Source organism: Anguilla anguilla, chromosome 10 (assembly GCF_013347855.1).
Source record: "Anguilla anguilla isolate fAngAng1 chromosome 10, fAngAng1.pri, whole genome shotgun sequence".
Taxonomy (NCBI): Eukaryota; Metazoa; Chordata; class Actinopteri; order Anguilliformes; family Anguillidae; genus Anguilla; species Anguilla anguilla.
Genome location: NC_049210.1, coordinates 47951367 through 48061509, shown reverse-complemented (window position 1 = coordinate 48061509; position 110143 = coordinate 47951367). Strand labels below are relative to the sequence as shown.

The 110143-nt window shown below is 43.9% G+C and overlaps 6 protein-coding genes and 1 long non-coding RNA gene across 13 annotated transcripts in view; 4 read left to right on the top strand and 3 right to left on the bottom strand.

Moving 5' to 3' along the window:
* Positions 1 to 623: 623 nt before the first annotated feature.
* LOC118237586 (zinc finger protein 462-like) lies at positions 624 to 24592 on the bottom strand. 2 transcript variants are annotated; one of them, XM_035436485.1, is made up of 13 exons: positions 24139 to 24592; positions 14989 to 15331; positions 9420 to 14752; positions 8997 to 9134; positions 8034 to 8371; positions 6448 to 6566; positions 5617 to 5808; positions 4899 to 5193; positions 4176 to 4312; positions 3648 to 3871; positions 3351 to 3513; positions 2921 to 3044; positions 624 to 2703 (listed from the first exon to the last, which is right to left on the bottom strand). In XM_035436485.1, the coding sequence occupies exons 2-13, from the start codon at positions 15305 to 15307 to the stop codon at positions 2466 to 2468; spliced, it is 7620 nt and encodes a 2539-aa protein (XP_035292376.1). In that variant the 5' UTR covers positions 15308 to 15331; positions 24139 to 24592; the 3' UTR covers positions 624 to 2465. The 2 variants fall into 2 exon arrangements, with proteins under 2 accessions (XP_035292376.1, XP_035292375.1); XM_035436484.1 differs by having other exon boundaries at positions 8034 to 8374; positions 24139 to 24591.
* Positions 24593 to 39483: 14891 nt separating this feature from the next.
* Positions 39484 to 43899, top strand: coq2 (coenzyme Q2 4-hydroxybenzoate polyprenyltransferase). Its single transcript, XM_035435673.1, has 8 exons — positions 39484 to 39574; positions 40019 to 40376; positions 40862 to 41028; positions 41592 to 41713; positions 41837 to 41922; positions 42046 to 42179; positions 42529 to 42717; positions 43145 to 43899. The coding sequence occupies exons 2-8, from the start codon at positions 40061 to 40063 to the stop codon at positions 43298 to 43300; spliced, it is 1170 nt and encodes a 389-aa protein (XP_035291564.1). The 5' UTR covers positions 39484 to 39574; positions 40019 to 40060; the 3' UTR covers positions 43301 to 43899.
* Positions 43900 to 47351: 3452 nt separating this feature from the next.
* Positions 47352 to 60817, top strand: LOC118237142 (inactive tyrosine-protein kinase PRAG1-like). 2 transcript variants are annotated; one of them, XM_035435605.1, is made up of 6 exons: positions 47352 to 48785; positions 51074 to 51435; positions 51759 to 53386; positions 54441 to 54601; positions 56677 to 57431; positions 58047 to 60817. In XM_035435605.1, exons 2-6 carry the CDS (start codon positions 51187 to 51189, stop codon positions 59076 to 59078), a joined length of 3825 nt encoding a protein of 1274 aa, XP_035291496.1. In that variant the 5' UTR covers positions 47352 to 48785; positions 51074 to 51186; the 3' UTR covers positions 59079 to 60817. The 2 variants fall into 2 exon arrangements, with proteins under 2 accessions (XP_035291496.1, XP_035291497.1); XM_035435606.1 differs by lacking the exon at positions 47352 to 48785 and adding an exon at positions 48804 to 48978.
* Positions 60818 to 62714: 1897 nt separating this feature from the next.
* Positions 62715 to 64748, bottom strand: mboat4 (membrane bound O-acyltransferase domain containing 4). Its single transcript, XM_035435631.1, has 3 exons — positions 64728 to 64748; positions 64333 to 64577; positions 62715 to 63702 (listed from the first exon to the last, which is right to left on the bottom strand). The coding sequence occupies exons 1-3, from the start codon at positions 64746 to 64748 to the stop codon at positions 62715 to 62717; spliced, it is 1254 nt and encodes a 417-aa protein (XP_035291522.1).
* A 3029-nt stretch (positions 64749 to 67777) lies between these two features.
* gldc (glycine dehydrogenase (decarboxylating)) lies at positions 67778 to 89181 on the top strand. Its single transcript, XM_035380221.1, has 25 exons — positions 67778 to 68208; positions 68385 to 68463; positions 72040 to 72175; positions 73548 to 73712; positions 73833 to 73910; positions 74826 to 74973; positions 76665 to 76861; positions 78271 to 78367; positions 78569 to 78674; positions 79023 to 79162; positions 79690 to 79770; positions 79913 to 80010; positions 80344 to 80428; positions 80548 to 80589; positions 80788 to 80930; positions 81949 to 82024; positions 83725 to 83850; positions 85448 to 85597; positions 86165 to 86277; positions 86382 to 86523; positions 86813 to 86924; positions 87316 to 87411; positions 87738 to 87910; positions 88101 to 88181; positions 88538 to 89181. The coding sequence occupies exons 1-25, from the start codon at positions 67918 to 67920 to the stop codon at positions 88676 to 88678; spliced, it is 3096 nt and encodes a 1031-aa protein (XP_035236112.1). The 5' UTR covers positions 67778 to 67917; the 3' UTR covers positions 88679 to 89181.
* A 797-nt stretch (positions 89182 to 89978) lies between these two features.
* On the top strand, positions 89979 to 101159 carry LOC118237402 (cilia- and flagella-associated protein 57-like). Of its 3 annotated transcripts, XM_035436075.1 has the most exons (24): positions 89979 to 90382; positions 90893 to 91066; positions 91352 to 91662; positions 91980 to 92230; positions 92519 to 92666; positions 92973 to 93110; positions 93199 to 93341; positions 93693 to 93858; positions 94018 to 94131; positions 94305 to 94517; positions 94858 to 95034; positions 95204 to 95362; positions 95496 to 95651; positions 95737 to 95830; positions 96088 to 96278; positions 97038 to 97211; positions 97375 to 97533; positions 98430 to 98573; positions 98879 to 98995; positions 99411 to 99545; positions 99819 to 99878; positions 100197 to 100292; positions 100553 to 100673; positions 100850 to 101159. In XM_035436075.1, the coding sequence occupies exons 2-24, from the start codon at positions 90907 to 90909 to the stop codon at positions 101047 to 101049; spliced, it is 3627 nt and encodes a 1208-aa protein (XP_035291966.1). In that variant the 5' UTR covers positions 89979 to 90382; positions 90893 to 90906; the 3' UTR covers positions 101050 to 101159. The 3 variants fall into 3 exon arrangements, with proteins under 3 accessions (XP_035291966.1, XP_035291964.1, XP_035291967.1); XM_035436073.1 differs by lacking the exon at positions 89979 to 90382 and having other exon boundaries at positions 90787 to 91066; XM_035436076.1 differs by lacking the exons at positions 89979 to 90382; positions 98430 to 98573 and having other exon boundaries at positions 90787 to 91066.
* An 8724-nt stretch (positions 101160 to 109883) lies between these two features.
* The window catches only part of LOC118237421, a 10895-nt gene continuing 10635 nt past the window's right edge, over positions 109884 to 110143 (bottom strand). For all 3 annotated transcript variants that reach the window (XR_004767162.1, XR_004767163.1, XR_004767164.1), the window contains exon 3: positions 109884 to 110143. This exon is cut by the window's right edge. This is a non-coding gene — a long non-coding RNA (uncharacterized LOC118237421).

The following is a 110143-nucleotide window of genomic DNA, read 5'->3' as shown; positions in this document are numbered from 1 at the left end:
AATACAAATATTGTTTAGAAGAAAACCATGAAAACAACGCGTAGAATGCCACGAGAGCTATATTAATACAGACAGAATAGGAGCGTGATCAAATACTTGAAAACGTAGTGCATTCAACACGTATGTCCAATTTTTAAATACTGAACAGAATAAAAATGTCAGTTATAATTATGGGAAAAACTTAGGCAGGAAAATCATGAAGTACTAAGCATCCACAATATTTAGATCATTCAGTAAAGAACTGAGTCAGCTACTGAGTTGCTCAGTTAGAAGGGGCACTTGAAGGTTCCACTGTTTATATGGAATTAGCTGACTATGACTACGGGCAGTGGGGCATACAGCTGACCTTGTCCTTCTGGGAGGGTAGGTTTAGGCTGTGAGCAGTATGGTGTGTGGAATATTTAAGGAGGAAAACTACAGCCCACTACTTTCCCATGAGAAAGTCTATTTATACTTTGTTCACTACCTGTAAAATAGTTTACAGTGACTCAAGCATTTCACCATTCAGAGAATTATCAAATGGGTTTTCTTGTCCCTGGTTCATTTAATTGCAAGTGAATAGCAATACCAATACTATCAAAAACTAAGTGCAAAAAGAGAGAAAAATGACAACCATTTGAAAGTTATGTTATCAGATAACTTTATCAACAAGTAAAAAAAGACAGATGAATTACAATATATACAATGTATCCAGAAATAAAAATACATTTAAAACATAAAAGTGTAAACAACCATTCTAAGCAACATTACAATCCACCTTTATGAATCATACTTTCACAGGAGAAAACATCAGATGGGGACAAACTATGACAGAACTTCAACACAAAACTGTAGAAACATACACATTAAAGAAAACAGCTGCAGTGCTATCTCAAACAGTTTTTCGGTTCTTAGTTTAAAAAAGCTGGGTTTTCTTTTGTTAGGGAAACAAAGGCGCAAAAAGGTTAAGGGACCAACTGACAATTGGCCCTCTGATTTTTACATTTATTTTTTACACAAACGAGGGCATTTCTTATTCAGACACAATACAATACCTTTGAATAGATGCAGTGCATTATCCTTTTTATAAGAAAATAACTGAAAGAGAAGTTATATTTGACAAATATTTTTCGGTTTGGGCTTCCAAGCCAGTTTTTAAAAAATCAGTTTATCTGTGTTTATAATGGCTCAGAGTAGGTTTTTTTCATTGTGATAATTCTTAATTTTTTTTGCTTATTGATCCTACTGACATTGGGGAAAAAATATTTAAATCAACTGCTAAATGATCAAACAAGAGCTATTAATTCATGTTAAGGCTTTAGGGTATTTGAGCAGCTACCTTTAATACATATAACCTCAGATAACTTTCATTAGTCAAATTAGAAACAATGTAGGTTAACAATAATGTTTTTTTTGTATTAATAAACCTCAAACTTGCATTTTTAATCCCACTATTTTACATGGAAGTTCACAGTACTACTGATTCTGTTGTCAATTACAGTGTGTATCAGCTGCACTTTATCAAAGTGCACTGTTCTTGAGTTTCTCATGTCAGTACAATAAACAGCAAAATAATAAACAACAGTTTCTTACTGGAGGTACAGTAGATGTCTGGACACACCGTATCCAGTATGACCTTTACATTCTTTGTTATATTCTTTTTTTCAGAACTTGACATTTTATGTAAACCTGTTTAGAGCAATCATCTGGTGATTTAATACACGGACAAAGCTTTCTGTCTTTGACTAATTATATGCAAGTTAAAGAACAATCCTTTTGTTGAGTAAACATCCCAATTTGTGCGCCGTTACCTTTTCCTGACCACACATAGTCTCGGGATAATAATATAAAGTAAATAAGCACTGGGGTGTCCGAAAGCAGCAGAAAAACAGGTGAGAAACCTCTATATGTATATAAACCATGAAGAAACCAGTCCTCAAGGAAACACAAACACAAATTTAAAACCAAACCGATAAAATCGTATGAAACCTACTAATCATTTGGGTCAGATCACTGACATGTTTTGGTGTATCCAAGTATGATAGCGAAAATAATACTGAAGATTAGACATCGCCCAGTCCTAATCCCTTGCCTTCACAGGTAAGATTTGGTGAAATTAAGGGCTACACACAGTATTTACACACCTTTCTGTAGTTAACAGACAAGTACAAAATTGAGGAAAACACAGTTACAAATACTTTATTATCTAAGTGGATGGGATCTCCACAAACTCCTCTTTCCTACTGTAATAACAGACTGAAGGTTTGACTTGAACAAGGGCATTGCAGCACTGTTCACTATTGGCTACAAATATATTAACATCTGTTCCAGGGGACCAAATCATTCCAAGATTCAGCACTCCAAAAATGAAAATAATAAAAGTATGTGTGGGATGCACCAGGGATTATCATTCAATGCCTAAAACAGATGTTCCAGCTTTGTTGGTTTGAGATGATTTCTTAGTTTCATTGTACATTTAAAGAGGCCTACAGTGAGTTGTTTGTCTTTCTGCAGTGCTCAGCCATGTCTGAGGTATAATTTTTGGTCATTTCCTCATCCTTGTCCAAGGGTTCGATTTTGGCTCGGCCTGGGGTATCCTGGCTCTCCGGCTTTACGGTGCTGCCCAGGAAGTCCCCTTCCGCCGGCACAGCCACCAGAGAGACGCCAGAGCGTGCCGGAGCATCAGCCACTCGCTCGCGCTCCACCTCCCGGGCGGCTGCAGTCCTGGTATTACAGAAACAATGGAAGAGCACAAATTACTGTCACTGTCAACCACCAGAAGCTTGAATAGTGGAAGTACAATAAATTAGGAGACATTAGGAGTACAGAAAGAGTGCCCTTCTTTAAGCGTAGCGCGTAAAGTGGTAAATAAAGAGTGACCGAGAGAAGAGTTTCCTGTCTGTTTTCTCCTCCACAGCCTGAGAGTGGGAGACAGACTCACATGCCATGGCGGAGGACGTGGCGCTCCCACTCCGTCCCGCGGGCAAAGACGCGACCACAGAACTCACAGCGAAAAGGCTTCTCGCTGCATGCTGACGCCCGGCTGCATGGAGACCCCGGGGGTTCTGAGGAAGAGCCACGGTTAGACTAAAGAGCAGAAGGTTTGGGGGGTCTTCCTTGTTACATTACATTACATTACAGGCATTTAGCAGAGGCTCTTATCCAGAGCGACTTACACAACTTTTACATAGCATTTACATTGTATCCATTTATACAGCTGGATATATACTGAAGCAATTTCGGTTAAGTACCTTGCTCAAGGGTACAACGGCAGTGTCCTTACCCAGGAATCGAACCTGCGACCTTTCGGTTACAAGCCCAGTTCCTTACCCACTGTGCTACACTCCTTGTCCTTGTGGTGGCCAGCTTACCTTTTTGCTCAGACAGCTCCTCTTCCTGTTTTTCTTTCTTAGCTTCCTCATGATCCTCCTCCTCCTCTTCGTCTTCAGCAGAGCTTAGACTTACCGGCTGACCCTTGGAGGCCTCCAGCTGGTCTAGATTGACCCGGCCTACCAGCTCAAAGTTCCGCATCACCTGCAAGAGAACAGGACATGCATTTCAGAACAGAGACAAGTTCAGCACAAAGACTGTGCAGTGTGTTTTCCTAGTTGTATCCCATAATGCCAGTAAAATAATCTTAGCTTTCTGACATGAGGAAAAGGTCTGACCTTGTGCTCACTGCTCAGGTGTGTCTCCAGGTCTTGGCACCGCTTGCTGTCATAGAAGCAGAGCTCGCACTTGTAAGGCTTGAGCTCGTGGTGTTTGCGGGCGTGGAGCTGCAGCGTGTCGTCACGGGAACAGGTGAAGGTGCACCTGTGGCAGCGGAACACCACGCCCTGCAGGTGGCGGGACAGCTTGGAGCGGCGTACCTCCAGGGGCACCACGCGTTCCTCTGGAGACGGGCAAGCAGGCAGGTGCATGCGTCAGCGAGGAACGTGTGCTAGCTGGATAAGTTCATACTTGTGATCCCCTAAAGTTCGCATTAGCACTGAGGAAATAGTAACCTGACAGATCAGCTCTCTGGCATGATCACCATCTGGGAGACTCGTAAATGGACATGGACGTAATTACATAAAGTTAAAAAAACAAATTTCAAAATGATCAGTGCAAGCCAGAGCAGGGGGGCGTCTCAGGAGCTTGGCTGAAATTCCTCTCGTCAGTTCCTAGCGTAACTAACATTAGATATGGTGACTCACCCCGGTGCAGGACGATGTGGTCGATCATACTGCCCTTGTATTTGGTGTGGTACAGGCAGAGGGGGCAGCGCAGGTCTTTGGGGTTCTCCTCAGGGACGCTGGGGTGCCCCGCCCCCACATGCAGGCTGAAGGCTGGCCTGAGAAACACAGGCAGGGTCTCAGAGAGCAACAGCACTGAGCACTGTGTACTGAGCACTGAAACACAGGCAGGGTCTCAGAGAGCAACAGCACTGAGCACTGTGTACTGAGCACTGAGCACTGAAACACAGGCAGGGCCTCAGAGAGCAACAGCACTGAGCACTGTGTACTGAGCACTGAGCACTGAAACACAGGCAGGGTCTCAGAGAGCAACAGCACTGAGCACTGTGTACTGAGCACTGAGCACTGAAACACAGGCAGGGTCTCAGAGAGCAACAGCACTGAGTACTGAGTTATATTCTCACCAGCTCAAATTAAAGGAAATATGCCAATTTGTCTGAGAAGCCACAGCATACCATCTGACAATTTGGTAAAGTTTGCAGTTTTGTAAAATCCCTCAACCAATGACAAAAAACATTCAGTATTTCATATTTATTTTCTCAGCAGAGACACTAATCCAGTGCTTCTAATTTGATATCAGACGAGCTTTCATTGCAGACTAAGCGACTTGCTCAAGGGAAAATAAGGAAGAGGACCATCCCATCGCCTGTGCTGTACGCTGCTTATTAAAGCCACCCCTCTCACCTGTAGCAGGTGAAAAAAGGGCAGTCCTTGCACTTGAAGAGCTTCCTGCCGCCATGGCGATCTCGGTAGTGTCTGCGCAGGCTCTGTATGTAGCCTGACCTGAAGTCACACAGCTGGCAGCTGAGCACGCCCCCAGGGCGCGGCTCGGCCTCGGGCGGGGCAGGGAGGCTACTGGGGGCGGGGGGGCTTCTGGGGGTGGGGGGTCTGCTGGGAGTGGGGGGGCTGATGGAAGCACCAGTGCAAGCCCCCAGCTGGTAGTGATCAAGCTGGCGCTGGACATCCGGTGGCTCAGATTCTGCAGAAGACAGAATAAATTAGGTAAGAAATATACTATATTTATTTGGAAATTTGGATATTTTGACATTTTAGTCTGAAAATGTATTTTCTGCTTGGATTCCAGTGAGGCAGGGCAGCTAGAGGGTGGTAATACTAACACTGAAGCGCTGGAACATTTGCTAAAAATGTTTAGTTTTTTATTTTTATTTTTTTTGTTTATAAAAATCTTTTTTTTGGGAGTGTTACATGGTAGTGTTATAATATTAGCATAATAGCATAATATTAACGCTCCCAAAACAAAGATTTTTACCTGAGTGGATCATCGGCAGGTAAACTAAGCGCTGTCATTTCTTTAATCAAATTCTTCCTGTTCTGCTAGGGCTGGTGTGTATGTGTTAGTAAGTAACGGTCTCCTTATGAAGAGGAGCAGGAGCGTACTCACCCTCAGATTCCAGCACAGTGAGGCTCTTCTCACAGTCCAGGGTCACGCTCTGGGAAAGAGGGGCCGTCTGTGAGGCAGCCCGGAGGTCTGGGAGTGTGAGCTCCTCCTGGTGGGCCTCCAGGGAATGGCTCTTCAGTTGGCTGATGGTCAGGGTGGAGAAGGGGCAGGACAGGCACCTGTATGTGTTTCCTCCTGAGTCAGGATCAACAAACCAAACATACACCAGCAGCGATGAAATCCACACAAAACTCTCCATTCTGCACTTGAAACGTGTCAAAATTTCACACCATAAAAGTTCCTTTTAACACCACAATAGAGATGAAAATACAATGAATGAGTTCATTTAAATCATGGCAATGCTGAAAAGCATGACTGTCACCAGTATACATCTTCAACACAATTGAAAGTATTACTTATTAAAAGTGTTACTCTGAATCGATTCAAACTATTATGAGAACTTTGAGTGATTGATTCTAGCCAGTGCTATTTTCCCACACAGAAATCTAGTAAAATATGATGGAAAAGAAAAAAATGTTGATTGTCTCAAAAATGAAGGAATCAGTGTACAGATAAATCTCATCATCCATGAACGGCTCTCAGTGAGAAGAGACTAATCTCACTGGAATCTGTCTGCAATTCCTCTTCCCAAGCACACGACAGACAGTAGTAAACTGAACTAAATTCATATGCAAGTCTAATTTATGGGTCACATTAATAATATGTTTAAAGACAACTCACTCCAATAGTTTATTTGTAAAAATTAACTTCAAATAGTACGTAACCTGGCGTAAATGTGCAGGTTTTTGGTGGACATTAGAAAGACGTTCTCACCGGCATGTGCTTTCTGTAGGTGGTTTCTGAGCGGGCTCAGGGAAGCAGACTGGAAGGAGCACAGCTGGCACTGGAAAGGCTTGTGGAGGCCGTGCTGAGCCTGAACATGTCGGTCCAGGCTGTGGAGGTACACAGGAAACGATTCATCTTGGTGAGGGAGGCTTTTTAATTTGCAATTGTTTTTGGACTGTATGTTTCTGGGTTTAACATTAATTAAATTGATGATTAGACTGATGCGTTTTAATGCTACTGCGTCTTCATCAGCGTTATGTAAAAGACTTTTACATATCTTCTACATAACTTATGAAGACGCAGAAGCGTTGAAGCACGTCAGTCTGTGTGCCCCACGCCCGTTCCTCCTGTAGTCCATACATTTAGGAGCTGCACTCTAAAACTGCTGTTCAGATTTTATAAAAGATATATAATATTTCTGTTGTAAAAATGTTTTTTATATTTAAGGTATAAATCCAGATGGCTATATGAAAAGATATTATAGTACTTTACATTCAACCACATATAATAAATTTAAAAATTTGCACTAAACTATAAAATTTCCCAGTGATTTATGATTTAGCAGTAATTTTTACTCTTGCCTAAAATCATTGACTAGCAGCTCTTTTATGACTCAGAGAATGCAGCAGCATGATTGTAATTAATGTCCAGTCCATTTTCATATTTTGTTTCTTTTTGCTCCATCTGGAATCTTACAGTGACATGATTCAGACGAGCCTGGGTCGTGTCACCGTGGTTTCATCTTATTATTATTGCTTGTATCATTATAATCATAACTGTGACAGTGATTATAATTATTATTATGATGACATTATTGTACATGACTAAGGGAAAGGGCTCGTGTGAGAGCCTGAGGTTCTGATGCAGAGATACAGGCCCTGTAAAGGGTTCTCCAGGGACTGAACACACCTGAGGCTGAAACATGGCTGAGTATTCAGCCTGGGCTCTGGTGAAATAAAACTGTAAACAGTATAATCTCACTATTGATCATCTAGTGCAATTTTATTTTGGTCACAAGAAAAACTCAATATATACATAAACATTTATTATTCTGATGCAGTTCCAGCAGTCGTGGTACCCTGGAAACCCAAACAAGTTAAAAACTGTTTTCCCAGCAGTTTACAAGTCCCAGCACCATCGTTTGATCTGCCCTTCAATGCGACACCCTCCTGTAATTGGGAGGGGGAGACGGGCAAGTTTCCCCCAAAATATGCAAACTCAGCCGACTCAGCGTTTCAGCAAGATGTCCGCTCGCCCTCTGAGGGGCGGCTGCACCAACCCTGACTGACATCTAAGGTGGATCGCAGACACACACCTGGACAAAGCCCTTCCTCCTATGCTGACACTACTGGAGTCAGTGCACCCCCCCTCTCCCCCCCCAGCACCCCCCACCCCCCCAGTGCTGACACAATTCTAAATGGCCCCAGGCCACAGGACCCAGGACTGCATGAGCCACTTCTGATGCCTAACCTCAGGATAACCAGAGGCTGACAATCACAAGCAGATCTCAAACTCGCAGCATGTGCTGTTTTTATAGCTGGGTTGGGGGGGGGGGGGTCAGCTGGCATGCTTACGTGTGCCTGAAGGGAGAACTGAAGTGGCAGAACAGGCAGCTGTGCCGGCCCTGGGGGGAGAGGGTAGAGGAGTGGCTCCTCTCGTGAGACCGAAGACCCTGCTTGGACACGAGCACACGGTCGCACTGGCTGCAGGGGTGACCCCCCGCTGGCTTCATCACCCCTCCGTCCACACGCCCCCTCTGCACATCCACACGCCCCCTCTGCACATCCACACGCCCCCGGGGAACAGCTGCCTGGGACAGAAGTGACCTCAACCCTGATGCCAAAGTCTCCACCTCCGGCAAGTCCCCATTAACCACCTCAGCTGGGCCAGAAACGGGACCTTCTGCGACTTCCTGCTAAAAATAGACAGATTACATAGATTTTATATGTATAATAAGTAATTAGTTACATGTGAACATTTTGGCAGGAGCAGAAACCAGAGAATCCAGTGGAAATTAATCACTTTTTCAAGAGAATCACCAGACTTTCTGTGCCAGGCATACATTTCCATAAACCTGGAAACTTCCCCAACCTACAAGGTAATGATTTATCTTTGCTGAGACCCTCAGAAAGAAATAAAACTCTGGACAGACAACAGCAATTTGTAACTCTATTCAGAAAACAGTAATTAAAATTTAAATAAAAAGCGCAGTTATGCCATTAAATTGTGCCTCTTTCAAATTGCATATTTTTGTTTTCTGAGATCGGTTTGCCTCTGAATCATAATTTTTATTTCCTTTATGTTAACATTCTTTACCTTGATACTGAAACTAAATATTAGGCAACACGTTCTGCTGGCCGTAGATGGCCGTAGTTTAAAAGATAATTTTAGTTTTAAAGCATAGTTTAGGGTCAACTATTTGCATATCACATTTAGTGGATTTATTTTAGGGGATTTAAAATAAAACTCACATTGGTTTTTATACCAAAATTTGGGATATGAAACGTCTCAGATTGTACTCTCATAAATATAATTACCTTCACACGCCCCGCCTGGATCTCTCCATCGGGGACGTGTGTCCTCAGGTGGCTGCAGATTGCCCTCAGAGTCGAGTGCACCTCCATACAGAAGTTACACCTGTAGCCAACTGACCCTTCATTTGTGTGGTTGCCCAGCTGATGGAGAAAATGGCAAAATATCAAATAAAATGGAAAAAATTTAAATGAATATGCACTTGGGCTTCATTGGGATATTGTTGGAAGAAAGAAAACTCAGTTTATTTTCCCTGGTTTCCTCCAAAAAAATTTATATTAATATATATGTATATAAAAAAGATTTTAATAATTCAGAAAGCCAACCCTTGTGCATGTACAAAAGTCATGATTATTGCAAAACCAGGACAAAGTACGGAAAAATTATTTTGAAATGTTTCATCAAAACATTTTCTAAGCAACACCCACCTTCTCAGTGTTACTCTCCAGCTGTTCTGTCCCCTCCTCTTGCTCCCTCCTCTCCTGCTGATTTGCTTGCTTCCAGAATTCTTCGTTGTGATTGGTCAGGTGGGCGCTGAGTTCTAGCAGGTCCATAAGATCAGTGTCACATTGGGCACACTTGTAACAGTCCATGTGATCCTGAGCAGGGCTTGGAAATGTAGTGAAGTCTCGCTTGAAGTGCTTGCTGTGATAGTCATTATAGTGCATGCAGAGCAACTCCGCAGTGTTGAAGGACAGCTTAAAGCATTTAACACATTTGAATGGCAGCCATTCCGCCACATTCACTTTCTCTTTCTCAGGACACTCCTCTATCTGTTTGTTCTTTTCAGCATCTGTCAGGTGTTCGGGCTCTTTGGTGTAGACCATGGTGAAATAGCACCCAAGCTTGCTGGGGTGCTGCCTCTTGGGAAACACCCCAGGGTGGTGCTTATTATAATGGGAAATTATGCTCTTCTGGCTGAAGGTCTGGAAGGAACACAGAGAACACTTCCTCCTTTCTACAGGAAGTCTGATCTCCTCACTCAGTGAAGGGCCTTCTCCTCGGGAGGTCTCAGGAGCAATGGCCTCGCTTGGCTTCTCACAAAGAGCTTTGGAGGCTGCCAAGCAATGAGTGTAGTACGCATCGATGTCATGGCGCTTCTGGTAGTGGGCCGCCAGCCCTTTGCGTAAAGTATTTGTATAGGAACAGAGGGCACACTTAAAAACGCTGTTTGTTCCCTCAGGTTGCGCTCGAGCACTGTTATGCTTAATGCGGTAGTGGCGAGCTATTCCCTTCCTGGTAGAGCAGAAGTATTTGCAAAGCTGACATCTAAATACAGCATGTTTTTCACCCTTGATAATGGGGAATTGAGCAAGTGCGGACTGAAAGTCATTCACTTCTTCTACACTCATGGAGCTACATTCTGGCAGCCTTTCCTCTTTACTGTCAGAAAACTGCATGCTTGAAGACTTGAATTCTTCCCATTCTGGGTGATTGTGATATTTCTCATAATGAATTTTCAACTTTTCCAATGTTCCATGAGTGTATGGGCATATTTTGCACCTGTAGGCACCATATCCCTGTCTCTGCGTTTTGCCTTTCTCTTCAGCTTCATTATTGTTAATCATTTGTTCAATATCATCTGCAAAGTCTTCAGCAGTGACTTTGATCAATGGATGCTTTTTCTGGTAGTGTGTTAGAACTCCGTGAATACGAGAGTTCGCGTAAGGGCAGTGCCGACACTTGTAAACGGAACCTGGGTCAGTTTCTTGCGCAAAATCAACAGCTTTGACTTTCATGCCTGGATGTTTCTTCCCATAATGAGTCAGGAGACCATGAAGGCTGTTATATTCAGAATAACACACATTACACTTAAACGGATTATATGAAATAGAGGTACTAGCAAAGGAAAGACGAGTGACTGTTTCTGGAGGAGGTCCTACATCTAATGTCTCTGCACTGTGCTTACAGGCGTAACTATCAAACTGGTTGGACAAAGCAACATGAACTTCAGACACTTGAGTTTGCGTCGTTCCTGATGATTGGCTACCTTTGATGATATCCAGGAGTATGGACTCATCTGCTTTGATGGCCCAGGGGTGAACAGCGTGGTAGTGGTTTGTGATGTCCCAGACAGAGCTAGCCTCAAAGTCACAGTTTCTGCATTGGTAGCGCTTGGTGTCTGAGCTTCCCTGTGGTGGTGAGGCAGGGCTGTCAGGGCCTGCCCACAGTTTGGCGGCCATGTACGCATAGTCAACATTGTGCTCAGGGTGACGTCTTTGGTAATGCATGAGCAATCCATTTGGTTCTGAATGGGAATAGATGCACCATTCACAGTGATAGCCTGCCTGCAGTACGCCGTCTTGATAAGCCCACTGTAAAATGGTTATGGCTGCGGCCTTCAAGGTGGGATGATCCTTCTTCAGGTGCTTTCTCAAAGCATAAACATACGGAGACGTGTAAGGGCAGAGCCGACACCTCAGCGATCGAAGGGGCCTCATTTTCTCTAAATCAGGAGCACAGGAGGTGATGGACGCACTGCCAGAACGGGTCAGCGGAGCTTTCTCTCGTTGGCTACGGACCACAGCAGTGTGTCTGCGAACCAAATCAGCATTTGCCTTTACATCCCTGTGCTTTTTCTGACAATGAATCAAGACCCCTTTCACTGTGCGATTTCCATAGTCACAGTGCTGACAGAAAAACAGCATCTCTACCTCTTCCTTGCCTCCACCAGACCTAGAGACGGATGAGCTGGAGGAATCTATTACTTTGTTGTTGAATGGTTTTAAAAACTGCTTTGGCAGTACAAGCTGTAAGTCTTCCATTAATTTCAGTACACCAGGGGTAGGAGGTGCATGTTTGATATATTTAGCAGTCACCTTTACTTCCGGATGCCTCTTTTGATAATGAACAAGCACACCAACCACTGACCGGTTGCTATATACACAATGTTTGCAGTGATACATTTCATCACCTATTCCCAATGGACTTGCATTAGATATTTTTGGAGCACTATGTGTGTTACTGTCACATGTTGTAGTACCTGAAGTCTGACATTTATCAACTTCCCTCATGGATTTTTGGATGCGTATGTAAGAGGCTTTTTGCTGTGGGTGTGATTTCTGGTAGTGAACCAGGACAGAATGCATGTTTGGACTGGAAAAGGAGCAGATGTCACAGTCATAGACTACAACATTGTTGAACATGGATTCTTTAAGAACAGCATGTTCCTGGCATGATTCCGGTGTTTTACTATGAACAGGACTAGACTGTGCTGAGGATCTGGGTGTAGAAGTGGAATAGGCAAAATTATTCGGACCAGAGTTTAAAATTTCCCTCAATGTTTGGGACTCAGACAGTTCTTTTTCAGGCTGTTCAACGATATAACTAGAAAATATCATTGCATTGTTTATTTTAACTGTTGGGTGCATTCTTTGGTAATGAGGCATCAAGCTACGAACATTTGGACTGGTGTATAGACAGAAACGGCACTTGTACACCAAATCAGGCTGATTTAAGTTTAGGACATTAATGGCTTCAGGGTGATGCTCCCCGTAGTGCTGATTAAGGTCATCAAAGGTTGTATATTCAACATAACACTCCAAGCAACGGAAGACAGCACTCTGATCCTCTGGATCTAAGATGTATCTAAAGCTAAACTTTATGTAGGGGTGCATTCTCTGATAATGTGTACTCACACTACGGGCTGACTTGTTATGGTATTCACAGTGCTTGCAGTAAAAAAGTGTCCCAGGCCCCTCTTGAAAATCGTCTTGGCTGTCCTGGTCAGTTTGATCTTGCAGACCTTTAGATTCAGCAGAAACACAATACTCATCTACATTTTCTTCACTGTCCGAAGTTGGCTGGATGGGAACATTACTGGGGCTAAATTTTTGCTGAGGGGTGTGCTTTTCCTTCCCTATAATGCCCTCTTCAGGATCCTCCAGCTCTCTCAAATGGACGCGCTGCCTGTGGAACCCGCTAGGCTTCCTCAGCTGCCATTCATCTTGCCCAGCTTCTCCCATCTCAACACAACTTCCATTCACTTCCTCCACATCATCAATGTCTTCCAGATTTATCATTGTGTCCACCTGCTGTTTGCTTTGACTGATCTTCGTCTGCAGGTTGGTGGCAATTTCATCTATTCTTGTTCTCTTTTTAAGCGGAGACAGATCCAGAGGTACATCATTGATAGACTTTCTAGCTGTTTTGACTGCTTTTTTGGAAGAAAACCCAAGAATTGACATTTGAGTTTTTTGTAGATAGTTGGAAGGACTGTATGTTTCTAGCTCAGAGTCATGTTGCTCAGTAGATGATTCTTCAACAGCAGTTACTTTCACCTCTTGGCAGCAGGTATGCTTCTGTTGTTGGTGATCACGCAGACCTTTCAGTGAGGTTGTGGAAAAGCTGCAGAGTGTGCAGCAGTAAGGATTCTGTTCACTGAGCTCAGCTGATGTTCTGGACTTTTTATCAATAACTTTGCCACTGCCATTGACTCCATTCATCGGCTCCTCACTCTGACCTGCCGGGTTTTCATTTTGTATGTCCCCAGGTTCCCACTCTGAGGAAGTCTCCATGTGACACTTCTTATGAGCAGCTAACCTGAGCTGACTGGTGCAAAGGAAATGGCACTCATCACATTTGTATACAGTCGTCTTGCCAGAGAGATGGATGTTCTCAATGTGACGGGAGATACTTTGACGATGTGTGGTAAGAAAAGAACAAAAAGGGCATTGGAACCTGTTCATGTACTTCCTAAATGGTATTCCTTCTTTTTCTAGCATTTTGTTATCTTCTTCAGACAGCTGCTGCTTAGTGGAACCTTCAGCAAGGAGAGAACTAGTGCTATTGACATTAAGAACCTTTAGTTCATCATCTGAGCTACTTCTAGAATCATTTATCTCCAAATCCATGCCTGAATCTGCCTTTTCAAAGTCTCCTCTTTCAGACAAAACTGAGGATTCTGTACTGTTTGACATATTTGATTTCACTTGTGAATATGGCTGAGACTTATGCACTGGTTCAGAAGTGTACCTAAAAATTGTGCTACCAGCAGATTCTGTGTAGCCTGATGTGTAAGATGAGGAATATTCAGTGCTGCTCGAATTCTTCAATATCAAGTTGGAGCTGGGAAGACTCCTAGGTGAGGAAGGAGAGTCGCGTTTAGAGGAAGCCTCCTCACCCCCTTCATCCTGCAACTGCTTGAATGATGAAATGATCTTCACCATGCTGCGATGCTTTTTCATCATGTGATCACACCAGCGCTCACGTCTAACAGTTTGGTAGCTGCACCACTCACATGAGAAGTTTCCCCTGGATTTAGTCAGAGGTTTAACCATTGATTCTAAGATACTCCGCTGCCTCACTTCTTCTGGCAGATCACAGTAGGGTTCCTGAGAGGGATGTATTACGGAAGAGGACACTATGCTAGACTCTGATGGAGACCCTGGAGATTCTAGCAAGTTGCTCTTGTGGTAAATCTTTTGGTGTTTCAGAATTCTGGCTCTTCGTGGAGATTTATATGTGCAATACTGGCAGGAAAACACCTTTTCAAATCCATCCTGCATGAGGATGCTGTAACTGCATTCCTCAGAAGCCTGTGGAGGTAGTGACTTCCTTTCACTGAGCAAAGCACCTTCTATAATGCCATGTACTTTCCTGGTGTGTTCATAGAGGAGAGGTTTTGATCTGAAGTAACGGATACAAAATTTGCACTGGAAAAACTGACTGGCCGACTTAGAAGATTGTTTCATTGATTGGTTGCTGATCATTTGGTTAGAGCTGGACACATCTCCACTGTCCATGTCAAAGGAATGAATCCCTGAAATAAAAAATAACACATATTATAACAAATATGTTTTTGGCTAAAAGCCCAAGTATTTAAGGAAATACAAGTTATTTGTAAATCTTCAAAAATAATGATAAATCATAATTCCAAACGTACATCAAGCCCGCAAACAATACTGCAATTTAAGCACAAAATGACTGTACTAAAATTACTATAAAAATTGATTGATTAAATCCCATTAATAACCCACACCACGGCTAAGCCCATACCAGTTAGCTCATTTGGTGATTCATCTTCATTCCGAGCAGCCGGGTCTTCCTCCTCCTCAGCCTGGCTGAGGGAGTTGAGTGAGGTGGAGCTGGACCACGGGTGGGCCTGCTCTCCACCCACTGTGGGCTGCTGGAAGTCCGTATGGACACCCTGCAGGACAGACGTATGGACACCCTGCAGGACAGACGTATGGACACCCAGCAGGACAGACGTATGGACACCCAGCAGGACAGACGTATGGACATCCTGGATGTGCGTTTTTAGATCATCACAGGACTCCGCACGGAAGTCACAGCCATCACACTGAAGCACCTCCATCACTGAGGAGTATCCCAGGAGTAGCTGTGAGGCAAGAAAGGCTGAAGTCAGGAGTTTGAGTGGGCTTTCTAAACACATTATTTAAGGAGAACATTAACATGCTTCATTAAGCTAAAATAATCATGACCACTTTTGGGGAGGATATCTAACAGCAAAACATAGAGCAAAACATAGAGCAAACCAGCTAATTAAGCAGCAGTACCTGCTCTATCAATGCTGGCACAAAATAAAACTTTATGCAAACTTTAGCTTCTGAGTGAATGTCTGTGAATGCAGGCTTCAGTGTAAACAAGCTCCAAAACTGAGATTGAGGGCCCTATACTGGTGACAATGCAAGCACCACTGCCCCAGAGTGCAAGGGGAACTTAGGTAAGGTAAGATATAGGCTACTTTTATTGAACCCCGTGGGGTAATTTGTCCTCTGCATTTGACCCATCCTAGTTACTTAGGAGCAGTGGGCAGCCACAGTGCTAGTTTTGTCTCCTCCAAATGCAGTAGTTCAGCAGTTTCGTGCTCCACAGTAAACCCGTTTGTGTCAATATGGCTTACACAGCACAACCGGGTGTGTGTCACCAGTAGACCTGCTGCAAGTTTGGTGCTGAACAACCCAGGCCAGTTTAAGCGTGGCCACATTGTGCTATTTTGGTGGTGCCATGAATGCACCGCACATACGAATGCATGAACACATAACACAGATGCAATAAATATTTTGTTTAGGCTATTTATATTTGACTATTTGAAATGCAAGCTGTGTTCAGCTATGCAGTCCAATGTTGGCTATTTGGCATTGCACCTGAATGAGAGATACAAAAATTTTAAGACCATCTCTACATCTGTCAAATAGCATAAGACACATGTTTATGAAATGTGTGAAAGTGCACTGGTACCAGCAAAGATACAATGTTAGATTGATATGCAATAAGACTCCACATACACATATCAAAACATTAATCTATCTTCTTCTTCCAAATGTTCTGAAAGTTCCCTTTAGAGAAAAGTTTCTGCAAAATGTTTGCTTGCTAGGAGGTATGTGCATATGACCAATATGATTCAATAATTATGTCTCTAATCAATTTAGAACAAAACCTGGAAATTTAAAAAGCTGATGAATTGGTTGATACATTAAACAGGATAACCAGGGAAACATATAAAACCTGCCATCTGGCTTCCACCAGAGGGGCTAAAAATGCAAAACATGTCTGACTTTCCTTCTCCAGATCTCAGAAAACATCTGAAGCTGACTGTGATCCTGAGGAGTGGGGGATGAAAAGGACCTGCCAGCTTGAACCCAGCCCGAGAGAGGACAAAGCCTTCTGACTCAGCTCCCTAGATACCAGAGCTTCCTCAAGTTTTTAAATCTTAAACACCAACTGTGTACTGAGCGGCCTCGTCGTCAGTCACACCCTCCATCCAAACACGCTGGCAGCAGCTGCATGGACTGAAAGGGAGACCTCTGAATAATCCATCACTAAGCTGATTTAGAACTGCGGAGGTTTTGTCCGCTTTGTGCAGTGAACAGTCAACAAACATAAATGTGTCAGTACTGCTGAACCTCACAACCTCACAGATGCAAATCTTAGAGTTACTGATCTATCAGCCAAATGGGTATAAAACCATATACAGCATACTAAATTAAATCTTATGAAAATCTTATTTTCCCTGATACAAAAACATGTAAACAAAAAGGAGTTACATTTTCCACTAATCTCAAAGTCAATCAAAGGGGCATGTTTTAGCTGTGCAGTGTTTGCTAAAAAGAAGGGTCTAACAGTTCACAAAAGAGGCAAAAAAAACAAGGCATTAAAAAAAATGTGAATGTTCTTATGAGATTTCGATTACTGCTGGTTTGATTGGTCATTAACTCAAACAGAATTAAAGTTAGAAAGTGACAGCAGCCTATGTTAAAACACAACTACAGTAAAATATGCGCATGATTCCAATCAATGAAGTATTCAAGGCTTGATTTTAGAGACACAAAAAGCCCCTTGTAATGAGAATCCACTCACAGTGCATCCTCAAACCTACTCCGATATACAGCACCCATGCGCCCGTGTTTTGGGGTGTTCAGCTGTCTGTATTTGTATTTTTACAGGGAGTTAATCCGGTAAACTAGTAATCATTTTTGTATGGCCTTATAATGTTTTTTTTTTTAAATCCAGGATGTGAAACATTTTGGGGGTCACTGCACAGGCATGAAAATCAGATCAACAGAAAAGTACTTTATGGTTAAAAATATTAGATCCTGTGTAATTGCTTCTTCTTAAGACAAGTTAATGACTAGTAGATTGCAGACCAGGCATGCACAGAGTAAAACAGTAAATCTCGCATTTTATGGCTTTTTCATGCTGTGAAAATGAAAGGTCTTTACGTTCCTGGCCTGGCCAAGCCTGCACCTTTTTAATGAAGCAGCAATTCACCTCTTGCAATTTCCACAAATCAGATACATGCAGACCACATTTCCTTCCTAATTTGAGGACCTCCTTGACATTTCAATATTTTAATAAAAATCCAGTGGCACTGACTCTGCTGCAGGAAACCAAACTAGGTGAACCATTAACAAAATCACAGGAAGCCTTTCTGAGAACAGCCAACAGAAGTCCTTTTAATGAGCAGTCTTTGTTGGGGCAACACCAAGATGAAAAAGTCAAGTCTATACAACTTTAAATTCGAAAGTTCCATCTGAACTTTGGGCATGAATAAATGCACAGAGGACCCATTTTTATCAGAATGGAGTACAGTACATTCAACAGGGAGACTTACATGGCATTTTAATGTCATTTGTTACATGCATGTTGAGAGCCTCCCAAACGCCTTTTCTAAAGCGTTCTTCTTGTACATTTTGAGAAGGCAAAAATTATGTCTTAATGAGAAATGCTCATAATACTTTCTGGACTGCATACCCATTGAACTGGACACAAAGGTTGTTTTTAAAAAAGTCAATTATGTGAAAGATTCCTCTGCATGCCGTGTGTACAGAGTGATTCACACTTCAAAATACGTCAGGGCAGACCTTCCCCAGATTAGGGCAGATCTTCACCAGATTAGGGCAGATCTTTTAAATGGCAGCTGTACAAGTTGAACCTGGTGTAATTTCAACTCACAGAGAAACTTGGTGGCTGTTTCAGCCGGTTAAAAAGGAAAGCTTAAAAGCTGAAAGGGGTATTGAAATTGTCCAGTATTGAAATTTTCAGGCAAAAGTTTTTGCTACAATGGGACAAGTTTCCCAATTAACCCTTAAAAGTCTGAGCCTCTTATTTATAGTGCTCTCTGATATGTTATTTTTAAAATGGAGGCCCATTTTTATGCGCCATCATGTCCGTTTTCTCTGCACAAACTGATTCCTGTTCTCCTTTCCTCTCTCCAAGATGCTGGCAGGAGTTGTCGGTTACTTCACCAATCAGGCAAGCAGGCAGGACACCAGGTTTACTGCTGCCCCAGTCTACAGATCTGAATATCATCACAATACACTACGACACTAAAACTTGCATTACAGTATGTGCAATGCTGACAGAGAAGGCACTAAGCTGAATTTACTTCCTGACAATTCCATCAGTGTGGCGATGATATTATGTTAATCCAGCAGTGAAATAATAATTTGCTGTTGGATGTCCGAGATCCCTCACATCAAGTTTGCAGAAAGCCACCAGGGCAGAACAGATGGTTACCTGACATTACCCAGCCAGCCCTAATACTTAATACAGCCCATTCCTCTGTATTATCAGATCCCATAGTGACGACACAACATCTCACAGCAGAGTGGGCTGTCTATCCAGAAAATGAGTTCAGCATTGTGAATCCAGGCAACACTGCAGTACAGGAACTCTGTAGTGTTCTCGCTTCACCTCTAATTCACAACCTTTGTCATCTTAGAGCGGGCTTTGATTCATTCACTTTTGGGCCACATGAATGCATAACACTTTTTGGATTTGTCACAAATTAATGTGGATATAATTAATGATCTATTTGTCTTTAAAATTCAAACTGCAGACATAAGATTTAATTTTCAAAATTTTAAAAAATTCATCATAATTTGAGCCCAGAACTGTTCAGGACTAAAAGGTTTGTCTGAGTGTTGTCTGGGTCGGGTTCATTGCTTCATGACGGCTTTGCCCAGCCCAGGTGCCAGAGGCACCGTTATTGGCCACCTCATTTCATTTCTACGCATCACAGCAAGTCAGGTGGCCGGCCCAGGTGCCCGCCTCCCCCCCCCCCCACCCCCCACTCTTTCCTGTTTATTAGCCCTAGTCAGAATGTTGTCCTGTGTTCGGCTAGAGGTATTAAATGTGGTCATATTTGCTTTCACAGAATTAACTGGTGATTATGTACATAAATAAGCTAACATCTTTTCACCTCATCTGAATCTTCCTTTCCAACTCTTCTGCAGCTTCACAAATACTGAGAACCCAGCTCATAACAGCCCAGTAGGACTGGTGTGTGTTCTAAAGTGCGACGGTGGCACGGGGTCTGTGGTATGTGTGTCTCAGAGTCAGAGCCCCCTGCCTCACTCAGAGCTCAGTACAACTTGCAAGAGACCTCTGAGTTTTACCACTAGATTCCTAGTCTTTAGGGACCTGTTAGGTAACAAGTCCTCAGACCTCTGAGCCAGAGGGGGTGCTGGTGCCATGCAGATTTGCTGCCCAACACCAAAGCACACACACACCTCAGGTTATCTCTGGGTTTCCAGAGCCGCTTTCCCCACTTCCCCACACTTTCTCTGCAGCAGAAGTGGAAGGCTGATGAAGATTGAGGGCAAAATGAGGTCAGTAAAGTGCAGGGAACTCCTGGAGGAAAACCTGCTGCAGTCTGCAGGAGAACTGTGACCTGGGAAAAGATTCAACTTCATGCAAGACAATGACCCCAAACACAAAGCCAAAATCACACAGGAATGGCTTGAAAACCAATAGGGCAATGTCCTAGAGTAGCAGAACCTGGACTTCAATCCAGTTGAAAATTTGTGGCAGGACTTCAGAGTTACTGCTTACTTACAGTCCCCATCCAACCTTACAGAGCTTGGGCAAGTTTGCAAAGAAGAATGGTCAAAATCTGCAGTATCCAGATTTGCAAAACTGATAGAGAGTTATCTGAATAGACTCAAGGCTGTAATCACCGTGAAGTGTGCCAATGTGTAGAAATATACAATTATATATAGCCTACATATACAATATGAAATCACTTTCACATTATAGAGTATTTTTCTTTTGATCAGTGGCAAAAAAGGGTGGTGAATACTTATTAAACGCACTGCACAGCTGACACTCCGGGCCCCTGAGATAACGGATTCTCTGTTGATGTTGCTAAAGCTTTTATAAATAGGCACAGAGTGGTTTTTGTGTTGATCTGGGTTTTCAAATTAGTCTCCAGGCTGTTGCAAATGGTTTCTGCAACCTATTTTAACCATTCCCTATAGAAACCGTTAGAGTAGAAGGAGGATATTCAGGAAATGGACTCATAGTAGCTGGTGTACCAACTAGCTTGTAGCATCCACTAATAAGAATAGAAAAGCATCAGCAGGACAGGCCCAAGGGTGCCTTTGTCCAACAGGTGTTTAGACTCCTAAAAAGCTAGCTAGTGTGCTAACATATAAATGAAATAACTCAGCCTGCATCGGATCATAAACCACATGTGTCTGGTTAACAAGTGTTAACATAGTGTTATAACAGGACACTACCTTTAGAATTACAGTAAGACCAACTTCAGCATAGAGGGATAGATGTACTCTCAACGATGAGAAGGTATATTTAGTATCTAGATGTTCCCTCTTCTGGCAGTGTACAGGTAAAGCACCAGGATTACCTGCCAATGTGTGTAACACAGTATCAAATGCATGCTGGGAGTTGTGTTTGATTCAGAGCAATTGGGAAAGTTAAAAAATTGGCTGTCATTTACGCATTCTGCAACCATTTTTTTCTTTTATAAACTCCTCAAAAAAAGTTTGGAAATTTGTGTTTGGTCAATCATATCTCTGTTGTTACTGTATTATTAGCATAGTGGTTGAATGGAATGGCCTGCCAACAGCCCAGACCTCAACCCAATTGAACACTTGTGGGATCAGCTTGGGCGTGCTAGAGTGACCAACACAACCACGTTGGCTGACCTGCGACGAATCCTGGTTGAGGAATGGAATGCCATCCCACAGCAACGCGTGACCAGGCTGGTGGCCAGCATGAGGAGGAGGTGCCAGGCTGTTGTGGCTGCGTATGGTTCTTCCACCCGCTACTGAGGCTCCTTGTTTGTTCAATGAATAAAGCGTAAAATTACCAATATGTCTTGTTTGTTCCTTGTTACTGATAGAGAGTTCAATCATCCAATCCCCCAAACAACTCAAAACAATAGAGTCAATACCAACAGGAGAATACACTGTTTGACATTGGCAGGGAAATTTGCCACATTTCACTTGGGACCCCACCCACATAATCAGCTGTGCTGCTCATCCCACAAATGCACGATCCTTACAAATGGGACACCATTGTAAAGGGAAATGAACAGGCTTTCCAATGGTATAAGATACAATGCTAATAATACACTGACAACAGAGATATGATCGACCAAACACAAATTTCCAAACTTTTTTTGAGGAGTTTATAAATTTGGAAACCCACTCGTATTCAGAGCCCTCTATTGTTGACGTACGTAACGCCCTCCACACATTTGGGAGGGTACAGACAACACATATTTTCCTAAACTAATGCTGCCAACCAAATCATTTTTTACACTTCAGTCCACCAGCAGAGCAGTGCAAACACTGTGCCAAATACTGTAAAATATGAGTGAATCAAAGAAAGAAGGCAATGTATATTGCTCAGCCAAAAAGTTTCAGAGCTAAAGATAGTTCATATGTGGATCACCTGCAGCAAATGTCAGAGCTCTATAGGAATTTTTGTTCTTTTAATTTCAGAAAATTATTATATGGAAAATTATTATAATTTACAGAATAAATCTATTTCCATGTACACATTAAAGCCACCACATTTGAGCACAGTAGCACATAACTGTGTAGAACATTGAACATTTTAAGACCCCATTTCCCCAGAGTTTACCCTTACGTTACAAAAACTCCACCATTTTATATTGTCTCAAGCCAAGTTGCATGACTGCCTATCTGTGTCTCTGTCAGCAAGATTTCACTATCTAACCTCGCTGGAAGAGAAAGAGAATTCTTTATCCCTGATGACACTGCTGATACAGGTGTATTAAAAGAGTGCACACAAACATTTGCCAAGTATAAAAATGAAAGAACTTACACTGTTATCAAACATTTCAATCAGCTATAACTTTGCAATGCATAGGGAAGACAACAACTAAGAAATTTTCCATATTTGTAAAATAATTACTAATAAAAAATTACTAATTTTGGCAATATGAGTTCTGGAAAATAAACTAATATAATTGAATTATGACGTTGATATAATAAAAGCACTATTTGTTTAAGTCAAAATTCCAAAATCCATCACCACATACATATATGACACCCAGATTCTGCAGCTTAAAAAAAACTGCTCCAACATTCTTGAGCAACAGAAGGCACATCTCATGAGCCAGAACCGTGGGACCATGTTTCCAGTCTCAGTGAATACCTCAGTAACACCAGACACTAATTAGTCGCACTACATTTCACAGCAGTGGCTACACACACAGCTGATGAACTTTCACACTGTGCAGGACTAAACTTCTGCAGCTTCTGAAGCCTGAGCTGTACAAGGTTTCAGAACGCGTTAAGAACACGTTACGAACACGTTGTCTCCACTACTGCATAATCAAGCCTTTACATTCCTGTCTCATCCATCCCACCACTCAGCTTAGCTCTGTCACAGTCCGACTCAAAGCTCCACTGCATCTATTTTCATTTTCAAGACCATCTTTTCTTCTTTTTTTTTGGGGGGGGGGGGGGGGGGGGGGAGTTAAATGTGACGGCTTCATACAGCAAGGAAAGCTACACATGAACATCTGTTATCTGTGTCAATGCACAACCAATGCCTGCAGATATGCTAAATAATAATGTCAACCTTTGTTCTTGAGTGAGGAATTCCGAGGGACTGCTCGCTCTCCTAAGAGACTGATCTGCCATCCTCCATTTTATGGTGAAGCCCACAATGACATACCTGACTTCAGGGCATTGACAGCACAGACATCCAAAGCACCAGCTGGCAGCAGCATTCATAAGGTGAATGAGAAAGGGGACAATGAAATAACTAAAACTGTAAATCAAGAAATTCTCCAATAAACCTAAAATCTTCCTTATTCTAGAAGGTAAAGTAGATACAAATCCAGACGTTTAGGATATTGCTGAGCAGAAAAAAAACCGGGGCAGGGCTTTTTAAATAAGAGCCCTGACTTGGACCAGCGCAGTGGATTGTCGCTAATGGTATCTCAGCTTTTTAGCCCTGGTGCTAGGAGAGGACAGCGATATATGTGCAATGCTTCGCCTTCCAAGCCGACGAACATGAAAGCGAAAGGGGAGAGCAAAACCTCTGATGTCCCAAAATTAAACTGTCCCGAATACCCGCGCGTTAATACGGTCCATGTCTGTGGTGTTACACAGCCACCAAATTCCAGAAGCCCGGCGGCACAAGGTTTGTAGGAAAAAAATAAAGGTCACGATCTGGCTGACTTTACATGTTTGGGTGCCAGCACGCGCTACACCCCTTCACTTTCTGTCTGTCTCCCTCGCTCCCCAAAGTCGCCAAGACTGGTCCCAAACTAATAAAAAGGCAAATAGATAAACCCTAGTTCTAAAGGGACGTTATCCAGATCATGTCGATCTATCAAGACGGTTTGTTCGTGGATCATTAACAGAGCTACGAGCTTACATTTTGGAATAGTATTTTACTCACGGTTTCGTCCAGTGAATACGATCTTAGTAAAAGTTGTTATGTCTCGTGCGTATGCCTGGTTCAGTGGGTGATCGCCATCTTCCCTGCTTCTCTTATGCTGCAGCTGCAGATGACCTGAGATCCGTCTGTCTCTGAATAATGAGCAACCACAGAGAGACAAGGCAGACAATCTGCAAAGCAGGCAACACAAAGAAGTTTTGAAGACTGGCAAGCACCAGGGGGTGCGCAAGAGTTTGCGTTGGTGACCGAGAGCAGCAGTGTGGTCACTGCTGTGCATCCTAAACCGCTCTTACAAGCAATCAGACGTAATTAATAAAGTCCCTTTGCGCCGATCGAGTTAATTATGAGTCCCAGTTGGTTACACGACGGGTTTGCGTATTCACCATAATAGCCAAAGCAGAATCGCTTTGATTCGAACGAAATGATGCAGAACAAACACGGAGCTTTAAAATATTACGTTAGATGCATGTACAGCAGCAACAGAACGACTGCTTGTCAGCTATTCGAAGATAGCGGTTATGTTCTCTCAGGAGAGACTTAAATATTTATAACAAAAACTGCTCGGTTAATGCATGTGTAACAGGTGTGACAACATATTTAATTTGGTAAGGAAAAATGAGCTCAGTCATTTCTTTTATGAAACATACGAAAATAATTTGCATACATTGTTATGGTTGTTATATAGGTTAGTTACACTTTCTATGTTCTGTAAGATGGACATGGCAGAGTGAAAACATGTAAACTCTAGTAGAAAACAATGTGAATGTGTAAAATTAAATTTAGTTATGGGGTAGGGTAGTAATGTAAATTCTAAGTGTTACGTTATTATATAAATGAGACAGAACGAGTTTTTTTTTTTCACTGACAAAATGTAAGGCAAATAATCTTACTCAGGTGAACATGGTGCAGGATAGTGCCATTTAATTTCGGCATGTGTTCCATTGTCTAACAAAGGGGCCCCTGCTTTGAGCACCGGTGGCGCAGTCACCTGCTCTTTTTCGCTCAGTGGATTGGATTTCAGATCTAAATACTTAGTATGTATGGGCCTCAGACTTGTGCAGAGGTTATGCCTAAAACAGAGCACTAATCAACAGGAACACGCTTCTCCAGAAATCTAAAATGCCATACAGAATTACTATATATATATATATATGCCTACACATATCAAACATCAAGAAGGGCATCAATATGGTATTTCTTGAACCACACACTCAAAAAAGAAGAACTAGACTTTATGACTTTATGACTTAATTGCAGGTAAGGATGCGAACGGCACATTTCACTCTCCATCAGGCCGGCTCCCTACAGGGTCGTAGCAGGGAATTATGGGCCCCCTGAAAGAATATTGCTCTGGGCCCTCATTTCTCAATAAAACAAATTCAATTTTTTTTGCTGTGGGTCCCCCAAAGCTTTGGGCCCCTAAGATTTTCACCACTTTTCACCCCACTAGCGATGGCCCTGCCTCCCTGTAGTATAGCACGCCTCAATAGGCACATAGATACTGCAGGCTGCAGGTTAACCTAGGTGCATCATATCATTCACTTTACAAGCAGTCAGTTAGAAACCATTCATAGCAGCCATTTTACAATCAATCAATAATATATTACAATCATTCCATCAGTCAATGAGAAATCAATCAATCAAGTCTGCAACAGAACGCTGCTAGGACGCATGTACAGTACCACTTGGCGATCAGACATTCCGGGGATTCCAATATCCGCACTGAACCAAGAAAAGAGAACAAAGGGGGAAAAAGAAAGCTATAAATAGCTATTTCCTTTTCTCTTTGTCTGTCCTCTTTTCTTGGAGCCCACTGAAGTGAGCAGAGTGGGAGAGAGAGGGAGTGGAGAGGTGTGTTACTCTTCTGCTGTGTGTACATGGTCATATAGAGCGAGCTGCATAATGTTTGGGACATGTGAAAACCAGGATAGTCTGCAGGTGGTTTTTCACACAGTACTCTCTGTTTTCAAAAAACACAGTATAATCTGACAGAGAGACATTCTCAAATGATAGACAGACAGACAGTAATCCAAATGAATTATTCCTGAGGTATTCCGGAGAGTACAAATTGGGCATGATTTGAGTGTTATTAGGAGCGTTGATTCATTATGTTTTATCTGTGAACCTATTATTTTGTAAGATATTAAAATTATTTGTGAATCTTGTTTTATTTGTGACAATAATAGCCCCATATTGGTTTTACTGAATCCGGAGGAACTTAAGTCTGGTTTGATTGAATCGTGTTTGCTCTTAAATGTGTCTCCAAAGGGAAGTTCTTCTTTATGTTGAACTGACTCCCCTGGAATCGGTGCTTTAGTGACCTTAGCACTTGAGCCCTAACCCAGGTGGGGTTGAGGTGGTGGACGGTACTTAGCATTAGGGGGAGGTGACTGTTCAGAAAGAGAACACAGGGAAGAGCTGCACTAAGTGTCTCTTTCTCCCCCAGAGTCAGGTCTGCGGCTTGGATGCTCCAAGATGTCAATAAGCTCTTTCAGCGGGCCAAAGGCACAGCTCTTCATGTCCTTGGGCCTCCAAGAGAATGCTTAATCCGCGACTTTCCAGCTGACTGGCTGCAGCCACAAGCCACAATGTTGAATTCACATAGTAGAGGCAGAAACTCTGGGGATTTTCAAGACTAGGCTTGATACGGTGTAAGATACTAGTATACTACCTAGTCTGCAGGTAATCAGAGCACTAGATACAATTTCGTCAGGAAAATGTGGAGCATTGTTGGGCTGAATGGCCTGTTCTCTTCATTATGTTATGTTATGTTATGTTATGTTATGTTATGTTATGTTATGTTATTCCATTGAACTGACGTTGCTGAGGGGGTACTGTGCTTTGTTCCATATTCTATGCTCGTTTCAGCCCACAGGTAGAGTAAAGCAGGCAATAAACTTTAGTCCCCTCAGCCAATGTGCTGTTTGAGATGTCAGTCTCACTGGCCCCATTTCAATGCTGAAGCACGTTGCTTGTTTCTTAATTGGAACAATGGGAGGTGTAGAGGCCCCATTAGCCAAACCAGAGCGCCTTCTGGGAACATTCTGTGCTCTCAGGTCTCAATGATGTGACTCAACTCACAAAAATGTTCTTGTGAAAATGCTAAAATTACAGTTTGTTATGGTTTGTTATGTCTGTATCTTCAGGTTAGATGTTCTGTACCATAATTAAATGTTTAATGCTTAAAAGGACAAACACAGTCTTGCGCCCAACTCAGACTCTCTGGTTTTCAGCAGGTTCCTGGCTGCAGGGAGAGGAAAAGGGAGGACATGAGGAAAAATAAAGAGCAAATTACAGCAAAATTACAATAAAAAAGAGAAGACAAAAGAGGGAGTGAAGAAGATGTGAAAGAATAAAATACATATAGATAAAGATGAAAAGATAATGTTACTAAGGGTCTCATAGTGGTGTCAGAGCCCTGTTAATGCGATATATTTATTTGAGTGGAGCACTAGTTTTAATACAACGGGAAATAGGTTTGTACACATATAACTCTTAATAAGCTTTGGCACTTACAAATCTGCCAAGGAGCATACAAAGAAAAGGCTTTTACCTTGACTCTGATGTTACAGATTCCACGTTTCATTCATTAGAGGCATGAAAACCTCAATACATCTGGCCCTGGTTTGTGAAGATTCTCACAACGGTCACATTTTCTCTGCAAAATATGTTCCCATGGATACAGTTTCAATTTAATCATTCAAACTGGATCTACAGCATGGCTGGTTTTCAATATTAAATAAATATTAAATATGAACTGCTAGAAAATATAAAATAAAGTGTTTGGGGGGTTAATACGTGTCAGTTATTCATCGTGCAATAATTACATTTTTATAAATAATCCTGGCCCTGGCTCTTCTCTGGACTGCGACTTCTCCAGTTTGATCTGAGATTCAGACGCCTGTGAAACAGAAGGTGATGCTATTGATGAGGTTACCCCATTACAGGAGCAAGAGAACAAGTGTCTCAGATCTGAGAGCTATCATTACCTCTGACTCCCAGCTTTGATAGGTCAGCTCAGGGCTGGGCACGGAGCATGGGAGGGTACATAAGGGGCACCTTCAGCACAAGCATCTTACAGACCACTTAATGCAGGGTCCACTGGTTTCATGGCTCCTATTTCAATAAGGCAGCATCCCAGGTTTCATCTATCCATCATTAGCGTGGGTGAGAAACAGACTCTACAGCCCCTCACCTGCCCCAGTCCCCACAGTGAGAAACAGATTCTACACCCCTCACCTGCCCCAGTCCCCACAGTGAGGAACAGACACTACAGCCCCACAGTGAGAAACAGACTCTAAAGCCCCTCACCCTGCCCCAGTCCCCACAGACAAAATACACTTAGCCATCTTCAGAAGAGAGTGACTTCCCCCTTCCTCTCATTCCTTACTACTGTAGGGTTCTTTCCACGCATTTAAATACTGCACGCTTGGCTGTTTTTTCTGCCTTTTAGATTTTGATTTGTGCTGCATGTTTTTATACTCAACCAGATATAGAAAATAACTGTCACACAAGTGGCACACCTAGATCATTATAGATAGGGGGAATGAATGATTCTCACTGGAAGCTCTTTTCATTTTTATATGGTTGTGTGTGTGTGTGTGTGGCAGGATTGGACACATCAATGGATTGGATTCACCTGACAATATTTGAATTCCAAGTAACAAAGAAGTAGTAGGACCACTCTGTTCCTTTGAAACAGCTTAAGGTTCAATCATTCTGGGAATGCTTCCATACAACTCCAGATCTATTTGTAGAGGGATACTGGATTATACTGGATTATGCATCTTGTCCATTCTAATGTTTGGTCGAGCAACAGTGAAACCTGTTTGGAGGAGCAGGCTATTTGCGTTAACAAGCAGGTATACCTCATAAAACGGTCACTCAGTGTATCTAGCATGGCAGCACCAGGAAGCTTCCCCTGGAAGTGCTAAGGGGGTGCTAGGTCAATTCACTGAGGTGCTGGGAATTTATTTTTTATTGTAAAATGTAAATTTTTTAGAAAATTCTTGGGGGGGGGAGGGCGTTGCTGTGCAGGTTTGTGATAAGCTTATAGTTTATTTGAATAGAACATGGGCCTTAATCAGAATATGGCGTGCATGTAAGTAGTTGGTGTGTTTTTTCCAACTCCATTTCTGCTGTGAAGCACTGTTGCTGTGGCCAGCAGCTCCCCACCATAAATCACTAACCTGTGGCCATGAAATCTCATGGCCACAAGATCAGGATATTGCTCCCACAAGATATTAAATCATTCCCACAGTATAAATTCTGCTAGTGCTTTTCCAATTCTACATTTCTCCCAAGGAGCTCAGTAGAATTACCAATATTGCAAGTAATATTTAAATTTCCTTTTTGCTAAATAAGAAAGATCAAAATCACTCTGGTACGCTTCTTTCATCGCTGTAATATCCTGGATGCAGCCTTGCGCATACAAGTTCTGAAATGTGTCCTGCCAAACATGTCTTATTTTCTTTCTGAAATCCACCAACTGAGTTGTGTACTCATTGCATCAGAGGACTACACATCTTATTCAACAGGGGTGGGTAAATCTCTGGTGCCCAATCCCACAGAGGATTTGCTGCTGCACAATAAGAAATGGAAAACCAGATGAATTCTCCCTCTCTGAGCAGTGCTACCTGTTTCCTGTTCACCTTTGTTAAGCTGTTGTTAATTAATAATAATTGTTTATCCTGAAATTCATCAGGTGGTGCCACATTATTGGAGGAAACCCTTGATCCCCCTCTGAGGTAGAGAACTCAGATGGGCGATGTAAGGAGATAGACCCAGCGTCATCTGCCCTGTGTGCGGACAGTAAAGACTGAAACAGCCTGATATAGTGTCAGTGAACTCGGTTTGACAAAGTAAAAGAGACCTAAAGGAATATTGAATAAATATACATTTTATTTCCTCCATCCTCACAATATGGAACTACGTTACACAAGTCCCTTATGGAGGTGAACACAGAGCTGAATATGAGCCCAGGGACTGAGGCACAGCAGCCTCTGACTGGACAATGGGAAATATCTGCGTTTCCAGCTCTCTTATGTATCTGCAAACCGGCCTTGACATCTGATGGAAATATGCATACTGCCCCGCTTCTGAGAGCAGTGCTGAGAGGCTGTAGTCATCAGTGGCGGCGGCTGCTATGCAAATAGGGAGGCGTAGCAGTCAGCCCGCAGATTACTCTCCTGCATTTGCTATTCATACGTCTGCAAGGTGACTCCTTTCAGACAAAGTAGGTGATCAAGAGCTCCCGGCTCCTCTGCGGCAGAGAAGGGGAAAAGCACAATTGATCCAAACCTTCTGCGGAGGTCATAAACCCGGAGAACACAGGAGCCACAAACACATGCCCCAGATTTGATGTGTATTCTGTCAGCAAACCCTGTTTAATCATCACTGCTGTCAGATCGCTTAAAAGCATTCTCTGCAAAGCAGCTAAGAAAGGGAGGAGGGGGCGTGGGTATTTCCACACTAGTACACGCCTGAAGTGTCACATTGCTGAACAGAACACTCCGGCATTTATGAAGACAGAAAATATGCTGGTGAACAAAGAAACACAACATGATTGTGTTCCCCTGCTGCCCCAGCGGTGAGCCATCTTGGAGGACCTCTGTGCTGAAATGCAGAGGCTCAGGAGCAGCACCTTTACATTCGATGCAATGGCCGCAGCTCACAGCTTATCCAGCGTTATTATCGACACTCAGACATGACACACAGACTGATGGCACTTCAGGCATCTCAGCTGAGAGTGCAGTCACAACTAGACCTAAATGACAATGAGCGCGCTTTCACAGAGAGAAACACCAGAGGAGAGAGAGAGGGGTACAGCTCTGGGGTAGAGAGAAAGAGAGAGAGGGGTACAGCTCTGAGGTAGAGAGAGAGAGCGAGAGAGAGGTACAGCTCTGGGGTAGAGAGAGAGAGAGGGAGAGGTAGAGCTCTGAGGTAGAGAGAGAGAGAGAGAGCGAGAGAGAGGTACAGCTCTGGGGTAGAGAGAGAGAGAGAGAGGTACAGCTCTGAGGTAGAGAGAGAGAGAGAGGTACGACTGAGTTCTAAACAGATAGGCAGGGTGAAAGGAAGAGTGCAAAGAACTTGGTTTGCTTCACATTGAAGGGAAGAATGGAGGGAAATATCAATGAAGGAAAAAAATTATATTAAAAAGTACTGTTAAAGTGCAAAAAATAAATGTGAGAAAAAAACTTCTTCATTTTCAGGTTTTTTCTCCATTTAATCATTATAATTGTTAAGGTTAATCCATCCATTGTGGAATTACTTTCCCTCATTTGACATTCCCATTGCTCCACTGTTTTTGACATTCAACCACAAGCTGACAGGTAATCCATCACACTTACAGGGGGCGGGGCTTATACATGGGTCTGTTTCATACCAATGAATTCACCCTTTGATATAAATGATTCAGGGTTAGGCACGGACCAGGGTGGCATAATACGAAGATGGAAAGATGGTCACAAACATTAAAAGTTATTTTTTCTTCATTTTTATTTTTATCATAACTGCTTATTCAAACTCGAACATAAAGTGAACATGGTTTTTGGATAAACGCGTCTGCTAAATACTGAATGAAATACATTAAGAATATATTTGGGTTGAGGAAAACTGTGGGTTATAAGAATGATCCAGTAAATCAGACCTTTCCTCTCTCAGTAATGGATCTGGTACCCCGGATCCCGGACCTGTCCTCTCTCAGTAATGGATCTGGTACCCTGGACCCCGGACCTGTCCTCTCTCAGTAATGGATCTGGTACCCTGGACCCCGGACCTGTCCTCTCTCAGTAATGGATCTGGTACCCTGGACCCTGGACCTGTCCTCTCTCAGTAATGGATCTGGTACCCTGGACCCCGGACCTGTCCTCTCTCAGTAATGGATCTGGTACCCCGGACCTGTCCTCTCTCAGTAATGGATCTGGTACCCCGGACCGTCCTCTCTCAGTAATGGCTTTTTGTGCAGCGCCTGCATTTAACAGTGGGGAGAGGCCTCTGGAGAGATGCAGAGGCATATCTCACACAAACCCACTGCTATTATTTCCTCTTACGCAGAAATGCCATGTCTGATGCTCCTGTCTGCTGGGGGAAATCAAAATGCAAATAACACAAGCCTGAAGGTTAGAAAGACTCGTTTGAAAAGTCACTGGTATCCAATGCAAGAGAGAAACCAGGGGAGTAAGAATATACGCTTAAATTACAAGCAAAGAAATGTGTCCATCTATAGTTGACATCAAAATGTCTTTGATTGCATGATGAAAGTGTGGGTGATTTCTATCGCTTGGGTTAGTTCTGATGCCAGTCATTAAGAGATGGGGTGTGAGAATAATAATCATTTTTATATATCCATTTATCATTTTGGGCTTCTCTTAATTTGTTGTTCAATAGGAACTGAATTAGTGCAGCAGGGTCCACATGGTAGTGCAGAGACGGATGCAATATATTCTGCACTGTTTGCAGACTGCAGTTTGCAAAAAAAAAAAGAAAGAAAAGAAAGAAAAGCCCATAGTCCTGTTTTAGAGAGACCTACAACAATGAGGCATTATCTGTCTACAGGGTACAAGAAAGCATTGAGCAGATGGCATCCACAACTTGACTGATGCCTTTCCGAGTACAAACATTCCTCTTAAAAATTGGACAACCCCCAAAAAATGGGTGCATTCCTCAGTAAGCATATAATCAATGTTAGGGGGCAACCCCTTCTGCAAAACAGCTTCAGCAGGAAAATGGGCGGCAGGTTGCTGATGAACATAAAATATAAAATATACAGGACCTGGTCTAGCTGACAGCAGGCTGTGGTCACAGTCAGGTCAACAGAACAGTCACAAGTGTAATTTAAACAAATTCTGCTGGTTTGAGAGAAGATAAATCAGACTAGATGCAGTAAAATTGAACAACTAAAATATTAATAACTCTAGCTCAACTGCTGTACAGTGGAGTCAAAGCAATGAATGGCCAATGTGTCAAAACATTCAGAGAACTTGTCAAGAAACTGACAACATATTACAACCCCAGTGTGCTCCAGAAGCGCATCGGGCTTGTTTTTCAAACAGCACAGGCAGTTAGGGTTTTTCACCCCAAGCAAGTCTGTATACTTCGTTTGACTAGACTCCCTCTGGACTTAATTCCAGGATTTTACAAGAAACGTTCTTCTGAACTTGTCAATTACGAATTACTAGCACAGGAAAGCAGCCCTGCAGTGGCATGGGGCTAGTCCTGCATCAGAGGCCAGGACATCTTTATAAATATTGCACAGGAAAAAAAATGAGACGTGTCCATCAGGTCCATCCCTAGACTTTTAGAGTGCCATTGGGCTCCCCCTAAACAGTGGTGCCTTCTGATTCTACTGCTGTCAAAAGAAGGTGACAAGGCTCTGGGTGAAAGGGCGGGGCCCTGGGAATAGAATATGCATTTTTATACTATTTTTGTAATATATTCATTTAACACTACGTGCACTATCTCCCTTGTAGTGTGTGTTTTTTAGGAACCCCAGAATATTAGTCCAGGGCCCCTCATGGGTAGATGGCCCTGAGTGTGTGTGGTGGCTGAGGGGAGTGTGAGGTTCAGGAGCTGTGGGAGAGTGCAGACTGGCTGTGTGTTCTCCCTCTTCAAATCAACAATAAAAACCTGTTTTTCAGTTATCTCCTCTCCAGCGTGGTTTTAGGTGCCATTTATGGATGCATGAAAAATAGAGAGGAGGCTGGGTTATGGGCTGGCAGGGGTTCATCTCATCATTGTTTAAAAAAAATCAATTTTATTACCACAGAACCTCAGCTCGGGTCATTCGTCCTGAGACTTCAGCTTTCAGACGTACAGATGCTACCTGGTCAGCTGAGCTCCCTGCTGTCCGTGAAGCTCTGTGAAAATATTCACTTTGTGTAAATACAACTTTTATTTGAAATTAATTCTAAAGCACTTAAAAATGTGAAAATGCAAGCCCTTGACATGTCTGTGGCTCTGTCTTGTAGAATAATTCATCACATTCTCGCAGTTTTGTATTTTGAAGAGTTGTTCAGTCACTGTTGTTCCCCAACTGGAACAAAAATCCAGTTCTATGGAATTTTTATCTCCAGAGAAAAGAAATAAAAACTCCTTGTGTCTTTGTCTAGAACATGCCGGACCATGACCCGAGTTTTAAAAGGACTGTGACTTTACTGCTCGGTATAGAAAAAAGACCACAATGCAAACTGCATAGATTAACAGTGAGTATGCGCACTGAGAAGCAGAGTGCTCTTTCAGTCTTCAGTCCAGTCCGTGTCCTCACAACTGCAAGTTCCATATTCTTTGTCCCGATTCCCAAGTTACTGTATTCTTTTATTTTATGAAGCTTTTTTCAAGGCATTGGCATTCCCACTGGTGGGAATTTCTCCCATATTTGTAAGACCTGCAATTGTTGTTTTCTTTTTGGCCGATGTTTTGTTCTTTAAATTTAACTACACTTCTTGGGCACTGCTTTACAGATAAATTCTCTTGATTATCGTAGTTCAATGTTAATGTATTCTCCTCCTTCAGAGGCTAAAAACAAAGCAGTCTTGTTTAGCACTATAATGGGGTCAATGACCTACAGTATCGCTCTTGTCCCCAGACAGTTCTGACACGATGATCAGAACCTGAGAGTTTACCATCTACTTCCCCCTCCAAGAGTGACAGCAAACATTTCACATTGGATCAGTTAGATGACAGCCCAAACTTTGCAACGCAGACATAATCCTTCATGGTCCTAATTAAATCTCCCCGTGGATTCATGGAAGGGCGTTGCTGCATACATTTCTGGACATTCTCTATAAGGCAGTTAATGGAGTTATCCATCTCTTTGTTTAAGGTCATCATATACTCCAGTGCAGGTAGAGATCATTTGCTTCTTGTTAGAATACTGAGCACTTCTAGTTACATGAGTGACAACACAGCCTGTGCTTAAGCACTTAGCAGTTACAGACAGACTCCCAATTGGTCAAAGGTCAGTAAGTCCAACTTGATCTTACATCATATAAACAGTGAATTGTACTGATAATAAACTTAAGATAGATCAATATATTCAGCATAGTGCAGGTTCCATTATCCATTCCATATTTTATGCATATAAAATTATTTGTTTCTGCAGTCAAATAAAGTCTCTTTGAGTGTATTCAGTCAGTTCTTAATGCACTTTCTCTCCCATCCAATGAATTCATACTTTCAGCTGGTTAATATGCATTAAAGGTCTAATTGCAGTAGAGCCAAAATGGTCAGAGCTAGGACTGCCTGAAACCGTTACAGCCCATCCTAATGCTGTGGTCTCTCAACGTGAGGATCAAAGAAGTGTCAATGCCAGCACACCAGGCAACCATGAGGCTGAAAAATCTGAATAAACTGTTCAGAGACATAAACAGTTTGCTCTTTGACTCAGAATGCTGAGTTTGTGTTGTTCAAACTTAATGAGAAAAGAAGGCATTGTTGTGAATTTCTCTCCGAACAGCTACTTTCACAAAGGTTTTAACTGCTTATTCTATGAAGATGAATCACACTTAATACCTAAGGACAAGCTTATCTCCAGTCTATTAAAACCAGACATACTGGCTCTCAGTAGTGCTTTAGTCCGTGTCCACCAGGGCTTATCTACAAATATTTGAGATCATTTATCTCATTGAGATCATTTTAATAAGAACCTTTCATACTGCATGATAAATGAGTGATATTATTTTTAATCATGGCAGATAGGTCTACCTGTATTTTAATCAGACAGTGAATCTAAAAGAACATTGTGAATACAATACCAGGCATCTTTAAACTATGAAATTAATCCTTGAATTAGCATCTTGTGAATGATACATTTCTTGACAGATTTTTGTTCATTCTCAAAAGAAAGCAAATTTGTGTTAGTCTGCAGAATTGCACACAGCGTTTGTAAGTTTTTGAGTTTTTCAGGGGAAGAGTACTGCATGTTCCATGCACATGTAAATTCAAAGAAATATAAAAACTGTAAAAAGATCTGTTGAGCTTGCAGACATTTTAATAGTAAAATTATGAAGATGTATTATTTGGTTCCACTGTAAAGACACAGACACAGAAAATGCCTTCTGTCAGTAAGTGTAAATGCAAAGAAGGCTCCAATATATCAGTAAACCTCTCTCCCCAGTCCGTCTGTGCTGAAGATTAGCTGCTTCTTTTCAGGCAGAGGTATTGTGGACGGAATGAGTCGGGTTGTATTGCTGTATTACTCCTGGATAAAGTATCAGGGCCAGTAATCTTCCTGGGATTAATGGTTTCTTTTTTATCTGCCATGGCTGTTCTGCTCAGATGTCTAGACTCTGAGAGAGCCTTCCCCTGGAATACTAATGACAGCTCCAGCTCGCCTGAAACCAGCCGAGTGCCACCCTCTGCTCTGGGAAATAAATGGCATCCTTGTCAGCCATTTACATAAAGGACTTGGAGGGAGTAACCATGGGAGCAGAGTACTCAGGGTCCCCTGTGCACCTGTCAGACAGAAGCAGAGCATCTTGGGAGATTTCTGAATAATAGAGGGTTGATGCACCTTTCAAGTGACAGGGCTGTTTTTAAATTAATTGGGGTCACAGAAATTATATTGAATGTCGCTGGTGAGGTCTTGTTCCAATTCTAAACTTCCTCGCTCAATTTTAATATCCTAAAATTAAACAGGGACTAGATGTGGATGACCAGGATGAACACACCAGACATAATTTCAGTGTACAGATCAGCATCTCCAGCTGTACACTAAAGCAATCCTTCGTGAAAGAGATCCAATTCTTTTCCTTCTCCATGCAGAACCATCTCCAATCATATATGAACTGATAGAAAAGTGAACTGAAAGAAAAGGTTACATCAGTCACAAATCAATTAAAAAACTTAAAGAACCACAAGAACAAGCGAAGAAACCATCTCAAAAAAATGAAGGAACCGGTTGAGTTGTTTGCCAATGAGAGGCAGTTTGCACTTGCTATAGTCATTCATATTTCAATAATTCATATTTCAATGGGGTGAGATGAAACTGGCTCTTAAAGCCAGCAGATGTGTGTGAGGCATCGAGCATGGCTCTATACTCACACATTCCAGGGTTTGCGTGAATCTGAATGCAAATAGGTCTGCTTCCTGCTTCCTGTCCTTGCCCTGCTCAGGAGTCAGACCTTGAACGGCCCCAGCCTGTGGGGCCCGTTAGCATTCTGCAGCGCAGCTGTGGGGAGAGGTAGAGAGTGCCATGGCAGCTCCACGCTGGCCTGACGTGACTCCACACTCCAGCCTGGCAGCTCTCTCTCCATCACCTGCTCTTCTGGCTCTTTCTCAAATCGATCACACAGACTTCCTATTTCACCTCAGTCAAACATCTACATTAATTACACACACACATACAATATGGACCTGTCTGTGTCATTTCTTTTTTTCACAAATAAAAATGAACAAAGACAAACCTCTCTCACTTTCCCTTTCCATCTCTTTTTTTAATCTCTACTCCTGTTTCTCTCCCACACACACACATATACAAATATATATATATATATATATATATATATATACATGCAATTTCAATACTGCAATAAAGAATTTTTGTTATGCTTTATGAAATATGTTCCAGTGCTGCAGCATGTTTTCACTGTGAAACCTTTCTGCCTGTCCTCATTCTGCTCACTGAGCCATTCACTGAAATATTCCTGGTTCACATCACGGCTGCGTTGGCTGTTAAGCGGTGAAAAGGCACTGTAGGCAATGCTTCAGTGATGCTTTTGGCCTAGAACACAATGTTCTCTTAAAATACTCATCTGGTAAGGATGTCAAATCATCTAACACAATCTATGATGTTGCTCACTGGGAACATCAAAACCTTTTTATAAACCACTGTAGCCTGTCTGTCGCTTCAAAAATATTTCCCCTAAATTAAATTTATAAAAGTAAAATTATGCATGTAGACACATCTTTATTTTCGAAGGAAGATTAGCAGTTGGAATAGTCATTGTTACCTTTTCCACACTTTGTCTGTTGGCAGCTACCATTGCCACAGCAGGAGAGGGGTCTCACTAACCATCCAGCTATTGTCTGCCTGTTCAGATTAGATTTAGGAGCTGAGTCGCAGCACTGCGATGAGAGACACATACCCCCTTGTGGACATCATGTATAATTGCAGCCGGTGAAGGGTCTTGGCTTTCATCTTATTTTCTGCTAGTCTGTGTTGATATCATAGTACATGTCTCTGAAAGGACAATGAGAGACATCAGCAGCTATTTCAGAAATACTCTACAAAATAACTAAAATGGACAACTAAGATTTAAACTAATATTTAAACGAATTAATTTATTTAGATTCATATAAATAAGTTTTATATTTAAAAAAAGTACATAAACGTATTCAGTCGTGCAGTGATAAACTGATACAGCACATGTTGGGGACCTAAAGGCCAGGAATGTGTTCTCATATTCCCCATATGGAGCCATTATAACTAAGAGAAATGAAAGAAAGAAGAGCAAGTTGCATTATGAACATTATGAAGGAGGTATGGGCAGCTGCATACGCTTTGTGAAGCAGAGAGGAGGGCTGGAAAGAGGGGTTCAGTTATTAATGAATCACACATCCTGCCGCAGGCTCCCCTCTGGCTGATAGCATTAGCATTGCACCATTTCATTGGATTACAGCTCAGCATGTTTCTGACAGGGCATTTATCCAAAGGGCCCGTGTGCCTCTGCAGTCCTATAGCGTTTCATGAGACATTGACTGACGGCAACTTGTTGAACATTGTTCAAGGTTGTATTAAAAACCGATGGATGACACAATAGATGAATGCACACGTTACTAGAATATATGATACAGTGTAAAAAATGTATTAAAGCACGCAACGCAGAGACATCTGGAGACATAGAAGCTATGATGGGTTTGCAGGAGAGACAGATAACGCATGCTGTATTGTATTTCTGTTGTCACATATGTTATGCTGAAGGTCTTTGATAGTGTCCTTTGCATCTGGAATTGAAAAATTCTTGTTTAAGCCTCCAGGGCACAATTTCACATTCTATGATGAGACACTGTGAAAAATGCGATGACAGAACTCCATGAGAATCAGCCTGCATATTGTACAGTCGACACATGCATTTTCTACGTTAAAGGCATACTACGCAGGATTTTACCTTGAAAGTATTATTTAAAAAACCATGCTCAGTCATGCCTATGATGCACTGGCAGGCATTCATAAAAAAAGGTTTTTGTCGATATTTGGTCATGTTAAAGTGGAAGCTCGAACTACATCGTGTTATGCATGTATAATAGATGTAATGCATAACTTAATTGAACGTAATCGTTATGTAAAATATGAATTAAACTTTGTTTCTGCTCGTAGCAAGGGGGAAAACCGTTGCCCTTCAGGCGGAACCAAAGGTAGCCGTCCACATTTCTGAGGGAAGATGCACGTAACTCACGTGGTGTTTACGGAAGTCACTTACGTTCTTCTGCTATTACTGTAAGTCTAACTTTACCAGAGTACAAACTGTATATAGACACTTTTAATTAATTAATTAAAAACGAGCCCTGTTTGTGTAAACAGTTGTAAATACGAAGTTATCGTTAGTCTTCCCTTTCGCACATAAAGCATAAGACAGTTGGCTATCCGAGAACAGCTAGTTCGATTAATGGTCATTTATAAATGTAAATTTTAGTCTAATGTTTTTACAATAACCAGCTTTTATGTATTAGTCTCAAACGGACAAAGTCGCTGTCATTTTCAGAAAGTTTTTTAAATACGAGGAAAGCCCAAAGCCAGCAGTCGAACGAAGAGACAGAGGAAATGTCCTGCTAAGCACTTTCTTTGACAGAATGTGTGCGGTTGCTCCATTGTAAAACAGCTCCCATTTACAAAAAAAAGACTTAGAATGTAAGCTGGTTTGCCTGTTTCCCTTCATCTCAGGTTTGACAGGTCTTCTAATGAGGAGTTTGAAGAACAGATATTATGATCCTTCCTAAATCTACACGGCTCTCTCTCCTCTTCTTAAGAAGATTTCACCCTGGAACTTGCTTCTCTTGCCTTTCAATCGACCACAGACCCAGAAACAGAGAGACGGAAAATGGGGTGTTTAGAACCCAGGGGAAAAGTTTGTTTAATTCCACTTTTCGCACGCAAGGCTCGTGGTCACACCTCTTGTCCAAACTGGACACTGGTCTTGGTGAGAGACGATCGTTCAGCCTGTCTGCTGCCGGGATCGTTAACTCTGCACCGGTGGCTGTTCAGCCCTACCTCCGGCTTATGAGACTGGACAAACCGATCGGTGAGTCACTTAAGTGTCGGCATTGCTAAAAAGCAGGGTTTTTTTTGTTTTGTTTGTAGAAATACAGTTTTGTAGGCGTTGTGTTGCATTTTTATTTGAGTTGAATTTTCAGTACACTTCATAAAGCATCTCATAAATTTCCATTACTGTATTTAAAGTCTTGTTCAACTTTGCTGGTTCGTTAAGGTTTGAAATAATCAAAACATTGGAAGCATATGTAAACATTATTAGATCCAGGACACACATAAAATAGTGTAAATAAAAACCGAAGCAGGCGTGCAGTGGTAGATTTGAGGATGATGATGAGGAGGGAGATGTTACTGGCTGACTGAGTCTGTTTGCTGCAGGGACGTGGCTGCTCTACCTGCCCTGCTCATGGAGCATTGTTATTGGCTGACTGAGTGTGTTTGCTGCAGGGACATGGCTGCTCTACCTGCCCTGCTCATGGAGCATTGTTATTGGCTGACTGAGTGTGTTTGCTGCAGGGACGTGGCTGCTGTACCTGCCCTGCACCTGGAGCATTGCTCTGGCGGCTGACCCCGGCTGCCTGCCTGACCTGGCCATGCTCATGCTGTTTGGGACGGGGGCCGTACTGATGAGGGGCGCGGGGTGCACCATCAACGACATGTGGGACAAGGACTTCGACAAGAAGGTACCTCTGCCAGGGACGAAATCATTTATGTACAATGACACAAGTGCTGCGTTGATATTCATTTTTTAGATGGGTGATTGTTAAATAATGTCCAGTAGAACCTCTAAGATATTAAAGCATTGAGAATGAAGATTACTCAGAAATGAAATGCTTGATGACATTATTGAGGTGCCAGAAATGTGCATGTAGCAATTCTGCATCTTCCAGGCATGATTAAATTGCCAAGTCTGATCAGACTGGCTGCAGTGAAACCCAGCCCCCACCCCAGCCGCAGATAGTTTGTTAAACTAAGCTCTTCTGCAGCTGCGCTGCATGTGCTTTAGTCTGTAATTACAAAATCACCAGCATTTATTTTGACTCCTCGTTTGTGACTGCTGGAGCCTGACTGCTGTGATGTGGAGATGGGGCCTTGTGATTGCGTTTGCTTTCAGCTTAACATTCTCTGTAGGAGATATTCAAGGGTGTGTTTGTTCTCAAAGGTCCTAATGACCACAGAAGCCCCCCCCCCTGCTCTGAGGGTTGCCGTGGGGACTCAGAGCTCCTAACCTGTGTGGCTTTGTCAGGTGACCAGGACAGCCAGTCGGCCAATCGCCTCCGGGGAGATCTCTCAGCTGCAAGCTCTCTCTTTCCTCGGGGTCCAGCTGACCTCAGCGCTGGCTGTGCTGCTGTCTCTCAACTACTACAGGTGAGTGACCTGCCAGGTGGGGTTCCCCAGTCAGTGAAATGCTGTGACCTGCAGGTGGGGTTCCCCAGCCGGTGCGTGTTGATGTGTTTTAAACGCTGTTGTGTTTTTTGCTGCTTTTTGCAGCATCGCCCTTGGTGCTGCTTCGTTGTCACTGGTGGTGAGTTATCCTCTGATGAAGAGGATCACGTACTGGCCCCAGATTGTGTTGGGTATGTCCTTACGTACAGCTCTTCTACCTCAGTGACACGTTGAGATTGTTTTCATGTGTAGTGTAGCTGGCTAAGAGCAGCATCCACCCTGGAAGACCTGTGATAGTCGCACCTGCTTTTCAGGATTTGCCTTTAACTGGGGAGCCCTGCTGGGCTGGTCTGCTGTGAAGGGGTCCTGTGATTGGTCAGTTTGCCTGCCTCTCTACTTCTCTGGGGTGATGTGGACATTGGTGTACGACACCATCTATGCCCATCAGGTCAGTCAGACATGTCCCAGAATGCACTGGATCACAGCTTTCATATCTGAGATTGTCGCTGAGTCGAGCTCTCTTTAGTGCTTGTAGTGTGCTGCTGAGTACTCATATACAGCTGGTGACACCAGGATGAACATGTGACTCAGGGCATGTACTGATCGTGTTTAGCATAGATGTTCCATTTCGTAACAGTGTCTCTCGACCCTTTCCTCGTGAATATTCTAGGGGAAGACACAACCTTGTAATGAATGCGAAAACAAAGCAGCCCAAGCAGATTACTACTATTCTCCTCAGTGCTTGGTGGATTGCAGTGTTCTTCCCTGGGTTCCATGTTCGTTCTCATGTTTCTCAGGACAAGGCCGATGACGTCCTGGTCGGGGTGAAGTCCACCGCTCTGAGGTTTGGGGAGCAGACCAAGCTGTGGCTGAGCGGCTTCACCGGGGCCATGCTGGGGGGGCTGGTGCTCACGGGGGTCAACGCCCAGCAGACCCTGCCGTACTACGCCGCCGTTTCCATGGCAGCCCTTCACCTCTCCCGCCAGGTGTGATGTTACAGCAGAGCACAGCGCTGCAGTGTCAGCACACACACACACACACACACACTAATGCACACACTACACACACACACACACACACACTAATGCACACACTACACACACACACACACACACACACACACACACACACACACTACATGGTGAATACTCATTCGGCTGCACGAACAGTGCCGTTGCCATCACACATGAAATGGCCTAAATTACTGTATCTGCTCTGCAAATCGGCATGTGGGGGTGCATTGAGAGCTGATAGGGAATATAATCACTCTGCAGTATAACACCACACAGTAGCGCTATGCAGGCATTGTGGGGTATTGCTGTCTTTAAAGTCAAACTTGCATTGCCCTGTTTTCTTTATATGCTTGTAAGAGTTGTTCCAGGATTGATATCCACGCTTCTTTGTGTCCCACAGATCTACACCTTAGACATCAACAAGCCTGAGGACTGCTGGAAGAAGTTTGTCTCCAACCGTAATCTCGGACTTCTTCTGTTTTTAGGAATAGTTATTGGAAATTTGTGGAAAACAAGAAATGATATTTTATTAGAAAATGGGAGAAAAGAGGAATAAAATTATTTGGGATGTGTTATAGGTATTGTGGACATTATTTATAGACAGAAATGCTTTTGAAGCACTTTTGCTTATTTATTCTTGCCATGTAGAGATCTGGCCACTAGGTGTCAGCAGAAGAGCATAAAATGCATGAGTGGTTGTAGACAAAGCCAAAGTGTGAGATTGAATTTCGTACATCCTGTCATTTTATGAGTTATATTACATTTGTCTATTATTTTTAATGGCTTAATTATTTTAAACATTTAACACCAAAAATTAATTAAGATAATTGTACATGAAATAAAAACTTTACTAAAGATGGTGGATTAATTGCCATGTATTCAAACACAAACCCAGCCCATTATTTTTTAAATATCATGTTTATTCTCCCTTTTTTATGTTCATGTGCACATTACCATGTTACTGTGAAGGTGCTCTGCCCACCTGTTACATTACAGCCACATAGCACACACTCGTATCCACAGCGACTAAAGGGAATACCAGGGTTAGTCTCAGGAATACAAAGTGCAGTGTCACCAAGACGTCTCAGAAGGCTTGTCTTTCCTCATGGACTATCATGTTAACGGACAAAACAATAAATGAGTCTTGTAAGCGGTTACCACTATATGTCTAACTATAGTTCAGTATCTTCTGCTGTCTTCTAAAGAATGCCTCCTGTCCCTCCTTCCACAGCACCACATGAAACATCCCAGATCTCAGGCCTGCTATGCGACCGTTTCTATTGAAATAAGTGCCGTAAAAGTAAAATTTAGTTGAATATTTTTCAATTAACAGACATAAAAAGACAGATGATAAAAGGCAAACTGATCTCAAGATAGTTGGGAATGTGTCATATGCTTTGTGTTCAGTTGTCATGGTTACTGAAAGAGATGGAAAAAAGAAGGCTTAATTATAACATAATTGACAAATGAAAAAAATTGAAGTGAGAAAGTCGATATGTAAAACAAATAGTAAATAACAGTAATGTGAAAATTGTCTTCCTGCCAATATAGCACACAAGTGTTTTAGTGAGAAAGTAAAAAAAAGAAAAAAGAAAGACCCTTGTGCGGTACCTCAGTGTATGTGGGAAAGGCTTAATTTGGTATGGTCAGTGTGACAGGTACTCTTTGAAGGTATGAAATGTGAGAGGGTGTGACATTAATTCACAGACTTAGGCGTGTGATAAATCTTCTAACGGATGTAATCTCTTAGAAGATTTCACCTTCGCAAAGTGGAAAGTTTGCTTGCATTTGTTGGTGATATTAACAGAACCAAGTATGAAATTTGTGTTTTGGATGGAAGGGTTGAGTAATGGGAGGTTACTGAAAAAAACAAAGTGACGGAGAGTGTGCAATGCTCCAATTCCGAGATGCTCTGCTGATCACTTCTGTCTAATCTCCTTGGCATCTGTAACTGAAGCCCGTAATGGTGCTTTTCCTTACGAGCAGTTCAGCCGGCTGAGACAGTGCATTGCTAGATTGACTGTGGTCATTAAGAACCCAGAAAATGGATCCATTCACACTGTTAGGCAATATGTGGAGCTCAAACGCGAAGCTGATTGATAGGATCTTGCATGGTGCATTCTCTATGATCCATAATGCCCCCCCCCCCCCCCCCCCCATTGTCATATCTCTGTGAAGCAGCGAAGACATAATACCCCCCTCCCCCTCCCCCAGATCGACTCCGACCCGTACCAGTGCTGTCTGTGGCCCCCAGGAGCAGCGCATAACGGGCTTAGGGTCGCTCAGGGATATGGGAGGGATACAGACGGTAGGAATTGTTGCTCGAGTAACTCCTGGTGGCCGTCTGGGTGCCTGTGTCTGGCTCTCTCTGAGCACACGTATGACTGGGTCTCCTCCGCCCCTGCTCTGCATTTGCACAGCTTGCAGGTACGGTGTGAAAAGAAGCAGTCGCTGGCAGGCTAAACTCACTACATCTGTGCCGGCAGCAGGGACTATGTGTGTGAGCTTGCCTGTACGTAGGCTGTGAATTGGACATGCCAGATTCAGGTGGGAATGAAGGTGCCAAGTTAAAAAAAGAAAATTATATATATATATATATATACACACAATTTGCAGATGCTGAAGTGCAGCTGAAACATGGCGCTTGTTTGGTTCAGCGAGGCTTTGTTAGGATTATCTGGGTGTGCTGGTTTTTGTAAACGTGCTTGCAGGACTGTAATCAGCTGGCTCTATGCTGTAGTGCTCACCCCTGCCTTTCTTACAGCTGCAGCATTGTGATATATCACCACACTGAGTCAGAGTAGCGCCCTGTTCTACTTCAGAGCTACTGCCCTCACTGCCAAAACCAGCAGAGCCGGGAAAAAAGTCAAAACTCGTTTAAACAGAGGGTTATGGATCCATACGAACCCCCCAATGTCCCACATAATGCATTTTACACTGTCCCACATAATGCATTTTACACATTCAGTTTTTGTATACATGCATTTCCATTATTGTTTTTCTATTTCATAATCCTGCTTAAAGCTGTAGGTATCACAAAATGGCTGCCTTGGTAGTTCAACTAACACCCACTATATTTTTCACATTTTAATTCATAAATTAACAGTAAAAGTCTTGTCAGTTTCAGACCTGAATGCAAATCCTTTTCTGAAACTTCCCCTAAATGGCTGTGATGTTTATAGGGAGTATCTGTGCAATGGTTTCTCATAGATTTCTCGTTTATTTGACATTAATTGGTGCCCCTTGCAGAAAATGTAATAGTAAAAAAGCACAAGAGTACATCATTAGGAGGAATCCTGTCTTGCCACGTCTGCACTTCAGAAACCTCAAATGCACCTAGTGATGCTTTTTTCCCTTGATGGTTTCTGAGCTGGAAACATGAAACACTCCGAGCAAAACAAGGCACACTCTTTTCTTTCCTGTCAGCAGAACTGACTGACAGTTACACTGAGGATACTTTCCTTTGAAAAACTTTCCTCAACGAGACAAGAACAATGGCTCTTAATCAGGACAGGAGCCAGTTCCACTTCCTGTCTTCATTTTTGGACCCCCAACTCATATATTCTCTTACTTCTCTCTTTCCATTTAGTGCTCACTTTTTGTACCAATGATAAAACCAGAAACAATTATTTTATAATCAACAGGTTCAGTCAACTGGTCTATGCATAAATAATCTATTCTATATTTAAGTGCAGTTGGTTTCATGTCAGATGGACAGTGGCCTGAATGTGTAAGTATTGGTATATCTGTGCAGACGTGTGTGTGTGTGTGTGTGTAAGACAGAGTGTGTTTATGTAGACATAAAATTAACTTGGCTGCAGATTTGGAGAATTAATAATTAGGGGACCAGGTTTTGTTACAATTTTGTTTTTCATTTTTTAGAGAGGCTGTGACTATTTTGAATGAAAAATGAAGTAGTATGGAGTGTTACTCTATATTGTACCAAAGAGACATTTTGTTCTTGGGTTTACACGCCAGGAATGCAACATTAGCTAACTAATTAGCGCTGAGCCAGAACATGAACACAGGCGAATCCGCCTCTGAGTGAAGATGCTGAGATGGAGACAGAGAAGACATGCTTTAATGAGGGCCTGTCAGCAAGCTGCACGCATGCCAGCCAGAGGAAGCAGATCAGGCTGTAAAATATTCATCACATCAATGAGACAGCAGACTATGAAACAGCTCTTACTACAGACATGAGCCCATGAATTCAACAGTCTGCAGATGTAGTTAGTTTAGCCCTCCCCCAGTCCAGAGACATGCAGGTAGGCTAATTGGTGACTCTAAATTGCCCATAGGTATGAGCGTGTGAGTGGATGGTGTGTGCGCCCTGTGATAGATTGGCGACCTGCCTAGGGTGTTTCCTGCCCAGTGCATGCTGGGATAGGCTCCAGCACCCCCGCGACCTTGACCAGGAATAAGAGGGTACAGATAATGGATGGATGGATGGATTAATGTATGCCAGATATACTCAGGTCATGTGCATTGTATATTAAGGAGGACATTTCTTGTGCAAACAAGAACAGGGGATGACATTTTCATATATGACATGACATGCTTGGAACATCACACAAACTCACACAGACAAAATGTGTCAGTGTTTGCAGCAGTGAGACACAATGGATCATGTGCAAGCTGAAGCCCCTGGTGTGACGCTCAAACCCATGTCTGACAGTTTGGATGAGGTGCTGGACGATTCAGTGAAAACTGAAACTGCATTAAGCCGGGTCGTACCAGCCTGTTGCGTGATACTGAAATGCATTGGCCGTCGCAAGGCAAAGTATTCACAAGGTTTACTTGAATTGCAATAGGACATGAGATTTCCCCGCTGATCACCCTGTCTGTGAGCACAGTGATGTCTGGGTCTTGCGTCCGGCCCCTTTAGGGGGGTAGCTGTGCTCGTCTGAATGAGCTCAATCCCAGACGGCAGGGACCTCTGGGAGTTCCCCCTTTCAGAACTCTGCAGGCTGTTCTGTTCCTTCACGCATCGCTAAACGCATAATCACTACAAAATCTAACAATTTAGAGCACATGTAGTATGCAAATTGCTGTCCTTGTCCACAACCTTATATAGGTAAAACCTGTTTCCTTCTACATACAAGAATAACAGAACATTAGCACTATCAATAGCGGTTCAGTCATAAGCTATAATCTTAATGCTGATACAGGACAAACTTGTTTTGACCCACGATATAAAATAAATGTCCTGAGATTTGAACAACGGTCTTTACAGATGCTTCAGGATCTAAATAAAGCATACATACACGCTGTTGAAAATCATAGCCAAAATCATTTACAAAAAAAAAAAATTGAACAAAAAAGAACATTCGACTCTGATGGAGGCTTTATCAGCACCTGAAAGTAAAGGCAGCAGGAGAATAATGGACATTCGTCCGTTCGACGTTACGCGAGCTGCAGGAGTTGTATGTGGGCTAAGTGTAAAAATCCGTTTAATATTATTTTTATTAGAACTATTTCCTATGATGCACCTGGCAGGTCGTCAGAAACTTCTGCTGGCCGAATACTAAAATATCAAATCACACACTAATTGAGCGCATAGGCTACGCTAAAACTGAAAAAGAAACTATCACTTTAAGGAGCTTGGCACTACTACAGGTAAAACAGAGTTCCAAAGATTTCAATACACGGAAAGGGAAATATACCCTCGCGTAGGCTATTAAGACGTAAAGATGTATCTTGGTTTTTTTCACCCGAAATTATTATAGCCTACTATTATAATTCTCGACGTCATAACACGGATGCTTACAGATACAGCTTTGGTTTAAGTCCGTCATGGTGGGCATGTCATTTCTCACGCGGAGCTCCTCCCCTGTTGCCGGAGCTCTGCACACTTTTCCCCCAAACCTTATCAGCTTTGCAGAGCTCCTGCTGCAAGAGGGCTCCTCGTGGTGGAATCTGTGGCTGATGGAGCGGTGTCCAGCAGATATGTACGCAACTAGAATCTGAATTAGCAAATGGTCAACTAGTTTCGGTGAGGATATTTGCTGCGGGCACGCAGGTCTGTGGAAGATTGGCCACAGGTGAGTAAAATGAGGAGGCGTAACATTAATCGATTGCAGATGTCACCCGGTATGCTGGACGCGTACAGGTCACTATAGTATCAGTGTGACAAACAGCGAATTCTTGCTGAGCGGCAGTCCTTTCCAAAACTACGCATCTGCAGGCCTGTAAATCACGGAATAAGGCAACGGCTCGTCGCGCGGTTAATACTTGGTAACTGAACGATCGTGTTATTGTATTTGATAGGCTATTGTGATTGTTTAGCCTATGCGTGACGAATTATGTAAAATTGCTCAGTCGTTAATTTTATGTTTTGTCAGGAATCATCATTTCCCTAGGAGCTTGGAAATTCAAAATTTATTTATTTATTTATTTTGTAGCATGAATATGTTATGGCTATCGGGGGACATGTAACGCTACATAATAATGCGGAACACATTAATCGTACAATGAAACACGTGTTTGATGCGCAGTCCAGATTTGTTCATGGTATGAAAACGGTAAAATTGTCATAAAGTCATTGCTAACGCAAATATCGGTAATGCTTATATAACCCAACAATGGCTTAGAATTAGTTGTCAGTTATTTAATCAGCATTTCTTTCTCTTTCATTTGTGGTTGAAATAATGAAGAGCGTTTCTAATCCACGCAAAGGTGTGTGTGTGTGTGTGTGTGTGTGTGTGTGAATTCCCCCGTGATCCTGTCTTGGCGATGTTCCCAAGCGTCCTTGTCAGAATTGCAGTTCTGCCCGTTTGAGTTGAGGTGCAGTGATAGGTTGTAGGTTGTCAGTGGCTGTTACTCTCGTAACGAAAGATCCACTCTGGTTTCATTATTTAAATCAAAATTTCCAAATCTAGGGAGCAGTGTGGTCCATTGCCAGCAGCACACACGCATTTGATGAATAGTGCTAAGACAAATCAATCACTGTACACACATGTTCAACTTAACAACGTCAGCAGGTGCAAGGTCTCACCTGAAATGTGGAGTTTGTTAGGTTTCGTCAAAATTGTTCGCCTTGTTTGGGACAACTCTTGTTATTTTCAGACTAAACCTAGTTGTGCTTTCTTCCATTGGGGAAATTTATTTATTTATTTATTTATTACCAAAATTCATACTTTAGACAAGTATTTTTGAAGTCATGATTGTGAACTAGTGAAGAATGTACTTTTCCAGACAAACTTAAGTTTGTGATTTAAAAAATGAATTAAAAAATGATTAGCTTCATAATATACACCAATTATCTAGCATAATGTTACATTGCATATGTGCTCCAATATTAGTAATAAATTTACTTGTGTGTGAAAGTATGTTAAATTTGGGTTTAAAGGCAGAAATTTGACTGTGACTGAAACAACTTTCCACTCTTCTAGACCATAGCGATATACTGAGATACCAAAGGGTGTGGGGTGGCTTAGCTTCAGCCGGAATGGTAACATCTCGCCTAGTTCTTAGAGGACTTCCACATTCGTTCCCTGATTGGCTGACCAGTCAGTCCGTGACCCCAGGAGTCGCATCCCTGAGGTTCTGCTGCAGTGTCATGTGCATCACAGTGTCTGACCACCCATGATTCTGCCATAACTGCCATAACTGGCATAACTGGCATCGCATATCTGGGATCTGCTGCCTGTTCATTTGTGGCACCGGTCGCTTGGTGGATTGTGTGACCAGCATAAAAGATTCCTCAGGCTGTTTACGCTCACGGTCGCTGTTCATAACCGGTGAAGAATGCAAGCGTGCCACTTTGTAGTGCCACTGAAGGGCTAAGTGAGTGTTATGCTGCTGGAGATTACATCACACTGAATGTAGGTTACATTCAATTTGGGAATTTCATGAGTGAGCATTTGTGGAGGCTTATGTCTTCCAAAATGTTAGGCTCAGCCTTGGCTGTAAATTACGTGTTTATATATATATATATACCTTCAGTATATTTAACCCTGTTTATCAATTTATAATATAAATTAAGAACATAGAATAACATAGAATTTTGTTATTTTGTTCCTTGTAGCACCCAATGATAAAGTGCACAAAAGGACTTGTGCTTATTGTTCAAGTTCATGTTAGCCATTCTGATTTGTCTTACTCAGTTTCCTTAGTCTTCCTCCAGTTCCACGTATAATATCTTGAAAGAAATATGCCTTCTTGCATTAAAAATATGAGGATAGGTGCCGAGATTCAGGCTGACAGGCCCTGCTGTAAAGCCTAAAATCATTTTGTATCTGGGAAACGTTCAGAGCCTGTAAGGGAAACATTTTCTTGGTGTTATTTGTTTCATGCCAGTCACAGTCGTGTTTGTCTGTTATCTCTGCAGGACACTCCCAGAGGAAACCTCCTGAGGTCAGGTGACCAGGTAGCTGTGATTACACCATGTCAGAGGTCCTCCTGCCCAGTGGAACCTGGCAGTGATTAGCGCTGAAGAGGAAGATGTCTGCGTGCGGCGAATTTGCTGACCACTTGTGGAAACCAGGCTCCTGCAAGAACTGCTTCCACCCCAGCAGTGCCCACCGTTCCAATGGTGGTTTGGTCCAAGCCAAGGCCCGTGCAGACGCAGATGAGGATAACTGTGTGAACCTCTCCACCTCCTACTCAAAACCCACCATCGCTGTCAGGCCCACTGTGATGAACCCGGACACGTCAGACATGTTGACGGATGTCAACATGAACACTGAACAGGTTAGGCCTCAGCATGCTTTTCTGTGTGCTTTTTCAAGGCCTAAAATGTGAAAGGTTCTATCATGAGAAAAGCAGCAGATGGTCATATCAACTGTGCTGCCTTACAGAATAATTCTTGTTATGTCTGATACTTCTTATGGGGGCTATAAAAGCCATTGTTCAGATAAGATAAGAAGCTTTATTTCTTGAGATGGAGGTTTCAGATGACTATTAAGCTTACTGCATGACACTAGAACTATAAATGATAAAAATATTGCTTACGTGGTTTTGCACTTATCAGAATGCTGTAGGAGTTTTATATGGGTATCTTCCTTCTGTTTCAGGATAACCAGAAGTACGTAATGGACAAGCTCAGCCTGATGGAGATGCTGGAACTTTCTCCCTTCTATAGAGGCAAAAACGGCTGCAGCAGGTCGCTGAGAGAGGTTGTTATGCAAAACGCCGCCTCAGGGAAAGTGGACTACTTTTGCAGGTTCTCCTGTGATTCTCTGTCCTGCTCAGCCCACCAGCCCGAGACGCGGTTTGTCAGCAGCGTCCCGGTGGAAGGACAGGGGCCCCTGGCTCTGAGGGAGTGTGGTGCCAGCGCTGCATCCAGACCTCAGGTCACTGATCCTGTGAAGAGCAGCAGCCCCACCAGGGCTTCTGTACAGGAGCCTGAGAGAACAGCGCCCTCCTCTGGAAGCTGTGAGGAACACAGGGGCATCGTTTCAGACGGGCTGGCTGACGGACTGGCAGCACAGAAGCAGCAGGCTGCCCTGGCCAATGCCATGGACATTGTTGCCACTGCCCCCACCAGCCCTGTCCAGTCCAGGAACACGGAGCCCCCAGATGCTTCCGGCAGTTTCTCCCTGGGCTGTGTGCCACTGGGGAGTCCAGATCACAGCTGCAGCTGTGGCAGCTCCCTGGGTGAGCTGCCTGGGGCACCAGGCCCCTGCTCCTGCCCCCGCTCCTGCCCCAGCCCTATGGAATCATCCAGCTGCTCCACAGGGCAGTCCTGGCCCCAAACAGTGCTCATTTTACCCAGCATGCCCTCAGACAGCGAGAGCATCACACTGCGTTCTGAGCCCATATATGCGGAGAGCACCAAGCGCAAGAAGAAGGCCACTGTGGGGAGCCCTTCCCAGCAGCACTCTGCTCTGGAGGGGGCGCTGGCTGTGGACCTCCAGGGCCCCAGAAATCACAGCATGACTGGCAACACAGGAGGGCCAGGAGGGATTCTTTACCTGGCACGTTCAGGTTCAGCTGTAAGATTGCTGTGTCCACACTTAAGCTCCGCCTCCTGCAAAGACTCTGGGTGTTCCACCTTCCAGTGTTGCCATACCAGCACAGAGACCAACACAGGTCCTCTCAAGTGTAGGCCTCAAGTCAGCCCTCCCATTCCCCCCAAGAGGAGCTCTTCTTCTCCAAAATTTGAGCCTGCATGCCTCTCTCCTTCACCCCACCCGGAGGTGCATTCATACCCCAGCCCCCCCACGCAGCAGCTCTGCCTGTCCCAAGCCTGGAACAGAGACATGGGGGGGGTTCACTCCCCCATCCCTGCTGGGGAAGCCCTGGAACTGAGGAACGCTCAGAACCCCAAAACTGAGGAGCAAGAAGAGGAGGAAGGGGGAGAGTGTGGAACACCCAGGGCCTCCGACACAGCCTCTGTGTTACAGCCGAAGGATTGGTGTCCCACAGTGCACTGCAAGGAGAGCACCTCACCCGGCACAGCTCGCAGCGGGGTCAGTCCGCTGGGCCTGGACGGTCACCGAGGGAACAGGTTCACCAGCGGCACTTCCTGTACTGCAGCTCAGTCAGAGGGGAACAGTGGGAGCCACCACGACACCATGCCACCTCAACCCCCCCCCAGCGACACCATGCCACCTCAACCCCCCCCCAGCGACACCATGCCACCTCAACCCCCCCCCAGCGACACCATGCCACCTCCACCTCCCCCCAAGAAACACCACAGGTCAGAGCTCCATCTTAGCAGAAGAATGCTTCTCCTGCATTTTTACTGTTCAAATGCATGCAGTTATAACCGTTCCCATACACCACATCTCTTCATAAAGCAGTGACACTGTGATGCGTGTTGTGATGTTATGGTGTTGTTCTGCACCTCCTGGTCCTGGTGCTGTTGTTAATGTCAATGGAATCATGAACTCAGCGAATATGAAGACATTTTGGCCACAAAACCTGAATGATTTTGGAGGGTACTGCTGTACATGCATGTGATGGAACTGAGACCTTGAACAGAGCCTGAATAGAGCACGTGCCTCTCTCCTGCTTGACTTACAGCACTGGGCTGAAGTGCACCCATTTATGACATACAGCATCCAATGATGAGGCTACAAATTTCTAAATAATTTATTGCTACCACAAATAAAGATTTGGCTGTAAATTATTTAACACTGACTGCACTCTCATACATGCATGTAAGATTGATGGCTTATTTTGGGCCTCTTGATCAAAATAAGACCAGTTTTCCTAAACCAGTAGAGCTGCCGCACGTTCTCTGGTAATTCCCTCAAACAGCCACAGTTCCCTGACCACTGGCTCTGGCCAAACCTCTGTACTGAGAGGTTTGCCCAGCATGAAGGCTTGCACTCCAATGAAGTTTACATATACTCTTGATTATCATGGTTAAAAAAACCCCAATGTGAATTGTGCCTGCATAATGAAGGAACGGTTTGTTCATGCATCATAAATAACAGAACAATGGGCACTTAGGGTGTGGTATTGCTGCATTGCGACAGAAGCAGAAGTTTATGAACATGCAAACATTCAAAATGAAAAATGATATTTCTCAGCTAATATGGTATCTCCATTGCTCAGAGAGTGCTTGTGGCTTGTAGGGCGTTGGCATGGGGATGGTCCTCAGTGCGCATAGCAAATGCCAGTCTTTGTCTCTCGGGTTGCAGAGTGTCCGGTAAGATCTTTGTCTCCCGGGTTGCAGAGTGTCCGGTAAGATCTTTGTCTCCCGGGTTGCTGGATGTCCGGTAAGATCTTTGTCTCCCGGGTTGCAGGATGTCCGGTACGATGCAGCAGCCCAACGCTGACCTGCAGACGAGAGCCTGGACGGACCATGTGGAGCACTTCACCCCACCATTCAGAACCCTGCCCGGAGGCTTCTGCGCCACTTCCTCTGATGGCCCCGCCTCCTTTCCCAGAATCCTCTCTGATGGGGGTGAGTGAGGCCAGTGTCTCAGAACTTCCTGTGGCCAATCACATCATCAACAGTGACAGCAGCAGGCTGATTTCAAATGCCAGATTCTATCCGTAGAATGCACTTTCAAACTATACAGAGCACTGGTAGGATGTAAGTAAAAAATGGCTTGTAATGGGGAAGTAGCAGTAATTTTTGAAGTAGATGGGGAAGTAGCAGCATCCATGCTTTTAAAAAAAAACCCCCATAAGTCTGGAATTCTGCAGCAGACTCGAATAGGAATATAATTTTGGGGATTATGATTGGAGAGGTCATTGACCACATTGGCAACATAGAGCCCATCTTGAACATGGGTTGGGTTTTCCAGAGAGAAAATAAGGAATCCTTTCTCGTTTAGAGAAGGAAATACAGGTTTTTTCAGGCTTTGCACTTTGGAAGTCCCATCATGACTGACATAAAAGCATTGGCAGAGAAGGTAGGGTACATTACGCAGTGATGATGGAGAGGTTAAACCACGCACTCCCAGAATAATGTACCTTTGGATAAATTGCTTGTCAAATCCATTCTGGCTGATGCAAGCAACAGTCTAACTTGCAGTGAGAGAAATTCACACATAAAATTGGCATCGCTCTAAAGTGGCCGGGTTATTATTGGATGTACGATGTTCAGCAGGCAGACTCCTAGAGCTGGAGTTGAAGGGATGCAACGGAATGCCATCTGCTAACATAGGAGAACCCCCAACTCCACCGCCTTTGAACCTTTTCTGCTTTTTCTGATATTTGCTTTTTTTTCCTCTTTGGAAACCTGTTTTAGCTCTATCATGATAGCCAATCTCCTTTTCCCCAGTTCACTACAGCAGGTGGAGTGGGTGGGAGGGGAGGTTCTGTTAAAATTCCAATGTTATTATCCATCAGTGCAAATCATTGCCATGTTTCCCTCAAGTGTGAATCCAGTGCATGTTTTTCAAATCTTCTAAGGTCATCCATGTTTGACCCAGAGACCTAGTCCCTGTGTAGCCCTGTTAAATCACCTCATCCCCAGTGAAGAGGGAACATAGTCCTTTATGTGCTGTGACCATGTTCAGTGCTGTCTCCATGTTCAGTGCTGTCTCCATGTTCAGTGCTGTCTCCATGTTCAGTGCTGTCACCATGTTCAGTGCTCTCTCCAAGTTCAGTACTGTCACCAAGTTCAGTGCTGTCTCCATGTTCAGTGCTGTCTCCATGTTCAGTGCTGTCGTGGCCCCGCCCGTTTGATAGTGCTTCCACTGCAGGCCGCTGCTCAGCTTTTGGAGCAGAGAAATGAAAGGGAAAGGCTCTTTAAAAAGCCCCACACAGTGCACACACATTCCAAGGAGAACAGCCAAAGACAGATGATTAGAGCTCTCTGCATATTAATTTGAGAGAGACTTTTTCTTGCTCAGATCTCAAGGTTTCCTGATTCTTCCTTTTCTGAAGCACTCACTTATAAGCCCATGGAGTCCATTTTGACACAATACAAGGAACCCTCCATAACCCATAAACCATATGTGGTTTTTGTGACATATGGTGACTTGAGTATGCTCATAACTTTTTTCAAAAATATTTTTTCTATTTAACTTTTATTTTGCCAGGTTGGTCCCACTGAGATTAAAATCTTGTTTACAAGAGAGACCTGGCCAGGAAGGGTAACGACTTTACTTACAGACAACACAATATAAAAGCACACAAAAATCACAAGGAATAGTAAAATGTGCAAAAATACCATCAAAACAATTTTTCTTTTTCCAATAGAATATGTTCACAGCCTCTTTACAATCGCTGTAAATTCACAGAGAGTGACTGAGCTGTGGGGCTTTATCCCATTCTGAAGGCTGTTCCAGAACACAGAAAGGGCTACTGGCCAAACTCAGCGTGACCTTTTGGAACAGCAGAGCTACCAAATCCATGTGTGAGAAGACGACAGGTTCTGCCTTTTCTCTGGACACGGCGACTGCGTTTGCTACACTCCTCCATCATAACGTCCTGTTAGTGGGCCTGAGCAAATGGCTCTTTTAGATTGTTTGTGCCTCAGATTGTTTTGTGGAAATGTTTAATTGGAATGTTTCTGTTCTTTCTCAGGTGGCCCCTTCTTGCCCAGCCTGTCGGTGTGTCTGACCCCCCCTCTGGTGTGGCCTCTTCCTGACGCGCCCCCCAGCAGCAGTCCAGGCCTGTCCCAGCAGCCCCCTCCTCTTCCTGAGAAGAGGCTGGTGAACCGCTGTGTATCCGGGTCCATAACCGGGTTCTTATTCGGGTCCATATCCGGGCCCCGCAGCGAGGGGGGGAGGCGACTGAGCGCCCCAAACCCCCGTTCCCCCCCCAGCTGGTCAGAGGGCGACGTCTCTACGACGACAACCCTGCTGAACCCGCACTCTCCCGCAGAGTTCCAGGAGCATGCTCAGACGACGCTGAGCCACGCCCTGCCCCCCCGCACGCTGGCCCAGCCACTCGAACAGGGACATCACCCCTGTAGGGCCGTCACCTCCTGCTCTTCCTCCCCCTCCTCCCCCTCCTGCTCCTCCTGCTCCTCCTCCCCACCCTCACTCAGTGCGCCCCCTGCTGGCTCTGGCCTCCACCTGCAGATGCTCCTCAGTAACACGGACAGCCGCGAGGGCGTGTACTCCAAATTGGGCGGTCTGTACGCCGAGTCGCTGCGGCGACTGGCGCTGAAGTGTGAGGAGCACTTCACGCGCAGCCAGAGGAACCCGCTGCGGTTCGACGAGAGCAGCTGGTCGCTGTTCAAGCTCACCTGTAGCACACCCTGCTGCCACGCCGCAGACGCCATCTACTACTCCGCCTCCTGCTCCTCCGATCCCCGCAGCCCCTACGCAGTCAAGGTAACCGCCATCCCATAATGCACTTCACTCCTGCAGGCCCTGCGCAGTCAAGGTAACCGCTATCCCATAATGCACTTCACTCCTGCAGCCCCTACTCAGTGAAGGTAACACCTGTCCCATAATGCACTTCACCCCCGCAGCCCCTACACAGCGAAGGTAACACCTGTCCCATAATGCACTTCACTCCCGCAGCCCCTACACAGTGAAAGTAACCGCCATCCCATACTGCAGTTCACCACCCGACGTTTACATGCAGGTACAATTGTAAAAGCTTGTACTGTCAAGGTTATGTTCCAAATTATTCCCATATGACTATTTCTCCTGTGGGTCAACGTCTTTGGTAATAGGCTGGTTTTCGTTTAGTGGAATTTGAATTGGAGATTGTAGTAATATTTTTTAAAGAGAAAAGCATGTAATGTAGTAGAAATGCTCATTGCATGCTCTACATATGTGATAGTCCAGTGTTGTGTCAGTTTGACACAGGACGAGCCCAGGCTTCATAAGGATTAAGGCAATGATTAGGCAGACTTTATTACAGGGTAAAGACTTCCCAGACATGGCTGCTGCTCAGCTCAGATGCAGACTGTTACTGTTGCGTTTGCTTTGCATTTTCAGATCTGTAGGAGCCCCAGTGAGGATGCCAAGCAGGGCCACCTGTACGGGCTGTCTGTGCAGCAGAGTTACCCTCCGCACTTCAACCTGCAGCAGGACTGCGGCCATTTTATTGCCCGCGTCCCCCACAGCATGCTGCCCCCGGAGGAGAACCAGCGCCACTGCGAGCAGGAGCGCGTGGTGGTCATCACCCGCGAGGTGCCCCGCCAGAGCGCCGCCGGGTTCGTCCAGCAGGGGGCAGCCTTTCACCGGAGCCACCCGGAGGTGTACGAGCGGCGCGTCTGCTTCCTGCTGCTGCAGCTCTGCAACGGGCTGGAGCACCTGAAGGAGCACGGCATTGCCCACGGCAACCTCTGCCTGGAGAACCTGCTGCTGGTGCCCCCCCCACACCAGCCCCCCGGCGGCGGCAACCAGAACCAGCTCCCCCGCCTGCTGGTGAGCGGCTTCGCCAAGGCGCAGCGCCACTCCGCGCCCCACCCCGCCGCCGACCCCCTGCTGACGGACCGCTCGCGCCTGGCCCCCGAGATCCTGTCCGCCTCCCAGTACCGCAAGTTCGACGAGTTCCAGACAGGCATCCTGATCTACGAGCTCTTGCACCAGCCTAACCCGTTCACAGCGAGCCCCGCACTGAAGGGGCGGGACTACCGCTGCGAGGACCTCCCCCCCGTCCCGCACGTGTCCCTGTACTCCGCCGGACTCCAGCGGCTGGCCCACCTGCTGCTGCACCCGGACCCCACCCAGCGCCTCCACATCCAGGGGGCTCGCCGCGCGCTGCAGAGCCTGCTGTGGGGGCCCCGGGGGGGCCTGCTGGAGCGGGACGGGCCCGGGGACGGCCCCCGCCACGAGGGCCCCCGCCACGAGCGCCTGCTCAGCTGGCTGGACGTCAAGCGGGCGCTGCTGATGATGAAGTTCGCCGAGCGGTCCCTGGAGCCCGAGCAGAGTGCTGAGCTGGAGGACTGGCTGTGCTGCCAGTACTTCTCCTCCGCCAACCCGCCAAACCTGTGCCATACCGCCGATCTGCTGTATGCCAACTAACGCACCCAACCCGCCACTAACGCACCCAACCCGCCAACCCGCCCACTAACGCACCCAACCCGCCAACCCGCCAACTAACTCACCCAACCCACCACCTAACGCACCCAACCCACCCACTAACGCACCCAACCCGCCAACCCGCCAACTAACGCACCCAACCCGCCAACTAACTCACCCAACCCGCCAACCCGCCAACTAACGCACCCAACCCGCCAACCCGCCAACTAACGCACCCAACCCGCCACCCAACAACCCGCCAAACCTCTGCCATACCGCCGATCTGCTCTACGGCAAATAACGCACCCAACCTGCCAACTAACTCTCCAAACCCGCCACCTAACGCACCCAACCCGCCAAACCTCTGCCATACTGCTGATCTGCTCTACGGCAACTAACGCACCCAACCTGCCAACTAACTCTACAAACCCGCCACCTATTGCGCCCAACCCACCAACCCGCCAAACCTCTGACACACCGCCAATCTGCTCTATGTCGACTAACGCAATAATCGTGGGACGCGTTAATTTCAGTTTTGGCTTGGTGGAAAGACTTATTTCATTGAAAAATGCTAAATAAATGAATCTAAGGCTTCTGTTTAACCTGTTTAAGCTGTGTGCTGTTCTGCCTTTAGCTTCGCGTGCCACATTTTTAGTTTTGCTCAATATTTGTCCTGAACTGTAGTGAACGTGAAATTCATAATGTTATATACAAAGCAATAGCATAATGTTATACACAGAAACATAGCACTTATTAACATTAAGTTAACATAAAGTTAAGAAAATGGAAGAACAAAATGGCAAAGCAAATTGATTAAGTTGACCCCAAACTATTTAATCAAAAGCATATGCAGTAAGTGGTCCTTACTGACATGATTTTGGTTAATTTTTTAAATGTTTTCATGATTTTTATTATTTATTTTTTTAAAAAGGTGCAGTGCCTTTTTTAGTGCCTTATGTGGCAATTTGTTAATTCATTGCAGAAATAGTGAGAAATCCAACTGTATATCTAACGTGATGCCACTGTAATCTGCATTAGAACATTGGGAATTTATGAATTAAGTCAGACCTATGTGTGGATATTTTTTAAACACAAACACTTATGAAAGCAGGTCTTAATGCCATGGATAAATTCCATGTGACATATTTATGATAACTTACCAGTTGTTCACAGGAGTACCTGTTTTGGTTTATTTCAGGATATTCCGATGTTTAGGAGCAACTGTAGCCCTGAGTGGATCAGGTAATTCCTCTCAATGGAAAAGGAATTAATGGTATTTTGTCTCTGATTTGTCGATGCCCAAATCTGCACAAAACCTGTCTGAATGTGTCTCTAATTTTTATTTATGAACTGTATGTTCTGTGTTACATGTTTCATTAATGGTGAAACTTAACATGCATTGTGGCTCAAGATATTTCCATTGCAAATGCACATTTGTATGGATGTGTAATATTAAAAAATGTTGAACCAAACCTTATAATCTTATAATCTTATAAAATTTATAGGAGCTGAAATAAGCTCACTCTTTCAGGCTTGGTCAGCTATGTAACCAAGTCTCACACTGACGTTCATTAGTAATTACATGTGTGCAAGCTTCACCTGCTGTGTCTAATAAATTGTACATTTATTTTTACATTGTGGTGCCTTTGGATATATTTTTTGAGAATATTTGTAGGAAATGTATATACTTTAGAGCCACAATAATTTTTCAACCAACCAAAAAAATAAATTGAAATGAATTATTGCCTTCTGTTCAGAATATTGGTATTGTTGGTAGTACACCATTAGTTCTGAGTGTCTCTTTGTCGTTATTTATTAAAACACTGTGATCCTTTCTTCCTTCTTTGAGTTTCCAGTTAAACAAGAAATGATTCCAGTTGACAGGAATTTGTAATGTAATCCACATGGAAGCACAGTCATGTTTAAAATGGCTGTTTATTTGGTTGGGTTCTGTGTAAAGCCATCAGAGTCTCTGAATTTCCCTGCTTTTTTGGCATTATAAACTTGTGTATCATCACTTAAAACATAATTTTGTCAGGAATAGTCGATTTATGTTTTTATCTTTTGGTTGTCAGTTTTAACATTTACCAATTACTGTGTGTGATCCAAGACAACATGATGCATCTCAAGATGACTGGCTTTAAAGAATATGCTGCTGCTATCGCATTATGATATTATTAAATCATTATAACTTGACAAAATGAAGATGATTATTAATCTGTTCCTGTGGCTGTTTCCCACATGTATCCCTGCCTGCCTGTGTGAGAGCTGTATCGGGGTAATAATGGGGAGCTCATGGTCTGAATAAATCTTAAATCTGAATGAGTCTAAATTCCCCTACTCAGTGCAGACTCTCAGCCCCCCATACCCCCCCCCCCCCCCCTTACTGCTGGGTGGCACTTTTGGTCTCAATCAATCACACTCTCAAAAAGCATCGCAAGCCCCCGTGTCATAGGTGGAATGTGTTGCTATGGCACACTGGCCAATGGAGGGACGCCATTTCCTGTGCAGCCGTAGTATGGCTCAAAGCCCCGGAGTGCTCCATGGCCAGACCCCTTTTGTGCTGGAAGTGACTGCAGGTCATGTGTCTTTTGAGAAGACCCTCGCTGAAAAATCAAGATCACCAGAACAAAAGATGATTGTTCATTTTACGATGCGTTTCAGGAGCACTAGCTTTGGGACCTCCATACCTCGCTGAAGCACCATAATAGACACATTAGCAAAATAATGTGTACATTAATAAAAATGTACAAATTTGGGAGCCTAACAAGGAACTTTGAAATCTACTAAAGTAATATAAGCAGATTTAACATAATCCAGAAATTACATTCAAACAAAAAAAATTCTGCAATTGGGAAATAAAAAGATCTTTTTTCTATTATAAAACAGCATTGTTTTATGGGACTTAACCTAAACATTGAAGGCTTAGAAAATGGCTATAAAAACATTTTTTCTTCCAGAAAAAAAACCTTTCATTTTTTTTGAACTGAATAAATAATTTTATTTTTTTTTAATGATAAGGTAGATAGATAGATAGATAGATAGATAGGTAGGTAAAAAAGGAGTGTAATTTGTATAGGTTTCATGTTTTCTATGTATTACACTGACACCTAGTGGTGAAACAGTGACAGCATTTTTAACCCCTTATGTAGAAGAAGCAGAGCACTGATTCTCACGCAGCGATTTTTATGGTTCCAAGCCTGTTTCAAAGACAAACTGAATGTTCTGGAAATTTCTGATTTTGACCCTCCCAGCAGAAACTAACTGTGAACCCACAGCATTGTTTTCCTACCTGTAACAGTAGGTTACATGTGAAAATAAACATGAGTTTTTAAATTCTCATGCCTTCCTCATCAAATATCCAGACATAATGAATTTGATGGAAACTGGGCATACGTGCCAAAATGTCCAGCTGCAATTAGTCAGATTAACTGACAACGTTTTACCAACTGCCTGTTCAATCCTCAGGAAACCTTTGCTTACTGCGTTTGCCTATTTTGTCTGTGTTCCATAATCTTTTCTCTGTCTATTTTTGCTGATTGTGCCAGGAACCATATAATTTCTGCTTGAAGTTATATTTTATTGTGTATTTTTTATGTTATTTTCTGTGTTTCTAAATATTTTACAAATCATTCATTTTTAGGGATGTTTTTGTGGCAGAAAAAACAACAGTATGACGTACAGAAGAAGGAAAACAGAAATGTGGGTCTTCCAGAGCAGCCACATAAAACAGGCGCCCCGAAGCTCCACGGCAACCACCACACACGCAATCAGCAGCTGGGTGTGCGCCCAGCCCAGGCCGCGGTACAGCTGCTGTGTGGCTGGAGAGGTCAGGAGAGGGCGCACGTGCTGGTGTATGCGGTAGTCTGCCTTCACCGCGACGCCCCAGAGGAGGAACCCCAGCACCTGCCCTGGGTGCAGGCCGTGCCACCAGGCGGAGAACCCGAAAGTCATCGCCAGCGGGGCGGTCCTGCACCTCTGAAACACCGCCCTGCGCAGCCAGGCGGCCGTCGTCCCGTTCCAGTGCCGCGCAAACGCAGACGGCCGGCTGCACGTCTCCAGGGTCCAGGGGTCCCCGTCCGACACCCCGTCCCACCGCGGGACGCCCCGCCCGCTGTACCCCCGGAAGCCCAACCCGGCCGCGTTGTTCAGGCCCGCGCTCAGCGCCCAGTGGGAGTAATAGCTCAGCCTGAACACCAGGGCGAGGCCCAACACCCACAGGGTACTCTGCACTGCGCTCAGCTGGGCCAGGCCTGGGGAGTAACGCTCCATCACGTCCACAAGGACACATTTACCCCACTGCAGGCCTAAAGTCCAACAGACCTTACAGCACACAGCGTACAGAGGCTGTGGGGCAGGGCTGACCCTCTGCTCCACAAAGGAAACAAACTGCTGAAAAGAACAGAGGGGTCCGCCCAGGAGCCCGGGGAAGTAAAGTGTGTAACTGAGGTATTGGAGTGCTGATGTGGCACTGCCCACACTCTGTGTGCCAGCCAGGTGTGGTGCCAGGGCTGATGTGGTAGTGCCCACACTCTGTGTGCCAGTCAGTTTGCCCTCTTGGAGATCCATCGACACCGATGTGATTCTCTGTGTGAGAAGCATCAGGGATGAGACTGCGATCAGGAGCCTGAGAGAATGGTGAAGAGAAAAGGAATAATTACTACGCTGCCGACTTCAAACGAGACCTGGAGCACCACAGCATGGTCTCTCTGATTACACATGACATTTGGGTGGCACCTAGGGTTGATTATAATTAGGTACTGTACAACCTTTCAGTCACAAAAAAAGACAGAAACCAAAATTTCAACATGAATGTCACACAAAAGGCATGCTGATAATGGTTCATCTCCAGACTGGTGCCGATGCACTGTAGGGGTCCAGTGCCAAGAGCAACATGAGAAAGAGCACCAAAAATGTACCTAGCTTAAGCTGCCAGCAGTACGTATTATGTAAATCATATTTTTACTGTTTTTAATCCTGACAAAGACAAAATAATGGCTGAAACAATGACTGTCACTTGCTTGACATGAAACATCAAATAAATGACTTATTGTTGTGAGTGTTAGATCATGGTAATTTTTTTGGGTCTTTATCTCATATTTATAGTCAAGTCAAGTCATCATTTATTTAAAATGCATTTCACAGATGTCTCAACACACTGTACATTTACTTTATCTTAGATATAGATATTTCATATGAAATATTACAGGCAAAAACCACTTCAAATAGAAGCTGTTCTTTAAACTCCATGCGATACCTGGTGTCTACAGGCTCCTGAAGCCAGTACTCCTTGTACTGAATGAAGAGGTGCCAGCCGGTTTGCCAGCACATCTGGGCTCCAAATACGCAGGTATGAGCGTGCAGGGAGCGTGCTGAGGGGACCAGCACTGCAGAAGCTCCAACAGGAACGAAGACCAGCCAGCAGTACGAGCCCATGGACACCATAGCGAGCACACAGCCACCTAACGCCAGGTAAACGTACCTGAGAAGCCAAATACGCAGCTGCAATGAGCTCAGCGACACACTTAACACTGTAATACAGCTGGTAATACAAATAGAGATGTGATATGAGGTGAACAGCAGTGACATAAATCAATAAATTCAATTAAATTCCCAATATGCAGATACTGTTGAAGAATTGATAACACGTACCTGTTTGTTGAGGAGAGGCATCCTTGTCTGGCCAGAATATAATACAGTAAAGCAAAAGGAAACGGCAAAAACTGATAAATCAGTTGTGAGTTTTGCTGAAAAACCATCAATTTCAAATCCATTTTAAAAAGCGTTGTTTTTACCAAAATATCTATTATAGGAGCTCTTATTAATTTGCTGTCGATGGCTTGTATATCCAACGGTCTTCTCGCTGTTGGTTTTATTTAATATGTAGATTATGTTAGCACAAATATACAAGCAAGAAATCCTGAATGCTATCCAGATTAAATGCTGGTGTCCTCTGGTGAAAATTTATACCCCAATTCCCAGCTGATTGCAATGCTCCTATTATTGGGTAAACTGTCTACAGAGATACTTTATCTGAATTGTAACTGCCAACCTTGCTATGTACACATTTATCTATGCTTTCCTTGATATGATTTGTTTGCATATTTCTCACATTCTTTTCTCTCCCCTTTGTGGATACACAGTGCAAGTATGATGCATTACAATTGTTTGTTTCAAACGGACAGTAAAAGCTGCCAAAAATCAACAGGCTGCATGCCAGTATCTGAGACCTCAGAACAGTAATCCGCAGCGGTTATAGATGAGGTTAGCTCGTATGTGGGTTCACTCCGCTTAAGGCAGATGTAATATGACCCACCGTGTGTCCTGCCATAATTCTAACTCTAAATAATAAATGGCTGATAAATGGCTGGTGAAAGCTTGCCGCATACTCGATGTTCACTGTCCAGTAGAGTCCTGCTGTTAAGGATTCAACCAGATCACAGGGCAGAGTCTGTAACACTGAGTAAATCAGAGCAGACTGCCTCTGTCTGGAGCCTCAAACAGCCTTCCTTCTGTGGAAGGTGTGCTCGTCTCTGTCTGGAGTCTCAGACAGCCTTCGTTCTGTGGAAGGTGCGCTCGTCTCCCTGGGAGTCTCAGACAGCCTTCCTTCTGTGGAAGGTGCGCTCGCCTCGCTGGAGAGCCGCTGGTGCCCTGATGCTGACGGCCCAACGCAAGCTCAGCCACACTCTGGCGTGAACCTCACTGCTGATTCAGGAGGGGGTAGACCTTCCCCCGTCCTCCCCTGGAACACGTGATGACCCCAGACTCTTTCTTTTTACACACACTGCAGCCCACAGGCAAGCTCACATCCCAAGTGAAAATATATACTTAAGGGTATTAAAAATATAACTTAATACTTCACAAAAATATTTCAAGTGTACTTACAGTTTTTGTACTTAATTTAATGTATGCTTAAAATGTACTTTTTAAAAGTATGCTTCCAAATATATGTCATTAAATAGTACTGCAGTGTACTTAAGTACTACATCACAAATACTTATAATGATATTTTAGTATACCCATAAAAAGTATGCTTTGGTGAAAGCAATTGGTAAATTGCATATACTTATAGTGGTATTTTAGTGGGAGCAAAAAAAAAAGGTGTTTTTAGTCACTAATTAAGTAGATGAAGCCTTTATTGCCCTGAAGGGTATTTTTTTGGCACAGAGTTAAAAAATGGGATAGTTCGTTTTGGGTTGAACCACTAGATGGCCCCCATGCTTCTGATTAACTGGAATAACACCACATGACTTCAGAGCATAAGGATACTGGAGAAAATAACATGTTCTTTCGGACAGCCTAAATGTGTGGTGGTATAGAATTGCATGAACCTTATTTATTCAACATGAAACTTGATGACATCCTGAGCAGTGTGGATATGAACGTGAGAAAAGTATTGAGACCATTTTGACGTCTTTATCAAGTCAGTACCCAAATACCCAAGTACCCATGTGGCAGTATAGAGCGAAACTACAAAAATTGTGTCACTGTCAGAATACTTATGGACTGCACTGTATAAATTTATGAACAACTAAGGATAATGTTGCAGACAGGTAAAGATAAAGAGGAGATTATCCTATTAGTAAGCACTGTCAGGTAAATAAATCATTAAGAATTTGGTAGGTGTGTCAGCAACCAGACGGTGCCAAAATAAGGCTGTTCCTCTAAAGTGGGTGGTGGGGAGAGGGCGGGAGAGGCAGGGGGACTGTTCTGAGGGCAGCAGTGACTGCAGAATTTTGCAGTAGCGAAAAACAGCTGAGTTAACAACACACCCAGTCACTCAATGCTGAGGTCCGCGTACAGGGCACTGCTAAGGTCTATGGAAACCAAAGAGGAAATGTATGCATGAAATGTACATTAACATATAACCATCACTGTCATGCATTTTGATGTTTGGGATTAGTAATACTTTCTTGGTGTTTGTGTATCAGAAAGAGAGAGGTACACACAATCATGCGTGTTCTGACTGCATGTGTGGGAAACATCGTAAGGTTAGACACAACTTTCACAGTAGAATGGCATTCCTGCTTTTTCTGGGTCCATCCAAAGTGCTGGTTCTGTGCTGTAATGCGATGGTTGTGCATTGGATCCTAACTGTGCCAGGCCAGACAGTGACGTGGGGTCCCATGTGGTGAAACATAATTGACCCTGGAGAGGCAGGAGGGCAGGATATACCGCCCCTCTTGGCGCGATATGGACTGGACACAAGGTCGGCCGGCGACTGCACGGGACTACAGGTGGATAAGGAGGAGAACCGCGTGGTGAAAAAAAGCGGCTTGGTGGTGTTCACTGGTGTGCTCTCCTTACTGAGGATGCTGTTGTGCTAAGGACGTGTTTCACTTGCGAATGCTCATTTCAACGGGGAAATAAAAATGTCGATTAAAACAGTGGTTAAAAACAACAAAGGCTATTATTATTTGTATGTAGGGCATATTGTTACGCAAACAAATGCAAACAAGTCTAAACGCATACTGTACACCATGATGATATTCTTACTAGAAATGATAGGCCTACGGTCGCTAAATGTAAAATGTTCGGTATCAACAGTTAATCAGGCGACTGTTCGCCGTTCCGAAGGCAACGAAGTTCCAGCGATAGAGCGCTCTATCACTCTCTTCACAACTCCAGCACGTGAGAAAGTTCAAAGCAGCTGTGCACGGGGGCTTGACACTGCGTCAGTGAGCTTTCTATTATTGATTGGCTGGTTCCTTGTGTAATGAGGAGGCGTATGTATTAGCGAGTCACTTTTTAAGAACTTGGCAGACTTCTTTTCTGGAGTTATACATATAACCGGAGAACTGGTGGAGCTGAAGAAATATATATTTTTAAAAGTTAGATTAAAATGCAACGCTGTGTAAAATCCTGGGGTCTCATCTCTAGGTCGGCGAACACTCACGTGCCATGTAGAAAACTAGGTGGTAAAAGCGGCGCTTTACACAAGCCTCTAGCAAACAGATTTTTGAAAGAAACTGAACACGTTTTTCTGTCTTTGCGCGGTGTTCGGTGTTCTGCAGTTACATTCACATCCAGGCAGATCGAGAGAATACTGCCAAGGCACGATGATTTCGCCGAAAGACATATTGGACCAGGTGACAAAGAGAAAAGCGAGATGCTCGACACCCTTGGATTTAAGGTAAGTTTGACAGTTATCAGACAGACAATAAGCTAATAGCCTACAGATAGTCTGCTTACAGTATGCTACCGTAATAAGGACAGTTAACAATGGGCACTGAATCTTACTGATTATATCCATCAATGTGTAATTTTAAGAACATTTTCTAACCGCGCTAACAATTGCCTATTTTTCAGACAATTGGAGAATTGATTGAAAAAACTCTCCCAGCCTCAATCCGTTTACAAAGAAGTTTGAAAATGGATGACCCAGTTTGTAAGTCTATTTTCGTGTTTTAGGCATCAGTCAAGACGCACGTGCTTTGCTTTCATTTTGCCACATGCAAGCTATTTATTTCAATGAACATTCATCCACCAAGCGTAGTTTAAAAACGCCTTGAAATTAAACGGGGAATTATATCGGCGTCCATAAAGTACAATTTATGGATCCATTCATTTTTAATCTACTTTACGACTGCGTCTGTTATTAAGGTGTATAAAACAAGAGTTTTTTGTTGATAAACTCGCTATCTGAACAAGGGAATCAAAACGAAAAAAAACCCCTGAAATGTACGTTGCACGTTGCATTGTGTGAGTCTTCTATGTAGAGCAATTCCGTTAAGTCTTCCTTTGAACATATTTGGAGTTGTTTTTGCAAAACCCAACGAGCAGCACCAATCTCCTGTTGGCTGCAGCCGATGCTAATAGGATGGCAATTAGAGTGTAAAGTTCAGCCTTGAGCTGCAGTCACAAGTCCAGTTCAATCTGGTTGGCGTTGGCATTACATCACAGCCGCAACGGACTGTGTGCGATGAAAAGAGAGTCAGTGAGTATATATCCAAATATGGGCTGTCGACACGTTTTCCCGGTATTTTGCATATGTTGGCTTTATAGGCCTAAGTCTATGGGTTGTCAAGTGAAAGTGCATTTAAGCAGGGTTCCTCAAAAATAGAAGCCTGCTAATAACCTTTGAAAGTTCTCTGCGGGGAGTTTGGGTTTCGTCTTCTACCAGAGGCACATTTAATATCGACAGAAATAGAAAATTCAAAATACGAATTTATCAAAGACGAGCTGTATCAACAGATATGATTTTAAAGGTACCCTACAGTACAGTCAGTAAAATACGTTGTGGAAGAACTGTCGTTGAAGAAGTGTAGTAAAGGTTTAATTGATGCAGGAAGCTAGTTATGGATTGTAGGCCTAGTCTATACGTCCTTTTATTGTATGTTGTTGCATCTGAAACTTCTTACAGATTCAGTTCAGATTCTTAGGGTCATAAATCTGAATCGTCTCACCAGGGTTATGCACACAATACTATAGGTAGGCAGGGTCTTTTGCAGGCAGTGTGATACGGTCTAACGGCACTCTGGATAAAAGTGTCTGCCAAATATAAAGTCATTACTGAAAGCACTGTCAATGTTTGAGCCCCATCCTAAGCACTGTAACTCCAGGTCTCCGCACAGGAGCTTATTGTTGGGGTTAGGTGAAGATTCACAACACAAGGCACAAGCAAGGCTGTGAAAAAGCAACATTAATCGAATATTATGAAAGAATAGTAGGCCTAGCAGAACTGGTCCACACTATTGGTGTCCAAACAGTGCTATTCACCTGCTCTTGGAGCACACGGGGTGTGCAGATTTATATTGTTGCTCAGCACTTGGTTAATTCAAGCAATTGATTTTATTGCAGTTTATTGCACCTCATATAGTTTCTTGGGTCCGAATTGGTGAAAAAAACAGCTACCCACCAAAGGCAAGAGTCAATACCAGTGGTAGTCTTCCAAATAATGCAAGGAAATTGTCAGTAATCTAATCAATCCATATACTTAGCCTTTTGCTAAACTAGTTATTTGCCTCACAGTACATTTGTGAAAATGAAAAGCATGTTTGAGAACTGCCCTGGGATATGATTATAGATTACTATACGATTCAGTTGTCATTGTATGCATTGTTATTTCTGATGTAATGTGGCCTTGGGGATAAATCGGCCCTCAGTAGGCATTACAGGAATATAATGAAGCGCTAACAGCTAACAGCAGTAAAGGGGCGCCCAGGAGCAAAGGTGGGAAACACATAAATTCACCTCTGCTGAGAAATGCCGTCCAGCCAGCTAACCAGCTCTCAATAAACCAACACACACAGCTGAGGATGTACGCTAAATGTATTGCTCAATACGATACATATGTGCTATCGCACCAGGTTGTGAAGAGTCTTCCGAGAATGCAAGCTTGCCAATACCGCAGACCAGGGTTTATTACCTGTCGTGAACTGTTGCATAGTGTGTAAACAGTCATGATTTAAATCTGACCTATATTAGAACAAAAACCTATGATTTATATTTGTTTGATTACAGAACGTTTGGTTTATTTGTCCAAATATGAAAGGAGTTTGTTGAATATGCTCCCCGTTGATCTTTCTCAGGGGTGGATGTGCCCCAGTGGAATGGGACAGTGTCCTTCGCCCAAGCCCCCCCCCCCTTCATCAGTTGTGCATGTCAGGCTGACTGTGCAGAAGAGAAACAAAATGGGGGCAGTGCTGGCTCCTGTGTGCTCAGCCGGAAGGGCTTGGTTGGCAGTGCCTGCGAGGGATTCTCTCCTGAACAATGGATGTGCTGGATCGTTTCAAATGCGGCTGATAGACTCCATTTTTGGCAGCTGAGGGGGCGTTTCAGAGGTCTGGGGAAACTGGCAGGGAGCAGGGAAACGGTGAAGTGAGGGGTGCTGCCCCTGCTTCACCAGCATTACAGGGAGTGAATCACGAGCCTTCCATTGGACGGTCCGGTAGAAAAGGCACCATATATTGACCATATTTCCAGACTCCCCCCCCCCCCCCCCCCCCCCATAAACATATCTTAACTGGAAAGTGAAGCTTTAATTCATGAGTAAAAATTCAGTTCACTAAAATTCAATACCCAATTAACTGTGAATAATGCAATTTAGTGAACTAAAATTAATTACTTAAGCTCTACTCTTGCCCAGATGTTCCTCCCTGAAAGAAAAGGCATGTTATTGTATAAAGGTTTAATTGAATAAGGGTTTCATTAAATGAGGGTATTAAGTGTCCTGATGTTTTAATGATCACTGAAATAATTTGGGCTGTGCTGTCAGGCCAGGTGTCTCTTTGCTGCTGGAGGAGTTGCCAAGCAGCAGCGGAATGCCTAGGGGAATTCCGTATCCCAGTGTGCACTGGGTGTTCTGCCCTGCACAGCACTGGGAATTAAACTAGATAACTAGCCATCGGGAAATGGGCCATATGCTGCCCCCCAGTCATCCTTCCGCATAAGTAAACCATAGAAATGTGGAACATACACATGATGTCCCAATCAGAATGTCCAAATGCAGCATACAAATTCCAATACAATTCAAATTCAGTGCTTGACACTGCTGAAACAAACCTGTTTTAAGGTCACAAAAAATACTTTAAAATCTGTTTCTCAAAAGCAAGTTTAACAGGAGTTGTGAACATGTATACCCTCTTGAAATGAATCTTACTGAAACATGAAACACGTGTATGTTTTTGCAATAAGATTAATTTCAAGGGGGAATGACTGAAGTCTTAGTATGGTCACCAGGTCTACTGTGCCTAGACCTCAAGATCGTCTCCTGAAGTAACTACTCCAGTCACTGAACTGTGTGTGGGGCTATTGATTATGATATTATATGATATTATTTAATATTATATGATATTATGCTACTTATGTCTGCTTTAGGGGAATTGATTCCGTTTTGCCTATTTGTACTGTTATACCACACATTGTTTTATGTGAGCAGTTAACATATTCATGACCTGCTGAGCACCTCTGTGGAATGCAGAGGCTCTGTGTGACTGGTGTGCATGTGGCTTATGCCTTGTAGGTGAGAATGAAATTCTGGACACCTTGCAGAAGATAGCGAGCAGGAATAAGCTGTGGAGGTCCTACATCGGAATGGGCTACTACAACTGCTCTGTGCCTCCTGTCATACAAAGGAATCTTCTGGAGAACTCTGGATGGTTGGTTCCTCTTTCACTCCTGATTCAGACACATACCTACGTCCTGTTCATGTTCTGGATGGTTGGTTCCTGTTTCACTCCTGATTCAGAAACATGCCTACTTCGTGTTCATGCTTGCATGGATACTGGCCACTGCGGAATTGCTACATTTCATCACCGACAAAAGCAAATTGTTGGCTGTGAGATATTAGATTTGCCTGCATGTGGTTTTTCAACAATATGTACAGTGTATTGGTTATTCCAATGGAATGCCATTTAAAATTGCAGTCACATGACCACATGTCTGCTGTTCACTTGACTATTATGCATTCAGTTGCTGCATTATGGGATGTCATAGCTTGTGACTTTTGGACTCTTTAGGACAGTCCAGTTCTAAGATTCCGGAGTCAAAGCCTTCTCTCTTGAATTTAACCACTTGTTTCCTTACTTGAATAAAGTGGTCATGGTTGTATTTTGTTTTTTTTGTTTCAGTTTCTTGCAATGACTAAGGTCAGTAGTCCCAAGATAATGTCTACGGTAGCTTCAGCTTTAGATCTTTATGACTTGCAACTTATAGGTAAACTGATGCATTTATTGCACACTCTTAACCATATAATAATAATAATTCTAATGTATTTATTGCAATCAAAACAACAGGAAAAATAATTATGCTCTGTAAGCTCGTATATCCTTAAGTGTATTTCTGCTGGAAATGATCACCCTTAAATGCAGCAGTTATCTTGCTGTCATTACCTTGGTCACGCAGAGGCAGTTGGGCTGGCACAGACGCAGACCAGAGGAGCGAATTTCATGTGCAGCTCAGCAGAAGAACATGCGTGTGCCCACTTGGCCAGTAGGGGTCACTGGTGTGTGATGAGTCACTGTTATACGGGCTGACTGGAACCCTCCCCTCTCTGGCCAACACTCAAGCCGATTGCGTCATCCTGAGGAGCTGCCCGCAGCGGTTGGCACGGCACAGTGTGGATTGGGTTTGATGCCAAACTGAGGCCTGCTCCAGTGCTAGAACAGAGCTCTACTGGGGATGAGTCGTCTTTATTCCCACTGAGGCCTGCTCCAGTGCTAGAACAGAGCTCTACTGGGGATGAGTCATCTTTATTCCCACTGAGGCCTGCTCCAGTGCTAGAACAGAGCTCTACTGGGGATGAGTCGTCTTTATTCCCACTGAGGCCTGCTCCAGTGCTAGAACAGAGCTCTGCTGGGGATGAGTCATCCAGCAGATCCTTATTCCCATCCTCATCTGAGCTGTTGACACTCTGGGAGATGCATGTGTATTCTGCATGTGAAGCTGAAAGTTATTTTGATCTCATTTTGTAGGGGAGCGATTGACTGTCGTGTTTAATGTGTCCTAAGCGGCCAGTCTGTCTGATCCTAGGGTAACGCAGTACACCCCCTACCAGCCGGAGGTGTCTCAGGGTCGTCTGGAGAGCTTGCTGAACTACCAGACCATGGTGTGTGACCTCACAGGCATGGCCGTAGCCAACGCCTCGCTCCTGGACGAAGGCACGGCGGCGGCGGAGGCGATGCAGCTCTGTCACAGGTCAGTGACCTTTGACCTGTTTCAAGTTCAAAACCAAAGTCAGCCCATGTTAATCATAGTCCGTGTTTTTCAATTTTCCCAGAAGCTTTGTGATTATTTATTTCTTTTTCTGTTCCTCAGGCAGAATAAACGGAGGACATTTTATATCGACCCTCGCTGCCACCCTCAGACCATTGCCGTTGTACAGACCAGAGCCAAGTATGGGGTGTAGTCTTTCCTTTTCCTGCCCTAACCCTAACCCTAACCTTACCCTAACCCGAACCCAAACCTGAGCCCTAACCCTTACCCTAACCCTAACCCTAACCTTACTCTAACCCTTACCCTAACCTTACTCTAACCCTAACCCTTACCCTAACCTTACTCTAACCCGAACCCAAACCTGAGCCCTAACCCTTATGTTTCATAAAACATCTCAAACTAGAGCTCATTCTGCCATGACTCATCTGTAAAGTGCAGTGTTTCTGATTGGACGTGACTGACTGAGATTTATGCTGCACATTTACATATGAACACTTTCAAGGTTAAAACATCAAGTCTTTTGTGCTCTCTTATGGAAAATGAATACTCCTTCCTTCTGTCTCTAATGAACTTGCCAAAATGGCTGATTCAGCACTGACTTCAGCTCCTGCCTGCCAGATGAGGTCAGGGCAGCCGGGCAGGATGTGGGCCACATATTTCAGCTTCTGTTCTTTCAGATTTGCTTCTAGTCACAGTTTTTGCCTCCTGCAAATCACTGAGACACTAATCGTACATGTGTTTAATTTTCTGTGGCACCCAGCTTTTGTAAATTGTACAGTGTACTATGAGTGAATGGCGTGCGTGGCCTGTGATGGATTAGTGACCTGTCCAGGGTGTATCCCAGCCTATCCCTACATTCATAACGCACGTTTAATATTACTTTCAGATACTGTGTAGTTTTTATTGTCAGTCTTATGTTTATTGACAATACGTGCTGACAGAACTGACAGCCTCGCTCGAATCAAGCAGCATTGTTCTGTTCAGGGACTGAATCTGCGTTCAGCTGAAGTGCTTTGTTCTGTGCTGCCATCTCATGTTGTTTTTATACTGTACTGGCGATTGACCATGAAGCATTATTCTGATTGTCATTGACAGCTACATAGGAGTGAAAACAGAGTTAAAAATGCCTCATGAGATGGACTTCAGTGGAAGGGACGTTTCCGGCGTGCTGTTCCAGTATCCCGACACGGATGGTCGAGTGGAGGACTTCGCTGGGTTGGTGGACCGTGCACACAAGGCTGGGGTGAGTGTGGCCTAACTAAATAAGGGTTAAAGGTGTAATCTGTGTAAAAACAGTTGTGCTTTCTTTATTAATAATATGCAGTATACCTGCAGATTATGATTTCATGAACTAATTGATTTGCTTAACTTGCTGTATTCTTTTACAAAGCCCAAAGCCCTGTCAGCGCTGTAAGGGCCTCAGGGCCTCAGGGCTTCAGGGCCTACTGTCAGCGCTGTAACAGCCTCAGGGCTTCAGGGCCTACTGTCAGCTCTGTAACAGCCTCAGGGCTTCAGGGCCTACTGTCAGCTCTGTAACAGCCTCAGGGCTTCAGGGCCTACTGTCAGTGCTGTAACAGCCTCAGGGCTTCAGGGCCTACTGTCAGCTCTGTAACAGCCTCAGGGCTTCAGGGCCTACTGTCAGCTCTGTAACAGCCTCAGGGCTTCAGGGCCTACTGTCAGCTCTGTAACAGCCTCAGGGCTTCAGGGCCTACTGTCAGCGCTGTAACAGCCTCAGGGCTTCAGGGCCTACTGTCAGCTCTGTAACAGCCTCAGGGCTTCAGGGCCTACTGTCAGCTCTGTAACAGCTTCAGGGCTTCAGGGTATGCTGTCAGCGCTGTAATAGCCTGAGATGAACTGCTTGTCTGGGTCCTGCTCTCCCAGCATTCCCTTTCACTGGAGCTGTGCTATGCTAATCGCTGAGGTCAGCCCTGGCTGGTGCTCTGCATGAGAAGCATTTTGGCTGCCCGCAATGACCTGGCATAGGCCTCCCTGTGGGAGGGATGGGGGGGGGGGTTTCAGTTTGGGAGCGCTGCCCGTAACTCCCGGGCCCCCTGCCCTGAACCAGAGCACCACATCCCGGCAGTCATGAGCCCTGGGATTGGTGACATTCTCCCCTGCCTGGGAATTCAGGTCCCGGTTTTAATTTATAAATCAAATCTTTTTGGGAGGCCTCTTCTGCTCGAGTGACTCCTGCCTGACTGGCATTTTTGAGAGTTTGTGATTATCTCCATTTTCTCCTTCTGCCCTTGGTGAGGGCCTGTTTGTGCTGCTGACTGGGTTAGCTGTGTGTGTGTGTTGGTCTGCATCTCCAGTTCTGACGCATCATTCTGACAATGGCAGAGTTCCAGGTATAAAGCTTATAGCCGGTGTTGACAGGCTTCTGAGCTGATTATCATGCAGAACTTGAAGTTTGCCACTCCTGGAATGTCTGTGGGCTGGTTTGGCCTTCATAGCTGCATTGTTAAATTGTGTGTCAGTAATACTGTTTCAGAAGGACCTTAAATTCCCTGGGGAATCCCATGTGTCTCCTTCCAACCTCAAGCTTCCATCTCTGTCCCTCTCAGTCTCTCAGTTTCAGTCCAGTCTGTGGTTATAGGCTGTCATAAGTGAATTAAAATGTAGTGCTTTATTGGTGTTGCACTTACAGCTGCAGGTCTGGCACTGTTGCTCTCATAACTCAGGCGAATGCTCTTAAATCACTGTGGGCATGAGCATCTGCTAAAGCAGTTGATAAATAGAATCAGATGACATAGTGCTGGGCTAGAACAAAAACCTGCAACCACATGGGCTCTTTTCTGAAAAGATTGGACACCCGTGTTATTGGAACTTATTGTAACGTAACGTACTGTAACATAATGTAACGTACCATAAGGTAATATAACATAATGTAATGGCGCCCGTGTCCTGTCCTAACCCGAACCCTGTGCCCCTCAGGCTCTGACCTGCTGTGCCACTGATCTGCTGGCGCTGTGTGTGCTGCGCCCACCGGGCGAGTTTGGCGTGGACATCGCGCTCGGGAGCTCGCAGAGGTTCGGCGTGCCGCTCTGCTACGGCGGCCCGCACGCCGCCTTCTTCTCCGTCAGAGAGAGCCTGGTGAGGATGATGCCCGGGAGGATGGTCGGAGTCACCAGGTCAGCGCCCGAACCCGAACCTGAGCCCTATCCCTTACCCTTACCTTAACCCTTACTCAAACCTGAGCCCTAACCCTAACCCTTACCTTTACCCAAACCTGAGCCCTAACCCTAACCCTTACCCTTACCTTTACCCGAACCTGAGCCCTTACTTTTGTCTGAATTTTCCTTCCACTTCTGCCAGTCCTGCTTCACCCCTTGCATCTGAACTTCACAACTGATCAGCCATTAAGGAGCCTTTAGGGACTTAATTCATACTTTATCTCATACTCATAACCGTGGACCTTTGTTAGTTAACATTTTGCTATCATGCTTGCTAAATTCACATAGACTCTTAGTGTGTGCATTGCCATACTTTCTCAAAATTACTTGCCATAAGTAAAACGGAAACAGATTAAGGAGCTAGCAAACTGGCAGAGTGGTCTGTGAATGGTAACATTGTATAGCATTGTATGTTGCATTAAATGTTGCCATTTTGTGCTCCGTCCTTTGACTCATGATTTTATGCCAGAATATGAAGCGCATATATACATACCAGAACCCGGAGACATTCTGGGTAAAATCTGCAAAGGCCTTATGGGTAAAAATCTTCTTCTGGTTGTGTAAGAAATGTGGTGCTTTTGTCATGAAGTGCCGGATTCCAGTAGAAACAGCCCCTTATCTGCTGCACAGAAGGCTTGACAAAAGTAACCTTGAGTGCAGCTGTTATCATAATAATGCAAGCTTGCAAGTCCAGCACGGTACTTTACGACAAGTCAAGCTTGCGAAACTTTGTATTTCGAGACGTCAACGATTAACCAATTTATGAGTTGATCTCTAAGGCCTGTATTAATGGTTACTGGTTTTTAATCATCTTTAATATCAACAGACGCAAACCTTTGGACAACATAAAAATGACAAACTAAAATCAGCGAATGTGGTTCAAACTGGTCAGTAACTATGTAATAATAATAATTATTATTTATTTCATTTTTAAGCCTTTTTTAAACTCTCACTGAGATAAAAATTCTGTTCAAAAGAGTAACCGAATATGCTGTCTCAGTTATACATAAACAAGGAAAAGAGGCGAAGATTGATTTAGAAACTTGGCAACTTAATGTTTACATTCCTGTGACACAGTGCTTTGTAGGACAGCTTTTAAAACATACCCAGGGGCATGATGGTGCCGAGTCTTAGCTGATTATTCCAGTCCCATTGTAAAGTGTCCCAGCCCCAGAAGCACTAAGCAGGTTGTTTTTATGTGAGTCCAGTTTTAATGACTCTGCAGACGTACCATTTTAATGACTCTGCACATGATGCTTTGTGGTTTCTTTGCTACATAAAGCATTCATGGAAAGGTGGAACTAAAGCGTGTTTTGTGAACGTAGCAGCCTGAAGTGGATTACCTGTGTTTCTGTGTACCTGTGCAGAGATGCAGCAGGTAAAGAGGTGTACCGGCTGGCCCTGCAGACCAGAGAGCAGCACATCCGCAGGGACAAGGCCACAAGCAACATCTGCACGGCTCAGGTCAGCTGGGGGGCAGTAGAAGATCCTGATGGAAGTGATGGAAATATAACTTTTTTTTTTTTTTGCCTGGTTGCTAAATGGTTCAGAAAATGACTTATGAATGAAATTAATTGCACCAGTTTTGACAAACCCCTGTTCAGGTTATTTCTTATTTTTGAGTGACCTTGAATCTCTTGTTGACTGCCCTGCATGTCCTTCCAGGCTCTTCTTGCCAACATGGCCGTCATGTTTGCGCTGTACCACGGGCCCCAGGGTCTCAAGCACATTGCGAAGAGGACACACAATGCCACCCTCATCCTCGCTGAAGGTACTTCTGCAGTTCTTTCTCCTTAGATGTGCTATGTGGTATTTTGTTGTTGAACTTAAGTTATTTGAGACTTTGGAATCCAGTCAAGTGTCCTGGTAGTGAGGTGACATCTATTGAAGTTAGCAGAATAGGTAAAGTCTCTTATCGTAGAGTCAGGTGTAGTCAGCTTTTATGGTGCTGGAACAGGGAGCATGCGTGTGAGTGGAGATTAGCTTTACAATGCACACTAGGCATAAACAGGTTGTCCAGGTCCAAGTAACTAAGCCTGGAACAAGTGCTGGAACAGAAGGTTTTGAGCCTGACAGAAATGGGTGGGGTTATTATTGATAAGAATGTTATTTCTGATAGGTCTGAAGCGAGCGGGACACAAGCTACAGCATGAAATGTTCTTTGACACGCTGAAGATCCACTGCAGTGTGGCGGTCAAAGACATCCTGGAGAGGGCAGTGCAAAGACAGATCAATCTGCGGGTCTACAGCGAAGGACTGGTGGGTTTCCTTACCTATAACTGAACCCTACAGACCAGGTGTTGCACCACCCTACAACCTAACTCTATAGACCAGGGGCTGCAGCACCCTACAACCTAACCCTATAGACCAGGGGCTGCACCACCCTACACCCAACTCTTGATCTTGATCATAAAATTCTCTACACAAAAAAGTGCCAGGAAAATAATTGGCTGTGAATGAACGTCACAAGAGAATAACGAACCTGTGGAAGAGTTGGAGTGAGCATGTGATCACCTCAATAGGGTGCATTAATAAGAGTGTGAGCAGTTCCCTTAATTAATGAGCATGTCTCACTCTCACTAAGCGAAATGTATCACTGGTGTCAAGCAGCCAGCAAGGAAAACTGTATCCATTTTAACTTCTGTTCAACTTCTATCCATCACACTATCCTTTCTGATCATATATAATTATATTTATTTATTATGTATTATTATTATTGTGATATTATGACTAATGGGCTTGGTGAGGAGCAGTTGCTCACTTGTTTATGTGATGTGTGTGTACAGCTGGGCATCTCCCTGGATGAGACAGTGACAGAGAAGGATTTGGATGATCTTCTCTGGGTGTTTGGCTGTGAATCATCAGCGGTGGGAAACCTTTATTTACTTTATCACTCATGACTGGAAAAATGTGCATAAATCCCCACCATAGAACATATGAATTTATGATGAGGTTCATGCTCCTGTTTATTCTTGGGTGACAAGAATCTCCTAAATTGTAATTTTGCAGGAGCTGATTGCTGAGAAAATGGGGGAGAGGATGAAAGGCATTCTGGCAACTCCGTTCAAGAGGACCAGCGACTTCCTCACACACACCGTGTTCAACAGGTTGGCTCAGGACCTGCAGACACAGACCTTTACACCAGAAAACCAGCAAAATGTCTCAGCTGGATGTAGCAGTCCATCCTTATAACCCAACTTTAAAATTTTAATATCCCAGCATAGTCCTGTTACCTCTGAGAGAAGTCATCTGAACAGTTCTATCTATATATACATTTTTTTTAAGCTAAAACCAATTTAGCATGATGAATTTAATTAATTTCCTTTGGTCAAAGCACAGTTCCAAATGTGTGAAGATGTTGCCTGCTTTGCTCTCCCCTTTTGTGATTAATGTCTCAGTAATATGTGTATTAATTATGCAATGTTCCTTTAATTTTGCAGTTATCACTCCGAGACCAATATTGTTCGCTACATGAAGCGTCTGGAGAACAAAGACATATCTCTCGTGCACAGTATGATTCCTCTGGTGAGCGTATACATCACTTATACATCAAAGCTAGGGTTGCTTGTGTAATGATGTGCTTATATTTATAATTATGTCTTTTATTATATGTGTATAATCACATGTAACTTGCTCAATCCTAGGGCTCTTGCACTATGAAGCTGAACAGTTCCTCTGAACTCATGGTGAGTTCTGTTCTTTTCGGGATGTTACTGAATTATACTTCACTTTGCATATTTCGCACAGATCTTAATCATTTACATGATGTGGACAGTCATTTCAGACCATTTAGTATTGAAGAGATGATGCATCACATGAGTTTCCTGACCAGCTTGCTTCACTCAGATGTCACTCTGACCTGATTCCCTTTGATTCCCTAACAGCCAATCACATGGAAGGAGTTTGCGAACCTGCACCCCTTTGTGCCGCTGGACCAGGCAGAGGGGTATCAGCAGCTCTTCCGGGAGCTGGAGAGAGACCTGTGTGAGGTCACAGGATACGACAAGATCTCATTTCAGCCCAACAGGTCAGGATTTAGTCACTGTTGCTGAATGTATGATTATATGAATGCATCGGAATCCACATATTCAACTAACATTTCAAGTATTGTTTTTGGATAGATTGCCAGTTCTGACCTAATATTATTCCCTGGCTATTGTATTGTGTATTGTATATCGTATTGTTTTGTGTCATGATTGACGTCCCAAGCCTTGGTGATTGTAAGAGACTTAACTTTGGCCTTGTGATACTGTGTAAGTGATACATAATGTACCCAGCCTGCATGCTGAGTCTGGGATCTTTCCTACCGATACGAAATGTTTCTTTTTAACCGTCTGTATACAGTTAACCTCTGATAGCTTTGCAGCATCCATTTACACTTGCACAAATGTAGCTTTGACTACTCTGCTTTCTGTAATCATGTCCAGTGACAAGAAGGGCAACCATTGCATTGCAGACATTGATTTATCAATGACCTGAGCTGACTAATCTTTATTGTCAGTTCTCTTGTACTGGACAGAACACAAGCCAGTGGTCCATTGATTATTAGGTATATCTTAATCTTATCACCACTAATGGACTTATCTTGCATACACACTGTTCATTATTTGCTTTAAAAACCTGGTTGAATAACTATGCAGATATTACAAAGCAGTTAATTTTGCTAAAGTTGTACTTAGGTGTAAATTGCTTTACAAAATTGATAGTTGGTCCTCTAATTTTGATTGTTTGGCTGTGCCATTTCTTTTACAGCCAAGACCATTTAAAAATTACATTTAAACGTAGCCAGTGTTGTAATTTACCATGTTTAGTGAAAGTGTTCTTTGTTACAGTACTCACTGATTGAGAAATGTATTTATGATAAGTATTACTGTACTTTGTTGCTTTTAAGGTTTTTCCTGGATGTGTCAGTGTGATGTCAGATGTGTGTTTTCCTGGATGTGTCAGTGTGATGTCACGTGTTTTCCTGGATGTGCACTGTGAGGTCAGATGTGTGTTTTCCTGGATGTGCACTGTGATGTCAGATGTGTGTCTTTGTCTTGCAGTGGAGCTCAGGGTGAATATGCTGGCCTTGCAGCCATCAAAGCCTATCTGAACTCCAAAGGAGAGGCTCATCGAAAGGTAAAGCCCGGAAAAAATCAATAGTCAAGCAACTGGCTTTTATAAAAAAAAAAATGAAATGTACAGTACTTACACCTGAAATTTCACAATATGGACAATTTCACATATGGCCCCTGGCATCCTACAGCTCCTTGCCAAGTCTCACATGCTTCTGTTATATTTCAAACTTATTCAATATTCTTGCAAATAAACATCAGCATATTCGACTCTCCCATGGCAGGGAAAGTGTACAAACAAACCAAGAAGAACCGCGGCTGTGTGTTAATTCTCAAGTCGGGGAAAGAGCTCAGGAGTGCAGGGCGTTTAGTCTCACCTGCCCAGAGGACAGGTGAGGTTCACAGAGAGCAGACTGAACACAAATAAAGCTTGCTGAGGGAAGACCTGGGTCAGGATAAGGCGCAGCAGTTAGGAACTGTGCCACCTACCTTGAGAGGCCCCTTCTGTCATTACCAAATGGGACTTGCAGTACGTATATCTACACACATTGAGTTCTGTTAGAAAGATGAATGGAAACCAGTTTAACTGTTATGGCTAATGCACCTTAATTATAATATGAGAATGGTTCTTAAGAAAACCATAACTGTTGCATTTAATTGAAGGCAAGTGTCTTGGATGATTGTATCCAGATTCCAGTGTCCATAGAACATGCATTTAAACATCAGATATTTTTAAAGTGTCTGATTTAATTAAATACAGTATTTTCAAAATGTAAAGAGAATTAAAACTTGCATTCTAAAAAAATCCTTTTATTCACCATAAACTGTACATCTCACAAATGTGCACAGATCTATATCCAATTCAGAATTTGATTGAAATTCTGTGGTTCATAGAATTTACTAGAAATAAAATGTAATTGTTGGTGTTGGTATTACACGACTTGACTGGAATCAACTTGGTGCCACCTACTGGACACTTTAATATAGGCACTGTAAATTAATTAAATTTACCATGTCCATGTTCTAGATAGATCAGCTGTTGGTAAGGGATCAACAATTCATGATGATGAAAGAGGAAAAGGGCAAAGTGACCCTTGGTTATGTTCCACAGCCATATTCCTCTTAAAAACACCACCATTCATTATATGTGCACATTGGCAGGGTACATTATTGCAAATGCCAATCAGGGCCAGGGTCAAAGTTCAGCTGTGGAAGACAGTACATGGTAAGGAGAAATACTAAGAACGCTAAGATAAGCACTGGGGGGCTGGAGTGATCTGCTAGATAAGGCCGTTCGTACGAGTAGCTTGAGAGTTTTGTAACCTGGCCTTTATTTAACTACTCCCTTATAAGCCCATCTTTAGATAGTGGGGAGAGCTCTTCAACCAGTCAAGGTCCAAACTGCCAATGTTCAGCAAACAAGGGAGGGGAAAAAACACTCATTTTGAAGGTTACAGGATTCTGGTTGCATATGAAGAACCATATTTGGTGATTTTTGAAACAATCCATTGGCAGGCTGGTCAGACCCCCCCCCCCCCCCTTCATTCCCATGAAACACTCAGGAATGTTTCCCAATATGCAACAATCCTATAATACAGTCCAATACATTTTCCACATTTTGGCAGGATTATGGAATTATGTTAAGGCAAAAAAATCTTGCCTTCATGACATAACTGAAAAAGAAAAGGTAAAGTTTTTGTTTGGCAGTCAGCCAATCCCAGGTGACATTTCTGACACCTTTCTGACCTTTCTGTTTTCTCCCAGGTGTGTCTGATCCCTAAATCGGCCCACGGGACGAACCCTGCCAGTGCACAGATGGCTGGGATGAAGGTGCAGGTGGTGGAGGTTGATCGGGACGGCAATATTGACGTGGCACACCTGAAAGCTATGGTAGGAGCCTGAAAGCCACAGTGCTACGCTAACACCACAGAGCTACTGTACACTAATGCCACAGTGCTACGCTAACGCCACAGAGCTACGCTAGTGCCACAGTGCTACGCTAAAGCCACAGAGCTACGCTAACGCCACAGTGCTATGCTACCACCACAGAACTGCACTACGCTAACGCCACAGTGCTACGCTAACGCCACAGTGCTACGCTAACACCACAGAGCTGCACTACACTAACGCCACAGTGCTACGCTAACACCACAGAGCTGCACTACACTAATGCCACAGAGCTACACTTACGCCACAGTGCTAATGCCCGTAGTGTTTTCAGAACGGTGATCACATCTCTATCCCTTATCCTCTCTGCTCTCCCACTGTTTGAATAGTGATAAAATGCATAAGGAGGACAGACTGTCCGCTCTCCTTTAAATATGGGGATTTTGGCATCCTACTATTAAAACTGTCATCCGGTGGAGCACTTACCACTTCAACTGACTCAAAGCCTGAAAGTCTATAGACCTCATTTGTGAATATTGAGGTTGTCTGAAGACTATAGAAAAGCTTGTACTAGGTCACCCTGCAAACAGGCACAATATTAAAGGTTTCAATTTAAATTGACAGTTAGAAAAAAATGACTGTGCAGATTCAGCCGGTTTCGTTTTTCAGTTCATCAAATCTTTGGCAACAGTTCTTGTGAAAAAAATCAGACCCTTTGGCCTTATCTTATTTCTTGATGTTTTTGTAAAATTATTTACAGACTTGGTTCAGCAGCTTGAGGCAGTTTCCCTTTCTAGACCTGCTCCAGACTCAACCGGTTTTCTTAAAAATAGATTCTTTTTTCCCTTTAATCCCCCAGGCTCTGCTTCTAATTAGTTACACCACGTTCATGTCACATTGTGTATAGAATCTGCTTCAGTATTTGTAACTGAAGAGAATGAAATCTGTGTCCCTTTTTCACTTAAATGTTGGTGTCTCCATATTTTAATTTTTTCTTAAAACAGTACATGCAATGTATCTACATGTTATTTCTTTTTGCAAACACATAGTTCCATAACCAATGCTATTGCCATTATTCAATTTATTTGCCTATTATTTACACCTGTAGTGAACATGTCTGTTGTTGCTACTTTATTGCTGATTGCACTGATTTCAACCTTAATTTGGCACACTTATTTCTACTAATTAGCAGCTCAATGAGATCTCTAGCTGTTGAATGAGGTGTGCTTTGTTAGGTTTGGAGTGAAAACCTGCAGGACAGCAGATCTCCAGGGACAGGGCTGGGCCGCCCTGGCTTAGAGGTTTCTTGTGTAATAAATGAACCCCAGCCATCCCACTCTCCAGGAGAGGAGGGGAAAGTGAAATTAACATTGTTTGGTCCACACCCTGTTTGATAAACTCTATTCGAGTCTGAACTATTGTCCCCTTCCTCTGAATTTACACATTAATATGAAGCTCAGCGGTTCTGCTTTCTGCACTGGCCTCAGAATGATGACGTGTTTGGCTTGAGCCTGCTGTGGGAAATTAAAGAAATGCAGAAATGCAGAAAGGGACAGGAGTGCTCGAGATAACCTTGCCTTCACCATTCCTCCGGCCGCAGGTGGACAAACACAAGGTCAACCTGGCAGCCATGATGATCACGTACCCCTCCACGAACGGCGTGTTCGAGGAGAACATCAGGGAGGTCTGTGACCTCATCCACCTGAACGGGGGGCAGGTGTACCTGGATGGAGCCAACATGAATGCTCAGGTGGGCGGAGCTTTGAGCACAACAGTCAATCGTATGCTGTCAGCATTGGCCTGGCCTTTTAATTGCCTTTTTTTTTTTTTAAATACGTTTTTTACCACAATGCAAAAATGTTGTTAAAGCCAAGACCCACATTTCAACAGGAAATATTTCTTGCATGCAGTGTAAAAATAGGTTGGAGAAGAGGGTAAACTACATAAAGTTGCACCTGTAGTGGAGTAGTAATAATAATAACTTTGTGTATGTGTCTTTTGTACAGTACACACATCCCAAACTGCTTCACTGACACACATGGCCCAGTTCCAAATTTTGTTCAGCAATAGATGCATTTCACAAGCTTTGCATGGGGCTTTTTTTTTCTTTCTTTCTTCTTTCTTCTTATTTAAGTAAACAAAAACAAACAAAAGGGCAGAGGAGGTAACAAAGTCATAAAATAAAATGACCTAATCAAACCAGAACAAAACGGAAAAAGAGGAAAGAAAACCAATAATCAAACAAAGAAGAAAAAGAAAAAAAAAAAAAAAAATTAGCAAATTAGCAAATTACCTGTCCTTCTGCTCTGCGGTGCAGGTTGGCTTGTGTCGCCCGGGTGACTACGGGTCAGATGTGTCGCACCTGAACCTCCACAAAACCTTCTGCATTCCCCATGGAGGCGGAGGCCCAGGCATGGGTCCTATTGGAGTGTGAGTGCACATGCATGTAGAATGCCTCTTAGAATGGGTCCGCACCAGCTGTAACAGTGGAAATCAGTATCGGTGGAAATCGCTCTCCATTTTGTTCTCTGCAGAAAGCAGCACCTTGCTCCATTCCTGCCATGCCACCCAGTGGTCAGTCTGAAGTCAGATGATGCCGTGTCCTCCCTGGGCACCATCAGTGCTGCCCCCTGGGGGTCCAGTGCCATCCTGCCCATCTCCTGGGCCTACATCAAAGTAAGGCCCCCTGATGTAGCCTTCAGCCTCAGAAACAGAGCAAAAACTACAGCACCTGAACAACAGCAGGTTACTGCACTACAAATTTCAAAGCATTTTTATTGAGATCAGGATATTGGTTTGGATTATAAATTAAAAAAAGGTTTGTGAAAAATGTGAACATGAACATTGTTTTGTTATTGTAATGGGGATTACCTACTTTATGAATGGGTTTCCATTAGACTAGAATTAGACTAGATGAGATGAATCGTTGCTCTGCCAGTAATGTGGGTCCTGTCTCGTGTGTCAGATGATGGGGGCAAAGGGCCTGGTGCACGCCACAGAGGTGGCCATCCTCAACGCCAACTACATGGCCAAGCGACTGGAGAGCCACTACAAGGTCCTCTTCAGGGGTGTCCGTGGTGAGTGCCAGCTGCTTCCCCAGGAAACCAGGATCAGCTTACTGATCCTCCTGAGAACCTTTCTACACCCTGTCAAGCCTTCAACACTGTCCCCAGTGTCAATGCTCAGCGACCTTTCTACACCCTGCCAAGCCTTCAACACTGTCCTGAGTGTCAATGTCAGCGAGGGCTTTTTCAAGAGTTCCCAACACCAACTCTTTTTACCCTCTTTTTGAGTCCTTGAATTTGAGGAAACTTGGCCTTGAAAGTCATTGAGAAGCTTTTGATTGGACATCAAAGGAGGAACCGATCTGAGAATTTCTGCTATGCAGTAGAGGGATATAATGTGTGTTCACTTAATTATGAATACTGTCTGAAAATGTCAAAACCAAGTTCTCCACTTCCATCACAGGGTTTGTCGCTCATGAGTTCATCTTGGACGTGAGACCATTCAAGAAGACCGCCAATATTGAGGCAGTGGATATCGCCAAGAGGCTCCAGGATTATGGTAGGTGCTCCATACCGTAAACGTCTGGGGGTTGATTATAATACAGAACCACCAGCATATTTGTTGTGATCAATAGTAATTAGAATTAGAATTGGAATTTCTTTTGTCATTGTACTGGTGCGTACAACGAAATCCAGGCGCACTGTAACAGTGTAGTGTCAAGACTAGGCAAGCCTAGTTGAGCCGGACCCTGGATACAGCCTCAGGGAAGCCAGTTCCCTCGCTGTCTATTTGAGTCTCACTGTAATCCACGTGGTCTGGTGCAGTGCTGTAATAAAGCTCTCCTGCCTAATGCTTACCCCCCCCTCGTTTTTGCTCCATGAAAGGCTTCCACGCCCCCACCATGTCCTGGCCAGTGGCGGGGACGCTGATGATCGAGCCCACCGAGTCGGAGGACAAGGCGGAGCTGGACCGCTTCTGTGACGCGCTCGCCAGCATCCGGCAGGAGATCGCCGACATCGAGGAGGGAAGGATGGACTCGCGGATCAACCCGCTGAAGGTGGGGGGGTGGGAGCACAGCGAGCCGCAGTCTATCAAAACAGTATTAAAAACGCATATTAATAAGGAGTATCGAGTCTGTTACGGTGTGATATGTGTGTTAAAGGGGTGTTCAGTCGGTGTGTTACGGTGTGATATGTGTGTTAAAGCGGTGTTGAGTCAGTGTGTTAGGGTGCGTCTCTGTGCCGTAGATGTCGCCTCACTCCTTGGCCTGCATCTCTGCGTCTACGTGGGACCGGCCGTACTCCCGAGAGAGCGCTGCATTTCCACTGGTGAGCGTCTCCAAAAAAGCTTCATTAGCAATGTGAAATAGTACCCTGTAACTGCACCCTGTAACTCTACCCTGTAACTGCAGCCAGATGAGGGGGGGTAGCGCTCGCAGATTTTGCTCAAGCCTTTGCTCTCTCACGCATGGTCGCAGTCTTTTTTATCTATTAATTTTTTTTAAATTTATGAACGGGCTTAGACAATCCAATTCTCTGAAATCATTCCCAGTGGCAAATCAGCTGTTGTAGAATGGTCTTGAAGCTATACACCTGTTTCAGTCTGAGCAAACATAATGTTCTGGCTTTTGGAAAGAAATTCACATTTTGATTGATACTGATTATTATTATTTTTTTATTCTCAGCCTTTTGTAAAACCGGAAAGCAAGTTCTGGCCCAGTATCTCACGGATTGATGACATTTATGGCGACCAGCACCTGGTGTGCACCTGCCCACCCATGGAAGTCTACGAGTCCCCCTTTGAAGAAAAGAGAGCTTCGTCATGACAGCAGATCAGAAGTTCCTCACAGAACAGAACAGCAGAAGGACAGCCCCTCCTGTTCCCTCTCCCAGGCTTTATTCATGATGTGGATTCGGTGCCTCAGATTTCAGACACTCTGTACAAACACATGTAGTTGCCTTGAGACTACACTTCACTGTTGGTCCCTTCCTGCACTAAAAACTCATTTCATCTGTTAAATCGTATCACTGGATCTGCGTGCTCTTTGTTTATAGTTGTTTTTTGTGAGGGGAAAATGGTAGAGAATATTGTCTGAATTGTGTGTGTGACATTTGTGGTTCAACCACGAAAACGCTTTTAGAAAGAATTTCATTTCTGGGGGCTTATGCTTAACAAATATTTTCTAATTACCTTTTTAAATGATTGTTAATCAACCTGCTGTAGAGATTTAATAAATGTTCTAGAAGAGATTTATCCTTTTCCATTTGTCACAATACATAAAGGTGGTTGAGGGGCAAATTTGTATATTAAACATTTCTAAATCTGCCTGCCATAATGTATTTGATGAATTGTATTTCCACAATAGCTCATGCAATTTTTCTGTGAGGTCAGGGGGAGTGGTACATGGTATCTGATTGCTACACAGGATTGAAATTGCCAGAAAGTTAGTTGATCAAATATTATAGAACTTATTTTTCAACCCTTGAAAAATAAACCCTTTGGTGTAGAAGGTATTTCACTCTACAGATAAAAGATTCAATGGATTCAAAATGCAAGTCATGTATGTGTTCACTAGGGAGATAACATCCACATCATTTAAAAATAGCACAGACCAACATCCCCCTGTACATTTCCTCTGACATTAACTAAATCACACAAAAGTAGACAAAAGTTGAATCAGAGTACCAGTGTGAATATAAGGGGTACTGTAGAGCCAAACACTGCAAATAATGTCCCAGTGAAGCTTGACAGTTGGCCATTTGTGCGAATACAGTCTACAAACCATTGGTCTGCCAAAGTAAGAACACAAGTTTACAACTAGGCTAGATATATGCTGACATACAAACATTAAATATTAATATGAAAAGAATGGAGTGTTTCTCTGAATGAATATTAATCTGTTACAGCCCCAGGGCACAAGACAGTGCAGAAGTATATATTATGTAGTAAATATCTTTGCCTATAAATCACTCCATTATTCATGCAAGTTATGTTGTATGTAAATATATTTTTAATGGCAATACATCATCACCATGGTTTTAACTCTGGACTGCTGCGTCTTACCATGGTTTCTAGCAGCAGCGATGCAGTAAATGTGAGACGAAATTCTTTTTAAAAATAAGGAGTAGTTCACTTAAAAATGATAGCTGACTTAATGATAAGGTTGCTGTGCATTTGTAACAAAGCGATTCGCTGATTGGCGGCTTGTGCACGCAATATGCTTGGCGGCTTACTCCATCACATTAATGTTAACCGTGCTATCTTTACGTCTGGTAACCTCTACCCCGGCGCAGTTCAGATCCTGCTTTTACAAGAAGATGGCAATAATAACTCTACTTTAATGTGAAAATTCCATATAAATCACACAGAACCTATGTGTGAAAGCTTAACCATTTAAGAGTAGTGGGATTCTTTTTGACTTCTTTTGCTCTTGATAGCTCCTTGTTTTGTCACAGTAGCTTTGGAATGCCATTAAAAGCTAAATATTTTGTGTGCTAGAAAAGGAGTCCAGTGTAAGGAGTGGATTAAGGTAGGTGAGGTTAGCTGTGTTATGATGCTTTTGTTGAAATGAGGGCCTTAAAGGAGAAAGTCAAAATTAAATATCTGTGCTTGTGATTGAACCGTGATTTTGAGTTACAGTTTTTTCACACGACGTTAAATATTGCTCACTAATTAGTGGCTACTTGTCCCATAGGCTGACTCACTTGTAAGGCAACTTGTTATTTCGTTTCATTTGAATATGTTCTTGGTACGGATGCATGTGTTATGTGTAGAGTAGCCACTTGTAACCTAACCGGCTGTCAGATACAGACTTTCTTTAGCTGGAAAGACCTATGTAAATAGGCTACTGACTTAACGGGAAACGTTGAAAGGAGAAAATCGTAAATAACGTTTTTTGAATGCAAAAAAAAGTGTTCAAAATACAGTTGGAAGCATTCAGTCGATATCGCAAGCATTCCTGATATTTTCATACATCCCTCTCCTGACGTCTACAAGTACACCACAGTCAAACAGGCTACAATGTTCGCTCTTCCTCTAGGCTACAGCTGGATCATGTCGGCGGTGGCTAGCGCTCAGCCACACTTCGTCTTTGGAACGCAGGCCAGGGTGCCAAACAGCCTTGCCTATTTTGATGAACAGACCGTAATTTTCCCGTCTGGAAACAACTGTGTTTTCTATGACACTCACCGGAAATGTCAGCGCTTCGTTCCAGGTATATGTTCTAGTAAGCTAGTAAACAACTGTTGAGTTTTAGTGGATAAACGACTGGTTAGATGCTAAGAATGGACACTTAACTTCCAAATGTGGTAGACAGTCCGTTTTAAAATTTCAAAGCACTGGGAGGTCGCTTAGTTAGCAGGTGTCCAGGCTCACATCACATCACGGAGGATCGGCATGCTTGTCCATATGTTGTCTTTAAAAATGTGTTTGAAACAAAAAGATGAAACCTTGCCCGCGTGGAGGATGAGCAGTTAACACATGATGCGTTTTAACGCAGCTACTGAGAAAAGCCAAGGATTGCAGGCCTTGGCCATCAGCCCGGACCGTCTCTACCTGGCTGTGTCAGAACGCGGTGAGAAGAGCACCGTCACAGTGTATGAACTTCAGCAAGATTACATGAGGAAGAGGAAGGTGCTGAGTGGAGAAGGCCTTTTGCAGGTGTTTGTCTGTATGGCCTTCTCCCATGACTCTCAATACCTGATTGGGCAGTCAGGAGAACCAGACTGGACCCTCTTCTTGTGGATCTGGCAGAAGAATAAGCTCATTCCCACCATAAAGACTGGTGGGCCCACCTCTCCCATCTGTAAGGTATGTAGACAGCAATGACTATGACAACATTAACACAGTTATTCCTCCTAATGATAAGTTTTGTTGTGTGAGCTAAGGAGGCGTGAGTTAAGTACCTCACTCAGGGGTAGAACAGCAGCCTCCCAGCGTTCAACTGAACCCACAGCCTTTGAGTCACAAGCCCAGCTCCCAGCCCATTGTGCTACATCACCACCCACAAAACATTGGCCCGGAGCGTTTTACACAAGTTACGGTTTACTACCTGCAGCACTGAATACGGGTGAAGTGTGAATATTTTACGCACACCCTTTATTAATTTAATTCTTTATTTTATACAGGTGAGCTTCAGTCCTCAGGACAATACTCAGGTCTTTGTGTGTGGACATGGCGTGTTCAAGTTCTTCAGTTATGTGGAGGGGACCCTGAAACAGACCAACAGCAAGAGGCAGGAGCCCCACCACTACCTGTCCTATGACTGGGTGTCTGAGAGCGAGGTGCTGATGGGCACTGACAGGGGCCAACTGCTCCTCTTCAGGTACCAAGACCTGCTGTGGAGGACAGACCTGAGAACCATACAGGACCCTGAACGGTACGTAGGAGAGTGTGATTACATTACATTGCTTTTTATTTGCCAGATGCTTGGCAGAGGATATAAACATATTTTATGTTTAAAGCCTGACAAATGAAATGTCATTGAGCATTTCCATTAAAAACAGTTAATCATTGATTTAAGGCTGGGGGAATTGAGACTGGAAATTGACATTAGCGTTTTCCATGGTCAGAATTCCCGCACTGGTGGAGATACAGTGACACACAGTGGCTTTTGCTCGAATTGCAGGCATTACTCCCAGACTAGTGATCTATTTCTGTCCTTTAGGTTAGAGGAGCAGAAGCAGGAAGACATCCATGTCACAGCCATCGCTGCCTACTCCAAGGGCTTTGCCTGCTCCGCTGGACCAGGGTTGGTTTATCTGTTCCAGAAGACGAAGGATACGGACATCTACAGGATATCCAGAGAGATCCGGGTGCCTGGGTCTTCTCTTTGTGAAAACATTATTCTGATTTCAGTAATACTGAGCCTATTTCAAACTAATATCAGGCCCTGTTTACACTTCTGTGTTTGCACAAGTCTGTCCCATTTGTCCCCTGATTTTGGTCTAAATAGAAGGTTTAAATTGATTGGATTTGTCTAAATCTTATTTTAAAACTGCCAGTGGTCTGGATAGGACTTCCCTGTATGTGTTCTACATATATCTCTTAGTAATTATGTCACTAGGAAACCAGTAGATTTGAGTGTTTTTATGTGTATGATTTATGTGTATGTTTTCCAGATCCCGTTTGATATCTATAGCAACGATCCCATCCTAGCTGTGCAGCAGGAGATTGCCTCCATGTGTGTTAGTCCACTGAAGAAGAGCCTGACAGTCAGCACTGACCTTGGGCAGCTCTACACCGTGGACTTGACCTCGGTAACGCTCCGATGAGCATGCTCAGTTCATACGGTGCTGACGTCCCCTCGGTCAGCGAATGAAGGCTAATCTGGCTCTTTTTTTTTAGGAGAAGGACCAACCCCAGTTTCAGTTCCTGTCCCACTCCTTCCACTGTGGTGCCGTTACCGGTCTGTCCATCTGCATTCAGAAACCGCTCCTGGCCACCTGCTCCAAGGACCGCACGGTCCGCATCTGGAACTTCGAGACCAGGTATGGTCAACATGCAGTGTCACTGCATACCTCTTCACTGGATCTTAACCAAACCATAACTTCAAAACTATGACAGATTTTTAACAGAAAAGTGCAGAAGTGCTCTCTTATTTCCAGCGTAGGCACTGTCATTTGCACCTTCTATCACAGAACTTCTGAATTAATGTACATGAAGACGTGACATATTCCAGTGTCTGTTTAAGGCCGAAATGAAATTAATAAAATATGAATGATCAGTGTTTTGTTTAAGAGATGTCCGCTACTTTACAGAAGTTGAGCATTGAAGATTTTATAGCCATATATAAATAATTGAACATGGATCTTCTCTCTTGATTGCGTGTGTTCTCCCAGGACGCTGGAGCTCTGCAAGGTGTTCTGTGAGGTTCCGCTCAGCATAGCACTCCACCCCACCGGTCTCTCCATCCTGGTCGTCTTCCTAAAAAAGCTGCTTTTGCTGAACTTGCTTATCGATGACGTCAGAACCTTCAAGGAGTTCCCTCTGGCAGGGTGTAGAGAGGTGTGCCCTGGGGGAGGACAGACTCTCCACACATTCTGCTGTGTACTGACCAAATCGGCTCTTGCTGCCTAATGCCTGTTCACATTTATATTAAAGGGTGAGTGTGTCCTTTAATGACTTGCTGTTGTGTGATTCCTCCCCCCCCTCACGCCCCCCCAGTGTGGGTTCAGCCATGGGGGGCACGTGTTTGCAGTCGCCTGTGGAACCGACATTCACTTTTTCTCCACTACAACACTGGAAAAAGTCCTGAAACTTACGGGTCACAAGAAAAAGGTGAGAGTAGAGTTACTACGATATATAAAAGTGTGCAGACTCAACTAAAATTGCGTCACTGTCTAAACTTCTGGACTCCACTGTACATGCAAAGTAGCACTTTAATGGTTTTGGACAGACAAAATGGTGAAATGGCTGCAGTTTTTACCAAGATGATTGATATGCTGTCTCAGGTTCAGTCCATCGATTGGAGTGAAGATGACAGAAAGCTGGTGTCGCTTGATGTGGATGGTGCTGTTTATGAGTGGAACGTCATCACCGGCGAGCTGCAGTTAGAGATCGTCCACACGTCTTACATGTACACTAGTGTTGCCATTTCCCCCGACAGCAAGATCGTCTTTGTTGTGGGAACAGACTTTACCCTGAGAGAGATTCATGATGCCAAGGTATATGAAAATGATCTCAAGTTTCTTCATGGACGTGTGTTGATTGTGAAACAGCAATCTCAATGAAGCATGTTTCCCATATAATGTTAATGTTGAAATTAAAATGAAACAATCATATATGTCATTAAATCCACATGACGCTATCATTACTTTTGTTGAAATGGTTGGAAGTAGACTTTCACAGCTTATGAACACATGAGCAAACCGTAAGGCAGGGGTTTTTGAATGAGTGAGACTGTTTCTTCCTGCAAGTAGGCAGATATCTATGTTTCCATTTCAACTGTTTTACTTTGGGTATATATCTCAGATGTCCTCCGTGCTTTTGTTCTCTGTTTCGTAGATCCTGGCTGAAGTGCCAACCGGTGACGTCACCTACACAACGATGGCCCTGTCCCGGTCCGGCAGGGTGCTGTTCTGTGGCACCACTACTGGAGCCGTGATGGCCATATCCTGTCCCCTGTTTGAACCGAAGAACTTCCTGTACCAGGGCCAGGGCCACACTGCTCCTATTACCAAGGTGCCTGTCCATTTCATGACCGAACACAGAAAAGCAAGACTATACCTTCTGGATTCATTTTTATACTGGAGAAAAAAAATGTCTTTTATAGGAAAACACATTTTCATTACATATCAGTTTTATTCTGTTCTTAAAGATTCTCACAACACTGAATTTTCGATGTCCCCAGATGATCGTCACATTTGATGACCACTTCCTGCTGACTGTATCAGAGGACGGCTGCCTGTTCATCTGGAAGATTGTCTGGGAGAGGTATGGTCTGAAGAAGGACATGGAGTTGTGCTACTTGGAGGAGATCTTCATCACCAAGTCTGACCTAGAGGAAAAGGTACACACGCTCATTGACTGCCAGAACACAACAGGTTGCACATTTGGTAATATATGTGTAATCATAGTGTATATTTCTGAAATAATATTTATGAAATAATCACCTTCTCATCTTCTATTTACAAACTCTCCAGAACCGGCTCATGCAGGAGCTCAGGACTCAAGTGAAGGAACTGAAAATAGACAACAGATTTCAGCTTTGCTTCAAGGACATGGACCACGAGCGGGAAGTGCGGAAGATGACGGAGAAGTACACCGAGGAGATTGAGAACCTGAAAACCAACAACGAGGTGGGCTGAGAACGTCACGTGAGACTCTGTGAGACCCGAGTTTAATAACATGGCACAACCTGATGATCTGTGAAATGTTTTGTAGGTTCTTACAACGGAGAATGAGAGGCTGGAGCTGTTCCACGAGGAGACAATGGAAGCAGTGGTGGAGAAGAACACCAGAGAGCTTCGAATTTTAAGTAAGCCCATGCTACAAGTTAATATATGCAAAGAAACCACTCATAAAATCATGAAGATTGCTTGTGTCCCTACATGAAACATTTTACTGTGGTCTAATCTTCAGTCAAACCAGCATTGGTATATTCAGCTAATTTGCTAAATAGGCCAGGGCGATTGCTGGCAACAAATGGCTGCATACAAGAATTGCCAATCCCTGAATGGAGGGCAGTATGGAGTGCTGTCATTCTCTTGTGTTCCTCCGTGTGGCGCTCTCCAGAGGCGGATACGTACCGGAAGCTGACTCACGAGTACGAGGTCTCCCACGCCATGCAGCTCAACTCCCAGAAGAAGCTGGAGGAGTACGAGTCCAAACTCCACAAGATTGAGGACAGCCACAGACGGGTGCTCCAGGACCTAACTGGACGTTACGAGTCCAGGCTGCAGGAGAACATTGTTAGGCTAACAGCAGTGAGCATTGAGGAGCGTGGGGTTGGGGGAGAACATCGCTAAGCTAACAGCAGTGAGCACTGAGGAGCATGGGGTTGGGGGAGAACATCGCTAAGCTAACAGCAGTGAGCATTGAGGAGCATGGGGTTGGGGGAGAACATCGCTAAGCTAACAGCAGTGAGCATTGAGGAGCGAGGGGTTGGGGGAGAACATCGCTAAGCTAACAGCAGTGAGCATTGAGGAGCGAGGGGTTGGGGGAGAACATCGCTAAGCTAACAGCAGTGAGCATTGAGGAGCGAGGGGTTGGGGGAGAACATCGCTAAGCTAACAGCAGTGAGCACTGAGGAGCATGGGGTTGGGGGAGAACATCGCTAAGCTAACAGCAGTGAGCATTGAGGAGCGAGGGGTTGGGGGAGAACATCGCTAAGCTAACAGCAGTGAGCACTGAGGAGCGAGGGGTTGGGGGAGAACATCGCTAAGCTAACAGCAGTGAGCATTGAGGAGCGAGGGGTTGGGGGAGAACATCGCTAAGCTAACAGCAGTGAGCATTGAGGAGCATGGGGTTGGGGGAGAACATCGCTAAGCTAACAGCAGTGACCACTCAGGAATATGGCTGATAAATAGGAAAGTAGGCTCATTGTGATAGCACCTTTCTGTGTACAAGGAATGTAGGATCAAGAACAAACGCTTTTAGGGCCGAGGACAGTGTCCACATGGTCAGTCTTACCTGTCGTTCCTCTTTGTCCTTCCTCTGTCCTTCCTCTTCACGCTGTGCCCCAGAGCGAAAGCGTGTCCCATCAGCAGCAGCAGGAGTACGAGGTGATGAAGAAGATGATGGAGGAAGACGCAGACCGAGAGATCCTGGACATCCGCTGCAGATATGAGCACGAGCTACAGAAAGAGCAGGCCATCGCCACCGAGTACCGGGACGAGACCGGCATCATGAGGAAAAAGGTCTCTGCTGTCGCTCAGCCTGTTTCTGTAATGTATCTGTGTCTGTGTCATGTGTGTCTTTGTTTAAGTTTCACAGTGAGGGACAGCCTGTACTATTCAGGGCCATTTATGTGTGGGGGGAAAGTCATTCTCCATGTTTCTGTTTCACGTTTTGTCCTTATAGGCCAGTCATGTGCAGAAGGAGATGAGCAACAAGAACACGGAGATCGAGAAACTGAAACTGGAACTTCAGAAGCGTCAGAATGTCATCGATGCCTTAAAGAAGGACATCGTGGGCTTTAAGAATGAGATCAAACTGAGGAACAGCAATATTGAGGAGAAGGTATGCTGAATACATGGTAGATTCTGTGAGAAAAATATCAGCCACACCCTTCTTCTTAGTCCCTTTTTATATTTTCTGTTTAATCACTTCAGTGTAGCAGTGCTCTGAAATCACGAGGCTCTATAAATGTATTTGCTGAGGCTAAATCAATAGCTTACTTAGTGTTTAGCAGTTGCCAGTGAAAGGATTAGACCCTGTAAGTGCATCAGTGCAATTTCAAAGAACTACACTAAGAAAACTTAAGACAAGACACTGTATGGAATACATTTAAATTTCTGCTCTTAATCAGTGTTGGGGCCCCACAAGCCTGAATTAACTGTGAGATGTTTGTGTCTTTTGCCAAGCTTGCTGTGCACTGATGTAGCAAATGGAGGGGAAAGCACTAGCATACTGTGTGTCCCTGCAGCAGAAGTGCAGATGGTGGTGAAGCACTAGCGTACAGTGTGTCTCTACAGCAGAAGTGCGTATGGTGGTGAAGCACTAGCATACAGTGTGTCTCTACAGGAGAAGTGCGTATGGTGCTGAAGCACTAGCATACAGTGTGTCCCTGCAGCAGAAGTGCGTATGGTGGTGAAGCACTAGCGTACAGTGTGTCCCTGCAGCAGAAGTGCGTATGGTGGTGAAGCACTAGCATACAGTGTGTCCCTGCAGCAGAAGTTCGTATGGTGGTGAAGCACTAGCGTACAGTGTGTCTCTACAGCAGAAGTGCGTATGGTGGTAAAGCACTAGCATACAGTGTGTCTCTACAGGAGAAGTGCGTATGGTGGTGAAGCACTAGCATACAGTATGTCCCTGCAGCAGAAGTGCGTATGGTGGTGAAGCACTAGCATACAGTGTGTCCCTGCAGCAGAAGTGCGTATGGTGGTGAAGCACTAGCATACTGTGTGTCCCTGCAGGAGAAGTGTATCAGTGAACTGAGGAACATGATCACAGACCTCGATAAGTCCAAATTTCTCATGGACTACAAAATCAAAGAGCTGCTGAATAAAGTCGAGCCCAATGAGAAGATCATCGAAGAGATGAAGGAGCAGATCCAGGAGGTAAAGACACCAAGAACTATCTGAACTTATACTGAGTACATTTGCATATACAAATCTCTCATTTTGTTTTTGCTGTTTATGGAATGAAGGATTATTGAATACATGTTGGAGCTCTGAAGATTTTTCAAATGTCAATGATTGTACCTTGTTATATGGGTGGGTGGGTGGAGATGGGTGGAGATGGGTGGGTGGGTGCACTCCCTACAGTAAAGGGGATCCACATAAAGTGCCAAGGGACTGATTGGTAATGACCGTTGCTAGCGGGAAAAATTAATTTAGACCTGTTTCTTTTTGTTTTCACATAGATGGAGGGTGAACTGGAGATGTTCAAAACGGAGAACACCAAGATGAAGCTGATAATATCAGAACTCAAAGTAAAACTGAAGGTCTCAGATACAGATAAGCGTAGAGAAATGCAAAAGGTATGTGTGTGACCAGAGTACCACTGTAGACAAGGACGCTTACTGTACACAATGATAAGAGGGCCCTTACGCATGAAAATAACGCTGTACTGTCTGACACATTAAACAGGGCGTATGCCACATTACTGCCACATTACTGCCACGTTGGTGGTGACACAGTAATGCCACATTATGTTATTTACTCCCTGCTTTGCTCCCAAAAGCCCAACACTCACATGCAAAAGCTCTTCTAATAACCCTGAGGATTCCGCCTCACGCAGGCAAAATTTCAACAAGAATTAGGACACTTTCAGTGAACTCACGAGGACCATTAGAAGAGCCATATTGTGGCTAACATTGTTTCCTGTGACCTTGACATACTGTGACTGGGGTTGTGTTAAAGAGAAGGTCTGTGCCCCACCCCTCCTCCTTTCAGCTGAGCAACATGGAGTTTCGGATGTGGAGCTTCAAGTCGGACCTTCACCACTGTGTGGAGTTCATCCAGGACCCCCGGAGACTGAAGGAAGGGATATGGAAGCTCCACAGCACCTACCTGGAGCCGTCCGATGTGGTGAGACACCTGTGCGCTCTGTCAGCCCGAAGCAGCATCCAGAGACCTTTTCCCTAGCAACGGCGTTTTATTGTGGCCAGCCCGAAAAGATTTTCGAGGGGGTGAAGGGTGTTTAAAATTAATTACCAAGGAAGTGAATGAATTACTGCACTTCCACTCATTCTTTCTAATTGATATTTTAAATTTAGCTGTAGTTGATATGAATGTTTCTCAGAAGTATAGCAGGGTGTGAGTTTGCGTTGCAATGTGAGGCTGATTGTGTTTCTGATGCAGGAGTTCATCCAGCGGCTGGACTCCGACTCTCAGGAGAGCATCCGTCAGGTTTTATGTGAGGTGTGTTAGTAAAGTTGGTTGGTTAGTTTGGCTTGAGGGTTTCAGAGAAAATTTAAATTCATTAGTCAGATTTCAGAGTCTGTTTAAATTCAAATTCATATGCAGGAATTTTTGCAACAGCATTAAAACATTGGCTAAAGAAGTAACAGACTGAAAGTTTCATGTAGCAAAAAAGTTTTTTTTTTTCAAAATAGTTTAAAGTTTCAAAGTTAGTGACATGTAAGCTCTGATGAGATACTGAGAGGGAATGTTCAGTCAGTGCAGCGCGGCTGTAAGAGGTGAGCCTCGCTGATCATGCCCTTGTCTCGCCCCCATCAGCGGGAGGAAATGGCGAGGAACGCGATTCATGCACTCAAGAGCATGCTGGCCAGGGAGACGGAAACGCGCCAGGCTTCCACTATGAAGACCATGAAGGTCAGTGTGACCCTGTTACTGGCTAATGCCTCAGGACTTTACTGCTGAAATGTGACATTATGCTTCTCAGATCTTAGAAATGCTAATTAGTACCCTTCTGAACTGTTCTGAATAAAGAGTCAGAATCCTATGTAAGGATGTCATTGGTAATTTCCCATCTTGAGTTTTATTTCATAGAAATTTGCAGAATAGATGAACACTTCATAATGTTTTTATGTGTAAAATATTGTTTTTTCTTTCTTTCTAATAATGCCATGTAGGAAAATGCAACACTGATCACTGAGATAAACAATTTACGCTGCAATCTGATAATCCTGGAAGATCAGCTCCGCAAGAACCAGTCTGAGTTGAACAGAAAGCGGAACTTTTTAGAAGACGAAGGTACTTCCTCTCATTTTACCATAAACTCCTTTGCTTTGAGGATTCCTGTCCCTGCATTCTCCTGAAAGTCTTGTTTCTGAGCCCTGGGTCTCCTGTATGAGTGATGTAGCTGCGCAGGTGTGCGCAGGTGTGTGTCACGGACATGGTTATCGTGGCTGCTTCCTGTGCTCTCTCAGGCCCCACGTCCCTGTTCCCCCTCACGGCATTGGCTGAGGTGCAGAAGGAGCAAGAGCGGACCGCCCAGCTGCGGGTCGAGCCACTGAAGAGGCCTTCCCAGGGGGCCGAGGGGCAAGCCAAGCCTGGCCAGCCCCCCCACGGAGGCAAAGAGCCCCAGAGCATGCCAGAGACAGGGGCCCTCCCCAGCCCCCCGTCGTAGAGCCATAATGGTTGTGAATATCATAAACATCTGCATTCTGAATGGGTGGGACTTTGTATATAAGATGCTGGAATTTCATACATGGTGAAACCAAAATGTCAAATTGGTTCAGTGTCAAATTTATTTAAAAAATTAAATTAAATTAAAAAAAAAAAATTCCTATGGACCTAATCTCTGATCTGTGCCCAATAACACCATTACATGGGACCGCTTCAGACCCAGGAGGTTATTGTTCTGGTTTTTACTGGGGTTGGCCACCAGATGTCAGTGTAAGACAATTTGAAATTATTCTCGTAAAATGGCGCAATGAAACGGCTCCTAAAACACCCTTCACTTTTTGTCTTTTAGTTTTAAGCCGTAAGAAAAAGGTGTGTTTTAACTTTCTCCAAATTCATGAACAGGAGAAAAACAATTCCTGATGTAAAGTTGTAAATGCAGGGTTCATACTTCCATCTCCTGGAGGTGATATTAGAATACTTACAGGAAATGAAAACGCATTTACTGTTCTCTCTGGTCTCATGGTTTAATTTAAATCACCGGATAAAATATCAGAATATTGTCTGTTCATGACTGAATTCACTCCCAGTCCCAAAGTGTGACCTCACCTCCACTGGTAGCTTAAGCAGCTAAAACACGCTGCAGAGAAATTAAGCTTTTAAAATGTGCCTGAAAATGTTGCCTGTTTTTGCATGACTCATAATAAAGACGCCTTCAACCTAATTTTAAGAAGAAGGGCAGAAAAAATATGTTGTTTTTAATCTTACCGCAATTTGATAAAAACCTTTAGCCACTGCCAGGAAATTGTAATTAATTGCAAGCATTTCAGCATTTTATACCAGAGCTTATGCATGTTATTTTCAGTTTCGCTACATACGGGTACATTTCATACCATATTCCTGAAAAACCTTCCCAGATAGTAGCTCAGTGATGGCCCAATGTTTTCTTCTGTGGTTATCAGTGTGCACAGGGCTCCTCTCTGATGGGTGATGTGTGTGTGTGTGTGGGGGGGGGGGGGGGGCGGTCGCTGGTTTGGAGGAACAGGTGCAACGGGCCTTGGTTCACACCTCAGAGCCTCAGAGCCGATACGTGACTAACCCCGTACTTCCCTCCGTCCCCGGCTGAGTCATCACGGACAGAGGCCAGCGCTGCCAGAAGAGGAGCATCTCACCTGAGAACCCAACAGGTTAACGCTAGGGTTAGCGAGCGCTACAGCTCCCTCTCACCATTCACACATGAGTTAGCGAGCGCTACAGCTCCCTCTCACCATTCACACACAGGTTAGCGAGCGCTACAGCTTCCTCTCACCATTCACACACGGGTTAGCGAGCGCTACAGCTCCCTCTCACCATTCACACACGGGTTAGCGAGCGCTACAGCTTCCTCTCACCATTCACACACGGGTTAGCGAGCGCTACAGCTCCCTCGCACCATTCACACACGGGTTAGCGAGCGCTACAGCTTCCTCTCACCATTCACACATGAGTTAGTGACCAGTACAGCTCCCTCTCACCATTCACACACGGGTTAGCGGGCGCTCCCTCTCACCATTCACACACGGGTTAGCGGGCGATCCCTCTCACCATTCACACACGGGTTAGCGGGCGCTCCCTCTCACCATTCACACACGGGTTAGCGGGCGATCCCTCTCACCATTCGCACACGGGTTAGCGAGCGCTACAGCTCCCTCTCACCATTCACACACGGGTTAGCGGGCGCTACAGCTCCCTCTCACCATTCACACACGGGTTAGCGGGCGCTCCCTCTCACCATTCACACACAGGTTAGCGAGCGCTACAGCTCCCTCTCACCATTCACACACGGGTTAGCGCTACAGCTCCCTCTCACCATTCACACACGGGTTAGCGGGCGCTCCCTCTCACCATTCACACACGGGTTAGCGAGCGCTTTCAAACGGCAGCTGCTCCATACCTTCCTTCTGGGCCTCGAACACTTTCGTTATTTAACATGCAGCACAAGCTTCCCACGTATACTTATGATTCACGCCGTGGCATTAAATATGGGATCAGATTCATGCCTCTCTGTTCTCCTACATGCTACATAAATACATCAGCGCTCTGTGTTGGGTAATCAGCTGTAGGGCAGGCTATGGCCGGAGAGCCGTTTCCTGAAGCGATCACCACAGGTTCATTAAAAACCGATACAACCTGTGGAGCTTAAACACAATGTACTAATTACTCTGAGCTTTTCATTAATTAATCTGAACCTTAAGAAAATAATAAAATATACATAGAAAGATTTTAGGACACTTTGGGTTATTCATGACAAGGATACTGGCAAATCTTGAAATTTTAGAGGATGCATTCCATTCATTACTTTAATTCTTTAATTGCAATTTTACTCTTCAACTTGAAAAGGTTGGTGGCCCTGAATCCCGTTGGTTAGTCGATGCCAACAGGAAGCTGAAGGTTCTGAATTTGAGTGAAAAATTTATACATGAACTACAAATGTTATTTAAATATTGAAATATGCCAAGGATAATAAAACAGAGACAAAGCAGCATTCATACGTTTGTAGCCACATAATGATGTTTAAACAGTGACAAGAAAAAGCCTCTCCCCACACACACACACACACAGGAAGTGTGTCAGCTCGGCAGTTGCGTCACAGCCCTTGATGATGCCGTTGCTGACGCAGTCGCTCCCCCTGTGTGGGAGACGGGCTCATCTCAGGTGGGCAGGAGGGACGCTGAGTCACCCGCGGGATCGAGGTGCCTGTCTGAGGAGGAAGTCCACACTGCTTCTTCTTAATTTGGAAATGGAGGGAAAACAGGACTCCCAGTCCCTCTGAGGACTCCCAGTCCCTCCCAGTCCCTCTGAGGACTCCCAGTCCCTCTCAGTCCCTCTGAGGACTCCCAGTCCCTCTCAGTCCCTCTGAGGACTCCCAGTCCCTCCCAGTCCCTCTGAGGACTCCCAGTCCCTCTCAGTCCCTCTGAGGACTCCCAGTCCCTCACAGTCCCTCTGAGGACTCCCAGTCCCTCCCAGTCCCTCTGAGGACTCCCAGTCCCTCCCAGTCCCTCTGAGGACTCCCAGTCCCTCTGAGGACTCCCAGTCCCTCCCAGTCCCTCTGAGGACTCCCAGTCCCTCCCAGTCCCTCCCAGTCCCTCCCAGTCCCTCCCCCCAGTCCACACACAGACCACATCAGCAGCTCTGTTCCAGCTTCAGAGGATTCTCAGGCTGAGAGGAGAATGTAAACCTGCAGCACGTGGGGAGTGCTGCTGCGGTTAAAATCCGCATGAAACCGTTTTCTAACGCAAACTCGACGGGCGAGACCGTGGTGCTGTCTGCAGGGCGGCCCCCTTTCTGACCCCAAAAACAACAACACAAAATAACAAACTTGCGTCCCGATGGGAGGATTTGTGGTCCTGCTGGGAACACACTAACCAGAGCACTATACAGCAAGCAGAGGGCAAAACGAGAGTCAATGAGCAAATGCAAAACACGAAATCCAATCAGCGAACAAAACTGAGGGGCTAGTCGAGAATCGAAGACTGTTGGAGTGGTGGGCTATCAAATTTTTCAGGAGATTTCAATAACATATTCTGTTAAAACAAACTGCTACTGGGACATTTGTTATTATTTCTGGGCATGAGTGAGTGGGGAGGATTGGTGTTATATGTGTGTGACTCTGGGAACACCACAATAGGGCGTTTGAGTAAGCTGTTGAGCTGTTATAGTCATTTGCCCTATTGTGAGACTGCACTTGAAAGAATGACAATGGTGTGAAAAACAGCCTCACACCAGGTTAAGCCAACAAAACTCCAATTTACCAAATAATCTCACAAAATCTCCAATATAATGCCCATCTGAATGTGTAAATGTACACACACAGCTTGTAAAAATAAAAAATAAAAAACTCCCCTACCTTCCAACAAGGCTGAAGGGAAGAGGAAAGATTGGAAAAAAAATTAAGCTTTGTTGTTTGCCTGTTAAAATAAACTTTTATTTTCCTTCATATGATGGTATTTCTTTCTTCCTTTAAATGAAGGTTTCTCGTTAGCCCGTTAGCGCCCCCCCAGTAGGTATGCAGGCAGCCAGTTCATTAGTAAATTCAGCACACCTGTTTACCTGGGCCGAGTCTATTTAAGCACAAGATTTTCCCCATTCAGGTGGGTGACTCCAAATGTGCAGTTGCCCCCAAACAGCAGTTTTGTGACACACTGAGGCTGGGTTAGCAAGGTCTGGAAAAAGAAATGCTGTTGCATGTTTCCTAAGTTTGTAAAACAGGAGAATTTAGGGGGATCTGTATTAGTTTGTTCTTCACTCTTTGGAGGAACAAACGTCCCCAGTAGAGTTGTGGTGTTGGGGGTGTGAGTAACCCAACACCCAGATAGTTAAACTGTGAGAAGCAGTGGTGGGGAAAAAGACTTTCTCCAGTCAAGTTTGTTACTCTTTAGATCTTAGTTTGTGTAATGACACAAATCCTAGAAGCTGACTTTTTAAGTCCTTTTTAGACTTCCTAGTGGGTCATGTTTCATGTATGATCTTTTAGAACCCAGTGTTATGAGTGCATGGAGGACTAGTTGGGCAGCTTATCTATAAGAAATAATTTATTTTATTTTATTTCATTTTTTGAGGCTGTAATGCCTGGTAATAAGGATACTGACTAGGTGTTTATCACAGAAGTTGTGGGTTTCACAGAATCCAATGGTTTTGCCATTTTCGGTTTCATGCTTTCTATGAATGTTCAGCATTATTTGATGGCATCTGTAAGCCATGATGTGCTCTACAGTGAGGGCAGGGGCCAGTTGGTTGTGGAGCCGTTTCACTAGTTGAGGGTTCATTCATCTTATCAAATGCGTGTCTGAAATTAATGAACTAGTTGAAGTGGTGAAAATGAGTCCCCAAATTACCAAAATTAAGTTGGACATGCCCAAATTCGCCAGTGCCATGCATCACCACTAATGTCTGACCACTGCACCTTGACTGCAAGAACAGGGCACCAAGTGTTTCACATCCAAAAAAATTATTACCCTGCAGGAAATCAGCAAAGGGGAGCAAGCTCTATCGGTTAGTTTTAAAAACATAATTCACTAGGACTTGCTCCTCGGGGGAGACAGCTGGCTGGTCCTGAAGTTCCGGCTGAAGATATAAAATAAAATGTTTAAAATATCTGAGCATTTGCCTTCTCACCATACTGAAATTTGAAAATGCATCAAGTGACCAATGTGATTGCATCTGTTCCATATTCATTCAATTCCAGTTTTAAAATGTAGACTAGTGATCCATTGATTAAAATGGGTACCTGGCCAAGCTGGTGTGAACTACAATGAATCTAGCAGTTATTCGAGCCAGAGGAACTGTTAAAAATGGGTTGAATAATAAGTAATTTAACTCCTTATCTGCGTAGAATGCGCTTTAGCCTTTTTTTTAATCTTCCCTTGCATTGCCTGCTCAGGTGCGGCACACAGGGGATTTGGTCCTGAATCAGTCGCTCAGTGGTTTGCATTTTATATTGGTTGCTGCTTCATAATAAAGTCCCCTAGGAGAATAAAATAACAAAATGTATTTTATTCTGAATGCCAAAGACCAGTTGGTTAAGCCTGGTTTAACATGATTCTTCTTGTTTAGCATTTTAATGACCTTGCCAAACCATTACACAAAAATGCAAGTGTATTAAGACCCTTCAGACGTGACCCTGGGTTTTCAGTTAAAACCAGTGCACTCAGATCACTGGTTGTGTTTCAGTTTTTAAAAGCTGTCCATTTTGTCAATTTGCTGTCATTATTTTCTTTAACTATTACAATTAACTCTCTCTCTCTCTCTCACACACACCAATTTTATACTTGGTCAGAAAGTGTATAAATCAAACCAATCATTTAAAACTGTAAAAGCTGTCTGTGGCAAGTGAGTGCCACCCCTCCTGTTTAAAACACACTCACGGGAGACAACTGTTTCCGTAATTAGCACTGCCGTGCTCTTTTATTTACACTCGCGTCTTTTACAGACAATTTTCACATTCACCACGGTTCCGTAGCCGCCTTGTCATCGGCCCCCCTCGCTCCGGCTTCCGGTCTCCCTTTTAAAAACCCCAGGCTCACTGTTGAAAGCAATCAGCGCAATTAAACAATTAACAATTATCGGCGCTGATTACCTCCAGCTGACAGTTGTGACGAAGGATCCAAGAGCCGCTCCTCTCACACTCTCTCTGCAGCCGACGCTCAAACCACGCCCACCCCACCACACTGTCCTTTTAAATGAACACCTTGCTGCAGTTCTTAAAGCATACACAACTGCAGTTGTCAGTTAAAGCAATATACTTCAAAAAGTATGCACATTTTGACCTGTCAAGCTATGAATAATATTTGAGGATGTTTATCATAATGGCTCTGAGTCACATCTAAGATTTATTTATTTTTCTATTTGTTTTTTTTTTTACATGTTTTAAGGGGAAGTCCGTTGGAATTAATGTGATTTCGTTAGATAGCCCCCCTGAAATGCCCCCAGCACTCCAACTAGCAACGAGGGTTGTGGGAATTCAATGATCTCACCGGTCAGGTGAGGCTTTGCATAGTTAAATATTAGGAATGGACCTATAGTCTCTTATCTAGGTGCACAGCCTAAGAGCTATCTGGAAGAGCTGTTTTGTTGCCACGGAGATGTCCCACTGATATTGACTCAGAGTAGACTCATACTAGTCTGCTCTGAGTCGGAAGTGTGGGACCATATGGGGGGGGCTGTGTGGGACCATATGGGGGGGGGCTGTGTGGGACCATATGGGGGGGGCGCTGTGTGGGACCATATGGGGGGGGCTGTGTGGGACCATATGGGGGGGGCTGTGTGGGACCATATGGGGGGGGGGGCTTTGTGGGACCATATGGGGGGGTGGCTTTGTGGGACCATATGGGGGGGTGGCTGTGTGGGACCATATGGCAGCCGTGGGGCGAACCTGCGCTCCCATACCTGTGTCCCCTCAGGTGACCTTGTGCTCTGAGTCACTGTGAGAAGGCCAGTCGCTACTTAACAGCCTCTCAGGGAATGTATTTTTCCGTGCTGAATGTTATTATTACCTGCACTCTCAGTATACGTGGGCTGCACTGAATATGAGGTAAAATTTGTTGGGTTAGAACCCAATCAAAGAACCTGTGTGGATGTGGTTTTGATCACTGCACTTAAAGGGTAATTTATTGACATCAAACAGAACAATGAATTGTGCTGTGTCTAGAGTAATTTCATCAGTTTGAAATTTATTTATGTTTTAACTTTAGACAAAATAGTTTGAATTTGCATTTAAATCCATGATCAAACTTTGCCCTGATCAACATACCTATATTTTCTATAAAAAAAGGTATATTCTATGTGGTTTGAGTGAAACACAACATCATACACACACACACACACACACACACACACAGGCAGTCATATAAATATAAAAGGCAAAGTACATGCAGAACTTTAAGTCACTGACTTGAAATAAGCAGTGATATGAGCTACAGTTTCTGTACAGATGCATTAGGAAATATGCCTATGAATACATTAAAATATAATAACAGCCAATGATGTAAAATGATCTTTAGGATGTGCACACAACTGCACTACTTATCTATACTGACTGCACACTTCATGAGCCCTGCACTCTCTTAAAACTACAGTGGATTTTTTAGACTCTAACTTTGTGTTGGCCATTACTGTTCCACTAATCAGGCATTGAGTGCTCAGGAAAGGGTTTGTGATGATGGATCTGTCAGCACTAGAGGCTTTGGGGTATTCAGCTGAAACACACGGGCTGCGTTCCAATCCAAATTAAAATAAAGAAGAAAAAAAATCATGCTAGCAGGCTTAATTTCCATTCATATTCAGTTTTATTGTCCTCACGGGGACATTCTCGGCAGGTGTGTACATAAAACCGTAAAATCGTAAAAACCTGCATGACACAGGAAAGACAATAAAACGACAACACAGCCACCTATCAGACCTTAAGTAAGCATTGTAATTCCATTCAAAACATTGAGCGCAGCAAGAATAACGACCGCAGTCTTGAGTAAACAGTAATTACAAAATACTGGTACTGACGATGTGGAAATGACTGCGCTTGTGTAGGCTTGCACACCGTACGCCCCTGTATGAGCGGTAGAGTTAGCCGCTGAAATTTGAAGTTACTGGTTTGCTGTGCTGGAATACCGTGTGTTTCACTGTAAACCTCCTGGGATTTTATGCTGGACTGAGATTGCATCTGAATGTTTGGGAGCAAATTAACTGAGGAGAAGAAATATGTGTTATAAAAATGAGCAGTTTAAATGATGTACTCGCAATTAAAGCTCATTTGGGGGCACAGGACTGAACCTTTTGTTTTGCCTTTTGTTGTCAGTATTGCTGTTATTGATGTGTTCGCCTTGGTAAAAATACAAGGAAAACAAAGAAGATTTATTCATTTCCCAGTTCTCATCACTCACATAGTCCATGTATGTAGCTCTGTTATTCTCTCTTGTGTACCATTGACAGAATGAGAGGTAGACTGCTATTAGACTGTCCCAGCAATATATCAATACATCAAATCAGAATTGAAATTAGAAATTCTATCTATTGCACATACTTCGAACCAAATATTATAATTTATGCCAATTATGAATTAAATTCTTGTCTTTAACATATGTTCCATATATCCTAAAAGAAAAACATTTGAAACCTCTTGATTGTGGGCAAAACTTAACATCTTTGATGTATTCTATTCTGACATGCTGTAGGTTGCTATTATATCTTTAGATATAGAGAACAGTCACCCAGCATGCATTGCTGCTGCGGTCATGGAGGTGAAGGTCACGGATAGCTCAGAGCACATGGAGGCCAGTAGAATTGAAGACCAGAGATTAAAAGTGCTTTAAGTCATAACAGATTTATTTAAAATTATGCCAGATTATGAAATCTAAAAATAGCTGGAAACATACGGGACTGCAGAGACCAGCCTTTATTTTTATTTACTTTCCAGTGAAAACTGTCATTAAGAAAATAATGCAAAAATAATAATGCATGAAAAAACCTCAAATCATGTTACCATGTTTGGTCAATATGAATGGGGGATAGGCCTTTTATTTATTTATTTTTTTAAATAAATGTAAGATGTACAAATTTCTTTTTTT

Coding starts and splice junctions, on each gene's coding strand:
- LOC118237586 (XM_035436484.1), bottom strand. CDS start 15,307: ATGGAGGTGCTTCAGTGTGATGGCTGTGACTTCCGTGCGGAGTCCTGT. Junction 14,753..14,988: donor ATCACCAAATGAGCTAACTG/GTATGGGCTTAG, acceptor TTTTTATTTCAG/GGATTCATTCCTTTGACATG. Junction 6,567..8,033: donor AGTTCTCCCTTCAGGCACAC/GTAAGCATGCCA, acceptor GTACCTCCACAG/CCTGGACCGACATGTTCAGG.
- coq2 (XM_035435673.1), top strand. CDS start 40,061: ATGATCCTTCCTAAATCTACACGGCTCTCTCTCCTCTTCTTAAGAAGA. Junction 41,029..41,591: donor ACAAGGACTTCGACAAGAAG/GTACCTCTGCCA, acceptor TGGCTTTGTCAG/GTGACCAGGACAGCCAGTCG. Junction 41,923..42,045: donor CTGGCCCCAGATTGTGTTGG/GTATGTCCTTAC, acceptor CCTGCTTTTCAG/GATTTGCCTTTAACTGGGGA.
- LOC118237142 (XM_035435605.1), top strand. CDS start 51,187: ATGTCTGCGTGCGGCGAATTTGCTGACCACTTGTGGAAACCAGGCTCC. Junction 51,436..51,758: donor TCAACATGAACACTGAACAG/GTTAGGCCTCAG, acceptor CTTCTGTTTCAG/GATAACCAGAAGTACGTAAT. Junction 54,602..56,676: donor CAGAATCCTCTCTGATGGGG/GTGAGTGAGGCC, acceptor GTTCTTTCTCAG/GTGGCCCCTTCTTGCCCAGC.
- mboat4 (XM_035435631.1), bottom strand. CDS start 64,748: ATGCCTCTCCTCAACAAACAG. Junction 64,578..64,727: donor TGCCTCTCCTCAACAAACAG/GTACGTGTTATC, acceptor AGCTCATTGCAG/CTGCGTATTTGGCTTCTCAG. Junction 63,703..64,332: donor CAGGAGCCTGTAGACACCAG/GTATCGCATGGA, acceptor CCATTCTCTCAG/GCTCCTGATCGCAGTCTCAT.
- gldc (XM_035380221.1), top strand. CDS start 67,918: ATGCAACGCTGTGTAAAATCCTGGGGTCTCATCTCTAGGTCGGCGAAC. Junction 80,931..81,948: donor ATCTCATTTCAGCCCAACAG/GTCAGGATTTAG, acceptor TTTGTCTTGCAG/TGGAGCTCAGGGTGAATATG. Junction 87,412..87,737: donor CAAGAGGCTCCAGGATTATG/GTAGGTGCTCCA, acceptor GCTCCATGAAAG/GCTTCCACGCCCCCACCATG.
- LOC118237402 (XM_035436073.1), top strand. CDS start 90,874: ATGTTCGCTCTTCCTCTAGGCTACAGCTGGATCATGTCGGCGGTGGCT. Junction 92,231..92,518: donor ACCATACAGGACCCTGAACG/GTACGTAGGAGA, acceptor TCTGTCCTTTAG/GTTAGAGGAGCAGAAGCAGG. Junction 93,859..94,017: donor CTCTGGCAGGGTGTAGAGAG/GTGTGCCCTGGG, acceptor ACGCCCCCCCAG/TGTGGGTTCAGCCATGGGGG.